This window comes from Osmerus mordax, chromosome 21 (assembly GCF_038355195.1).
Source record: "Osmerus mordax isolate fOsmMor3 chromosome 21, fOsmMor3.pri, whole genome shotgun sequence".
Lineage (NCBI taxonomy): Eukaryota > Metazoa > Chordata > Actinopteri > Osmeriformes > Osmeridae > Osmerus > Osmerus mordax.
The window spans coordinates 6,247,816-6,388,578 of record NC_090070.1 but is presented as its reverse complement, the minus strand read 5'-3'; the positions used below and the strand labels follow the sequence as shown (position 1 = coordinate 6,388,578).

General features: G+C 45.4%; 7 protein-coding genes across 11 annotated transcripts; 5 read left to right on the top strand and 2 right to left on the bottom strand.

Moving 5' to 3' along the window:
* The first annotated feature begins 5,097 nt into the window (after window positions 1-5,097).
* Window positions 5,098-26,198, top strand: abcc6a (ATP-binding cassette, sub-family C (CFTR/MRP), member 6a). The gene is made up of 31 exons (XM_067258888.1): window positions 5,098-5,186; window positions 9,202-9,378; window positions 10,294-10,419; window positions 12,485-12,622; window positions 14,735-14,857; window positions 16,252-16,313; window positions 16,415-16,546; window positions 17,078-17,284; window positions 18,161-18,338; window positions 18,560-18,721; window positions 18,882-18,974; window positions 19,689-19,892; window positions 19,987-20,133; window positions 20,223-20,310; window positions 20,838-20,907; window positions 21,005-21,131; window positions 21,227-21,403; window positions 21,552-21,719; window positions 21,904-22,090; window positions 22,221-22,302; window positions 22,421-22,538; window positions 22,700-22,907; window positions 23,002-23,312; window positions 23,569-23,768; window positions 23,986-24,112; window positions 24,346-24,447; window positions 24,617-24,763; window positions 24,980-25,138; window positions 25,288-25,454; window positions 25,647-25,841; window positions 26,033-26,198. The coding sequence occupies exons 1-31, from the start codon at window positions 5,145-5,147 to the stop codon at window positions 26,139-26,141; spliced, it is 4,533 nt and encodes a 1,510-aa protein (XP_067114989.1). The 5' UTR covers window positions 5,098-5,144; the 3' UTR covers window positions 26,142-26,198.
* A 1,874-nt stretch (window positions 26,199-28,072) lies between these two features.
* Window positions 28,073-29,514, top strand: cep20 (centrosomal protein 20). Its single transcript, XM_067258889.1, has 5 exons — window positions 28,073-28,112; window positions 28,417-28,614; window positions 28,774-28,858; window positions 28,965-29,108; window positions 29,219-29,514. Exons 1-4 carry the CDS (start codon window positions 28,085-28,087, stop codon window positions 29,098-29,100), a joined length of 447 nt encoding a protein of 148 aa, XP_067114990.1. The 5' UTR covers window positions 28,073-28,084; the 3' UTR covers window positions 29,101-29,108; window positions 29,219-29,514.
* Window positions 29,515-36,611: 7,097 nt separating this feature from the next.
* LOC136965707 (myosin-11-like) lies at window positions 36,612-69,002 on the top strand. Of its 2 annotated transcripts, XM_067259901.1 has the most exons (42): window positions 36,612-36,711; window positions 42,008-42,371; window positions 42,546-42,702; window positions 47,345-47,372; window positions 50,930-51,029; window positions 51,208-51,234; window positions 53,540-53,632; window positions 53,849-53,912; window positions 54,479-54,577; window positions 54,685-54,828; window positions 55,056-55,151; window positions 55,336-55,454; window positions 55,663-55,815; window positions 55,949-56,122; window positions 56,341-56,514; window positions 56,757-56,871; window positions 57,068-57,261; window positions 57,742-57,863; window positions 58,018-58,087; window positions 58,261-58,421; window positions 58,699-58,807; window positions 58,965-59,096; window positions 59,344-59,550; window positions 59,727-59,864; window positions 60,034-60,157; window positions 60,318-60,489; window positions 60,677-60,889; window positions 61,118-61,262; window positions 61,398-61,604; window positions 61,768-61,872; window positions 62,037-62,189; window positions 62,468-62,716; window positions 62,901-63,113; window positions 63,423-63,635; window positions 63,938-64,099; window positions 64,260-64,388; window positions 64,491-64,579; window positions 64,720-64,843; window positions 65,045-65,253; window positions 65,712-65,820; window positions 66,223-66,395; window positions 67,788-69,002. In XM_067259901.1, the coding sequence occupies exons 2-42, from the start codon at window positions 42,030-42,032 to the stop codon at window positions 67,918-67,920; spliced, it is 5,940 nt and encodes a 1,979-aa protein (XP_067116002.1). In that variant the 5' UTR covers window positions 36,612-36,711; window positions 42,008-42,029; the 3' UTR covers window positions 67,921-69,002. The 2 variants fall into 2 exon arrangements, with proteins under 2 accessions (XP_067116002.1, XP_067116003.1); XM_067259902.1 differs by lacking the exon at window positions 51,208-51,234.
* Window positions 69,003-69,068: 66 nt separating this feature from the next.
* On the bottom strand, window positions 69,069-75,322 carry nde1 (nudE neurodevelopment protein 1). 2 transcript variants are annotated; one of them, XM_067259905.1, is made up of 10 exons: window positions 75,203-75,322; window positions 74,803-74,916; window positions 74,421-74,574; window positions 73,686-73,834; window positions 73,249-73,385; window positions 72,098-72,277; window positions 71,804-71,889; window positions 71,515-71,666; window positions 71,099-71,169; window positions 69,069-70,060 (listed from the first exon to the last, which is right to left on the bottom strand). In XM_067259905.1, the coding sequence occupies exons 2-10, from the start codon at window positions 74,883-74,885 to the stop codon at window positions 70,008-70,010; spliced, it is 1,065 nt and encodes a 354-aa protein (XP_067116006.1). In that variant the 5' UTR covers window positions 74,886-74,916; window positions 75,203-75,322; the 3' UTR covers window positions 69,069-70,007. The 2 variants fall into 2 exon arrangements, with proteins under 2 accessions (XP_067116006.1, XP_067116005.1); XM_067259904.1 differs by having other exon boundaries at window positions 74,803-74,893; window positions 75,203-75,291.
* A 560-nt stretch (window positions 75,323-75,882) lies between these two features.
* LOC136965708 (meiosis regulator and mRNA stability factor 1) lies at window positions 75,883-98,148 on the top strand. Its single transcript, XM_067259903.1, has 27 exons — window positions 75,883-75,932; window positions 76,405-76,612; window positions 77,287-78,123; window positions 78,537-78,690; window positions 79,694-79,902; window positions 80,766-80,883; window positions 81,155-81,327; window positions 81,796-82,296; window positions 83,177-83,337; window positions 83,752-83,910; window positions 84,161-84,347; window positions 84,622-84,800; window positions 84,937-85,017; window positions 85,303-85,536; window positions 86,430-86,549; window positions 87,118-87,299; window positions 87,509-87,729; window positions 88,676-88,818; window positions 89,330-89,463; window positions 90,000-90,202; window positions 90,664-90,891; window positions 91,266-91,502; window positions 91,929-92,168; window positions 92,892-92,952; window positions 93,111-93,209; window positions 93,547-93,726; window positions 94,117-98,148. Exons 2-27 carry the CDS (start codon window positions 76,463-76,465, stop codon window positions 94,350-94,352), a joined length of 5,427 nt encoding a protein of 1,808 aa, XP_067116004.1. The 5' UTR covers window positions 75,883-75,932; window positions 76,405-76,462; the 3' UTR covers window positions 94,353-98,148.
* An 851-nt stretch (window positions 98,149-98,999) lies between these two features.
* Window positions 99,000-114,689, bottom strand: LOC136965710 (bMERB domain-containing protein 1-like). Of its 3 annotated transcripts, XM_067259908.1 has the most exons (7): window positions 114,109-114,549; window positions 106,694-106,705; window positions 106,175-106,286; window positions 104,255-104,328; window positions 101,394-101,508; window positions 101,007-101,089; window positions 99,000-100,309 (listed from the first exon to the last, which is right to left on the bottom strand). In XM_067259908.1, the coding sequence occupies exons 1-7, from the start codon at window positions 114,410-114,412 to the stop codon at window positions 100,191-100,193; spliced, it is 819 nt and encodes a 272-aa protein (XP_067116009.1). In that variant the 5' UTR covers window positions 114,413-114,549; the 3' UTR covers window positions 99,000-100,190. The 3 variants fall into 3 exon arrangements, with proteins under 3 accessions (XP_067116009.1, XP_067116008.1, XP_067116007.1); XM_067259907.1 differs by lacking the exons at window positions 106,694-106,705; window positions 114,109-114,549 and adding an exon at window positions 110,966-111,216 and having other exon boundaries at window positions 106,175-106,295; XM_067259906.1 differs by lacking the exons at window positions 99,000-100,309; window positions 101,007-101,089; window positions 101,394-101,508; ... (1 more) ...; window positions 106,175-106,286; window positions 106,694-106,705 and adding exons at window positions 112,636-113,253; window positions 113,472-113,501; window positions 113,671-113,741 and having other exon boundaries at window positions 114,109-114,689.
* A 1,152-nt stretch (window positions 114,690-115,841) lies between these two features.
* On the top strand, window positions 115,842-119,009 carry LOC136965620 (polyadenylate-binding protein 1-like). Its single transcript, XM_067259802.1, has 6 exons — window positions 115,842-116,726; window positions 116,844-117,371; window positions 117,499-117,705; window positions 117,849-118,372; window positions 118,525-118,705; window positions 118,887-119,009. The coding sequence occupies exons 1-6, from the start codon at window positions 115,842-115,844 to the stop codon at window positions 119,007-119,009; spliced, it is 2,448 nt and encodes an 815-aa protein (XP_067115903.1).
* The last annotated feature ends 21,754 nt before the right edge of the window (window positions 119,010-140,763 follow it).

Here is a 140,763-nt window from a genome sequence, read left to right as displayed (position 1 = left end):
AAGGTGGTAAATACTTTTGGTCCATGCCACTCACAGTGGCATGTGAGACAGGTCTGGAGCCAGGTCTGGAGCCCTCCAACCAGGGCCTAGAAACACACACACACACAAACACTCCACAGTGACACGCCAGCATACACACACACATACACACACACTAGAAAACACACACTCATTGAGGCACTCGCACACAGTCACCCGTACGTGGATACACACACAAGCACACACAACCACGTTTCCCCATCTCCATGTCCAGCAGAGAGAGGCAAGAAGGAGGGCAGGAGGCCAAACTCGACCAAAGAGGCAAGAGGAAGAAGGAGGGAGGGAGAGAGGGGAGGGTAAAGGAGGACGAGGGCGGGAAGGAAGGAGGCCAGCGGAAGACAGAACCCAGTTATAATAGCTCGCGTAGGCTGACACATCTGAATTTTATTTCATAGCCCCGCACTGGAACCGTGCCACGCATCTAACACCGCTAATTTAAAAAAACAAGAAGAACGAAGAGAGAGAGAGAAAAAAAAAGACTATATTTTGTTTGTTCGGTTCTTAATCCGTTTCCGCGGCCCCTCCCCTGGCTGCTTGCTTCTATTTGAGTCCCTCCCTCGCTCCAACGTAACAGCCCAAAATGACACCATTATTTTGACTAGACTGTTTTTCCTCCCGGGAGAGGCCAGAGGAAGTGTAGGTGACCCGGGGTGGTTAACCACGGTTGGACCACGGTTGGCACACACCACCGCCACCCTCTCCCACTCCTCCCTCCTCTCTGCCTGCCAGGCCTACATTGCGACTACTACGCCATGACCGCAAGTGGCAACACTCCAGTGCCCGGGCTCCCATTGGCTCTTACCAGACTCTGGTCGCTCTCTTGCCATTGGTGTAAACAGGCTGTGTGTCTGGTTCAGCGATGTTTCTGGGTCTATGTCTTTAAGGGGGTCTGTCCAGACCGGTCATTATGTGTGTATGTTTGTGTACATCACCTTTCGGCCTCTGCGGCTGTTTACACAGTCTGGACTGTTATATCATCGTCATTGTATAAGCGTGTTCAAGAGGGGTTGTGTGTGTTGGTTGTGTGTGTGTGGGTATGTGTGTGTGTGAGCAGTGCATGTGTATGTGTATGAGTGTGTGGATCTGTGTGTGTGTTTGTTTGTTTTCATGAATGTATGAGCATATGTTAGCCCTATGTGTCTGTTTGCGTGAATGGAAGGTGCACACTTGGGGTACGTGAGTCGGTGCGCGTGTTGACGCATGTGTGCACTCCCCCTCTGGACGTCAACAACCTCCAATTCCTGCATCCTCCAGTTCCTGTCTGTCTCCGACCTCGGCTGCGAGGCCTTAGTCTAGCCTCCAAACCCCGGGGGTTTATTTCAGACACCAGAGAGACATTAACTCTCGCTCTCTCCCAATCAAAGGTGCGTATTGGTGACCGAAGGAATGCCTGACACTGACCAAGGCCATTTTTAGAAGGCGTTTGCAGACAGACAACACACCATTTTCACATTTATCTCCCACAAGACACAAGCAGCAGTATGTAAACTTGGACACAGACCAGCGCACCGCACACGGGGCCCCTTCAAAGTGGTACAACCCCAACCCCCCTCCCCCCCCCCCTTCCAAAACGACGCACGACCCCAACCTAGCCATCCCGCCGAAATGTCCCAGCGCTACTTTTCGGTTCCCAATGTTCCCGTCCATGTGGTCTTGATTAGCGAAGACAAACGCGCTTTCGCCGCCACAATGATTACAGTGGGAGGAGTGTGTGTCCAGACTGAGCAGATGGATGGGGCCCAACACAGTTTGGGCTCCACAACTATCCCTTTCTACTCCACGGCCAGTAAACATCGGACTGTGTTATGGTTTTAAAGGGGTCCCCCGCAGACTGAGCAGTTGCTCCGTTTGTTATTGCCTCAGTAGAGTGTCTCGGACCATTTCGTCCAGTGAGAACAGCCCAGCTCTCGGGCCTTTGGGACAGAGACATAACATGCCTTGTGGGTGGGTCGGTCAGTAGGTGGATGGTTCTATTGTTTAGAACTGGTCTGGTCTGTTAAACGGCTGTTCTGGGTGTTTCGGCTCGGCCACGAGACTAGCACCTATTTGTCTTTGAGCTCCTTGGCCCTGTCAGGGATAATGCTACGTTTCTTCCAGTCATCTTGATTACAATATTCTTGCAGTTCTTTCTATATAAAGACGTGTACCGTTTGACCTGTGAATCCAGTTCAATCATACTGGACGGGACATGTGCATTGCATGTGTGAGTAAAGCCAAAACAGGCGAAATTGCTGCTGAATCTAAACGGTAACACTATTGCCTGCACACTCAACATGTGTGTATGAAAACAGACATGGTTTTTCGCAAGCGTGTACATCTTTCACAACATATTTGGTATGAACCAGAAAGCAGAAGGATGCTCTGAAGTGATAAGGGCTGGGTGTGTCTCTCTGTCTTTGTTTGTGCACGTGTCCTGAGTTGATTGGGGACAGGTAGGCCTCGAGAGATATCTCTGTCACCGCCACTCACTCCTTCCTTATCTTTGAGGTCACAGAGGCCTCAGGGTGTCACACACTCCGAATGTGATGGGGGCTCTCTTCTGTTGTAGGTCAACACAAGGCAGACTCTCTGGCCCTTAAAATGACTGAATGACTCAACAAGGTTTCGGTTCAACTAGGTGAAAATCAACTTCTTTTTTTCTTCACAAAACACCACAAATCAAATTCGTTTTTAATTCTTCATTCCTGTGGAAAAAAAAGTAAGAATGCTACTCTATTTCAGTAGAATGCATTCTCCACCAGAGAAGATTACTTAACCGTACACCATCCCTGACGCCCTGGACCAGATGCCTTTGCAGTTTTCCCTCAAGAGTGATTCATACCTCAGACTAATAATGTCATATTTGCCTTTAAGCTCTTTGCACGTGGCCAGACACATGGTAACAGCGGACGGGAAGGACGGTGGACTGCCTGGTTGTTGGCGCTCCGAGGTACCACCATACTTTCCATGTTTCTTCTCGGGTGGTTGTGTTTGGTAAAAGAACCAGACGGTGTCATACTTTCCTCCGCTGCAGCTGCTGATGCGACCGGAGGGTTGTTGTTTTTTCTCTCGTCTTCCTCAGTCGACTTGACCAGGGTGACGGTCATTCGCATGGTCTGGTCTGGTGTTACCGCACTCTTCTTAGACCCAGACTACAAAGAGCCTTAATGGAGACAGCCAGTGTTTTTATGACTTTACTAGAATATTCCATGTAGAATGGTTGTGGATGGCTGGAGATGTCTGATGAGGCAGGTTTTATGGTGGCTTCTTTAAAGAAAAAAGGAAACCTGGGTTTTGAGTGGTTACTCATCTTCACATCTGGCCCTATGGACAGTGCTCAATCGACACAAACACGCACGCACACACACATAAATCTAAGGCCAGAGACTATTTGATATGCAAGTCCCTGTGTTTAACAACAGTTTTGATGTGAGGCAGGGAACAGAAGAGTTAATTATATCTTGACTCCAACTTTGAAATACTGTTACTTGTATTATTGTGTTGAACTTGTATTGAACAGACAACCACATAGCTCAGGCAGAAATGAGAGTTGTTGAATGCTTAATTAGGGCACTGATCTCCATGAAAGACTGTTCAACTATTCAGTCGTATTATCAGCTGAATCTAAGATTATGGGGTTCGACCACAATAAAGGATATAGAACTGACCCCCAGGGGTTGAAGTGATGTGTCAGTTTGCCAACCTTGGCGTGGAAAGCCCTACCAAGATAATGACTGAGGGGGTTCATTCTTTTCTATAGTGCAAAGCATGTGTATAAGGGCTGTTTAGTTCAATTGTTCAACCCAAAGCACTCCATGAGACAGTGAATCAGGCGCCTCCCCAAATCAGCGCTACATACAGACACACACATACAAAAACACACACAGATCCATAACCTAGATAAATGACAGTCCGAATGCCTACTTTGACAAACTCCTCACTTACTCGACACAATCCCTTTCTACCTCACAAATCACACGAACAAAAAGGGCCTCCACTTCACAAACACCACCAAAGTCGCTGCATTCCATCGAACATCTAAGCCATGCTTCTCAGAAATGACACCTCTGTCTGCATTCAGTTGGTTGGCACAGTCGTTGCCTGACGCATATGTACGGTGGCACAGCTATCTACTTAGGTCCAATAAATCAGTCCAAATCATATGTGTTGCGAATGTGCGTAGGTGGGCCACTCCAAATGCGGTTTCTCACATACCTGCTGGTTTAGGCCGAGTGTCGCATTCCTGTGGTGCTTCGTATACATAAGTGCCACACAGGTGCTACTGGTCATCAGTATCTAGGTCACAAGGTCAGATATAAGGCCTTTCTGTAGAAGGAGATAACCTCTTATTGTAAGCTTTCTAACCTGACCTGAGAAACAGATCCTGTGGTCACAGAGAGAGAGAGACACACAGGGAGAGGGGCAGAGAGACACAGAGAGAGAGAACGAGAGAACGAGAGAGAAGGCTAGTGGTTTGCTACACAGGGAGGATGGGGTTGAGGGAGGAGAAGGGAGAGAGAGATGAGGGGGCAGAGAGGGGGGAGGGAGGAGTGTGACTGGGTGTGGAACTGTCATCCAGTGAAGGGGAGTAGCTGTGCTTTCTTGATCAAGATCCAGCAGACGTGGGAGAAAGGGGAGGGATGGAGGGAGGGGAAGAGAGAGAAAGAGAGAGATGTTCCCCCCCACCTAACAAGGAAGCACACTCATAAACAGCCGAGACAGACAGAGGGAGAGTCAGAGAGACCAAGCATCGCACAGAAGCACCAGGTGTAGGACGAGACGCAGACACTCGAGGAAGGTACAAAGTACAACAGTGCTTTCACAGAGAAAGGGAAAGTTTTCACCCACACAAACACACACTCTTAGTCATACATAGAGAGACTCTCTCACTCTCCTGAACACACACTGAGTGACTGTGCCACCCAGCTTGAGCAGCAGAGATCAAGGCTGAAACAGAGTGCCTTGACCGGTAGAGGAAAAGTCTCACACAGAGACAACCACACACACACACATACACACAGTATAACCCCCACTCGCACGCTGCGTGTCTGTGCTCCCTGGGGCAAGGAGCAGGGATATTCTACCCAAGCAAGAGGAGCATCAGTGAGGAAGAGGAAGGAGGGTGGATGGATGCCTTTTGCAAACTAAGTGGCTTGGACCCCCTTTGGGTAAGTGGACATCTGGTTTTCATTTAGATGTTAATCAACCTGAGTGTCAATTAACTTCAAAACTTAAAGAACATACTGTATATTACAAATATGTATATATATATTACAATTGTGATGCAATGTGTATAACTAGAGTTAACTCAATGGTAATATTTTTATTTATTGAATTGGTAGTACTTGTTCATTGAATTAATGGTGTTCTTAGTCAAATGTCTATATCCACATGAACAGCTAAAGTGAGTTGGTTTGTAAATGTATATATGGTCAATATGTAAAGTTGTCAATATGATCAGCCTGATTTCAAATGTTCTATTTATATGTCCATCATTAGCTGGCAGCACCTCAATCAAAAGTCTGAATTGTTAAATAGGTCTAATGAGGTCCAAAATCTATCTATATCAAGAACTGATTGTCAACGAATCCTTCCTCAAATGACTATTCACATTTAGAGAGAGACATGGGCATGACACACCACAAGACTGTCCTGACAACGTAGCTTGGCACGGTGACGTCCCACCAAAACGACTGTTTCCTTGGCTGACTTTTCCAGAAACAAAGGATGCCCGACGATGACGAACATCAGTTCCATCTGACCTTACACACACCCCCACACTGATCTAAAGTCACAAAGGTAAAGTGAGAGTTAATGGGACTCAGCTTTTGGAAGGAAAAAAAAGCGAGGGCAATGTTACCTGATACTTCCCTTCGGTCCGCCAGGCTACAGAGAGGGTCTGTGTCCCTGTTGGCATTTTCAAATGTCATCCTAATCCTATGTAAGTCCTACACATTAGCTTTGAGGAAAGCTTGCAGACCGGTGCATGTCTCAGAGAGGTAAGCTAGTCCCATGGGAGATGGAGCACCACTGTGCAAGAATACAATACAATGCTGGTTGAGGAAAAGTTCGGTCTTTTTTAGGAGGTTGTTATTTTGTTGTTGAAGCATGTGAGAATTCTTTTTTTTTTTTTTACTTTAGCTTATTTTAAATGTGAAAACTGACAGTGATACAGCAAGCAAACCAACCATCTTTTGACTCTATGAAATCCTACAGTGCCTTATTTGGGTTACAAAGTTTCAGAAATCTGACTTGGTGTTCAGAACCACCAGTTTACTTTTGCATGGGGGGTGTCCAAGGCTCAGACTGAGGTGTTTTGATATGCAAAAAATGTAAGATAACATTTTGTCAACAGCTTTCTTTTTTTCCCATAACTTTCATAATATTATATGATTATGATATTTTCAATCCCTACAGTTATAATTTCTCCACCTGAACATGGTGAACGACTATAATCCCTCATTTAGAGGTGTGGTTCAGGGAACACCTATCTTACAAGCCTCTGGGAGTACACAGCAGAGAATGTATGGTATCTAAACAGTTTTGTTTCCATGGAAGTGTTCTTCTAAATCAAAGTGCACAGTGATTTGAGTGACAGGATAGTGGGAAGTGGTGGGTTTGCCAAGACAGTGGGAAAGCACAGTACCAGAGGACTCCTCTAAATTTACATTTATTAATTTAGCTTTTATCCAAAACGACTTCCAAGAGAGAGCTTTACAAAAAAGTGCATAGGTTCAATGATCATAAACAACGAGATAGCCCCAAAAACATTGCGGGTAGCCAAAACATGAGCATACATTGTGAAAAGCAAATAAGTGCCGATGGGAAGAAACATAAGAGCATGTAGTTTAACAAATTACAAATTAAACAACATGAACCTCAAAAGTGCAAGAATGTACCTGTAGGAAAGCAAGCAACAATAATATAATTTACAGAGAGTACAAGTAGTTGTATATCAGTTACAACTAACCAACAAGAGCAAGAAGTCCCTCAATAAGTGTCATTGTTTTCCTGGAGGAAATAAACTAAAATACTTATTTGTGGGCGCCAGGCAAAATTTCAAGAAAGTACAGTGTTACTTGATATCAGAACATTGACAGAATGGAGAACATCCATTCTGCAATAACTATAAGCTACTGTTTTAGCATCACAGCCCCAGGCGGGCTTTTCTCAGTTCACATCAGCATGTCTGTTAGGTAAAAATAGACACCATGTTGCCATCCAAACCTGAGTGTGGGATAACTTCTGTGGCTACTTCAGCCATAGCTCAAAAACCCTGAGTCAGCCTTCCAAGAGAGAGCTTTGAGTGTGTTCGACAAAGTTACATTTATGACATGAAAGTTAAAGCGTCTGTTCACCTGCCCGCGTGGACCACAGAAGTAAGGAGTATCTGTGAGAAACAGCCTCCCACTCGCTGTCACTTTCACAATTTGTCACTTTAATAGTGTGGTAACTACTGACGAAGAAGAGTTCTGTTCGTCTTTTCAGGAACGGTGCAGCTATTCAGTTTGTTCCTGGGTTTAGAAGTATCAATCAATCAATCCGCTGAGTGGAGAGAGAATCTAAACACTCTTGACATGACTAATAACCCACCAATACACAGTGTTGCTACCAAAGTTTCTCTGAGGCTTGAAGGTCAGAGTACAGAATTTATAGTAGGAAATGAAAAAACAAGATAACATACAGCCAACCGGTATTCGTTATTTAATCAAGCGGATGCTACATCATAGATCCGTGACTGTCATCAGAACATGCTCAAGGAACGCATGTGAATGAATAACAAGACAGAATATATGAACAGACATTAAGGCAATAGCTGATCTACTGATTGTGAAGGACACATGCGCAAAATAAGTCCCAGATTTCTTCCACACTACATCACAGAACAGCAGCAGAGAGAGTAAAGGAAAGTCTACTTGTGAAGGGGAGTATCTTTTTTCATGGTAGTAATTTATTACGACGTAGTGACACACTCCTTGCATTGTGAGAACACATTTGTAAAGGTGCAGAAGCTCATTATACTGGACCTTGATCCTCCAACTCTTCCTTTCAACCGTTCTTCTTCTCGTCCCCAGACACTAAAAGTATTACAGTGTAAATGAAAGGAGCCTTAACCAGATTATCAAGAGAGCGAGTGGATAGTTTGTTGACAGTTTGAGTGCCTATGGAGCCACCCTAGATCTTTGTCCAAATAAAGTGGAGCCCAAACCAACACCCTTGCTTGCCAGGACCTGGGAACCAGAAACGCCTCTCACCTGCCGTGGTTCAGTGGCGGAGCAGAGCCCCGGGTGGGTGCACAGGCCCGAGGGTGTTGTTGCGTAACGGCCCTCGCTGCAGCTGCGATGGATTGCGGTGACTCTCTTTATACCCCATCTGGAGTTCAGCCAGTCGCTCGGGATTTTTAGCCGCTTGCGATTCTGGCGAACAAGCGTATTCGCGCCCCACGCGTGTCCGACAGTAAACCACTTCCCCTTGCGAATCCACAGGCCCGTCTAGCTCGCGCAAGCCAGTCAAAACATGTGTGAAAACAACAGAGTACTTAGGGATGAAGTATTTTAGACTTTTTGCTATTGAGTATCCAGCCATGATGCCATAGTCAACGTGATGTAATGTGAAAATGTTTTGGCCTCAACACCTGCATAATCTCACTGGCCTAGGACTACTATAAAAAGCTTTGACCTCATAATAATGTGTTGATTTCCATCCCTCCTAAGAGTAAGGGAAAGTTTTCAATACGCTCAAGTCCTGGTAAGAAAATTCCAAGACTTGACTCAGCTCTTTAAAAAAACAAACAAAACAAAAAACAAGAGAAAACCTCCCCAAGTCCAAGGCACACATGGGTTCTGTTGACTTGCTGGGGTTTCACTCTCCATTGCCTAGATACATAGAACGCGACATAGGCTCGCCCCTTGGTCCAACTTCTCTGGAACCCTGCCCGTCCTCGTCTACGAACTGTGAATAATTTCTCAGTGGACGAATACAGGGAGGAGTGCTAGACTAAACTGCCAGTGCATGACAGATAGTCATTCAACCTTGACTAAAAAGAGGATTTGGGAAACAAGATTAATGCTTTGGGTTAAGGAAATGTCTGTTTTTACCTTTGACTAAATGAATGCTCTTTGTGAGTGGTCACTCTGCTCGTCTAACATCTGCTCTTCCCTTGTTCTTAATCCCTTACTGAAGGATTGGAACCGAACGTGGTACACGGCCAACCCGGACCTGACCCAGTGTTTCCAGAACACGGTTCTGGTGTGGGTCCCATGCGTCTACCTCTGGCTGTGTGCTCCCTTCTATGGCCTCCACCTCTACTGCCATGACCGTGGACGCATCCGCATCTCCTGCCTCTGCACCACAAAGATGGTGAGTGGCACACAGTAAAAACAACCACTATCCAAGCACTTGAAAAGACTGAAAAAACGAAACCAAAATGCCCCCAAAAAACTGATAATCGAAGAGAGAACAATTAGCTCTACGAGTACGGTTCACAAGTAACCAGAATTTCCATGCTCACCAGCGGCCTAGTTTAAATGTCTGTGAGCTGATTATGATACTGTGTATCAAAACATGTATTATCCAAGAGGCACAGAGCAGTCTTCTTCACTATTCTCGTCAGAGCAAGCTAAGCTACTAGCCACCCTAAACCACAAGAGTATACTGCCCCAAGGTCATTAACATTATACAAGACCAAACAAGTGTTGGAGTGCAACAACCATATCTGCTATAAAATAATACAAGGGTGTGAAAAACAAAGCACACATGGCAGAAAGGAGGTTTAGTAGGGGTACAATGTCATGCCTCAATAAATGCCAGAGAGGAAAATCACATGGGAAAATGTGTGATGGTTTAAAGAGGATAATCAACAATGCGTGGAGGTGTTTACAGGAAGTTTCTTTATTAAAAGAGATGTACGTTTTACGGTTTTGGTCATCCTACATTCAGTATGGGCACATTTTGAAGTCGTACAGTCATCATGCTATCAAGTTAGAACATTTTGATTTAGACATGAGGATAAAAATATAGGGCTGGACCATGATTAAATTCTTTAGACCTCACAAGTTTGACACAAGATGTGACATTTAAAAACTTACTGCATGGACTCAATTGTAGGTAAATACCTGATAGCTATTCAAAAGTAAACTTAAAGGCGGTTACACCAAAAACTGACATACTGTGTGTAAATATAAACCCTCCATTTCACCCAATGATCATGTACAGCTGAATCAGGCCGATTATTGACATGGTGTTCTCCCACCTCTCCTGTGTGCCCATGTCCAGGTGCTGGGCTTCCTGCTGGCTTCCTTTGGCTTCGTGGAGTTCTTCTACATCCTGCTGGAAAGGAGAGATGAGATCCACCACCACATGGTGTTCCTGCTCAGCCCCATCATACGCAGCCTGACCGTGGTACATAATCTCTCTCTCTCTCTCTCTCTCTCTCTCTCTCTCTCTCTCTCTCTCTGTCCCTCACTCTGTCCCTCACACACATTCACTCTCACTCTCTATCTCCTCTCTTTGTCATTGTGTATGCCATTGTTTATACTGCAAATGCTCCCTTTCTCTGTGTCTCTCTCTAGGAGCGAGACAGCAGTTGTATTTGGGTTGTGAGCTAAGTGTGAGTGCATATAGTTGCCATCCCGGTCCTACTAGACATGCCTTCAGTGTGTTGATGCCTCCAAACTATCCTGCACTGCCGTCAATTCTCCATTGAATTCAGAAAAGGTTTTGATGGTCAGGAGAAATTCATGCATAGCACTGTAGACTCTATGTAGAAGGTGATGTAAGATTTACAACTACCTCGTGAAGCAGAGGCCGTGTAGGAGGAGCGGATGTATGGCAGTATGCCTCCCGTAGAGACGACCCACAGACCCACTACCCATAATCCTTAGCCACAATCCCCTTTTCTCCTATGGACCAAACAGAAGTCCTGCACAGACTCACTCGCTCAGAATCAGACAGCATAGCCCACCTGTGGTTGCCTCAGACTCCTAAGTCAATATTGTGAAAGTTGGGGTGAAAAGCCCACTGAGACAGCTCTTGTACCAAACGTGAATTGAAAAAGGTCATCCATTTTCAGAGCATCACTTAGTAGTCCCTAGAGTTGGTAGAAGTTTGTGCAGTGCATTCGAATGTGCCACAGTTACCACTCTTGAAATTTACTTTACAAGAGAAAAAGGAATAAAATCAGAAACCAAGCTGATATTTAGAAGGGTTTCATTGACTGGGTGGCGCATGTTGAAAGTTCCCCATCTAGTTTTCAATCGTGTAAAACAACACTAAAACACTGTGTGCCCATTTTTTTCAAAACCACTTTGTTATGGTCCTCCATTTTCTTAGTCAATGCAAGGGATTCTGTTCCGCCTTCATCGGTAAACCCCCAGTTTGTGGTCTAAGGGATCCAAGCACTCCATTGACTGTAATCAGTGACCCTGTGACGCACAGGTTTATTTCCTCCTCCCAATGCACCAGACGTTCCATATAATTAGTAGGTATAGTAGGCATCAAGTGAGGGCTTAGTAATGGACTTAGTTCCACCCACTCACTTCCATTCATAGGGAATGTCCCGTGTGGCCGGTAAATGTGGCTACTTGGGCTCAGAAATGGTACATTAAAAAAGTCATTTGTAACGTATACACCATATGGGCCAGTTTGGGTTTCCTCAAAGATTAGCACCAAAAATGACATTGCGGCAATGGAGATTCTCAATTAAGGTGAATATTTGGTGTATACTGGGGTCAGTCTGTGTACAATCAACAAAGTCAGTTGTAGAGGAATGTTGTTGATGTGTCAAGAACATGAATTATTATGAGGCCGCTGGATCAGGATAAAGCTGTGGTTCTGATGGGTCTTCCCAATGCTAACCAGTATGGTCACCATTATGTAACCTAAACCCACCACTTTCTCCATTTGGAAAGGAGCTGGCACGATAGTATGACGTCCCACTCTGCCGAAAACTCTGACAGGGAACACTTGTTCCAAACCCATGCAGACAGTGGTGCCCAAACACTGAATCAGATCTGTTGTTTTAGTTTTTTAGGAAATATACAGTGTAGTTCAAGCTTTTATTTTAAGGATGAAAAGCACATGAAACAAAAGTCAAACAATGAAGTTAAAGTGTTGTGTAGAACCAGGGCATATTGTACATCTGTTGTGTTTTTATAGGAGTAGTCAGCAGAAGAACAGCTGTGCCCGTGGGTTGGGAAATCCCAAATCTAACCTCCTAAGCCTAAAACCAACAAAAGCTAAATCCCCCAAATGGCTCTATTTTAGGTTCCAGCACTGGGGGAGCGTAAGGAATCACAGCAACTAGTGATACAGACGACTTCCTCAAAGTTGCTCTGCAAGCAGGGGCTCGGTAGAGGACCGTTAAAAGTGTAAAAGAACACAGATTTACTTATTTATTTGTCTAATCTCTGTCTCTCACTCACTCTCTCTCCCTCCACCCCCCCCTTTCTGTCTCCCCTTTTGACAGGTCCTGGCTGTATGCATCATCCAGCTGGAGAGGATACGAGGCTGCCGCTCCTCTGTGTTCCTCTTCCTATTCTGGCTCCTCTCTGTGATGTGTTCACTGGTGCCCCTCAGAGCCAAGATCCAACTGGCCATGGAAGAGGTGAAATACTCCTTTAACATGTGACGTCACGCGAAACCGTCCCGATACTGTAGATAAGCTGCCGCTTGGATGAAACGGGTCATGAAGCACTGCGGTATTGTCGACGTTAGCTTGACTGTGATACTTAGCTTGACTGTGATACTTAGCTTGACTGTGCATGTACTTAACCCTCGTGCTGCTTTCGGGTCACATGACCCAAAGGTTCATAACGAACCATCGTTGTGTTTACCCAATTTTACCCAATACAAAAACAAATACAAATAATTTTCTTTTAACCTTCGCAATGTGGGGGGTCTGACACAGCCCAACGGTTAAAAGAAAATGCTTCACTTTGTTTTTGTATGTGGTAAAGTTGTCGCAATACGACGGTGGGTCACAATGACTGATGGGTCAGAACGACCCGAAGATAACACAAGGGTTAAACTGTGGTGCCAAGCTTGTACTTTGTGTCCCTACTGAATTAGAGATGTCAGATGGGCTGGTTTGCCATAGTCTAGACTTCAAACTGAGCTGCTATGGTCTGGGAGCAAAGCAGTGTCTGCTTCGTTTTTTTACACATCCGCAAAGCTAACCAAAGTCACCCCAAGCTATCCATCCCTGAGCGGATGATACTACCATTTCTGGTCTGCTCCCCTCGCCCCAAATGTGTGTGTCTGTTGGTGTGGGAGTGCATGTGTATGTTTACATTCCCCCACTCTTCCTGCATATCCTGCAGACACTGCAATCATTGTCATCTGGGGCGGGTGTCTATAAAAACCCACGGCCATGGCTAGTCAAATTAGCATTTCTAAAAACACGTACAACCAAACATAAAAACGTCTCAATTTTTGTTTTATCATCCCCGTTTTGACAGTGCTGAGGGAAAGGTAATGATGGCTATAGGAGAAGGCATGGTAAGATATGGCCAGCCAGGGTCAAACCAGAACCATGTCAGCACCCTGTTTATGAACAGTGCCTGCCAGTACACAGCAACTAGGAACTGTGTGTATCCTCATCATTGCAGTCACACACACGCCAGGCATTTGTACAGACACAGGCTCCCATAGACACACACACAGAGCACACTGACAATTCTTACACATTACACAAAATTGTCACATCGCTGCCTGTCTAACACTTTTTACCTTCTCAAAAGAATGAGTAGTGGGCAGATTGGCTCAATGGGCCTACCAGAGTAAGATACTGAAAACACAGTAATTTAGTCATTTTAGTGACATTTGTTATTATTTATTTTTTAAACATGTCTGCTTATAAAGAAGTGGCATTCGTACAACACTTGAGTTGAGCGAGTTCTTATTTTCAGACCCTGCAGCCAACCACGTTGACCTACACTCACCACCCACTCTCAGCACACCATCTTGTCGCTGTTTTTGCTTTGTGGTCGGATCTAGCCCCCCCTCCGTATCTCCACACTGGGGACCACATTACTCCAGGGGGACGAACTTTACTGTTTACAATGGCACTAGCTTTCACATATACCCCTTGCTACACTGCAGACTGTGAGAAGTGGTAAACACAAAGTCTTGCCAAAAAGGCCACATGTCCTCCCCTCTTTTGTATGTTAAGAATAACACACGAACACCACATTTCACATGTGTTGTCGAGTGGTTAATATCTCTGCCCCGGACTTTTCCCTCCATCAAGAATGTGGGTGCTGCTGATTTTCAGACACAATCTGTTACTCTATTTACAGATATGGGCCCTCCTTAGCGTGACTGGGACATTTTACCATGGTTTTATTTATATAAAGCAAACCATTAAGAATACTGTTTTCACCATAATTGGGCTTAGCTGTTAAAAAAAGTTTCCTTGTGTCTATGCCCCTTTCTTTATCGCCATATCCTTTCTTATATACACATGTGCCCTTGTATGGGAAACCTTAAGTTAAATCCAAAAGTCTCACACAAACCAACATTGATAATACATAGCATTGTTGCTACACCACATCGAGTAATCTTTACACAAACTCCTGAGGTTATTTTCTCAATGCAAGGGTGATTTTCTTTGTTGCATCTGTGCTTTTTGCCTTGATTACATAATACTAAGTATAAAGGACAGTAGTTGATGATATGCTTCACAATTTCAGTTTACTTTCTGTTTTCTGTTTTACAGGGTATATCGAGTGATATAGTACGCTACCTGGCCTTTTTCTCCTACTTCACACTACAAATGGCCCAGCTCTTTCTTTGCTGTTTTGCTGACCAACCCCCTGAGGGAAAAACTGTCTTTGAAAAGGTAGGCAACACATTTGGACCTCTTCCGTCACAATGTGTCCAAAAGTCTGAGTGAATGCCTGGGAAGGAATCTTGTGGTTCTGAAACCCCTTTTGGAGGAAGCTCGGTGATTCACTTCCTCCCCTTTGCCCATTCACACACTGGCTTCCTATGAGGAAAGTGTGAATGAGTGTCTGTCTGTCTGTCCTCCTCGTTCCATTCATCCAACACACACCCCAGTGGATAACATGACCCGTGCCTAGCCCTGACCACATGACCGCTACACCAACGCAGCTTTTAATTCAGTATCAGATTCCACCCTTTCTCTCTCACGCTCCACTCTTACACAAGTCGACATCATCGTAAAATATTTTTCCGACCGAAGAGACTCAAAATGTTGTGACAAATGACACACCAGTTCGAATCAGGCATGTGGTCAAACCTACACTGTAGTGTACCAAAGCCTGGTCGGTCCTCGATCACTTCTCTATGCATTTTCATGTAGAAAAACAAGAAAACAAACTCAAGAGACCCTAATGTCTTCTAACATCTGCCTGGTGGTGGTGGTGGTGAAGTCGAGAAGCTGGAAGCCACAGCCTAGTGTGGTGTGTGACACACCCATGGGTCCATCCTCGGTGTGTTCTGCTCCTCCTCTTCCCACATCTTGGTGAGCTTTACTCACTCACTCAGAGCGAAAGGGACTGAGACAGGAAGAAGTCAGGAGGAGGAAAGAAGGAGGGATGAAGTTAGAGAGACCTCCGGTGAGGGGGCGTATTTAAGAGAGGGGGTGCACATGTTGGAGTGCGTACACAAAACTACTGCTCTGTGTGCAGAGGCAATTTTAGGTTTTAAAACTGTGGGTGCAAAGGGTAGTAAAAAAAAAAAAAACAACGCTTACAAAAACATGCGCAAAATGAATACTAGATCTTAAAAATTTTAATTAATCATTAGAGTACAACAAACCATGATAGAACATAAAACTCTGACATCACTTAAACATGTTCTAAAAACATTTCATCAGTTTTTTACATTCATTTGAAAATGTAAATTTTTTCATCTCAACAGTAGGGGGTGCAAATGCTAACCCGCGGTAAAATCGCCTATGCTGTGTGTGTAAGTGTGGGCCTGTGTTCAGTATGTGTGTTCCTCCCACCACTGTGATGGCACTTTTCCACCCAGCAGAGACCTTTTTCTGGCCCTGCTCTGACCTCTGTTGACACAATCTGCAGTAAATACACCGTCTCCACAATGATCTCCCCACTCCTCTCAAACTCATTAGTATCCAGTAAACAGAATGCTCCACACGTACATCATCCAACTGTTAAAGGCAACCTCTGAGGTGTTTTCCAAAATCCTTCCAGGAAGATAATTACTTGGTGGTAAAGATTTGGTGACATTGCCTTTAATCTCTTTCAGAACCCATGTCCAGTGAAAGATGCCTCCTTCCTCTCCAAGATTCTCTTCTGGTGGTTCACTGGGTAAAACGTCTTTTGCAACCCCTCAATTATGTAAAGCTGACTCACTGGGTGTTTTTTTGGTTTGTATTAAAAAAAACATGACTGCATTTTGGATCCCTCAGGCTTGTTGTCAAGGGTTATCGTACCCCTCTCGAAGCTGATGACCTGTGGACTTTGAGGGAGAAGGACACATCTGACAGGATCATCTCTGACTTGGAAAAAGAATGGACTACAGAATGCGCCAAACTACAACAGTAAGAAACACTTACAAGTGTGTAATCTATAACTGTTGCTTATCAAGCCCATTTTGTGGCACCATGGTTAAACGTCCGTCGACTATCAGGCCTGATAAAGGCTCCTTGAGTCAGTCGTGCTGGTCTTGGTAATCGAAATTGGGTCTGTCACATTTGGGACGAAAATTGATCAAAATAAGCGAGTTGAGGGAATAAAGCCCTGTAATGTCGAGACAAAAGCACTGTGTCATTTTCAAGGCTTGTTAACAGATCCACCCTTTGAAGATCCAGTTGTTAAATCTCATAACCTCGGACTTAAGTGCTCCACTACTCACGTGTTAACGGATAATACTTTTTACGGCTGCAGCATTCTTGTACGCATCGGTTGACGTGTTGACAACAACAATGGCTAATTTCTTCGTCTTTTGGTCTTCCATAGTCTGTTCTGCATTAAAGAGACTAGAAAGCAGACGGTTAGGCACCATGCTAGGGCAATTTATTAACACAGAAGCCCTTAAGTCTGTTCTGTTGTTTTCCCTTCCCCTCTGGCAGGCAGGAGAGGGCTCTGGCGTCAGGCGTGGCGCTGGGCACCAGATTGCCTGACCAGGCCCAGCTCCTCAGGAAGCTGCAGAAAGAGCAGAGCTCTGGATTCTTTCTGCTAAGAACGCTGGCACGAAATTTCGGACCGTACTTTTTGACTGGGACGCTGTGCATCATGGTCCATGATGCCTTCATGTTCTCCATCCCCCAGGTGCTCAGGTAAGAGGTTATGTTCACATAGAAGGCACAGCCGGGAACAGTATCCTTAGTTTCCAAACACTCTGTACTGTAGTTTGCACTACATTCTTCACCAAACTTATCTCCCACACATAATTATTGACCCAGACACTGACATCCATTCAAAAACAGAATCAGGCCACCCCAACATCCAATGCTAGTTTTTTTTTTTTTAACGACTCAGATTTCCAAACAAAAAAAGACCTGCCAACAAAAACTGGTTCACTGTTGACCCCGCCATCTAATGCCAGCCAGTCAGACAGGAATCTTGTTGTTGCACAGCCAAGACTTGTGGAAGTGTTAATTACGGTCACGGCTTGTGTGAACGAGGGAAGGAGAAGGAAACCACAGCTCCTCGCCTCTGCTCGGAGGACACTGTTTCTCCAGGCTGCAGGGAGGGAAGAAGGTGGCTGTAAATGGCAGAACTGCTGAGGTTGTGCTGGTGGACCACAATAAGAGAGCCGTTAGCCAAGTGTGAGGGAAGACGGGCCACAAGAGCAGCACTGTTGTGCAACTGGAGCTGCTCTGTGTGGACATGGAGGTCTGTGGCAACAGTACTACTCAAGGCCACTGGCTTTGGTCATAATAGTGAAAGTTAGCGTGGAGAGGCATGCCTAAGAAACTTGACAACAAAGGCAGACTTGGCAGAGTGTGACCATGTTGACACATGGACACCACTTAATGGAGTGCACTTGCTATATTAGACTCCTCGCATCCAAGTTGTGTCATCTTACTCACTGTCACACAATAAATGTCTCAGAAGCACTCAGTATACAGATAAACTGATAAAGTAAAGTGATACTATAGGCAGACAGTTTGTTTGATACTCTGCCTCACCTTTTTTCTTCATTTGCACAGTCTGCTGCTTGGTTTCATGAAGGACGAAAACGCCCCCTTGTGGAAGGGCTATTTCTACGCCATCCTCATGTTCTTGCTGTCCTGCCTCCAGTCCCTGTTCAACCACCAGTACATGTACACCTGCTTCACCGTAGGCATGAGGGTGAAGACAGCTGTGATGGGCCTCGTCTACAGAAAGGTGGGTTATGCTACACTACATGTGGTCTGGTCAGTGAGGGGATGGGCTGAAGGCAAAGGCATGAAATACTGACAACAATGTAAATAGTAAATGTTTATATTTTTCTCAAAAACATCTAACATGAAGAAACCACATGCAACGAAGGACGTCCTGAAATGTAATTGAAACTGTGTAACAGGATTTATTTATCCCCTAACTATGTCATTCCTCTTTCACTCCAGTCATTGGTCATCAACAGTGCTTCCAGGAGGACCTGCACAGTGGGAGAGATAGTGAACCTGGTATCAGCTGACACTCAGAAACTAATGGACTTTGTGGTGTACTTCAATGCCGTGTGGCTGGCCCCCATTGAAGTAGCATTGTGTCTCTTCTTTTTGTGGCAGGTGAGAAACAGTTTTTGACTTCCTCTAAGCGAATGCCAGAAAAAGGTCCTTGATTATTCCACTGATGTAATTTCTACTTCTCAAACCCTCCATGACAACAGAATAGCTGGCATGTAATAACTGACATGACTGTAGGATAATATACTTTTTCTTTTTTCAGCTTCTTGGTCCATCTGCACTGGCTGGCATTGCCACTGTCATCCTCATCTTCCCACTCAACGGATTCATAGCCAAAAAAAGGAGCAAACTGCAGGTACTTTACTGGTGATTTTGGAATGATTCTGTGTCATTTCAAACTCAGTGGCAGAAATCAGAGAACATCTGGATGTGTTAGGTCAGAAATTCCACAGCTGGTTTAGACAGTGTGTAGGCGTATTGGCCCAGATGCTCGAGTCTCTTAACCTTTTGATGTCTCAACAATGTGAAGCAAAGGAAAAGACAGCTACAGGAAAATAGTGCATTTTTAATTTCTCTTTTTGGAAGAACAACAGACGTTCTACAACAACGTCAGTTTAATCGAACTTCCAGTCGAGAATGTGCTGACCGCTTTCTTGGCTTCTTTGTTGTTTCCTTGTTATAAAACTGCTAACCGTTAGGAGCTGTGACCAGTACAGTAAAACTGTAACAATTTAATTGAATTAAACGTCATTAAAAGTAATTCTTGTTTTGGATGTTGTGCTCAACATATGTTGGTTATGGACTATTATCAACAAATCCATGTCTGCAGATGTTTCTCTAAACCTTCCTCCTACTGGGGTGCTTTTCCCTGCTTGTGTGTGTGTGTGTGTATGTGTGTGTGTAGGTGTGTGTGTGTGTGTATGTGTGTGTGTAGGTGTGTGTGTGTGTATGTGTGTATGTGTGTGGTTACTGTTCAGTTACTACTGCACCATCTATTATCTCAGGATAGTAGATCACAGTAAATATTGCCGTTTGTGCCTTTGGAGTTGATCGATTGACTGGTTTCCAGGAGGTCCAGATGAAGTTCATGGATAGTCGGATTAAGTTGATGAACGAGATCCTGAACGGGATCAAAATCCTCAAGTTCTATGCCTGGGAGAAGGCCTTCCTGGAGCAGGTGCTGGGCTACAGGGAGAAGGAGCTAAAAGCGCTGAAGAAGTCCCAGATCCTCTACTCCATCTCCATCGCCTCCTTCAACTCCTCGTCGTTCGTGGTATGTTTGCTGGAAGTTTCCTTTTTACATCATCAAGCAGAATCAATCCGTCAAAGTTCATCCAAATTAAGCATTCCTTTCTTCTCAACACCAGATTGCCTTTGCCATGTTTGGGGTCTATGTGATGATTGATGAGAAGAACGTGCTGGATGCCCAGAAGGTCTTTGTGTCTATGGCACTGATAAACATTTTAAAGACCCCACTGAGTCAACTACCTTTCGCCATGAGCACCACAATGCAGGTGAGGTGGATTTTCAAAAGTTCACGTGTCCTAAAGAAAACCTCGGTCATTCCAATATTTGATTTCCAAAACTTCTCTGTGTTATATAGGCTGTTGTTTCCCTGAAGCGCCTGGGAAAATATCTATGTTCAGAAGAGCTTAAAGTAGAAAATGTGACCAAGGCTCCTTTGAGTACTGGTAAGAACACGAACACAAACACAACACAAAACTATTTTCTCTCACTGTATTTGTTACAATGCATTTTGAAATGATAAGCCCTTAAAAAAGTGAAGTGAAAGGAAATATGTTGTTTACATCGGTGGAATCCCACAGCCATGTTTGGCTAATGTGTGTTGTCACTTCCTGGGACTGAGGTTGACAGAATAATTATAGGATGTTCCCGTCCACTGGCCGAATGTAAATCCCCCTGAGTCAGATATGTGATTTAGAAAACACCCAAGCTCAATTTTCTTTGTTTGTATTCTGTCAGCACTTCCTAAGGCAGTTTATTAAAGCAACACACTGTAATTTAAAGATCAAACTAATCAGATCCCTTGTAATTATGTTCAGTCTGCAATTTGACATGAAATAAAGTCTGGCCATGGCACGAGTGCATTCACCTAACTAGCATGTGCCCTTGGAAAAACTGGACATTGTTGACCTATGCCTATTTCTCTTTCCTCCCTTCTCTCACTCTCTTTTCCTTCTCTCTCTCTCTCTGTCAGATGGAGAATGTGTTGTGATTGACAACGGAACTTTCAGTTGGTCGAAGGAGGGTCCTCTCTGTCTCAAAAGGTAAGTTGCGCAATTTCAAATCATTACCTATTGAAATATTTTGAGATTGCATTTAAAGTAGGCTTCACCCTTCATCATTACACCTTTCATCAAACAGGATCAATGTGTGTGCACCACGTGGGTCTCTTGTAGCTGTTGTGGGGCACGTGGGTAGTGGGAAGTCCTCCCTTCTGTCGGCTATGCTTGGGGAGACAGAGAAGAGGAGTGGCAGAGTCTCAGTCAAGGTCAGCCATTTTGAAAAGTTAGCTTTTGTATCTATCTGACAGTGTTGTCTGTATTCATGACTGATATCTTCTACGTTTGTGTTTTTCCTCAACAGGGCTCTGTGGCCTATGTTCCCCAGCAAGCCTGGATCCAGAATGCCACGGTCCAGGACAACATAGTATTTGGGCGTGAGAAGCAGAAGACGTGGTACCAGCGTGTGTTAGAGGCCTGTGCCCTGTTGCCTGATCTTGAGATCCTACCTGCCGGAGATGCCACAGAGATTGGGGAGAAGGTGAGATTCATCCATCTCTACAGCTAAAACAGTTTATTGATTGTTTTGAAGTAGCCCTAATAGTTATTCAACTTGTCTCAAAAACTGAGTTCTAAGGTGAAGTGGCTTAGATTTAATTCCTTCCTCTTTGTCCTGGTCTTCCTGGTAGGGTTTGAACCTCTCGGGTGGGCAAAAGCAGAGGGTGAGCCTTGCGAGGGCCGTGTACAGGAAGGCTGACGTGTACCTGCTGGACGACCCGCTGTCCGCCGTGGATGCCCACGTAGGCCAGCACATCTTCGACAAAGTCATTGGACCAAAGGGAGTTCTCAGAGATAAGGTAACAACTGTTCAAGCAAGCTCGCGAAATTCAATGCCTGACCTCTTTGTGACTTGTCACAACCATTACATTTGTCCATTGAAGGCATAGACACAACACCGAGACATTTCAGGAACACCATTGAGCTGACACTGTTTTTTGTTCCCATTGTTCATTTTGGGAATGCTATGTGGGTTCTCCGCAGACTCGTGTCCTGGTCACCCATGGGACCAGCTTTCTGCCGCAGGCCGACCTCATCCTCGTGATGGTGGACGGAGAGATCACAGAGAGCGGCTCCTACCAAGAACTGCTGAGTCGCCATGGTGCCTTTGCAGATTTTATTCACACCTTTGCCAGCACTGACCGTAAAGAGAGTGCCATACAGAGAGGAGGTATGTAGGAGCTTGAACATGCTTTAATGAACTGACATGGATTGGGTTAACCCTAACTCCAAGAAAGTGAGAACTTTTTTTAAAAGGGCTCTTCTTACTAAAAGCACACACTGTGTGTCCTGTGGTGCAGGTTCCAGGAAGTCCACAGCTCGGCTGAGCGTGACAGATTTTATGCCATTCTCCAGAGACCTGTCCCAGGAGCAGCTCATTGGGTATGTGAAAATTGACCCTGTGACACGCTCCTGAACATGTACAGCTCTGGACAAAAAGTGTGTGAGTCGCTCTGTGTAAAAGCATCTGCTGAAGGGATTACTTGTAAATATCCTTTAGGGGTGATACCAACAGCACCAACCTTCAAGGTATGGAGCCCATGTCTGAAACAGACCTAGAGCCAATCCCAGAAGACCTAGGGAAGCTGACTCAGGTGGACAAGGCTCGCACTGGACGAGTGAGTCAAAAACATACAATGGCTGTTCTTAAGAAATCTTAATTTGATCTTCTTTTACCTTGTTGATAGTGTCGATTTCATTTCAGCTTCATCAACTCTGGTGGAACATAGTGGTACATTGTGCTGGATTTGGATGCAAATGTCTCTTCTTTCTACGCCAGGTGCGACTGGAGATGTACGTGGAGTACTTCAAGACCATCGGCCTGGCCTTCATCATCCCCATTGTGTTCCTGTATGCCTTCCAGCAGGGTGCCTCTCTGGCCTACAACTACTGGCTCAGCCTCTGGGCTGATGGACCCATCGTCAACGGCACCCAGATTGACACCGACATGAAGCTGGGCGTCTATGGAGCTTTGGGCTTTGCGCAAGGTCGGTGGACGTGACATATCACTACGACAGTTTTTCCATGATCCAGATATACGCCCGGAACTGGTCATTTATCACACTGCTTTGTCGTTTACAGGTATAGCTATTTTTGGAACGACGGTGGCCATCTCCGTGGGTGGCATCATCGCCTCCCGCCACCTCCACATGGACCTGCTGAAGAACGTGCTCCACTCCCCAATGTCCTTCTTTGAGTGCACACCTAGCGGCAACCTGCTCAACCGCTTTGCCAAGGAGATCGACGCGATTGACTGCATGATCCCTGAAGGGCTGAAGATGATGTTGGGCTACCTTTTCAAGCTGATGGAAGTCTGCATCATCGTGCTGTTGGCCACTCCCTTTGCTGCCGTGGTCATTCTGCCCCTCGCCCTCCTCTACGCCTTTGTTCAGGCAAGTTCTGATCCAGCATATCTCTCATGGCTTGGCAGGATTCGATTCCACATAGCACCACTGTACCATAGGACATAAAAGCTTTTTATGACTCTAAAACTCAACATGCTGATTCAGATTTTGGTTTAATTTTTCTTTTCCTGCTGACATTAATGTTACACAAATCCACAAGCAAGGCCAGACCTTGGAACCACCCTTCCCATTCCTCTCCTCCATTCGTTTTATTAAAACCTCCTACTTTTCCGCGGGGTCACAGAGTTTCTACGTGGCCACATCCTGCCAGCTGCGGCGGCTGGAGTCGGTGAGCCGCTCGCCCATCTACACACATTTCAACGAGACGGTGCAGGGCGCCAGTGTCATCCGGGCCTTCGGGGAACAGTCCAGATTCATCCAGCAGGCTAACAAGAGGGTCGACTTCAACCAGATGTCCTACTTCCCTCGCTTTGTGGCAACCAGGTGAACTTTTTTTTAACTCGGTCGTTTGATTTCACTTCGGTCTTCTTTCGTATGGTAGCTTAAAACTTCACAGGTAGTTTATAGTCCTACATTTTAGTCACACAGATTCGGACATTAAAAGTAATGCTATCCACTGTCGTATCTTGAGTGTAATGTTGTATACTCAGAATGAGAAATAAATGTCTGCACACCTAATCTGACATTGTCCTATTTACAGGTGGTTGGCAGTCAATCTGGAGTTTGTTGGCAATGGTGTTGTTTTAGCTGCTGCCATCCTCTCTGTAATGGGAAAAGACACTCTGAGTCCTGGCATTGTTGGTTTGGCTGTGTCACACTCCCTCCAGGTGAGGTATTCAGTTGAATATAAATTCACACTATATCTCCATCAAAAAACATTTGGTACAACCCCTCAGGCTCCAATCAAGCATAAACAGTTACAGGAAAACACATTAGAACGTTAGGCTAAGTTGTGGTTTGCCGCTAGGCACTGAACGTTTGATATACTGTTTGTGCAAACTCCAACCATATCTTCGTTCAGGCCAGGGCAAGTTTTAAATGTCTTGTTTTTGTTTTGCAGGTGACTGGAATTCTGAGCTGGATCGTGAGGGCGTGGACAGATGTGGAGAACAACATAGTGTCAGTGGAGAGAGTTAAGGAGTACTCTGACACTGTTAAAGAGGTGGGCATGTTTCTCTTTTGGAGGGAAACTTCCTTCAGAGTGATGCGAATATTACACAACATACCGTATGGCAAATCGAAAGAAATTGGACTGTTGATCTAGAATATAAACAAACAGCACGGTTCAAGGCTACTTTATAAACTGTCCTTGACTCACCCTTCCCCCCTAGGCTGCTTGGAGTGTGGAGGGCAGTACCCTGCCCCTGGCCTGGCCCCAGACTGGCACCATCGAGTTCCATGATTATGGGTTGCAGTACCGCAAAGGCCTGGATTGGGCACTCAAAGGCATCACCCTGCGTATCCAGGAGAGAGAAAAGGTCAGGACTTTGGATTAAAGATTATTTCTGCCCTCTAACCCTATGTAAATAACTCTGGGTCTAGGACTCAAGTTTTTCCCCACTGTCAGAAGAAAACTCAACCTCATCATGACAAAATACTGTATATTGGAATACATTGTTGGAATTAGTTTGTGCTGGGAGCATGGGGTTTTATATGCACTTTCAAACTATTCTGCGAATATCTGTCACTTCCAGGTTGGCATAGTGGGAAGGACAGGAGCAGGGAAGTCTTCACTGGCTCTGGGGATTTTTAGGATATTGGAGGCTGCCAAGGGAAAGATCTACATCGATGGTGTGAACATTGCAGAGATTGGACTACACAACCTCCGATCCCGCATCACTATCATCCCTCAGGTAATACACAGTCAATACAGTCAAATTGATGTAAAAACAGATGGATGATCATGTTTTGGCCCATTTGTATTGGTAAATAAAATACCTGCAAAGAATGTTCTGGAAGGAACCTGTGATGTGAGGTTGGACTATTTCCTTTTCTCCATCAGGACCCTGTGCTGTTCTCTGGCTCCATGAGAATGAACCTTGACCCCTTTGACGCCTACACAGATGAAGAAGTGTGGAGTGCTCTGGAGCTCGCTCACCTCAAGAACTTTGTGTCTGGACTTCCGGACAAACTCAACTACGAATGCTCGGAGGGAGGCGAGAACCTCAGGTGAAACACAAGCCTTGCACTGTAGATTACACAAACTTTCATACACCCTCTCAGCTGTGGCTTTCATATACCCTTAGGCTGTAGTTACCAACCAGGGCCTAGTTCTATCATCTGAAATGATGCACCACTTTGACAGGGTACCATTTAAGACACAGCATGAATCTTTCAACCTATCCATCTTCTCTTGTATAGTCTTGGTCAGCGCCAGCTGGTCTGCCTTGCCCGAGCTCTCCTGAGAAAGACCAAGATCCTGGTTCTGGACGAGGCCACAGCAGCAGTGGACCTGGAGACTGACACCCTCATCCAGTCCACCATCCGTAGCCAGTTTGAGGACTGCACTGTGCTGACCATCGCCCATCGCCTCAACACCATCATGGACTACACCAGGTAACAGCACAACTCTTTAGCAGGTTTACAGTGTTACAGTGTACACGTGGCAAGTGTCATTCATTCCTTACAAAAAAATCACAAGCAATGCTTGTGTATACAAAGTATTCTCCATGTAATGATAAAGGCTAATGATGGTAGAGATAAGGAAAATTCAATATCACATTTGACCCTCTCTTCACCTTCCACAGAGTCATTGTCATGGACAAGGGTCACATCACAGAGATGGACTCCCCAGCCAACCTCATTGCTCAGAGAGGACAGTTCTACTGGATGTGCAGGGAGGCTGGGCTGGTCTAGGCTCCCCAAGCTCCACCAAGGGTCTCTCTGTGGCTAGGGAAAACGTACACAAAGTACCCTGGTCCACTCTCAAATCTAATCAGGTAGAGAATTGGCCATTTAATGCTCTAATCAAGGCAGCTCGAACTCTTACTTAAGGGCATTGCTTTTCGGAAAGGTGACCCGGAAGTGACGTTTCTGGTCACAGAAAGTAAGGTCTTGTTAAATGACTGTTATTGCAAGTGCTGTTCTTGGACTATTAGAGTTTTTAGATGGTTAGATTTTTTTTTTGTGATGCATGTTGTAAATAGTTTACGTACAGTAGAGGAGTGTAGAGTGTCATATTTTTTTTAAAGGGTACTTAGGGATGGAAAAAGTGCCAAGGAATCAAAAGAAAGGACTTTTCACTCTCTGAATGTGAACCCAGTTGTTCTGTCAGGATCTGCTACTTTAAATGAAGTCATTATTATGAAGAACATGGTACTGTACATTTGTCAATGTAGAAGTCTCAGGCCAAATGCAACAACTATATTCATGGTTATTCCACACAGAAAACATAAACCAACAGAAAAAATTGAATCATTGAATTTGTATTCACCTCAAGCGACCTCAGCCTCAGAAAGATGACTAGTTTCTTAGACAATAACTCCCCCCCCCCCCCTCCAAAAAATAAACTGGGAGAAGGAGTGCTTTCGCCGTCTAGCCCTCACTAGTCATTTAATGTTTTATGAGTTGGGGAAAAGAAGAAAACAGTTGATGAGGCCAAGGTGCTAGCAAGCGTCCAACTATGTTGCGGTGTTTGTTTATTTCAGTCAAAGTAAACACATTTATAATGGACGATAGAAAATTATCGACCAATATGCAACCTGACCTTTCCAAAGCTGCTTGTGGGAAACCCAACACGAATGAAGGGAATACCAATACAAAGCAGCAGTGATGAATCCAGGACTTCCATTTGCTTCCGTCTGCTTGCCAGCCGCTCACCAACACACAAACAAACTGAAAACTACATTATTTTAGGTTCTGAAGTAAGAGTTTATCTCCTTATAGATGTGTTATTTTTGATAATTTTTGTTAGGCTATTACAGGCTGTGTAGAAAATGTCTCCTTGTTGACTATATGCATTTTCTAGAGATCCACATGGATTTTCCAAGAGAAGTGACCTTATTGTATTTTTGTCTTACTGGTTTAGACAGTATGCTAAGAAGCTATACTATATGTAAGTATAATGTAATGTAAGTGGCCTTCAAAATCTAAAGATTGTATTATATTTATACTTTTATATTCAATCTGTTCATTATTGATTGATTGATGCAATGTCTGTAAAATACGTTATGCTGGATACAATAAAACATTTGTTAGAAATACTGATTTAAATGGTACCTTGTACAGCAATGCTCTTATAAGTGGCCATACAGTTATGCATGATTGCACTTTATAACCAAGGAATCTGGAAATTATTCTCGACACTCCATATTACAGACTTTCCATAACAAGTAGATAATATAGGGGGGAGTCAGGTGGCTGAGCGGTTAAAGAATCGGTCTAGTAATCAGAAGGTCGCTGGTTCGATTCCCGGCCGTGCAAAATGACGTTGTGTCCTTGGGCAAGGCACTTCACCCTACTTGCCTTGGGGGAATGTCCCTGTAATTACTGTAAATCGCTCTGGATAAGAGCGTCTGCTAAATGACTAAATGTAAATGTAATATAAACGCTTTTGGGTGAATTATAAAATGCTGGATGATTCCAGATTGTAGACATCTGAACGCCAAGTGATTTCATGTGACTTCAGTTTAGGGGAGATATTTAGACACCATCATGAAACTAAAAGGATTGCTTAACCGTGCAACTGTAGCTTCACAGTTACACCACGAGATGGCAGCAGATAATAACTCGTGTCGTCAGTTTTCCCCTTTGAACTCAAGGAAAAGTGAACGTCATTTCATTTGTTTACACCTGTTGCAATGGCGACCATAACAGAACTGAAATGCGGTAAGACCCCTGACATGTTTCACTTTTAAAACAGTACAAGCACAAAACTATATCGTTTTAATAGCTGTTTAACTTATTCAAAGCTAGCGGCGATATGGCTATGCTTAAAATGACTAGATACCTACCTCAAATAAAGTTGATCACGAAGTGACATAGTTTGCTATGTTAGCTGCGCTGTTTGGTTAGCTTATCTAACAATGAAACACTATGAACCCGTTGAGTAGCCAGCAATGGTTATTTTATGTCCAAAATCTTCTAGTGTTGCCACATTTCTTACCCTTTTGATGAACTTCTTGACTTCAAGCGTTAAGAGAGACCCTGGAATCTCGAGGAGTCTTGGGGCAGTTGAAGGCTCGCATCAGGGCTGAAGTGTTCAACGCGCTAGATGACCAGAGCGAACCCCGTCCCGCGCTGTCGCACGAGAACTTGCTTATAAACGAGCTCATCCGCGAGTACCTGGAATTCAACAAGTACAGATACACAGCCTCGGTGTTGACCGCGGGTGAGAGACCGATACTTGCCTTCACCGACTTCCGTTTGTAAATGTCTAGCTGTGGCAAGTCAGAGGAGGACATAGGTCAAATATGCCTATGTTGGTTGTATTGTTAAGCTTGTGAGCTCTCATTGAAACGATTACAAGTTATATGTATTCTATTCACAGAATCAGGCCAACCTGAAGTTCCACTGGACAGACAGTTCATGGCGAACGAGCTAAAGGTTGTGGAGGATCCTAGTTCAAAATCTGTGTAAGCTTTTCTAAGGCTTAATGTGGAGACCACTTAATATGCCACATATATGCATATATACATCTTTGTTGTTGTCCTGGTTCTCAGATGCAATTTATATTTCCAGGCCACTTCTCTATGGCTTGCTGTCCCACTTCCTGAACAGCAGTGGTGACAGTGGACCGAAACTGTTCCTCAGGAGTTCGTCTGCTCCGAGTGGAACCAGAGAAGCCAACTCGCTCCCTGGAGCCTCTGACTTCTAACACAGCGGGTGAGAGAAAAGGGAAATTTGGGCCTTGATTTTTGCCAAACCCAAAATGTTGATGGCTGTGATCATGCAGTCAGAAATTGGGTGAAAGAGATACAATTTCTCCTTCTCAGGTTGTCTTCACTGCAGTGTGGAAGAAGACACATTTTCTTCTGGAAAGGAAATGGCCTGGACTTGTGATAAAAGCCTTAATGGTATGTTGCCAAATCAGGGAACAGACTGAGCTCCTTATACATTCCTTAAGTGTCTGTTTGCAAGTTGATTGTCATCAGTGAGCAGAGAGGTTTTTGATTGTGTTTAAAGTTGGTTGACTTTATCGATCTGCTTTTGTTTTATAGTCAATTTTGACTTTCTTTTTTTGTACAATAATTGTATGTGTATGAATGTATTTAAGTCGTTATATAAATAAAGCCATGAATGTACTGGGATGATTTGGTTATTCCATGACATGGGGGCAGCAGCACTCATTGTGCACTCACATCATTTGCCTTGTATGTCAGATCCAAGTGCTGGTAAAAAACACATTGGGGAAAATCTCAGTAAACTGAACCATATTATTCAATTACAGTTCACATCTTTTCTTGTCAAGTTTATCCATTTATGTACATACAACATACATGTTATGCCAGAGCTCAAAAGCATGTAACTAGATATTATTTGTAGTCTACTATAATTAGTAGTGTCCAAAACCTACAAACTCACAAACTGCAGCCTCACTGCAATGCACTGCTGCTGTATAAGGCAAAGTTCTACAACAGTATGCATCCACTAGCCTACTGCCAAGACTAATAGGTTGTACAATGTTTTTATCAGAGCAATGTTTCTGTGTACTGTGTCTAAGGAATTATTCCATCTTCCACAAAGTTTTCCAATCAATCATTTTCAATTAAAGTCAGGTGTGTGTTTGACAGTGCTTATTAGTTCAGTCAAGACACTCACGTGATTGATTTCACCATTTATTCAAACACATGACAAAAAGGTTTTACATTGGCGGAATGGATGTACATGGGGAAGCGCTCCCTGCCTTCACTGCAGCATGCATGACGTGAGGCAGGGAGCAACGAGTTCAATCCCCCACGGGGAGTACTGACAGACAACATGGGGGAGAAGGGGATGGTGGTGGGTGGCAGCAGCGCAGAACACAAAGGTAATCGAGGATGTGTGCGACTTATAGCGCCGCCTATCGAGCTAAGCCTATGGGCTAAGAACACGGCGATGGGTGATGTGACGCGCGCTCGCTGCCCGACTGCCATGCCTGAACCGGCTTCGCTCATTAATGAGTAGATGAGTGAAATTGTTTTACCTGTTACAAATTTACAAATGTAATGCATTATTGGGTGTTTGTCAAAAGAAGTTTACTTTATATTACAGTTTTTCTCGATTGGTTACACACATTTTCTGAATGCATACCTCATACTCTCAGAACTCTACACACAAATCAAAAAATCACACACACAATGGGCAAAACCCCTCACTTCTCCTGCAAAATTAAACTTTACATTCAAAACAATGTTATTTAATCTCAAAATGGTATTTTGTTTTCAAATGACAAACACAAACCATCATATGAATAGACATTTATAAGAACCATTTGAACACTGATGTGCTCAATGTAAAACACTATGATGAATGGAAAACACTTCTTCTTCATTCATCATAGTGAGTTAGGCCTTTTTTTGTTCAGTGTTACACTTACTACAGACAGTACATATATAAGTGTGTTGTAAAATATTTGAGAATATTGTTTTTATACTCAGAACACAGAAATACACTGTAACAAATATATTTTACGTATTTTTCCCAGAAAAACAATGTACACAGTGTACATCCCAACCAACACAAAGTTGCACATACAGTGGTCTACATACAAAACAACAGAATCATTTACTGTATAGTGTATACAGTTACATTATTATTATTTTTCGTTGTATTTGCCGTAATGTTATGGCGTTATTTTCTAGGACCATGTTCATGATTTCAGTTTCCTGTTCAGGAGACAGAAGATGTTCCCGACCACCTTGTGTTGGTAATCTTTCAGTTCTGCCAAACAAATAGTAAAATACTGTAAATACTGTGTAGGAATACCAAGTAGGAATACATTTCTCATATACTTGAAACAGACTTTATTTTTTACAGTCCTACAGAACAGTCCACAGGCAATACTGTACTACTGTACTCATTGAGTACTGTATTGATATGCAGTAGGCCTACTGCAATTTTGTTGTGAGAGTAGATTTCTTACCTATTCTCATTTCGGAAAGTCCGGATGATGGATGCTACAGTGTAGCTGTTCAAATTTGGCTGTACTCTTTGCCCAGAATCCCTCATTGTTAGACCATGGTTGACCGCATGGTCAACCAAAGCGGCTCGGATATCCTCAGAGATTATGGTCCTTGGCCTTCCTCATCCTCGTCCTCCCTGTCGTCCTCCTCTTACTCTCACTCATCTGCCTCTGTTTCCAATGTTGGCATCCATTGCTCAAAAACAGAAGAGGTCACCTGTTGTCCTTTAATGCTAAAGCTCTGATTGCTAATTGTAAAACTGTGTGACAGGTGTTTGTCCATGCGATGAGTCAGTGTGCGTATTTGAATGGCAGTGTGTTCCTTGTGAAAACAAAAGATTTTCTTCATGAAAATTGTACCAAATGCAGAGAATTGTGTGTAGTGTTTTGAAAAAAGTGTGTTTTAGAACTGCAATTTGAGTGTAAAGCAGGAATTGTGCTTGTAGTTTAGCAGAATTGGTTCATGGGGTTGGTGCATGAGTTACATGTTGTGGTCATTGTGTCTCAAGTACCAGTATTTGTGTGTAAACAATTGAGAGAAACTGTAACAATATAATAAATCATATTCACAGATGTTGAATGAAGTATTTTGGCATAATATCCATAATATTCTTTACTTTTCACAATGCTGTTTTAGCTAATCCTAGTGGTTTATCAAAATGATGGAACTGGAGAACCGGCTGCTTTGGCGGATCCCCACACACACCCCTCCCTCAGTGTTTTCCGCGCGGCAGCTCAGGAACGTTTCTGGAGAACCCTAGTGACGTCCCCATGTGGCCCAGACCCAGCGCAGGTCACACAAACATCTTCCTCGAGTCCAAACCAGGCCCCCTGCCTCTCCGCCTTCCCCCATCTCACTTCCTCCTTTGCCATAAAAGGGAACTTGACATTCTTATCTTGTAGACAGTGACATGGTTGCTGGAAGCACTGCGACCCTAAGGAGTAACTTGAGAGGCTTATTTCTTATGTTGCTTTCTTTCCAGACCTCGTTTGTCCTGTTGTAGGACAGTGGTGTTTTATGGGTTATTGTTCCAGTAAACTGCCAAAGTGATCTAAAGACGCCTGTCCTGAGATGATGTGTTGCCAGCCTACAGAGCCTACAGATGCCTCGTGTTACTGTACCAATGTGTTAATGGAGTGTTAATTCATTGCTTGCTGGGAGGCTAAACAGGCCATTCAGTGGTCTTCCTCCATGCAAGCACAAACAAAATGGATGCCCGAACCTGCTTTGGCTCAACGAGAAGTTAATTCCGCACACATGTATCAAATGTAATCTTCCCCTTTGGATATTACACTTCTATTGGCTGTTTGGCCCCTGCAATCACCACTAATGGTTACACATTCTCTGGTACAGCTATATATGCAGAGGAAATTGAAGATTTAAATTGGAAGATTGCCTGAAAATAGGTAGCATTTGTTCCATGATATAAATTGGAAGTGTGTGAAACAGCTGTATAAATACAGCTGACCACAGCATCTTCGTGCATGAGAGAAGCATTGTTAGTTTTGAGCCTGAATTAGAATGCAAGTGCATTCCAAAAGGGTCAAATATATCCATAAACGTATTGTTCTATTGTTTGTCCTTGTATGGTCAAAGCAGTAGATGGTAACATGAATCTTATTCAATTGGAGTCAGAAAATGTATGAATGTCTCATATAGTAGCATATACTTTTAGATGATGTAAATGTCAACAATGTCTTTTCACTGCAACTCGTATACATAGTTTTTTTTGGAGTTGTTGATGGCCATTACAAAGAAAGAGACCTCTAGTTTATTGGAATTGGCACAAGATAACAAGGTACTCAAGTTATGAACACCAGTCTATCACACATTCACACACAACACACAGAAACATCCATAACTGGCATTCACACTACAACCTTGAGTCAATAATGCAAATTCTCCTCCTCTTTTTCTGCCAACCATCATCAGACAGTAGTCAGAGAAGGAGTTCCAGCTAAGAGTCAGGGTACTGCGTTTTGGTCGAACTTCCCAGAGAAGGAGATTCCTTTCTAGGACACACCAGTCATACACTCTGTCTTTCCCAGTTTCTCCACCTCCTCTTTTTGGAGGGGTCATCCATCAGGCTCTGCCGACTGAGCACGAATAGTTCTGCTGTCATTAAAATGCAATGAATAAACATGTACACCAACACACTGACAGAAGAAGGAAAAAGCAGACATAAGGACACTGCAGACTCGATCACTGGGAATCTGACCGTGCAGAATGTTGTTACCGTTTGAATTCAGTATGTAGGTATCATTAAGCACAGTACATTTTTTGATTAATTTTCTTCATCATCCTCTCTGACATACTTCAACAAAAATACAAGATCATGTCAAATCATTGAATGGCAAGGCAAAAGTATAACTTATATCAAGGCGTCTGGTTTCTGGGATGGACTGTAACTATTGTTCTGTACATCTGTACATCTGTAGTCTATTGACAACATACAGTATTGGCGTCGTCAAGGTTGTTGCATGTAAACAATGTGGAGTTCTTCCCATAGAAGCGACACTATTTGTTTGAACAGTGCCATTGCTACTGGACCATATTTAGTCACTGGGGCGCAGGCTGGCTGGCTGTGCTACAATTTCAAACACAGAAAGCTGCCGAGATTCCATGCAGACCTCACTGTCCTTTTATGGCACACACTACACTGCCTCTTTCTCTCTCTCTCTCTCTCTCTCTCTCTCTCTCTCTCTCTCTCTCTCTCTCTCTCTCTCTCTCTCTCTCTCTCTCTCTCTCTCTCTCTCTCTCTCTCTCTCTCTCTCTCTCTCTCTCTCTCTCTCTCTCTCTCTCTCTCTCTCTCTCTCTCTCTCTCTCTCTCTCTCTCTCTCTCTCCGTCACTCTCTCTCTCTCCCTCCCTCTCTTTCTGTCGGTCTGTTTCCCACTCTGTCTCTGTCTGTCCCATCCAGCTTCATCTTTCTCTTCTCTCCTTTTGTCTCGACCCCATCTCACATAATGGTCTTTACTCTGGTCTCCTCTTCTTAACTTCACACCTTCTCAGCACCGCATGTTGACATTCACCACAGAGCTCCAGCCAAGCAATCTTCACGAGCAAAGGCCTTACATCTTAAACCTGGGGGGGCTGTCATCGGTGTTTCACACATACCAGCAATGTGCCTCTTTGGCCCAAACTACGCGCCTATCACTGCGCTTGATTTATTGGGCCAAACAGAAGACTGTCCTTATATAGGAGGTTCCATCGGACAGAAGTCTGGAGACAGTACTAGGGATGCAGGCAAGGGAGGGAGGGGGTGGAATGTGATGGGGCTAAGGATAAGGGAAACACTAGGGATACGTGTGGGACATTTACCCCTCACTTCCCCCCACCAAACACACACACACCCCTTGTATATCGGGGGAAGACCCCCTCACACACACACACACACACCTTCGACACACACCCCATTCCTTCTCTGTCTCTATCTTAGGGCAGCTAGGGGAATCCTCTTCTGGGAACAGCTGGTCAGCCTTATGGGGGAGTGAGATGATGGACACAGGAACTCTGGGACTTTAACATGCGGACACATTCTACTGTGGCCTCAAAATGCAATTATTTCAATACAGCCTCTAGCACAGACCAGTACAACTGTCAGAACTGCAGTAGCCTTACTTTGGTGTGACCATCAGGTCACCCCCTAAAGAGCCTACTGTATTTTCTTAATGCAATGTGAATCAAGAGAACAAATCACTCTCCAGTTAAAGCAATACAACTGAAACAGCTGTCTAGAATAGATTTTAGCCTGATTTCTTTTTACAAAAGTGTATTCAAAATGTGTTTTTATAACCTACCTCCACAATTTCACATTTGTCATCCAACCTAGTAAATTATCTGAACGTTTTGGGTGTTCAACAATTACAGTTTTTCACAATTGCTAAAACACATTCTTGAAACAGTCACCCATTTTCTCAAAACTGTAAACACAAAACCTCATCTTCAAGCACTATTTACAAAACCTCTGAATCCTCTTGCAAAATGAAACTTTCGCCTCAAAACAGTTTTACCTGTGCTCAAAATCAAGCTTTCGCCTCAAAACAGATTTACCTGTGCTCAAAATCAAACACTGCTCTCAAATCATAAACAAAGTGATCAAAATGATATACACTATCAAGCAGTCAGTAAACAATACACAAAATTTTTTAAAACACATTGTTCAAAACATATAGTTCTCAGTTCAGTTCTGGTTGTACATTTTTACGTAATCTCAAAACAAATTTCCTATTTATCCGTCATTGTCTTTTGATGAACGACAACATGTTCTATCATAGTAGCTCAAAATGTATCAGAAATTACTACTCTGCTTTGCTCTTTGCAATTTTTTTTGTTCTTTCTCCTCCTTGTACCCCTATACAGTACTGTACCCTGCATCTCACTACTCACAACTCACTCTTGTTCTTTGTTGATATGAACCTGCAACCAGTCAAAATCTATTGAGCAGTCAGTACTGTTACTGTAACAAATGGAAAGCACAATGTTCAGGGCCATACAATTTGTTCATTGTACAGTATACAGCCTACAATGCACTGTACTACAGTATACAATACTACAGTAAAAGGGACAAAAATCTAAGGAGTAAACATGTGATCAATGTGCTTCTTCTTGTCTTTGGGCTGGGTCAGGCCAGAGCACTTCGTCGACATCACAAGCAATATTTTCCCACCTTCAACAACCTGTTTGCTATCTGAACTGGCTTATATTGGTTGTGTCACATCATTTGAAACAAGTGAAATCAATTTTGAGTGGTTGTGTTTTGTCAATTACATGTTTTCTCTATTTGTATTTGATTGTTGCCATTTGTGTTTACCAGTATGGATGACATGTGCATTAGAGTGCAGAATGTGTTTTGAGAATGAGAATGTGTTTAGAGTTTTGCTGAAAAGTCTATGTGAGATCTGCAAATTGTGTTTTACCATGTGAAATGGTTTAAGGTATTGACAACAGACTGCACAATTTGCTACATGAGTTCAGGCAACTGAGAACTTTGTTCAGCCAATGGGTTTTAGTGTTTTAGCAATTCAGAAAAACTGTAATGTGATGTTTCACTCCAGCAGCCTCGGTTCTTCTTTGAAGAGAATCAAGTGCGCATGTTCTAGGCTACTTCTCTTGAAGAGGATGCTGACAACAGTGCGTGCAAGTGAGAGGAGGGACCGACCGCGCGGCTCCACCCTCGCGCACGCCGGCGTAGTTTAAATGTTAATGCTGGGTACTATACCGGGGTCATTTGGACTGTTCTTCTTTGGAGTACTCCGTCAATCACAGGACGCTCCAAACACCAACTTTCCAAATTCCAAATCCCCTCCTCATCATCAAACTTTAAGTAAGTATTTTTATGTTACACACTTCGTTTTCACTCACAAATGGATGTGCACTTGTTCGTGCGCATCTCTTGTAACACGCAGTGACTGACATTGATGCACATGAAACTGTCACTCATATCGATATTTCTTCAATGAAATCCATTATGTATTTACAGCAGACACTACTTGTTCTGACATTTGTGCGTTTGTACGTTGTAAACGTAGTGGGCAGCATTGCAATAGTTCAAATATAAGGAACTTATTTTACTGCAGAAAGCACTGACACATCTGTGGTGTAGCATTCATGATATTGATGACATGACGTTTCCTTGCATTAAAAGTTCTGGTAACAAAAGCGTTTCCTTTCGAATACTAAATTGGACTTCGAGCATAGGTTTTAATATTGAAAGGCAAGTTATATGATAATTCGGTTCCACATTTGATCAGTGACCATAAAAACTTTAGAAACTAGGAGGAAGTTGCTGTTTCAGTATCTGAAAAAAGTAAAAAAAAAAGAAAAAAAAAAATGACTTACCACGATGTTTCCTGTTCTCCTAATATGGATGTATAAAAAGCCTGTGTAGCTGGTGTGGCTGAGTTATAGACTGTGAGAACCAAATCCTGTCAGCTTGCATTGACGTAGGGCACCACAAAAAAAGCAGTTAGAAATCAAGTCATACCTGTACTAAGGTTAATACCAGTGGAGCGGGAGTAAAACATATTTTCTTACAAGCAGTGATAATTGATAAGACTGATACTTTTATTTTCACAATCTGTAGAGAACATTGAGGAAAGGAATTAGGTTGGAAGGCTACTAGTCTCTGTTCTGTTTCTCATTGATGGTTGACTGTGGTAGAGGAGAGATTCATGTCTCTCGATCTTGTCTTTAGTGCTCTGAGGTGAACTCTATATTACATTCCTTTACTGCCTGCAGCATCGGTAAAATCACTCTTCATCCACTTTATATTTATTTTTCAGCGAATTTAAGCACTGCTTTGAGGCAGGATTGGATTTAAAGTGTGGTCAAAGGTCAACCAGCAGAAAATGACATTTGGATTCGAATTTGCTTGAAGTCAGTCGAATTAATAGTCAAATCTTTCATGTTGTGTAATGACAAAGTGTGTCTCATTACCTAACCTTATTAGAACAATTTGAAGCACTGTAGCAGGGGGAACACTCCCTAGTTGGAAGCAACGTTGAGAAGGATTGTAGCAGGTCCACCCTTCAGCAGGACCCAGCCCCAACATGGTTAAAACATGGTTCCAAGTCAAATCTGTAGGAGGGACTCTAGATTATGCATACAATCATTACATTTTAACTTATTGGGGACCACCACAATGCACTCTGCACTCAAAACATAGCAACAGGCTAAGAAAGTGTTTTCATCACAGTTTTGTCTATCTTTGGACCTGTCCAGCCAGGCGCGTAATTGGATTTAAATGATTTTAACACAATCTCTCTCTCTCTCTCTCTCTCTCTCTCTCTCTCTCTCTCTCTCTCTCTCTCTCTCTCTCTCTCTCTCTCTCTCTCTCTCTCTCTCTCTCTCTCTCTCTCTCTCTCTCTCTCTCTCTCTCTCTCTCTCTGTCTCTCTCTCTCTCTCTCTCTCTCTGTCTCTCTCTCTCTCTCTCTCTGTGTGTCTCTCTCTCTCTTCTCTCTATCTCTCTCTCTCTCTCTCTCTCTCTCTCTCTCTCTCTCTCTCTCTCTCTCTCTCTGTCTCTCTTCTTGCTCTCTCTCAGTCTCTCTCTTCCTCTTTCTTTCTCTCTCTCCCTCTCTCTGTATCTCTAGCTCTGTCTCTTTTCAGTTGTGCAGGGATGCTTGCCCTATGAAAAGTCAGAATGAGCAAAATGATATTCAGCTTGTTTGTACCTCATATCCGAGTGTTGGAATGCTTTGCATGGTGGTCGTGAGGACAAATCAATGCCTTATTAGGTGCTACACAAATACTGGCAATACTGTAATCAGCCTCAAATGACAACATAAATTTACTTAAAGGGGCTCTGACTGAGCCAAAGGTTTGTTAGTGTTTATCGTCAGTAAGTGGACTATTGCCATAAGGCGTAACGCTTATCTTCCTCTGCTGACTATTATTCATTTGAATCATCAAGGCATAAGGATACAGAGTTCAGGGGTTAGAAGACTACAGGGAATGGAGTTGTGATGTGGCCATGGGACAGAAAGTAGAACCTTTCACAGGCCCAAGGATCAACTCATGTCCTCTGAAAATAGAGAAAATAGAAAGGTCACACAGTCTCCTGGGTAACAGGCCCATTTATACTCAGCTTTTAGACTTCTGCTTATCCGATAATATACAAAAGTTTGTTCGCTTTGTATTTAATAAGTTAAAGTGGCCTTATTGACAATACAACAACAATACTGACAAGCTGATGAACTATATAACTATACAAATAACTTTTCACAGTCGGGAATACAATGCATTTGTGGAGTGGGGGCGTCTAATGTCAGGATCTAATTGATCAGGGTAATATAAGTTATATGATATATCTATGGTTTGAATACATCTTAGAAGGTCTGGGGATAGGGATAGAGTGTTCAGAGGCTACAGGAAGTTACCCTCTTTCAGGGTTTGTCAATTGGTCACAGATTCAGATCAGGAGTGTTTGGCAACTGTTTTTGTCAATAACAGAGAAGATAACGTCAGGTCGATTAGATCATCCTTCAGGAGTAGATGCTGATAGGCTAACCTGCATCAATATCCATTGAAGACATTGCTCTGCTGGTCGTGTTTTTTCTTTGGCATGTGGTGACAGCCCCCCCCCCCCTGTCCTCTCCAGCATTTTGTGCTTAGAATCACGACATTTGACTGTAATTTTCACCTCCTCGCCATCCCACCTCCCCGTCTCTCCCTGCTGTTTGGTCCTCCCAGTGTTTACAAACAATCTTCTGGGGACCCTTATCACCCAGCTCGACAAGTGCTACCCGCTCAGACAGCCAACTGTCAAACTCCCCCCCCCCCCCATGTGTCAGACAGCCGTCATCAGTGTTCCCTGGGCAAAAACAAAAGCTGAGCACGCGTTGACACAGCCAGGAGAAAGAGAGAAAAAAAAGAGTGGGGGGGAAAAGGACATCAGACAGACAGAAACAGAGATTGAGAGGGGGGGGGGGAGAAAGGGAGGGAGGGATAGAGAGAGAGGGTGAGGGAGGGAGAGTGGTAAAAGGGGGCAGAGGGGGCAGCCAAGTTAAAGGGAGTGTGGACTTAAAGGGAGCTGCACATGCTTTTGCAAGGGAGGAGGGGGGTCTTCAGGAAAACTTCAATTATGTCCAGGAAATAGGTGATCATCAAAGAATCAGCTGTTCCATCTGGCTCGTCTGTATACACAACACAGAACTGCAGTCCTAGTCTCTTGACTTTTACACAAGCTTCCTCCATTGCTGAATTCGGAATCCAATGTAAGTTACGAACAGACAGCATCCGTCTTCTAAGCAGAGTGTCTGACTTTGGACCAGTGGATGTGTATGCCTCCTTCCGTCCAATGGGTTTAAGGGTATGGCTATTTGGCTTTCGCTGCTGGTCTCAGGGGAGCACAGTGCTAATATTTCCCATGGGGAATAGAGGCTGGTTTGCACAGTTCCCACTCTGCAAAGTGCATACCTCTCTTAGGACTGTCTGACTGTACTGAGATTGGTTGTGTGTGTATAAGTGTGTGTGTGTGAGTGTGTGTGTGGGTGCATGGAATTATGGATTCTGTGTCTATGGACTCAAGTGGGGCTCCTGGTCTGGGTTCAGGATTGCAACGATCAGTCTTAACCATCAAAGGTCAGCGTTTATCTTTAACGCTTCTGAGGTCATTCAATTGAGTCTGAGAGTTTTGCTCATATGCACCCAAGGAATGCTTAGTGTGTAGACACTGCACCAGAAAGTCATGTTTTCTATAGGAAAACCAACTATATAATGTTTCCGTGTCTAATCCACTCAGTACATTCCACTTCGCGTACTGTATTGTGTAAAACAGCGTGATGGCTCTATGTGTGCTCAACTGGAAATAAAAGAAGCTGCGTTACCCCACAGTACGCGCACCTGTTTCGGAAGGTATTGCTCGGTACTAAAGCAGCTTCCTTGTGATACACTGGAGCGCAGGGACACCGCACACCAGGTGTTGGGCCGTGCCGCAGCCCACCACCCTACAAGTGTCGTAGCAGCGGGGACCATATGAAGCATGAACATTGAAGTCCAAAACACAAAGCACACAACCGCCCCCCCTCCCCCTGCAGCTCTTCGCCTTCCGTGTTATCATTTTGGAGTAAACCGCGAGTCCGGTAGGAGACATACTATTCCCTATAAGGGCTTTGTTTGGGAGTTCACTTGCCTGGCTGTTTAGGTCCGTCGAAAAGAAGCCTGCTCCAAAGAAGGTGCCCATATATGGTCATCGCAACACAGGGCCATGTAGCTTAGCAGAGAGAGAGAGGGGGGGGGGGGAGCATGAAAGAGAGTGGGAGGAAGGGGAAAAAATTGACATTGTTGTTACTTGAAGCAATTATTTTCTGATTGAATATGGGTAAACTTTCATTAACGGCGAAGGCTCTGCTGGGTATTTGATGTGACAGAAATCGATAGGTCTTAATCGTGCTAAGCTAAGAGTCCATTTCCCAGACTCAATCTTCATATCTAAATTAGGGGCCTGTAATGTTTGTGTCTCCCTTGTGGCGTGTGTGAAAGTGTAGAAGAGGGCGAGAGAGAGGGGGGTCTGTGAGAATGACGGGACTGGAAGTTTCGAATGGATGAGGAAGTTTAACCCTTGACGAAACTCTCCCTTAAAATGTACAGTCTTGGCAGGAGACTCTATTTATGAGAGTATGATGTAAGATCGTGTAAGATATGACTAGCCCTGCAGGGGATGGAACATTCAGAACTCCAAACTGCTTTATCAAGTATGTAGAGGGAGATTTATGACAGCATGAAATCAGCCTTCAACTTTTCTCTTACGAAGAGATTAATTATCACTTATGACTCATGACAGCTTGATCCATGACATCTATTGCTTGCATTGCTTATCCCTCAAAGAACCAGTAGGATAAACTGCTTTACCGTGATATGAAGCCTAGTCATTCAGCCGTTCAACATTCTTTCTTCTCTTGATTCCCTCCCTCCTTCATTCCTTCATATCCTCCTTCATTCCCTCCTTTCTCCTTATCAATCCGGGACACCTTCTTTCCTAACCACCTTACTTCTCTTCTACCGCCACTCCTTCCCATACTTCATCAAATCCATCCATCGATCCTTCCACCATTTATCTGTTCACCCTTTCATCGGCACACTCACTCACTCATCCTTCCTTCTATTCTTTCTTTCCATCACAGCTGGCCCAACCGACCTGCCAGGATGACAAAGAAGGCCCTGAGCGAGGACGAGAAGTTCCTCTTCCTGGACAAGGACTTCATCAACAGTCCAATGGCCCAGGCTGATTGGTCGGCCAAGAAGCTGGTGTGGATCCCCTCTGAGAAGCAAGGCTTCGAGGCGGCCAGCGTCAAGGAGGAGCATGGGGACGAGGTCCTGGTGGAGCTGGCCGACAACGGGAAGAAGGTGACGGTGAATAAGGATGACATCCAGAAGATGAACCCGCCCAAGTTCAGCAAGGTGGAGGACATGGCCGAGCTCACCTGCCTGAACGAGGCGTCCGTGCTGCACAACATCAGGGAGAGGTACTTCTCTGGCCTCATCTACGTGAGTAGCAACGCTTTCAAAGCGGCTAGTTGCATGCCACAGTGTTTTAGCTGCCGAACACAGGGATTCCATAACATTCCACAACACCTAACATTCACAAACCAATGGTATGTTGACGCTTTTTGATGGCATACTTGATGTTGTTGTAACCAATCCACCCTTTTCTCCCCTCAGACATATTCTGGCCTGTTCTGCGTAGTGGTGAACCCTTACAAGATGCTGCCCATCTACTCTGAGAAGATCATTGACATGTACAAGGGCAAGAAGCGCCACGAGGTGCCCCCTCACATTTACTCCATCTCTGACAATGCCTACAGAAACATGATGCAAGGTTAGTTCCTATCTGACTGACAATAATACAGCACCATTAAAATCAAATAGACCCAAAGAACATCACTTTAAAGGGAACATTACAATGTTGCAAGAGCACAATTTGTACCCACAATTGGAGTGAGAGAGTCAAATCTTTTGACTTCAACACATCAACACAAACAAGTAAGTGTGAATAGCTCAATGAAGGCTGCGGTATCTCTCCAGACACTCTAAAGGGAGAATCCTTTATCCCCCACAAGCAGCTGATAAGTTGGAGAGCTAAGCCGAGTGCTAGCTCTTGTAAGCAGAGGCATTAACACGGTCTATTATAAAGTGATTTGTGCTCTGTTGAAGAGGATCCTGACAGCTTTAAGAGCACCGTGCGGGTGAATCGTGACAACAGCTGTCGAAAGTCGCGTTTTCGCATCGAAATATGGAAGACTGGCCCAGGCTCTTTCACGGCCATTATCACACGTCTCTTCTCAAAACGGGGCCGGCAATAAGGTGTCAAGCCCACAAAACACCAAGTTGCATGCAGCAAGTTGTATGCAATATCATTTTCATTACAAACGTTCATAGGCTTCTTATATCAGGCACAGTATGCTGTATATTCACCGTCTACGCATAATAACCACAGAATTTAAGGCATGTATAACAACGTAAATAAAAAAAATAAAAAAACATTTCACACCAATAAACACTATACATCCTCATAGTGAGAGTTGGACGGGAGGTGGCAATTGTGGCAGCGGCCTAGTTGCGCTTACAGTAAATGCTTCTTGGCTAACCCTAAGGCACTAATACCTCCAAGAGGCTCATTTCCTGATGTGAATTGTTCTAGTATTCCCATAGGGGCTGTTTCATGTGGTTTCAGAGGGGGTCGTGCCCACTTGACCTGTCTGAGGCGATGGGGATTCTCCCAGGAGCCCACATCTCCTTTGAATAACTCTTTGGATCTTTGTTCAAACAAAGTTGCCTTTTTGCCTGTTTCTTTTCAGTGGCTGTGTGAGTTGAGGTGAATTGTCTATCACGGCCTTACAGATGTATACTGTAGATAGTGAAGCCTTCTTTACTGGGTGTGTAGCTCAGTTCTGCAAAGCTATGACTAAGTGAAAAGAAGAAGTTAATGTGAAAGCCATGGCTAATTTGTTGTCACTCTTCCACTGTGGTTGATGAACGTGGCACTGCACAAGAACAGTATTTAAACATCCCAACAGTGTTTGTCTGTCCCTGCCTTGGAAAAGAATGCTGCCCCTTATAATATTTTGCCCGTAGTGTAAACAATGATTTTAAGTTCAATGAGGGTCTTTTAGCAACATGGCCTTGCATTAGCATGGAAAATGGTGTATGAAATCGCTCCCTCATCATTGTTTTAAGTGCCAAGCCATGAGTGATGTACCTGATTTAAGCCCTGTTTGTTTGCCAAGCAGAACACAATGACATCACTCTTCCTCATGTTTCTGCTATGGTGCCTGTTAGGTGTGTAGCATTGGACTTGTGGTTTACAAAGAGCAAACTTGCTGACATTGTTATGTTCTCTGTCCATCGCTACCACTTTATAGACTATCAATCCAGTGTTACATTACAGGCTTACTTAAATGGACAATACCATTTGGTGGTATTACCAAAACTGGTGGTTACCAAAACTGGTGACTGCTATCAAAGTAAATAACAACATTAGAAATAGTGTGTTGTATTTATTAAAGTTAGGCTGTACTGTCTGTACAGTGAAAGTCCTCTTAAATATTGTTGCAGCGGATTTTGTAAATCCCACTTGTTTATTTCTGAATTGAAAAATCAAAGGAAAATTAAAATTTCTGAGTTGACAGTGTAGAGTTTGGGGACATTCATATTTGAGGGGTTACACTGTAATAATAATATCCATAATTATATTGACATTTGTGTGTTTTCATGAAAGCACTGACGGGAATAAAGGGAAAAGACACAATATAAAATTCTGTCAGTATCTGACAGGAATACAATCTGGGTTAGCTCCAGGGGAGGGTTCTGTCACATGAAAAGGAAATCAAGCAGGTTAAACTAAACCATAGCAAGAATGTTAAGCCGTCAGAGGAGGAACTATCACTACGTCCTTTAAAGTAGAGTAACGATTAATGAATTGTAGCCATAGGAGATGTTGTGTTAACTGTACCACATAAGAAAAGCGTCTCAACTCTGTTTATCAGCAGACAGGAAATACTTGTGTTTACATCTACAGCTCTGGTGTGTACATCCAGTGTCGTGTGTAAACATGAGAAGGGATGCTTGATATCTGTCAGGGGTTTTGTTTGGATTCAAGTGGATGGTTGTTGCTGTTGACTGCGTGACAGGGATTTCCCACGACAGAGTAGATGGTCCGAGTAATGGTACAGTCCAAACAAATAGTAAAGTCTAGTTAATGGTATGGCCTGACGTCACTGTGGCTCTATATTGTAAGTGGGCCAAGACTATCAACAGCTCTTGTCTCCTGGGTAATAGGTTCTAGGGCCAGTGAAGGTTCTCTAAAGGGTTATCTGTGATCGCGGTCTCAGACAATTGAGTGAAATGCTGTTCTCCCCTGTGGAAAGAATCACATTCTTCTGACAGAGCTTAAACATTAGCTTTGGGCTTTGAAGTTTCCACCAGTAGAAATGTGGTGCTCCCATATGACGATGGGCCCCTCCGATCTTGACGATTGAGATGTTGTCTTTCCACACCACTGCGGCGAAGAGCGCTTGTCTGTGTGAACGAGCACGCTCCACAGCTTTCTTATCTACTGCTTTTCCTTCCTAGCGTCTGGTCTCCCCTCCTCTCCCCTCCTCTCCTCTCCCCTCCCCTCCCCTCCCCTCCCCTCCTCTCCTCTCCTCTCCTCTCCTCTCCTCTCCTCTCCTCTCCTCTCCTCTCCCCTCCCCTCCCCTCCCATCCTCTCCTCTCCTCTCTCCTCCTCTCCTCTCCTCTCCCCTCCCCTCCTCTCTCCTCCCCCTCCCCTCCCCTCCCCTCCTTTCCCCTCCCTTCCCCTCCCCTCCCCTCCTCTCCCCTCATCTCCTCTCCCCTCCTCTCCTCTCCTCTCCTCTCCTCTCCTCTCCTCTCCTCTCCTCTCCTCTCCTCTCCTCTCCCCTCCCCTCCCCTCCTCTCCTCTCCTCTCCCCTCCCCTCAACCTCCTCTCCTTTACTGTCCCCTCTCCACACTTGCCCTCTCCTCCTCTGTCTTCCCCTCCCGTCTCCTCTTGTCTACTCTCCTCTTCCCTGCCCTTCCGCGTTTCTCTAGCACACTCCTGTCTCGTAATTGCCTTTGGCTCACGAGAGTGATTGGTGTCGGTGTTGTGTTTGGATCTGTTTTGGATACCTTTCCATCTCTCTTTCTCTCTCACACACACGTACACACTCATTCTCGATGCCTTAATTAGGAAATACAAGAAAGGATCATGCATGTGTTTTCGTGTGTGTGCTCATGTGTGTGTGTGTGTGAGAGTGCACGTTTTTAAAGCGTGCATGTGTGTGGAACAGAACCAACTGTGCCAAAAGAATCCAAGCACCGGCAGCAACGTGCCCAAAATGAAGAATGGCAGCCTTGACCGTACAGTTCGGCCAAGGACAAATACTCTGGCAGTGTATGTCCAGCTTCAGATCACTTTATTGATCCCGAAGGAAATGCAAGAAAGACTGCTTCGTGCAACAATCGAAACCTTGTTACCTTGCACACTCGTAGGAGCTTGCCCTACTCACAACACTACAGCAGAATCCCCTGCTCGATGGGGACGTGGAAAGTGAATTTGATTGTAGGGGACTGAGTAGTTCATTATGTAAAGCTTAGGCTTCATGAGGATGAGCCAATGTAGGGTGTCTCTCCCTTGGTGATAAAAAGTATATTCCCGTCTGTAAAACACTTTCTCTTTCTCCCCCCCCCCCCCATCTCCCATTCCCTTCTTCTCATATCAGGGTCATGTTTACCCTGAGATAAGTTCATGTGATACTTAGGTGGCTGAGCGGTTAGGGAGTCGGGCTAGTAATCTGAAGGTTGCCAGTTTGATACCTGGTCGTGCCAAATGACGTTGTGTCCTTGGGCAAGGCACTTCACCCTACTTACCTCGGGGGGAATGTCCCTGTACTTACTGTAAGTCGCTCTGGATAAGAGCGTCTGCTAAATGACTACATGTAAATGGATCTTATGATAACCAACTGGGCCTTCCTTCAACGCCTAAACACCTGACTGACCCCGGAACCCTCTAGACTAACCCCCTGTGGGGTGCATTTTCAACACAGACCCCATGCGGTTAAATACCTTTTATTGTATTTCAAGAAAATTGCATGATTGAATTGATCTAATTGTCAACATTTTTGACAAGTGGAGAAGTGGAGAATTGCATTTGTCCCCCACATTCGATAAAGCCATCTGAGTTTTCATACTGGGCCGATGCTGTGTTGGTATTGCAACTCAACACTCTTTCTCCAGGGTAAAGCTTATGTCCGCATCCTGTATGTATGGGATGTAGTCATACTCTGTGATGATGGATAACGTCTGCATTTTTTTTTTACTGTACTTACTGTAGAACAGGACTTCATACTATGAAAAATTCTGTTCCACACCATGGCCGAAGGTTTTGTAAACCACATTCATTTTTGCGGATTGTGCATAAGCTAGTGTACATTGTAATGACGGTTGGTTTCTGTTTCTCTCTATAGATCGTGAGGACCAATCCATTCTTTGCACGTGAGTTTCAGTCTTGCTTATTCTCTCCTTTTCTCAGTGACAGTAGCTACACCTTTTTGAAGTATTATTTCTGTCCTGCAATTTTTCCTAGACGTCACAGCGATGGTTTGTAGGGCGATAAGGAGGGGATGGGGTGTGTGTGTGTGTGGAACAGTTACATAATACTTACATAAACACGGGGAAAACAAATGGGATGCCTGTGTCTCTCTTCCACACCGGTCACCTGCTATCGACAGCATCTCACCAGACGTGCCCATGGTGGAAATGTGCTGTGTGAGTGTGTGGGGATGGTGGTTTAAAGAATCCAGTTCAGAAACAAGCGACAGGAAGTTAACGGTGTTTATTTTTGTGGGGCTGTGACTGTGACGATCATCTGCAGTGGGAACCATCCCAAAGAGTTATGGGGGTCAGCACCCTTTCTACTCCATTCTTTCTCTTCTCTCTTTCGTTTTTCTCTCGTTTCTCCTTTTCTTCTGTATGTATCCCCTCTCTCTCTCCTCTCCCATTGGTTCCTGCCTCTCTTTTTCTATCTCTCTCTCCTCAGACCCACTGACAGGAAGTGTGCCCTGTGTCCTGATTAGGAAAGCAGATTAGTTCGGAAAACGTTTGGGCTCCATTTTGTTTGTTTACATGTTTAAAGGAGTGATTGTTGAGAATCCTTGCACTAAAAGAGGACTCGTGGGGAGAAATGGTATCTCTCTTTCAATTACTCCTCAAGCCCAGACTGGACTGTTAATTTGTTACCAGTCTTTTTTCATGAAGTCCATTGGTGGCCTTTGACATTGGGTCCACATACATACCATATCGCAACCAATAGCCATGCCAATGTGGAGAATGTTTACAATATGCTGGGTGCAACAAAACACATGCAAATATGTATGCATAACTTTGCATATCTACCCCTCACCATTTCTGTCGTTCCTGACAGAGGTTTACTACCAGCGTATCTGTTCAATACTTTCTGCATCGTAACTATCATGAACACACTGGAAAAGAACCACTACATGAATGATTGACTGTTACATGGTTATACGGTGTGTACTGGGGATTTCACCCCTCTGTAAGTCAGAGGCCCACACAGCACCCTTCCTGTCCGGCCTCCAGTGGTTCCAGGAAAGGAAATGCGAACGAGGGTTCCACCCAGTCGAGCAGCCCTGAGCTCTCTCTATTCAAGCCCGATGGATGCCAGGATGCAGCACATTGTCGGATCACGTCCAACCACTTCCTGTAATGCTGGCCACCAACAATTTCCATTCCCTTCCAGGCACATTTTTGGAAGGCGTGTTCTTTTATCCTGTTTGTTTTCGGGCCGCTTAATGGGATGCCATGGTGGATCCCATTAAAAAGTAGGTTTGGTCGAGCGTCAGTCTAGGTTGTGTTTGGAGTTGGAGAAACAGGGTCTAAGACACACAATCTTGGCTGTCAAAGAAACAGATGTTGACAATGACTTATTGTACCATTTTAAGGTGGGTCACTGTGATGTTCACAAAATTATGTTCTTCAACATTTCTTTAAAAGGTTTGGCGTAAGTAGTGCTGACTGTCCTTGAATCCATATATGGGGAAAGGTAGTGTGCAAAACATGGAATGACATGTATGACATTCTCCTTGAGTTTGTATGAAAGTACACTGATATATTGTAGCAGCCCCTCACCAGAAACCACTTCTTATGTCATGGAACCTTCCATGACAAGTGTCACTGTAAAGGGTCACTGTAAAGAGTGAATGGTCACAAAATGATATTCTATGTCCTCCTTCATGCACCACACATGACAAAGGACTTTGCATTGCCTCAGTGTTCAGTTCATCATGGCTGTGAACACCATTTTGAGCAATGTGCTCAATCCCTTTTTTTGTCTCTTGACCACCGATGTTTAAAGTATCTTACATGCTGTATTAGTATTATGGCGTTTTAGGGCGTTTTATGGTGTTTTATGGTGTTTTTACGTTAAAACTGTTTATAACAGTAAATATGTTAAACAACAAGAAGAAAGTATTGTGTACACACCTAGTGTGTTATAGTTTTACAAGATACACTTCACAGATGGACACTTAAACATGTTGGTCAGTCAGCGCTGAATAAGAATTCTTTGGGGCCCACTGTCAAAAAATTCCTTTTTACGATGACGATAACCTTGTGTGCGGTACTAACATGGAAGTCTTGTTTCACGGCTATGAGTTTTTCCAAGCTTGTTACAAACAGAATGCACCATGGGAAATGGCATGGGCCCTTTCTAAATCCACACTGATGTACTTGACATCTCATTTCTACAGGATCTTGTTTTTCTTTTCCCCTCAAGGCGCAGTGCTGCCACAATAACTCAACAGGATAGGAATGGACACGCTAACCGTCAAGCCTCGTAGCGTTGTATGACTGTTGATCCGCGCCACACTCTGACCTTACTGGAACCTTCAGGTTTAGAATCGTTTCACTGAGGAATCCCTTTAACTTACAAAGTGGGGTCTCTCTCTCCCAGATTCTTTCCAGGGATTAGAGAATTATGGGTGTGTGTGTGTGTGTGTGTGTGTGTGGAGGAGGGGGGGGGTCTGGGGGAGACGAAGTGTGTGTTTGTGTAATTTTGAGGGTAGGCCTGCTTTTTGTTAGTCTAAGGCCTGGTCTGGGGATAATCACTGTGTATGATGACATGGGCTGAGGCCATAGATGGTTGTATAACCAAGTAGTCTTGGCCTAGGCTTATGTTGAGAATAACAAATAGGTTGTGAGGCCAGGTTTCCAAATGTTACCCTATAGCATTAGTTAGCATAGTTTTACGTCTTTCATGAAGATCTAGTTTCAAGGGTGTGGTATTTGTGTATTAGTGTTGTGTGAGTACTGGCTTTAAAGGGACTAGGTAGGAGGATGCCTCTGTAGATGCAACAAATAGGTTTTGGGGTGTCACTACAAGTTGAACACACTGTGGTTTTCAGTTCTAGACATTGCATGTGTTTTAGTTTTGTAGGACTTGACGCCCCCGATGAGAACGGTCTCCTTACGGGGCACAGAAGGGAGATTCCTCTGTCTGGACAGCCAGCCAGCCCCATGACAGAAGCCCGGTGGATCCCACTCACACCTTGCCTTTTATGGGCTTGTTGGAGCCGACCGATGGGCTGGGATCATTCAGCATCCAGGCATCCCAGATCAAAGACCAATAAAACTCCAACCAGCAGCCATTGTGTACTTCCCCCTTTTCCTATCTTGATACAAAGCTGGAGAGATCGATGCGTTTGTTGGTTTGTTGGTTTTGCACAGGGGTTGGCCTGGCCGAGCGTCATCATTATGCTTGGCGCTGGTGTCTGTTGACCGTCGCCCCCCCCCCCCCCCCCCCCCCCTCACGTGATTCTAATTAAATTTAATCCGAGTTTATGAACTGTGAACAACCTGTTCGGTGCTGTTTTTCTATTCATGCGTCCCACTTCGTCTCTTTCTCTCTTTTTTTCTCTCCGCTCCCTTCATTGACTTCCCTCCATATTGCTCCTTCCCTATTGCTCCCTCACTCTCCCACTCCCTCTCCTTCTCTCCACCCCTCCCACCCTCTCTCCATCCCTCCCTCTCTACAGTGGAGAGTCCGGTGCAGGAAAGACAGAGAACACCAAGAAGGTCATCCAGTATCTTGCCGTAGTTGCCTCCTCCCACAAAGGCAAAAAGGACACCAGTGCTGTAAGTATATGCACGACAAACCACAAAAGACACTGAACATTCAATGCAATTTCAAAGTGACCATTGTGTGTCAGACGTTGGGGACCTTCCTAAACAGTTTCCTTGCTCTTATGCAAGAGTTGTCCAGCCTGCAGGAAACTGTCCCTCTTAATCCTTTATCGCAATTTCCTCCAAATAGCAACAATCAGGAACAAACTTTGCCTACGTGAGTAAAAGGGAATGCCTAGAGTGTGTTTTTCTTTTCTGCGTGTGGTGTGTGTGCGTGTTCTCTCATCCTAGGTTAAGGATTGCATGCGATAGTTGCTCACCGAGTCAAAAACAAATACCGTAGATATTTCTCTTCGATCAAGATCCCCCAATCTTTTTGTTCTTTGATCTCAAAGCAACCCTGAAGTTAAACCATAATGTGTAATATAATCTAAAGCCCTCTCTGACATACAGCCAAAAGTGTGCCCCCAAGAATCAATAGTGACTGCATGACAATGATTTTTCAGAACTCTCCAAAATGCAGGACCGCTATTGGGTATAAGTGCTATTAGATTGTGTATGGGTTAGGGTTAGAATCGTTTTCAAATATCATCCAGGTTTTTGTGAACACCCTTTCACTGCCAGGGGATGAGGGGGAGGGCTTGTCAGGGAGGCTTGGGTGGGGGTCGTGGGGTCCCCTGGCACTGAAAAGGTCCAAACGAGCACAAGTGTGAGCATGCCCATCTCCTCTTCCTGTCTCTCAAATGACATCATGTCCTGTCACAGACCCCTCCTCCCTCCTTCCCCCCCCCCCCCTCCTCCTCCTCATCCACCACCTGCCATCCGCCCCTACGGGGCGTGGCCGTCTTGCTCGGTAGACTTTAGTCGTACACTTTTGATTTGCACTGTGTGGAGTTTTGGCAACACCAAATGTACCGTGACCCTTTTAACTTTTCAGCGGCATACACCGGAGGGTCTGGTCTTCAGCCCTAAGTTACAACATGTCATTTTAAGCTCTCTGTGATGGAATTACGCTTGAGTAGGATTGAGTTCTCCATGGATGATGGATTGGGCTTAGTTGTTAGGGGTAGGGGTGCAATTTGGTGAAAGGATTAAATTCCAGGTCAACACTGTGTTTGTCTTCGCTGTTGGCCTCCCACCTCCAGTCTTTCCTCCAGAGAGTTGCTGAGTACTGTCTTGAGGGTCCTGTGAAAGCCCCCAGACCAAAGCTCTCTCTTTGTATTCTTCTTCATTTCACTCTCTCTCTCTCTCTCTCTCTCTCTCTCTCTCTGTACACTATGTTGCCCTCTCCTCCTTTCTTATCTTTCCATCTCCTGGAGTATTACAACAACCTGTTAAAGGCCTTTCTGTCATCTGTAATTTCCTCGCTTTTTTTCTGTCTCTTTCTGTCTCTTATTCTCAGTGTCTGAAGCAAGCGGGAGCTTCCCTGCCTTCCCAATGCTGAAATCTGTCTGGTAGCTATCATCTTTCCTGTCCTGTTTTTTTTTTCTTCAAGTCAAATGTTTTGATTTTAGTTACAGTTAATCTCTAGATGGATTTCACAGGATTTCACAGGAATTCGTCCATCAATTATTCTTAACAAGCACCAATATTAAATCATTTACTCACAGCACCAGACGACAAAAGTATGTAATTCGTTAGCACAACTCTGAACTCTAAACCTAGATTATTCTACCACAGTTTACCCAGGGACTGGGTGCGTGATCCTTGCTCATCAGAAACATTTTATCTGAAGTCAGACGCCAGCAACAAAACAGGCTATCATGCTCAATTACTGTACATGGGCTTAGGTTAGCTTGTTGGCTATGCTAGCAGCCATCCAAGGGATCCTTGTTAAGAGAGAGAGAGAGAGAGAGAGAGAGAGAGAGAGAGAGAGAGAGAGAGACTGTTTGGCAGAGGTTTGTGGTCTGATGCTGACGCCCTAGCTTTGATCAAAGGGATTAGGTCCACATGGAGTGATGGGGTGTCTTGCTCACTTACCTCCTTTTCTACTTCTACTGTGCAGACCAGACCCAGGTGAAAATCGAAATCAAGTGTGTCTTACAAAGAGGTTTTAAACATGCCATAGCTTCTGTAGACGGTGCATGTCTTTTGTATCAGACATACATCACAGTGTCCCTTGCTGAGAGAACAGGTCCTTTGATCTGATCAGACATAGCCCTAATTCTAAGGTGTGTCAACCCTTGTGGACCTTTTATGTAGGGCTTGAGGGAGCTTTGAAAGCTTGAGGTATGCCTCAAAAAACCTTCTTTCCAAACGAACTCCCACTTGTTACCTTCAAGTCTCCACTGGCACATTGTGAAGTTGTCCTCATTTCCACAATGTAGGCCGTCTAGTCCCATTTTGTGACAAATAGGTGAGCCCGGTTTTTATATGCCTTAGGAGTACAAAAGCCTTGTAAGTGACAGAACGGAAATAGTGTACTTTTGACTTTTTTTAAAATAATTAGTTCACCCTTGTCACATGAAAGGAAATAATAAGGATGATTTTATGATATTTTCATGTGACACTATCATCACCAGGGAGAGCTGGAGAAACAGCTGCTGCAGGCTAACCCCATTCTGGAGGCCTTTGGTAACGCCAAGACCATCAAAAACGACAACTCGTCAAGATTTGTGAGTTATCTTACCTCAGGGATAGACATTCCTGCTGTTGTAGTGGGATAAGGTTGTCCAGGTGTTTCCAGGAGTCATTGATGTGTGGAATGTTGAAGTTGGGGTCAATTGTGAAATAATAAATGTTGTAGTTTTGTATTAAATGTGAAAGTTATGTCTTTCAATTGTCAATGTTGTTCAACGTGTGACATACCTATGCTGTCCTTTCTCCCACAGGGTAAATTCATCCGCATCAACTTTGACGTGACTGGCTACATCGTCGGTGCCAACATAGAAACTTGTATCCTGACATTGTGAGATGTGTATTTCACCGCATGGAGGGGCGACCCTAATAGATTCTCTCCCTGGAACAGACGTCCAGTTGCAAGTTAGCCCAACTGTTTAATCAGCAAACATTAACTCAGGTTGAGAAGCTACAGTTCACACATACCTGTAAGGAGTGTCATAGTCTCCCTTGTGACCAAAGGTAAACATGGAGTGGGGTCATTGGCAGCTGGACAGTGACAGTCTGTTAGAGGACTGATACAGGGGTCATTAATAGCCTGACATTGATTCAACAGTTCGACTTTCCCAGGGAATAACGTAGACAACGTTTAGGGTGGAATTTTAGTATTTACTGTATTTAGGTTAATTTAGGTCATACACATGACATGTCATCTTGGTCCTATTTTGGCACAAATGTCCTCAAGAACAGGCCCACATGTGAACTAGGTCACAAGCATATTCTAGGCATGATTTTTTCATGTAAGACATTTATCTTTAAGAGTCTTTGTGACTTGTGGCCCCAAAAAGCAATAAAAGGTATTAAAAAGAGCTTCAAAGTACTTTTTTAACATGTGAGCTCAGACCTGCTGGAGAAGTCTCGTTGTATCCGCCAAGCCAACACAGAGAGAGCCTTCCACATCTTCTACTACATGGTGGCCGGTGTCAAGGACAAGCTACGTGGTACGCTAAAGGAGATTCCTCCTTGACCCGACATATTTTCCTAGTTTGGTAGCTGTTTATTGATTTGTTATTCTTATTCATTCGTCATTTGTGGTTTATTGTTCCAGAGGACCTGCTGCTGGAGAATTTCAACAAGTACCGTTTCCTGAGTGCTGGCAATGTCTCAATCGCTGGCCAGCAGGACGATGAGATGTATGAGGAGACGATGGAGGCCATGAACATTATGGGCTTCTCTGAAGAAGAGAGGATGGGTAATATAGTATTTTCAACTTACAAGAACTACAGTACGTTTGTGGAAGTTTAACCCATAACCTGTGGCAATTACGCTACTGACTATGACCAGGGTTCTGGTCATATTTATATTAAAAACTCTTCACCCTTAATGAATGACTTATCAGCACCAAAGCAAGTTTCATAAGGGAGGCCATTTTTGATTTAGTAATGTCGCTAACTCGTCCATGCCTTGGCTGTTCCTCAGGCATCCTGAAGGTATGCTCCACAGTGCTGCAGCTGGGGAACATTGAGTTTAAGAAGGAGAGGAACCAGGAGCAGGCAACAATGCCTGACAACACAGGTGAGGGGTAACAGATACATCTAACTCACAGTGAGCACAATCTTCCTCTTTCATAGATGAACTACGAATCCCAGAAGCTTGGAGCTTCAACTATAGATCAACTACTCCACTTGGTAAACATCTTTGAGGTGGTAAGGGCCTTGTGTGATTAAACCATGCTGTTTGGTTGCTCTCGATTCACCAGCTGCCCAGAAGGTGTGCCATCTTCAGGGCATCAATGTGGTAGACTTCACCCGTGCCATCCTCACTCCACGCATTAAAGTGGGCCGAGAGGTTGTGCAGAAGGCACAGACCAAAGAACAGGTAAAATGTTTGGAATTAGACAGTACATGGCTTGTTAAATTCGATTTATTTTTTCTTGTCAGATTTGTAAGACTTTTCTGTAAATGTTTTACATTTTCCTCTTAATGATAATAATATTGAACAATAGAATAATAGAATAATGCAGTTTTATAGTTCAAATATGGGCATATTTTTTCTTTAATGTAGCTTGTCTCTGTTTGTGTACCAGGCTGACTTTGCCATCGAGGCCCTGGCTAAAGCGATGTTTGAACGCCTGTTCCGCTGGCTCCTGGCTCGCGTCAACAAGGCCCTGGATAAGACCAAGCGCCAGGGCGCCTCATTCCTGGGCATTCTTGACATCGCTGGCTTTGAGATTTTTGAGGTCTACCTCTTAAAACTTCAAATATGTATGGCATCTTTTGAAAGACAAAAGATGCATTATTACATGTAGAGACATATTACACCAACACATTAAGCCAACTGACACTGACTTGTTTTCCTCTTTTCCCTTGCAGAATAACTCGTTTGAGCAGCTGTGCATCAACTACACCAACGAGCGCCTGCAGCAGCTGTTCAACCACACCATGTTCATCCTGGAGCAGGAGGAGTACCAGAGGGAGGGCATCGAGTGGAACTTCATAGACTTCGGTTTAGACCTGCAACCCTGCATCGAGCTCATTGAGAGGCCGGTGAGTGGAAAACAATTATGTTTTTTTCTTATTTTCACGTTTTGTCATTGGATGTAACCATGTCCAGTTAGCATATCCCAAACACTATATTCTGAACTCAAAAAGGTTGCCATAAAAATATTGAAAACCAATAAACGTATTCATCGTTAACAATTGTACAAATCGGATTTATTTGATTGGAGATCTACTCAATCACATATCTCACCTCCACTCTGTAGAACAACCCTCCAGGTATCTTGGCTCTGCTGGATGAGGAGTGTTGGTTCCCCAAAGCCACAGATATCTCCTTCGTAGAGAAGCTGATGAACACTCATGTCAACCATGTCAAGTTTGCCAAACCCAAACAGCTCAAAGACAAGACTGAGTTCTCTGTGCTCCACTATGCTGGGAAGGTATGTGTTGCTCTTGCTTGCGTGCTGAGATGTATGCATTTGCTGCAAATGTCCACACTATATCCATTCATGTTCGATATTCATACTACATTCAAATATTCCATACCACACAGTTTGTGGTGCCTGGCATTGGTTTTCCATTGAATCTGTTACAGACTATTTTGTGTCTGTTTCTTAGCATTCATGTTTTTTTATTTGTTTTGTCAGAATTAATGACTTGTGCTATCTGGTTTTGACTTTAGGTGGACTACAACGCTTCCGCATGGCTGACCAAGAACATGGACCCACTCAATGACAATGTCACAACACTGCTTATCAGCTCTGTCAGCCCCTTTATCCAAGACCTCTGGAAAGATGGTGAGAGCTATTATACATTAACTTTTAACTTGTTCTCAATGTCTTAATTATTTTTGTTGATTTGTATACATACAGTATATGCACATATAAATGCAGTCAATTTACCATATATGTTTTAATTAAATGGTGATTGACTATAGTTTGAATATTTGTTACATGTTCCTGTAACTCAACCTGGACCTGATTTTTGACACAGGTGACCGTGTTGTTGGCCTGGATGCCCTCGCCAAAATGACCGACAGCTCCATGCCCAGTGCCTCCAAGACCAAGAAGGGAATGTTCCGGACAGTGGGCCAGCTCTACAAGGAGTCCCTGACTAAGCTCATGACCACCCTGCACAACACCCAGCCCAACTTCGTCCGCTGTATCATCCCTAACCACGAGAAGAGGGTACGAGACACCAGTGTTACTTTGGATTCAACGGAGTCTTGTTGGGGTTTATTTAATTAACTCCTAATCCAATTCGCTGGTTTTGTTTAGCGTGGTGACATTCCTCTCTTGGTGTAGCTACTTGTTTACTGTTGCAAGTTTACAGTTTCATCTCTTTTTTTTGTGTGAGAAAAAAACGTATTTGATTAGGTGACAAGGTTTGGGCTTGCCGCTGAAAGTAGCTTGTTTTTTGTGTGTCATTTTTGGATTGCAGACAGTCCTTGTGTGCGTTTATGACTGATTCAGCCTTTTGACAGATTACAGTATGATAAAAATGAACAATAGTATTCATTTACTTCCTTCTTAGCCTGATTACTTTATCAAGACACGGTAGAAAAGCATTCCCCAACAGTGTACCCCAAAATAACATCAGCAGTGTATGATTAAGTGTTGAGTTCATATACACATGTAATGAAAACACATGTAATTATTTTTTTCAAGGCGGGAAAGCTGGATGCTAATCTAGTCTTGGAGCAACTGAGGTGTAACGGTGTGTTGGAGGGTATCCGTATCTGTCGCCAAGGATTCCCCAACCGCATTGTCTTCCAGGAGTTCCGACAGCGGTGAGTAGATTTTGTTTCTGCAACGAAGCACTGAATGTTATTTTTGCTATGTAGTAAACGGCAACAACAGTATGATATTCGTTTTTTCACTCGTTTTCATGAATTAACTCATTTATTGAACTGCATTATCTCTACTTATATTGGTTATGTACAGATATGAGATATTGGCAGCTAATGCTATCCCCAAAGGATTCATGGATGGCAAACAAGCTTGCTGCCTCATGGTAAGATACAACCTTTTGTCTATCCCCAAAATGTCCTCATTTAGGAAAACCTAGGTTTAGAATAGTTGCACTAATGGCAAAAAAAGGTTCCTATCCTGTATCTTATAGCCATACAAAATGAGCCATTCATTATTTCACTTCCTGTTTTTCATAATCATTTCCTGTTTGTGTAGATCAAACACCTGGACCTGGACCCAAACTTGTACCGGATTGGTCAGAGTAAGATCTTTTTCCGTACCGGCGTGTTGGCTCAACTGGAGGAAGAGAGAGATTTGAAGATCACCGTGGTGATCATAGCCTTCCAGTCCCAGGCCAGAGGGTTCCTGGCCAGAAAGTGAGCATCAGACTGTGATGCAATCTGATTTGACAAAGTTGCTGATATATGCCCTTGTCTAATACTTGTGTCAAACTATGTACTACATTTTACCATTGCAAGAGAAGAGTATAAGGAATTTAGATTTTCATAAAAGAAAGACAAAGATGTGAATTTGTAGCCCAATGAACAGCACTAACCCTTTTGATTTCAGAGCTGACTGATAGCTTAGCATACGATAATGTTATATGCTACCTATCTTACCTTTAAGGTTGCTTAACTTCCTTGGTTTCCACAGGGCCTTTGCTAAGAGGCAGCAGCAACTGACAGCAATGAAGGTGATCCAGAGGAACTGTGCTGCCTACCTCAAACTCAGGAACTGGCAGTGGTGGAGACTCTTCACCAAGGTAAGATACACATACACTTCATTCAAGGGATTATAAACTCTCGGAAACTGAATTTCAGGCATAATTGTAACCACTGTTAGTTGAGAGTTGTCAATGAGCCAGTCGTTGACATTGTTATTAAAGAAGGGGCCCTTTGATCTTCCCTCCTGTCCTATAGGTCAAGCCTTTGCTGCAAGTGACACGCCAAGAGGAGGAGATGGGTATGAAGGACGAGGAACTTAAAACAGCCAAAGACAGCGCAATAAAGTTTGAGTCCGAGTTAAAGGAGATCACCTTGAAACATACAACGGTAGGGTACAATGTCGTACACTACTCTCAATCCAAGTCACTACGTGGGTAGTCTTTACAATAATGGCACTCTCTCATAAACACAGGAACGCAATTTAGTCGATGTACCCCAAGGTTGTAACCTTGGGGTACATCCGACCCCAAGGTTTCCGACATCTTCGATATCATCCTATTTTTCGAGGTACCTTTTCAAATACAAACAGTAATGATTCTGGACATTTGGCTACTCCCTCCTGTCGAAACTTTAGGTTCTCGAGGAGAGGAACACGTTGCAGGAGCAGCTGCAGGCGGAGACGGAGCTGTACGCCGAGGCGGAGGAGATGAGGGTACGCCTGGCTTCTAAGAAGCAGGAGCTGGAGGAGATCCTCCACGAGATGGAGGCCAGGCTGGAGGAGGAGGAGGACCGGGCACAGGCGCTGCAAGTGGAGAAGAAGAAGATGCAGCAGCAGATGCAGGCACGTCTTTTCCTTTGTCCTTTCCTGAGCCCGTTGGTTCACGCGTTGTCAATTGTCATCAACACTAAATACATGAAAGAATGAAGTTGTAGTGTTCAGGGATTTTGATCCCTTGACTCTTCAAGTACTGACCTGAGGGAATGTTTGTGTCCTTTCTTTATTTTCTTTGGCCAAAGGATCTGGAGGAGCATCTTGAGGAAGAGGAGGATGCTCGTCAGAAGCTGCAGCTAGAAAAGGTGACTTGTGAGGGCAAGGTCAAGAAGTTGGAGGACGACGTCTTGGTGATGGAGGACCATAACAACAAGCTACTGAAGGTCAGTCTCCAACCATGGAGTAATTGTAGGTTGTTGGGTCGAAGTAGTATTGGCAAAAAAAGGTTAACTTAACGGTGATCCTTACATGTCAAATTGGAACTTTGTTCATTAACTATGGTTTCAGCGTGGTAAAAATTTACGATTTTTCCATTTGACTTTTCCATTTTAGGAAAGAAAACTGATGGAGGAAAGGATAGCAGACTTTAGCTCCAACCTGGCAGAGGAAGAGGAGAAGTCCAAGAACTTGACCAAGCTCAAGAACAAACATGAGTCCATGATATCTGAACTGGAGGGTCGGTATACCCTTGTTCATCCAAAAATCAAATGCATATTTTACATTGACCATGAGACCCTATTACCATTAATCCTGGTGACAGGTTGCATTTAGAGTCCTAATATGGTTGACCATTATCCTACCATGCAGGATTATAATGTCCGTCTGTTGTCCTACAGTCCGTCTGAAGAAAGAAGAGAAGGGTCGCCAGGAGCTGGACAAGGCCAAGCGTAAGCTTGAGGCCGAGTCGAATGACCTCCAGGAACAGATCGCTGACCTTCAAGCCCAGATCGCCGACCTCAAAGCCCAGCTCGCCAAGAAGGAGGAGGAGCTCCAGGCCGCACTGGCAAGGTGGGCCAAAGCACCGCCCAGTACACAACCACCGCATCTACATAACACTTTTTTGTATATATTTGTAGAATGAAGCGCTTTTTCTGGTTCTGAAGCGGTCTAAATCATGTATCCAACGTGGGAAACCCTCCGTGACCAGTTAAATCCACACGCAGACAACCATAACCAACTGTTTCTGTCTCACCAGGCTGGAGGACGAGATGGCCCAGAAGAACAACGCGCTGAAGAAGATCCGGGAGCTGGAAGGCCACATCTCAGACCTGCAGGAGGACGTGGATTCCGAGAGGCAGGCCAGGAACAAGGCTGAGAAGACCAAGCGAGACCTGGGCGAGGAGCTGGAGGCCCTCAAGTCGGAGCTGGAGGACACGCTGGATAGCACAGCCACCCAGCAAGAGCTCAGGTGGGCACCATTAGTCCACTCTTCGTCTGTCGCCTTCTTCCAAGTTTTGGCTGACTGTGGATAGATTCAATCTTCCGTCGCTCACTGTGCGACTCCCCCTATGCGTTCCCTGGCTTCTACATCCGTATATTTAACCAAACCATTCACCACCCTACTGTGCATGCTTGCATCTTCCATTCATCCTTTTATCCGTCTATCTTTCCACACGTCCCTGCCTTCTCCATGCAGGGCTAAGCGAGAGCAGGAGGTCACCCTGCTCAAGCGGGCCATGGAGGACGAGAACCGGACCCACGAGGCCCAGGTTCAGGAGATGAGACAGAAACACACACAGGCTGCGGAGGAGCTCACCGAGCAGCTTGAGCAGTCCAAACGGGTAGGAGACCTCAAATATGCTATGCTATCTGTACTGTACTATGCTATGCTATGCTTTGGATGCACATTATAAGGATTATAATTCGATATGAATGGAAGGATAAACGTATTCCCACGTTTGCTAACTGCCCACCAGGTGAAGTCAAACCTGGAGAAGGCCAAGCAGGCACTGGAGAAGGAGACATCGGACCTGACCGTGGAGGTGCGCTCGCTGGTCCAGGCCAAGCAAGATGGCGAACACAAGAGGAAGAAGCTGGAGGGCCAGCTGACCGACCTACAGTCGCGCTTCAACGACGGCGAGAGGCAAAAGGGCGAGCTGGGAGAACGTTGCTCCAAGATCACGGTGAGATAGGGTCGGAGATAAAGAGTGAAGTGCAGCCTTAATGAAGTGCAACTTGTTTGTACGAGAAAAGCATAGTTGTATCAAAAGGTTGCCAGATCAACTGGATGAAGACCAGATATGGATTTCAGTGACTGACTCGTATTTCATTTTTGTGACCCCACAGATTGAGTTGGAGAGTGTCACCAACCTCTTGAATGAAGCCGAGGGCAAGAACATTAAGCTGAGCAAAGATGTCACCACACTGAGCTCACAAGTTCAAGATACACAGGTATACACAAACACCGCAGATGGACAACTTCTGCCACTGAGAGAGCTCTCATTTGGTTTTCATAAAGTCTAACGATATTCCATAGCCCCGTATCTCAAATGTACTTGTGCATTGTTGAAGTTGGGACTGGCACCTTTAACCCTCATCTGCGTAAAAATCCATAGGAGTTGCTAGCGGAGGAGACTCGTCAGAAGCTGCAGTTCTCCACCCGCCTGCGTCAGATGGAGGACGAGAAGAACGGCCTGCAGGAGCAGCTGGATGAGGAGGTGGAGGCCAAGCGGAACGTGGAGAGACACGTCTCCACCCTCAACATCCAGGTACGGGAGCCCATGAGTACAACATTGTGACGGGGGGGTGGGGGGTTGCTGTCAGAGCAGTGTAACATTCATGCAATCTTAAAGAGTTATGTCCAGCGAGTTACATCAAGACGTCTCTAATGATTCTTACCTTGACCGCGCACCATAGACAGAGGTCATCGTGCAGCTTTTGCTTTGTAAATGTTATAATTCAATAAGACACTTTGTGTTGTATCATTGTCCTGGATATTCAACTAATCCATCTACTTTTTGAAACCTGTTTGAACCTGCTTCTCCAGCTCTCAGACTCCAAAAAGAAGCTGGAGGAAATGGCTGGAAACGTTGAGCTCCTGGAGGAGAGCAAGAAGCGTCTACAGAGGGACCTGGAAGCCTCCAGCACCCAGTTTGAAGAGAAGGCCTCAGCTTACGACAAGTTGGAGAAGACCAAGAACCGTCTGCAGCAGGAGCTGGAGGACATCTTGATGGACTTGGACAACCAAAGGCAGATTGTCTCCAATCTGGAGAAGAAGCAGAAGAAGTTTGACCAGGTCAGAGGACAATCGATCGACACTTGAGGAGATTTAAGATATTAGGATGCTGATTGTATAATATTAGTAAAATAGTACTAATCATTAAAAAGGGGAACGTGAATCTGCTGACAAACATGCTGGTTTAGTTTATTCTAATAAATATACCACAAACAAAAAGAACACCTAAGCCTTTCCCCTTCAGATGATGGCGGAGGAGAAGAGCATCTCCAGCAAGTACGCAGATGAGAGGGACCGTGCGGAGGCGGAGGCCAGGGAGAAGGAGACCAAGACTCTGTCCCTGGCCCGCGCTCTGGAGGAGGCCCAGGACTCCAGAGAGGAGCTGGAGAGAGCCAACAAGGCCCTGAGGATCGAGATGGAGGACCTGGTCAGCTCCAAGGACGACGTGGGCAAGAGCGTAAGTCTGTCGATCATTTCAATCCAAGGAGCATCGAACTGTTTCCTTCATGTTTCAAAAATCGGGGCATAAAGGTTAAGTGCAGAATACAATGGAGGTGGAAAATGTTGTGGATTGTTGAGTGCGGCCGTGAACTCGTTTGGCAAACCGTCACCCAACCACCTTTACTCCTTCCATTCACAATGTTTTGCGTCGTCTCTATGAACCTTCTGCTACATTAGGCAAAACTTTTCATTCCATTCCACACACATACGAAGTACAACCAATCTTTGAACTTGATGATGATGCCCGCCTTCCCTCACCTTGAAGGTCCACGAGCTGGAGAAGTCCAAGCGTGGCCTGGACGCCCAAGTCGAGGAGATGAAGACCCAGCTGGAGGAGCTGGAGGACGAGCTGCAGGCAGCCGAGGACGCCAAGCTGCGCCTGGAGGTCAACATGCAGGCCCTGAAGGCCCAGTTCGAAAGGGACCTGCTGGGACGCGACGAGCAGGGAGAGGAGAAGAAGAGGCAGCTCATCAAACAGGTGCAGGATTTGTTTTTTTGTAAATAAATTTTTGGTGAATAACTCTGTGCAACATCTACGGCCTACAGAATTTAGGTGTTGCGTTGGCGTTTAGAAATAAATCTTAAATCGAAATGAATTTTCTGCGAACACCTCTCTAAAATCTAGTCTGGAATTCCTTCCTTTTTACTCCAAAACATATTAACCTGCGGGCTAGTTTGCAAATAAGAAGAGGGGCTAAAGATTCCCTTTCCTTCACGAGTATCAGAATCACCAGAAAAAAAAGAAACCATATCATGCTCTTGTTTCATTGGCCCGTCCAGGTGCGTGAGTTGGAGACAGAGCTGGAGGACGAGCGCAAGCAGAAAGCCACGGTGGCGGCGTCCAAGAAGAAGATGGAGGGAGACATAAAGGACCTGGAGGGACAGATCGAGACCTCCAACAAGGGACGGGATGAGGCCATCAAACAACTGCGCAAGCTCCAGGTCAGAAAGACTGAGCAACGTTGAAAACAATGGATATCAGTAGTAGCTTTGCGGCGGGGAAAAAAAGAATAGTGTTACCATTTCTAGTTAATAGGTAGCTTACACCACATGGTAGTCTTATCGTCTTATCGTCGCTCTCCTCTTCGGTCTGCGCCACCAGGCTCAGATGAAGGACTATCAGAGGGAGCTGGACGATGCACGCGCGGCCAGGGAGGAGGTTCTGTCCACGGCCAAGGAGAGCGAGCGGAAGGCCAAGAGTCTGGAGGCTGAGCTCATGCAGGTCCAAGAGGTAACCTTGCCAACCGTCAACACTATCTGATACACAGCTAATGTGGTGCCATAGCACAAGCTAATCCTAAATGGGTGTATGTGTACGTGTGTGTGTCTCTAGGACCTAGCAGCCGCTGACAGGGCTCGGAAGCAAGCAGAGGCTGAGAGAGATGAGCTTTCTGATGAGCTGGCAAGCAACTCTTCCGGAAAGTGAGTCGAAATTGCTTGCTGAACAATAATGACTCTTTTTGTTTAATTATGCAAGTATATGTAAGCACTGAATTGAACAGTGTACTAAGACACTGTTTGTTTTGGGTCGCTACTGTTTCATTTGCGCGTGTGTGTGTCAGGTCGGCCTTGTCTGATGAGAAGCGTCGTCTGGAAGCCAAGATTTCTCAGCTGGAGGAGGAGCTCGAAGAGGAGCAGAGCAACATGGAGATCATCAACGACAGGCTGAGGAAGAGCACGCAACAGGTACGACTGGCACAACGAAGCTCTTGACCGTATTTTAATCGCATTCTGACCATCGTGAGATGGTCAAACCATGCCCAACCGAAGGACCACACCATGACAGCTTGCTGATGTCTGAACCATTCTCTGGCCCATTGTGTGGGCTGAATATTTTGAGCAGAATTCCTCCTTTACCACACACTGACCGCTCTCACCGCTCCTCAGGTGGACCAGCTGAACAACGAGTTGCAGACGGAGCGCACCACCTCCCAGAAGAACGAGAGTGCCCGTCAGCAGATGGAGAGGCAGAACAAGGAGCTGAAAGCCAAGCTCCAGGAGATGGAGAACCAGGTCAAGTCCAAGTTCAAGTCCTCCATCACCGCCCTGGAAGCCAAGGTGGCTCAGCTGGAGGAGCAGCTGGAACAGGAGAGCAGGTCAGGAGCCATGCGTGCGTGTGTGGACGTGTAATCGAGTTGAAGCGGTTCAAACTCACCCCTCAGTAGAATTACCGCCCGCCCGCTCAACCGGCATGCTAGATTTTCTGTCGCGTAGCAGGCTAAAGTAAATGGTTCTAAATGGTGGTCATTGCGTCTGGAAGGAACGTAAGGTGAGGTGACCACAAAGTGGGCAGGTGAGAGAGGAAGCCATACTGGCGAGATGCTCGTCCCTCTTGCCTACGCGCATGCGCATGCATCTGTGTCTGTGTTTGTTCCGGACCCATAAGGTAATACACGACCCAAAGGAATTCGGCAAACATGATCTCTACCCTCACAGGGGTCATATCTACATTGCACTAAGTGAAAGACTAATGACCCGATGACCTAAGGGAATACACATCTCCAGTTGTATGTTTATGGCCACATTGGTGGTAATGGCAGTTCGCTGTGTGCAGGGAGAAGCAGGCCTCTGCCAAGGGAATGCGTCAGAAGGACAAGAAGCTGAAGGATCTGATGCTTCAGGTGGAGGATGAGAGGAAACAGGCAGAGCAGTACAAAGACCAGGTACTCTACCAATCTACACCCAGACAAACCAAGATGAAGCTAATGAAATGCTAAAACAGTCGGACTGTATTAGCTCTTCTTTTTTTTACAGATAAACCAACATTGAATTAGCCTTTTGTCTTTTTTTATGTAAATAACCCAACTCTGAAACCCGTCTCATGCTAACAAATTACAAACCGTTATGAAGTTAAGATATCACGTTACTTATGTTTGGACGACACTGACGGATTACTTAATTCCTCCCACCTGTCATGTCAAGTATTATTCCCCTAAAAAACACCCATCTAATCTCCCATTCTTCTTCCTGGTGCCAGGTCATCGATAAGTTATTTCGTGCTATTAGGGGGTGATGACAGTCTGGTGGAAGTCTGACCACCCTGTTGTTTCCTTGGCCCTCCCCAGGCGGACAAGTCTACGGCTCGGATGAAGCAGCTGAAGAGGCAGCTGGAGGAGTCGGAGGAGGAGTCCCAGCGCATCACCGCCGGCCGCAGGAAGGTGCAGCGCGAGCTGGACGAGTCCACCGAGGCTAACGATGCGCTAACCCGTGAGGTCAACTCCCTCAAGAGCAAACTCAGGTAAAATTCGATGACTCTCGTGTTTCGGTGTTATCTTGTGTTCTCCCGCGTTCGCCCGTGTTCTTTTTTAGTGTCCTCTCAAGTTTTTGGTGACGACCTCCTGACATGACATTTTGAGTCCATCGGATATGCACTGGACAACAAATATGTCCCGTACGCAGGGCTACGTGCACAGTGGAATAACAAGCGCTCCCATTCGGTTCCTCACTGATTTGGCTCAATGCAAGTAGCTTCAAAAAACGACGACTGCGAGGCAAATCAAAAGCACCTCACAAACTCACACGTGTTCAAATACGTTTGAAAGCGGGACGATCTCACCGCACAGAACACCATGACCTATTCAGCGGTGCAGTGAAATAGACTTAAAAAGTCGGGGGAGCTTGGTCGGTTCGACTTCTTGTATGTAACCGCACTCCTGTTTATGTAGCTGCCCGTCCCCCACCCAACCACACTTCACAAATTCCAATTAAACTCATGCAAATGGATACACAGTATCCAGTGAGCACTTCCCTACTTCATCATCTGTCAGACTTTGTTTTTCCCCCCACTGGAACCCAAAGCATTTCTGTCTTTATTGCAGAGGCAACCCAGAGCCAAAGGAGTAATGTTGCAGGTACCTCTGCTCGTAGATGTTACCACATCCAACATTTCACCAGCTGTCTCTAACTTCACCCCCCTGCCCATACTCTTCTGTATTCTCCTTCCGTATGCCTATAAGAGGGAAAATATGGTTCAATTGTGTATTTATCTTAAAAAAACGATTCTGTAACCCTGCAAGAGAAATGCAGTGCATTCAAAACAAAATACTTTCATTGGTGACCATATTTTTCTCCATGCTTGGTTTAGTTGGTCTAAACCTGACTCATTTCCCTGAAGCCAGGAATGATGAGTTTGAATCATAACTGCCATGCTAACTCTTATGATAACAACACCATCTCTACACAGCGTTTTCAATTACTATTTGCTCTTTCATCCCATTGTTGATCACTTGACTGTGTTTTTTATCCAAAGTTATGCATAACTTGACAGAGGTATTGTTGGCAGTTGTTGGTTTGGTTTTTACAGTAAAATACTATGTTTTTTAATTAAACGGTAGTAGCATCTAAAAATGTGTCACAACAGCATCAACCTTGTCCCCAAGTATTGCTAGACAACCATTTGTACGTTTTGTTGGTTGATCATAAACAGTGTCACTTTTGTTTATATTTCGGGTATTTAAATTCCCTGGACCTACATGAAAATGTCATGAAGTTTCAAATGCCACACCAAAACGATCAGAAATACGGTCCGTTTTTATTCCACACTAATTCAAGTTTGCTTTACATGTGTATATGTTTGTCTATTTCTGCGTCTATGTCTGTATATGCGTGTATGTCTGAATCTTTGTTTAAGGCGTGGCAACGAGCCCTCCTTCAGTAGTGCACCACGGCGTGCCGGGGGAAGTGGCGGCGGCCGGAGGGTGATCGATGATGAAGAAGATGGAGATTCACAGGGTGACTTCAACGGAACCAAGTCTGCCGAGTAGTAGAAAAGGAATTCACTCTCCCGACACGATCGGAATCAGTATTGCATAACAGGCAGAAATCCAACACCAGACTTCATCCAGAAAGCCTCAATGTTCCTTAGTCCAGATCACTTCAAATGGATTCGTTTTCTATTTCCTAGAGCACCTTTCTAACATTCTATAACTAACCAAAGAGGTTTTGAGAGTGTCAGTGTGTTGATGATTGTTTTGCTGTTCTTTGCTGGCACTGTTTTTCTACTGCACTGAATGACTATATTTTCTTTTTTGAATTATTTTGCGCCCTCTTAAGGTACGAACGTATCATTCTTTATCCCCCCTTCACCTAAAAGATAAGTCAACTATCCCTTTCAGCCACTTTCAAACTTTATCAGAGGTTTCTATAGATCTATGTTGATATATTTAGAGTTTATGTAAATCTATTATCTTAATCCCATTCGTATTACATTTTGACTGGTCCTGTCTTTTGAGACTGCTGTTGCCTTTTTAGATTCTTCTAGGAGACATTGTTGTGGTACAGTACATTAGGTTAGGTACCTAAGACCAACCTAAATCACTTCAGTGCAAAATATTTCTACCATGATGAAGTATACCCATTTAAGAACATACAAAGTAGTCCAAATGTATTGCTATTATGGATTACCAATATTGACACAGTTGCAACTGTAGCAACAGCTTTATTCTGTCCATGGCTTGGACAAGGAATACACCTCATAGATCAAATAAGTGTATGTAACAAGCTGTCAAATATAGACCGTTTAGTATGTTTACCTTTACACTGAAAATCACCCTTTCTGTATTTTGATAAGATCCTGTCCAACTTAATTGTTCTTAAGTGATAATATATGTTATTATCTAGATGACCTATTCAGAAATGGTGTTATATAACTGAGTCCAGTTCATTATGCATTTAAATATCCAAATGCATATTTCATCCTAAAAGTTTTTCCTAAAAACTGGTCACCACCAAGATACTGTTTGTCACCATGCTTTGTTTACCTAAATGATGTTTAAATCTTCAATCTGAACCTTCTGTCGATAAATTGTGGAATCACCTGCACAAGAAATAAAGAGTGAAAAAATAACACCCGTTTCCTGACTGTTAATGTCTATCTAGCTCCACATTTGAAATATAAAAGACACATACACAATACTTTTCTCTGTTTTAATAAAAAATAATTTGCAAACCAACAAGTAGACATAGAACACATTGGGTGTGAACATAGTCCAAACAGGGAGGTGAAAAGTGTAGGTGTCACAGCCATGACCAGTGGCTACATATCCAATGTGAGAAGCTACACAGTGGACTTTACAGACACTGCAATTCCTGGGTCAAAGTTCACACACAACAGCTCACCAACGTCAACAGTTGCGCTACACTCTACACATTGGCATATGTTGTGACGCTCCTTGTTCAGACATATATATATTGATAGATTTCTTCGGTGCAATGATGAAGCGATGACGGTCATATTTAGTGACAGAGAAGCCAAGACCAGAGAAGCACTGTCAGTGGAACAACTTTCTTTCTTTTCAGGTTTAGTTTACAAGGGTGTACAGACTAGACAATACACACTTCTTGGGATAGGCAGACTATAGCAGACCACAGCTCTCTAGGTTTGAACTTCCACCATTTACAGACCTTCAAGGAAATATGAGGAACCCACAACATTACACAGTTTATAACACTGCGTAACATTACCAGACCCATTTACAACATGTCACAGTCTATAAAGGCAGGCCACACTGCTCTTTAGAACATAATTCTGAAAAATAGAATAGACGTGTGCTTATTTCTGAACTCTGGTAAAATATATTATTGCCTGTTATTGCTATTTCTGTCTTGATAGGACCTTTAACTTTGAGACAAGTTTGAACAAAGGCCAACACTGAACTACATGTCCTTTTCAGCCTTCTTCCGTACAAAGAAATGACCCATCTGATCTGCCTGGATCGGTGACAGGCACACAGAGCAGCACACTCAGGTCCACTCCCAATATTAGCACTGATGATATCTCAAGCAGGAGAAGGAAGGTGTCATGAGTTTTTCCTTGATATTTTTTTTTTCCCCCTCAGTGCCTCCTTGAAACTCATTGGAGAAGGTGAGGCTCTCCCCTCTTCTCCTCCAATGACTTTTTGTTCGCTGCAAAGGACAGCAAAGAGAAAATCTGTGGAATGTGAGGTTTAATCCCTGTCAGAAACATTGGTATACATTCAAACAGTGCAGAGCGAGGCACTGACTAAACTTCCTTAATGATGAACTCAGAGGATAAGAAAAGGCTGCTGCGTCAATGTCTTAAAAAAATACTATAAAAAATTTCACAACCGACATGCCAAATTTCTCTGGTAATTGTGCTCTAAAAAAAGTGTTACGTTCCTAAATAATACGATTTCGAAATTCTTACTCCTCAAAGTGTACATTATCAACCACTGCCTCCAGTTCAGTTCATTGGATCATTAAGTAGTACCCAATAACATTTACAGTAGACCAGTTAGACAGATATCGTGGAAACCTCATATTGCAAACTTTTGAGACACTTGAGAACTCTACTTTTCACAAAGCTACATACCTATAGTCATAACTCTCTTCTCTTTAACCTTTCCACCTAAACATATGCTACAAGGAAGACATGACCAATTCATGACAAGGCTAAAAATACAAAAAAAAAAAAAACTAAATTAGGAGATAATATTAGTCAAGGCAGCAATGGCTAAAATGCTAACACTAACTCGTCTGACTCGACATGTAGGAACTGTTAGCAAAACAAACTGGCTTCAAGACAAAGTCAAGGTAAAAAGGGACCAGAAAGGGTTAGTGGCACACAACATAAAGACTGGGACTGGGACTGTGGACTGGGAGAACGAGGAGAGACAGGAGGGTGTGCAGCCATTTGTCATTCAATGTCCCCAACATTCTTTCAAGCTAAAAAGCTGTAATGTGATAGCATTAGGATGTCATTTTTCTCAGCCCATGCAGCGATACAAAGGGGAGGGGGGAGGCTTCTTAAGTTCTTAGTGGGACATTGTTGAGTTCAGTGTGAATGAGTGTGTGTGTGTGTGTGTGTGGGGGGGGGGGGGGGGCACACAGCTGAAAGCCCTATTGGAACTTTGGAGCAGTCTGATGTGGGGGTACAGTGATGTGCATGTATGCGTGTGTCTCATAGCAGGATCTTAACCCCACCCTGTGGTGACTGGGAGCCTTGGGAGAGACCTCGTGGGGGAGCGGGTCCAAACTCTAACCTCTTCACCAAGCTGGAAGAAACGATGCATGCACACAAAGATCACGGTTAGCACGAAACGGCTTTATGACTGTTGTTTGTAAGACATTGCTAACACGTCCTTGAGGTAAAAGTATATTCGGTGGAGATACACACTCCAAATGAAAACGAGGTCCGGTTTGAAAACACGTGAAAAAGGAACATGTGATCGATAAAAGTACCTTTTATTCATTAAAATGGTTTTTGGCTTCCCCCTTACGAAGAATCGTTGATCGGACAAGACAAGATCAGAGGCTACCTCACAGACGCGTGAAAGGAAGGATGACGCCTGATATCCTCTACTGAAACAGTCAGGTGACCGGAGAGACTTCCTGCTTACCTGTCGTACTGTGGAGGGGGGCTCATGCTGCTGGCCAGGACCTCTAAGCCCTCTGGAGCAGAGGGAGTGCTGGGCCCTGCCGGAAGAGCCGGCCTGTTTGTCGACGTGTCGTACACAAACTCTCGACAGGACGCCAACTTGGACTCAAGGTTCTGGGAAAGCCGAAACAGGACAGAGCATTCTTGTTCAGGAATATCGCCATCCGAGTTCCGTGGGTTGTATTTAAGTGTAATCGGAATGGGCATAAGCCCTTTGTTTACAACGGCAAAAGCTTGAGGGTCTCTCTTACCCCAACTTTTCGAAGCAGCTCCCCTACGATGTTGAGTGCTGATATGCGGGCTGACGTGGTCAGGGGGGTTCCTGTCAGGTTATCACCTGAACACAAACACAAACACTAAACGCACCGTACAACAAGGACATAGTACATCAACCAATACACCGGTATATGGGTTTTTAAATGAAAAATCCTATAAACCACTGGTTTAACAGTATCCACTATTGATGCTAAGATATGGATCGATACGTGCTAGCATTAAGGGATATTTCTTTATGCCGTTTCAGCAAGAGCAGCCATTGAATTCACCTCGCCGGATGTTGGATGCGGGCGTGGTGAAGGTACTGAGGGGTTTGGAGGGGGTGGCCGGGAGCGAGGGGTACCCGGGTGAGGACCGCGACAGTGAGTCGGTCCTATCCGTCTCCTTGCCTAGGCTGCTGGAGGGTCGTCGCTCCTGGACCTGTTGCACGGCCAGCTCCTGACGCAGGTCTGTCCATAACACAGGGGCCGACAATCAGCTTCAGTGAGGACAGCTGTGTACCATCATGCACCAGGGTAGGTTACAACAACAGCAACAACCCCTGGATTACAGCTGAACTCGGACAGCTGAGGTTGAGGAAGGATGAAGGGTTTGGGAGTGGGGACAAGGACCAGTTAAAAGAGTCTGAATACAAGTTTGGCAGGGCGGTGGGAGGTGCTTAACGACTGCGCTATGAGAAACTTCAAAAGTTCTCCGAAACCAACTCGGCCTCTGTCTGGAAGGGCCTTCTACAAAACTGAAAGCCCCTCCCCACTCCACTAATGACTTGCCGTCAACCTGAATGAGGTCTATTGTTGATGTGACAGACAATGGGACAGTCCTGACACCATCCCCCCATGTCTCCATCCACCGGCTCCAGACCACCAGCTCCTCCTACTGCTGGAGCCACTCTACAACTGTCCACCTCAGAGGCCCCCTCCTCCCCAACAACAACAAAGACTCTCCGTCCTGGGACATTTGTAGGTTATTCAAGAGGCAGAACCCCCCCCCCCCCTCAAAGCAGCTGGACCAAATTCTGTCTCTCACATGATGATCTCATAACACTCTCTTTGTACAATTGTCACATCACAGTTTTTTGCCTGTTTTTGTCCTTGCACTACATGTTTAATGTTTTGCATCAGCAGACCAAAGCAAATTTCTTTGTATGTGGTAAAAAATACTCGTCAATAGCCCTGTTTCGGATTCTGAAGAACACAGAGTAGTTGTTAAATACTGTTGATAGTATGTATTTAAGAAGCTGGTCCTTCAGCTTTTTCTAAATAAATGTGCTTAATACAATGGACGTTTGTATCCAAGACAACATTAGAGTTGGGTCGATGAGCTATCAAATGTCGCCTAGCTTCAGAATGGAGTTCAGAACTTGCACGACCAGCGATTATTGCGAACATTATCTGGTGTGTGTGTGTGTGTTTCTGCGTACCTCTGGCCTCGTCCTTGAGCCTCTGGACAGATTCCAGCAGGTTCTCTTTTTCATCAAGTTCACTCTCCAGAAAGGCATTCCTCTCGATCACATGGTTCATCCTCTGCTCAAAATCCTCGAGTGACATAATGGTCGCCCTGGGACACCGGAGAGACACAGTCATGGTTATTGAGTTTTTGAGGTTATTATTCAGAGCTAGATGTTACTAAGCCATTATGGTGCATGTGTTCTACAAGTAGAAAATTACAATGAGTCTTAAATGTTAATGGTATCTGTTGGCTAGAGCTTGTTCTCATGTTCTCTTGCAAGTTTGTGTGAGAAGCCTATTCATCCAATATCAAACTCATGTGCAGATTGCTTTCCAGACAACAAATAAAATGATGTCCCAAAGCCTTATACTAAGACCCAGTAAAGATCATGCAGACAGACTGACTGACCTCTTGGCCCTCTCCAGGTCATCGTTGGACTGCTCCAGCTCTCTGATGTACTTCTGCAGGTGGTCTCGAACCGCCGTGGTCTCGGCCAGGTCTCCCTCCAGCATGGAGATCTGTCTGAAGGCCTCCGAATGCTGGGCCTCAAACTTCTCCTGTGAAGATGAGGCAAATGAGAAGGAAGCAAAACAAATGTCGAAATAAAAGACATTCTCGAATGACACACTCCGCCAGTCCTCCTTTTTACACAGTAAACGGATCACATTTCGGTTCTCATTTCCCAAGTTGTCTTCGGAGCAAAACTAATAGTTCAGCTTAGCATTATATAGCTCCCTCACTTCTGTCTCCCTGACTGTTCCTAAGCAATTTGGATTTTTTTTTTTTTTTTTTTTAGAAATCTGTATTCTCTCTATTAATATTTGTCTTCCCTCTGGACTTTTGAGCAAAAATAGCAGTCAGCTGCTCCATCATGGCTTTACACAAGAGCCTCTGGTGCTGGCTGTGGGTTTAGTGAATTAGTGCCTGTAGACAACTTTGACTGTGTGTGTGTGTGTGTGTGTGTGTGTGTGTGTGTGTGTGTGTGTGTGTGTGTGTGTGTGTGTGTGTGTGTGTGTGCATGCATTATTGAAATTTACTCACTAAAACTTCACAAAGGAAGCACAGCTTTAGTCAACAACATGCACAACAACATGAGCAAGAATGACCCGGAAAACATTTGACTCGAGAACTTAGATGCCATACCCTGATGTTTTCCAGTTCCATGCAGAGTCGGTTGTTATCCGAAAGCAATTCCTTGTTTCGTGCCTCACAAGTTTTCAGTTCTACCTCCAGTTCAGCCTCATAGTCCCGACTCATCTGCTGGAACTCCTGCAACTCCTCTAGAGCCTCGTCGGCCCTATATGGTCACACGCACACGTCAGACCCCAACAGAGCTGAAAGAATTAGCTACTATGGTCATAGGCTAGAATAATCATATGGGACCCATCATCGAATCACTTTGTTAATTCGGAAACGTCTAAGCTACAGCTAAAAAGCTAGCCATCTGTTGTGGCTAAGATAGCGGATGTGAATAGCGCGGATGGTCGGGCAACTCTTCCGTTGTTCTGGAATGTCTCAGTCTTACCTTTGCTGGTGTTTTTCTGCCTGCTCCTTCCAGAAGCACATTTCTTCCTCTGCAGACCCAAACTTTGTATTTGGTTCTCCCATCGTGTTATCTACAATAAGTTTGTTGTCACAACTACAATAATTAATCACATGTTAAGAAGATGCATACTACTGGAGGATTATAGTCAAAGCCAACAAGTTGCTCCTATCATATGTCGTGCAATACATTATACTGCTAACGACACTGGTCGGTTGAACTTAATGTAACAAGAATAGATAAGTGCGATGGATATTCAGCAGAATTTAAATAGGTAGCATGCTAGCTAGCTAGCTTCCTAGCCGTGCATTCAACAATAGTTATATTTCAAATTGAGCGTAGCCTACAGCAGCACATGATAGAAAAGTAACCAAATGCTTACCAGCATACGTAGAGCAGTACCACTTTTAGATTTTGAAATTGTAACACTACTACAATAACTTCATCAGTTAGTAGCCATATACAAAGCAAACATTTTGCTAGCTAATTAGCTAACTTGCTGTCAACTGACTGCACTGACGTCCAACATCACAACCAAATACAAATCTTGTTTGCGGCGCGCAATATTATTGGTGGATTGTGTGGACTGACACAAAAAGATACAGACATGAACCAATCAATGGGTGCGTCCCCTTGCGCAAAAACAGTTGAAGGTTTGGAAAGGTTTCGCCTTGATGAATTTAAAAGTTTTGTAGTTTTTAAAATATCTCGAATGAGTGTCAACTTTCTTATTAAAATCTTCCAGAAACAAAATCACATCAAATGGCAGGTAATCTGTATCCCATGCGAACACTAGGACTTTTACGACTGCATATCACCATTGCATTGTTAAGATGCATTTTGCTTACATGACCCCACTCTCTTATGCAAACATACATTAATAAATCGTATAAATGAAACACATAGATAACTCCCCATAAACACATTCAACCTAACTGGAGGGCAGGTTGTACATGGGCTGTCGTGTGGGTAGGCTGCTTACGTTTACGACAGTTGCGAAGTCGTTTATGGCAAATGTAGGTTACAAAGGGGCTCCGGTTTGAGAGGAGTTAGAAAGGGGCAAACAGTCTGAGGGGGGAATTGCGAAGAGAGGAAGACAGGTAGCGCCGCAGGTAAGACACTTAAGCAAACAAGGCCTTGCTAGTCGACACTAACTAGCTAGTTTGATGTGGCCTCAGCTAATACTTATTATTATATAGCCTAGTATATAAATATAGTCATCTAACGTAACATCTAACGTTAGTTACGCCACAAGCGAACATCTCTCCAGTACTACTGGCACTAGCAAGTTAGCAGCGAATAGGAAGCTAGGCTAGCAATCAACCATTTTTTCAAACTAGCTATGGTTTCTTTTTAGCTGCTCGTTTCCAGTAAATAATCGCAATCTTCTGATTCGTTCTGTATTATATTGCCTAGTTATGTCACAACTAGAACGCGCTCACAGTACGGTTTCTGCTCACATAGCAAAGTAGCCCTCGGCCATAGTGTCACCATTGCCACACAAATTCAGTTAAAGGCACAGTACAGTAGAACGTGCCGCCTCAATGCATAATAAACAAAGGAGAACGCGGTTGTGTGTTGCAGGGAAGAATGAAAGAGAAGAACGATGAAAGCATGGTGAAAGTCCCCGTAAGGTTCAACGATGGACGGACTGGGAAAGGAGAGACCTATATGCAGTTCTAGACCCTTCCCATGGCTCAACCAGCCCGAGACGGAGACCTCCTCTCGGCTGTGGAACCTCACCGACTGCTTTTCGACCTACGACAAAAACACCCCTTACTCAGACAAACAGGTAGGCCTTTGCATAAGGATAACAATCTTCTGTAGAAATACCCATCAGAAAAACACCAGTCCCATTTGTAAATGACAAAAAGCCTTTAGATGAGTGACCACCAGCAAAAGTGTGAAGTTCATTACATAGTGTCATATTTAATCTCAAATGTAGGATATATCATGCTCATGTTACACTGACAACCTTTGAGGGGGTGGTATGTGGTCACACCATAGGACTAGCTGTTATGTCTTTATTTTAGGAATAACCTTTCCCCTAATTACATTTACATTTAGTCATTTAGCAGACGCTCTTATCCAGAGCGACTTACAATAAGTACAGGGACATTCCCCCCGAGGCAAGTAGGGTGAAGTGCCTTGCCCAAGGACACAACGTCATTTGACGGGAATCGAACTGGCAACCTTCAGATTACTAGCCCGACTCCCTCACCGCTCAGCCACCTGACTCCCGCACTAATTACAATGTAAATCCTCTCAACGGTCTATCATGATGTACCCAAACATACAAAAAACGTTTTGGCCCTTATCAGAATGTACCCTGAGTTATCTTAACTGTCCAGTTGTAGAGACCCCACTATCTGTGAAAAAATAAATGACCTTTTTTACCAAGCCCCTTTTGCAAGCTTCCTTCAGATGTGACATTGATTGATTGATTGACTGCTTCTTTGTCTTCAGAAGGAATATATGGACACCAGAAAGCCTGTGTTGGAGCTGAAAGATGTCCCCCCTCCTCCTCGCCACACCTCCTCCTCCTCCCAGCCCTTCCCCCTGGCCCAACTTCCTCTGCCCCCTCCCTGTCTGATTCCTCCTCCTGTACCTCCCCAACAACAAGACTCCCTCCAACAGCAGCAACAACAGGGGGCTAGTCCCAAAGTAAGCGCGTGCACTCACTGTGAGGGGAGCCTCCAGCACTATAGCACTACTGGTGGATACGGGCTTGTCACTGGTGGTAGCAGTTGTGTTGGTGCTAGCGGTGTCTCGCTGTATATGCCCCCCTGCACTGAGGAACCCCCCAGCATTAGTAGCAGCATGACTGGGGCTAGTTCCATGACGTCAGCCCTCCACTTCCCCAGTCATGGAGGAGGAGGCGGCGGCGGAGGTGATGCCCTAAATACGCTGCGCGGCTCTGGGAGTTACAAGCTCAACCTGCCCTCTGTGGCCACCTCCCAGCCCCTCCCCTCGCACCCCTACTCTCACCTTCCCTGCTGCACAGCCGGGCTCCTCCGCCCCTACCCTTCCGCCCCTGTACCTTACAGCCAGGCCAGCCTCCTGCCTCCCCCCTCTGCCCCTCTCGTGGCCCCCCTACACAGTTCCTGCCTGGCCTCTTCCAGCTACTACCCCTGTAGTGGTGGCTACAGCCCGGCAGCTAGGGGGAGCCAGAGAGCCGGCGCAGGCCAATGTGACCACCACTCACCCGCCTCGTCGCACCTTTGCTCTAACCCTATGCACCTCAGTGTAGAACGCACGGTTTGTCTGAAGGGGGCGCACTACTGCCAGGGATGTTTGACCAAGGTTGGTGGTATTCTCTTCATTCACTGTGGCACTGTTGATTCAAGCAGCTTGTTTATAGTGTACGTGGGGGGGGGGGGGGGGGGGATTCTAATCCACACAGAAGGATGAACAGAATCTGTGGCATGTGCTGGACTAAAAGCCAGATGGATGATGCTATTTGAATGTTTTACCATGTAAAAAAACAGTTTTTCTCATCCCTGCCTGCTTTTTCAGTGTTATGGTACTTGGGTTGATAACAGAACTCATTATCCAAGGATTTAATGTTTGAATTCATTATTTATTCAACCTGTTTAACACAGTAAACAGGTAAGTGACACTAAGGTATTGGTGTCTTTTCAAAAGGGAGCACATCCTCACAGTAAGTTATCCTTGGCCTCTGACCACTCTCTTGTCTGCCCCCCCCCTTTCTTTAGCCTGTAAGGGGCGTGGCTTCGGAGCCAGACCAGGCGTGGCCTGGCGTGGCTCCGCCCCAGTCTGCCCCCATCCCCATATGCAACGGCTGCGGCACCTCCTCCGACGGCCTGCTGCTCTTGGGCACCAGCCTGGGCAAGGCTGCCACCAAGTATGGTCAGTAGGACTTGCATGTGTGGCGTTTTGTCAGTGGTTGTTGTCTACAAGAAATGACGCATGAAAATGTGTGTATTGATTACTTCCATGTGGAAATTAAGGCTTAAAGGCATTGCACCTGATGGCTTCTGATAACAAACATTTCAACATGCTTTTTCTACACGACTATTAGGTTAATAGCTATGCTTCTGTTCAACCATCTGTCCATTCCTTGGAACAGCTGTAGATCATAAAGCAGTATCTTCCTCTCTGTGTTCCTTATCATAAAACGATAAACCCCCAGTCCTTAACCTGTGACCACTATCTCCCTGACTTGCCAAGCCAATGAACAAATAGGCCTTACACTTCATGACATGAGAACAGAAAGTTCAAAAAGACATAAGAAAACAGATAATCCAACAAAAATATTTTTAAACTCAATTATTGTCTGAGAAATTTCGAATGGAACATTATATTCTGAAAATACTGGTGCTAGCATTCCTTGCCAGTAGAGAGCCCTCTCCCCACATGACCTATAGATGACACTAGGCTTACGTAAACAAACTGCCCTAGGCTGACCATTATCATACTAGAGGTGAAATAAACGTGTTTAACCTTATCTGTGTTGAGTGAATCATATGGTCAAGCCTAGGGTCAGGGAACTCTAAGTTTCCACGTGCACGAGCGCACTGTCTCTGGGATCGATCATATTGACAGCTGATTTGCTGAGGAGGGGACTTCTCACCACTAAATGGTCTTACCTGAAGACTGGAGAGCTAGACAAACTTTGTATTGCGATCAGACTTGGTCTCCTTGCTGGCAAGCATTAAACTATTGTACTTTCTTTGAATCTGACGACTGTGCATTACTTGATAAAGAAATTATCCTAACAATTATCCATTGCACATGTTTACAGTTTAAGTTGATGGGCAGATGTTATTGTAGTTCTGTTCAAGTCGTCAAACTGTACGTTTGCATTTGATCACCGTTGCCTTAACGGAAGTCTTCGTGTTCCCCCCCCCAGGTTCTCCCGATGGCCCGGAGAACGTGCCCCCAGTGGGGGTGTTCTGGGACATCGAGAACTGCTGCGTGCCGACGGGGCGCTCGGCGGCGGCGGTGGTGCAGCGCATGCGCGCCCGCTTCTTCCAGGGCCACCGCGAGGCCGAGTTCATGTGTGTCTGCGACATCAGCAAGGAGAACAAGGCGGTCATCCAGGAGCTCAACAACTGCCAGGTGTGTGTGTACCCAGACGATCTGGGAGGTCTCCAAGTTCTCTTATACCGTTTTCCTGTACAACTATAAATCTTGTCTTTTTTTCTCCAACCCTAGTCTTGTGCACCTGTTTCAAATGATTTTAACTTGTTGATATTAGGGATCCGATTAGGCTCACCATCCGGGGTTTGAGGGAACGCCAGAGGTTAAGACTTGACTACTGAACGTTATCAATTTGGAGAGGAGATTTGTCGTTTTCTTTACAAGCACCTGTAGAAGGAAGTGACATCGCTAACGAGGATGTGTTCGCCCTCTGCAACAGTGACGCCACTTAAGATATCCAAGTGCCCATGGCAGAAAAAAACATGTTAGTTGATGATAGGATGAGATCTCACAGCAGGCAGGCCGGAAAGAGTCACGACAATCATAAAAAGGGTTGACTCGGTTTTATTAGCTCGACGTCGGATCAAGCCACCAATCCACAACAGTGGCTAGCATGAGGTGAAGAACATGTCTCTCAAGACTGCTTGTATGCAGTTGTGGGCCATGTTAAACATGGCATGTACAGAATCGCTTCCTTAACGTGTCTCAGTGATCAGTGCACTGATACAGTAGAACGTACAACAGGTGAAGTGGTCGTTAATCATGTAAGGTCCTATTTGTTCCTGTTTTGCTCCTCACTGTCTAGGCCGTATCTATATTCTGCTCAGCGAGGGGCCTCAGAGACTCAAGCTGTACATGTACACAGAAAATCCGCCCTACAGTTGACATGCATTACTTACGCATGCACGTTTTTCCACAGGACAATAGTCAGGTATGGGAGGTTATGCCACCTGTGCATACCTGTGAATCTCCAGCTTGCTGACACGTGTCTGTTTTCGCAGGTGACCGTTGCCCACATCAACGCCACTGCCAAGAACGCCGCAGACGACAAGCTGCGCCAGAGTCTCCGACGCTTTGCCGAAACTCACGCGGCCCCTGCCACTGTCGTTCTCGTCTCCTGTGAGTGGCTCTATTTGCTAGGGTCATTGAAATAGAATTTACATTTTGTTGCCCTCTGGCTTATCATTGTCCATTTTTTAAACACGGCCCGTGTGAACAATTTCCCACCAGCTTTCTGTATCATATTAGATATTTTCATATAATATTTCTCCATTTCATATTTAAGGTTTACATATTTGATTCGATTTTTCCATCTTATTTGAGCTTACCGTATCACATTTTCCATACCAGTTTTGTTTTTAACCCCCCCCCCCCCCCCATTGCCCCTCAGCCGACGTGAACTTCGCCAGCGAGCTGAGCGACCTCCGCCACCGCCACGGCTTCCAGGTGATCCTGGTGCACAACGCCGAGGCGTCGCCCGCCCTGCTGCAGCACGCCCACTGCCACGTCACCTTCCAGGACATCACCGCCGACCTGCCGCCGCGCATGGTCGTCAAATCCCAGGTAGGCCCCGGGGGAGGGGGTGTGGGGGGGGGGGGGGGAGCGTATACACACGAACGGCCCGTTGCTGACTGGAAGTGGCAGGCCGCATCAGACAAACGCGTTGTGGCTCGTCCGCTTACTGAAATTGACATTTTGTAACCGCAATTGGGCTGGTTTAGAAGAGAGACGCATTTGAGGGCGTTTCTCTAAGAGGGTTTTAGGGAGCGAACAGGACCTTACCAGTCCAAAAAGGTCCCTCCCCTAGGCTTGCAAATTCAGCCCTTTGCATTTAAATACAACCTCCTGCAGCCCTCCAAAATATTCGGCCTGGGCCTTGTCTCTGCATTGAGCTGGAGACCAGTTACCAGCCTTTCTGACTGCGTTTGCTTTCATTTCCAAACGCACCATCAAATAAATAATCCTCAAACCCAAACCCCTGGCCCCGTTGTCTCTCTCCCCCCCACACTTTTTCTCCCTTTCCTCCCCCAGCCCAGTTTGAACCTCCTCTATGTGTACAATCTCCCCACCAACCGCGACGGGAAGAGCGTGAGCGCCCGGCTGCGCCGCCTGTCCGACAACTGCGGCGGCAAGGTGCTGGGCGTGTCCTCGGGCACCGCCGTCATCCGCTTTGGCAGCCAGGACGCGGCGGAGCGCGCCCGCAAGCGCATGGAGAACGAGGATGTGTACGGCCGCCGCATCAGCCTCGCCCTGTCGCCACGGCCCCCGGGCTTCGGCACTGGCGGCGGCGGCGGTGGCGACGTCCCCCCTGTCGCCACCCCGCCCCCGGCCTCGGCCGTCCCCCATCCCCCCTCCACTGCCTCCGCATTCTCCTTCCTGCCCCTGGAGAAGCCGAGGTCGCCCAGGAGGTCGCGGCGCACGGCCCGGCTCCCCCTTGCCCCTGCCACCGTCCCCGAGAGACCCTACAGCCCCAGGAGGGGGTGTAGCGGCCCCCCTGCCAGTGGCTCCCCAGCTCCTGCCAGGTCCCTGCAGGTCAGCAGCCGGACTGTCTGCCCCCAACCCCCCCTTTTCCATCCAGTGCTTTGTCCTAACCTCCCCCCCCCCTCCACCTGCTAACCGGCGCTAGCTATCTAGCATGTAACCGCTAACCTCCCCTGCTTGCCTCCTCCTCCTCCCATGCTCTGTGTACACTAACGACTGGCAGGCCCGCCTGCTTCATAGTTTCAGCGTGTCCGTGTCTAGCCCGTCGTCTCTGTGGTCCGTGTCCATTTCTACTCTGTGCTTGGGTCCGTGGTGTTCTCCGGCGCTCTGGTCCATGTCTTGTGTAACGCCAAATTCCCTCGCCGTGTCTTTTTTGCTGCATCCCCATTACCTCAGCTCACCCGAATGCTGCCTACCTGTTTGTGTGCGTGTGTGTGTTGCTTCTAACCCTAGGCAGGTTCATTCCAAGTCTGGAAGTTTCTGTTGTTCTGCTGTGTGCTGCTCTCTGCCCCTTTCTGTGTCCATGCTAAGTTGGTGGGAGGAAGAGCTTTGGAGAAGAGCTGTATAGACTGAACAGCAAGACGTTAATGAAGGTTCAAAGGTCTAGACTAAACAGCAAGACATTTATGAAGATTCAAAAGTCTAAACTGCTTTATCATGCAGGGTTGAGGTGAAAAATAACATATTTCCCTTTTAGATAACATTTTTACTATTAAAACCACTACCTTGGATGATGGTGAATCCAAGTTGATCTGGCTCTCCAAAACATCTTCCTGTCATCAACTTCATATTCACGTTCGAACGTGGTGTTCCGTCACCACCGATCAAACCCGCGTCCTGTTCCTCAGAGACGAATACCGACCAATCCTGTGTTTGCATCCTCTAATGACACGCGTGTTGTGGTTGGCCCTCTGTCCCTCCATTGGTGCAGGAGGCGAGCGTTGGGCTGGACCAAGCCAAGCTGAAGACGGGCTTCCACCCGGAGAAGGTCCGTTGCTCCTCCTCCTCCCCCCACGGCAACAGAGACGCCCTCCAGCCCCCCTCTCTGCCCCCCAAGGCCAGCCTCGTAGGAGAGTCCATGTACCGCCGAAGGTATGGAGGGTGATGTGCCAAGGGTCAAATCGTAGCTTTACCTTTTTTCTTGTTTTCTTGTCGTTTTTGGCAGGAATGGCGTTCAATTAAAAGTAATGGCACCAGAGCTAGCTAGCAGCCAATTTGCATCTGTTGTTATTGTAATGAAAGTGATTGTAATTATGTTGTTTCTAGAAGGTTAGAACCTCTAGAGGAAATTCTGCCCATCCTGTCCTTAATTCAGTTGTTCTGTTGGATTTAATGTGGCCCATACCATTCCTTATTGGATGTCTTGGTAAAAGAGAGATTGCCTGTAGACTGTTGATGACTAGAAACTGTTCATTAAATGGAAACGGCTTTGTCGATGGGTCAGACCATGTCGATAGTCTCCTAACCTCCGTAAAAAAACCTCCTGTGTGATCCTGCTCCCTCCAGGGGCTCCACGCCACGCAGCAGAGCCGACTCCCCCGCCGAGCGAGCCACAGACCGGGGCTCCGGAGAGTTCCAGATCAGCACGCCGTCGGCCTTCAGCAAGCTGAGCCTCCACAGGACCTTCAGCCCCTCGGTGCTGTCTCAGGGCTCCTGGTCCTCCAGGTGAGGGGAGCCTGATGGATGAGGACATGAGTGGGGAGAATCAATGGATGAGAACATGAATGGGGAGAATCAATGGGTGGATGAATGGGTGAATTGCTGGGTGCATAAGCGCCCATGTTTGAATGCTTCAATGAAGGATGATTTAACCGTTCTATCTTCGACCACAACAATCAGGTGACTGTTCCACATTTTAATTCAACCTCGTCTCTCCACCTCCCCCCCCCCCACCCCCCACCCCCCCCTGCTCCAGGAGCGCGTCCCCCTGCCTGTCCAGCCGCTCCTCCCCTCTGCTGGGACCCCCCCGCAGCCCCCTCCCCGACGGCCTCCCTCAGCCCTTCTTGGACGGCGCCGACGTGCAGGTGGCCAACCTGGACTACCGCATGTCCCGCAAGGAGCTCCAGCAGCTCCTCCGAGACACCTTCTCACGCCACGGCATGGTGAGAGACTACCTCTGTCGGCTGGACGGAGCTTCATGGAGACAAATGACTGGTGGGGGGGGGGGGGGGGGGGGGATTGATCCTGCTGTGTTTTTCTTTCTCCTTTCCTCTCTTATTACAGCGTTAATTCCAGCTCTGTTAATCTAGCCCTACTTATTCACCTCGCTCGCTCACGTGTTCTCTCCACCTTACTTTTTTTTCTTTCTCGCTTTTTACCATCTTTCTTTCTCGCTTTGTCCGTCTCTGTGTCCCTCTCACTCCCCCCCCCCCTCAGGTGAAGGCAGTGGAGCTGAGCCCCCACACAGACTATCAGCTGAAGGCCACGGTCCAGATGGGCTCCCTGCAGCAGGCCATCTGCGCCGTCAGCGGCCTGCACCGCTACAAGATAGGGGGCAAGCGCATCCACGTGTCGCTCGTCACCGGGGGCAACAACAAGTCGCTCGCCATGCTTAGGTACGCCCCGCAGTTGATTTGGACGTGGTCAGCTGACGCTGTGTGTGTGTGTGTGTGTGTTGTGTGTGAAAATGTTCTCTCTGGTATTAGTTGAAATGTTGATCAGGATCTGGGTATCAATCTCTCCAATCCTCAGCTCAGAGATCATCTCCATTCTCCAGGATGCTCCGGCCTGCTGCCTCCCCCTGTTCAAGTTTACCGAAATATATGAGAAGAAGTGAGTGCATCTGGCGTCTGCAGTCCAAATAGTGTTTGATATTTATTGATCTCCGTATGGGAAATGACACGGCCGCAGTACAAAATAAACGTTTAAAAACGACACTAAACAACAATGTTTATTAGTATAAATAGCCAGTGGTCCCACTGCCAAACATGCCCTTGGTGTCCGTGAAGTATAACCCAATAATGCGTTCACATTATAGTGAAGTGATTTATTCTTTCACGGCGAAACTCGGCGCGCTAAATCGTTTTCCATTTCTCCCTTGCCCTCCCTCGTCCCCAGATACAGCCGCAAGCTGGCGGTGAGCGACCTGTACCGGCTGTCGGAGATGGTGGCGGTGCGGGAGCAGGGCGGCTCCAGGCTGGTGTGCCTCCTCCCTTCCAGCCAGGCGAGGCAGAGCCCGCTGGGCTCGTCCCAGTCTCAGGAGGGCTCCTCCAGCGCCAGCCCCGTGGTGTTCGAGGAGCTGGAGTACCACGAGCCCGTGTGCCGGCACCACCACACCCAGGAGGGCTTCAGGTAGGAGACGCAAGCACGCACACACTCGTGCATACAGGGGTAAGACACTATCGGAAATATTCGTCTTTACCAAGTATTGCTCAGTCGGTGAGGAAGCCAAGGAAGTTGATTACTTGATATATGAAGCAAGGAGACCGAGGCCATGGTGGTGTGTTCAGTTTGTCTACCGACCGGTCTCCATGCAAGAACAATTAAACAACACCGCTCTCAAGTCATTGGTTCATACACAGATATGCAACTGTCACATGGCTCTCCTTTCATTGGCTGTCTCCTTTGCATGTGCGTGCGTGCAACGTCAACCCTGGTTGAAACACAATAGCAGCTGAATCTCTGGTCCCTGGTGTCGTAAAAGCTCCCATCTCCTTTAAACAAACAAACCCCCCCCAACATCCTGTTGTCTTCAGCAACAGTCAGTAACAAATGCTCCCCCTCCCCCAGGTCAACAAGATAAGGGTCCAGAATGTTTACGTAAGCCTAGAGTTAACTTTGAGGTAGTTCCCCTCTGCACAAAAGGAATGTTGAACACAGTATCATTTTATAGGGTTACATCTTCAACTTTTCTGGCAGACATACACACACACAGGGGTAAGAGAAGAACACATGCACACAAGGATAAGACGCGCATAATCACCCAAAAGGGCTTCAGTTAAAAGGCGCATAAATATGGATTAACACACTTGGGGGACGTGCACTTAGACTTGCACAAACGTGTGACATGCAGGCAGTTTTTCCTCAGCGATGGGGTTCAGAGAGGCACCTGTGCTAGATCTTGCACTTTCCCCTCCAAAAACCCTAATTACACCTAGTTTGGATTGATTTCGATACATCTGCTTTTTGTTCCTAATCTGTCCATTCCTGCCCCTGCAACTCTCCCTGCCCCCCCCCTCCTGCAGTGAGGCCGACTTTGATCCAGACTCCTATCAGATCCCGTTTGTGGTGGTGTCCATCAAGGCCCTGTCCTCCCAGGTCCACAGCCTGCTGCAGTCCCACGAGGGAACCCTGCCCCTGCTCAGGTAGGACATAGACCCTGTGTGTTAGCTCCCTGTTAGCACATAGACCCGTGTGTTAGCTCCCTGTTAGCACATAGACCCGTGTGTTAGCTCCCTGTTAGCACATAGACCCTGTGTGTTAGCTCCCTGTTAGCACATAGACCCTGTGTGTTAGCTCCCTGTTAGCACATAGACCCTGTGTGTTAGCTCCCTGTTAGCACATAGACCCTGTGTGTTAGCTCCCTGTTAGCACATAGGCCCTGTGTGTTAGCTCCCTGTTAGCACATAGGCCCTGTGTGTTAGCTCCCTGTTAGCACATAGGCCCTGTGTGTTAGCTCCCGGTTAGCACATAGGCCCTGTGTGTTAGCTCCCGGTTAGCACATAGGCCCTGTGTGTTAGCTCCCGGTTAGCACATAGGCCCTGTGTGTTAGCTCCCTGTTAGCACATAGGCCCTGTGTGTTAGCTCCCTGTTAGCCATAGTGCCTCTGTTAGCCTTGAGCTCTGTGTTAGCAGTAGTCTATAAGAAACACAAACTTCAATAGATGCTTTGATTGATTAATTATGAACTATGTACTCTCCTCCCAAACTAAAGTTTCCCAGACTGCTATGCATCAGAGTTCAGCCCACTGCATCTGGCTGAGGAGGGCCAGCTGGAGAACGGGGTCCCGCTGGAGCACCTCATCACCTGCGTCCCTGGCATTACCATAGTAACGGCCCAGAACGGCTTCAAGATCATCAAGTGGATCCACAACAAACCGCCAGCGCCCAACGCAGGTGTGTGAGCTTAAATACACACACACAGTCGCTCTGCTGGTCAACCTATTACTCAACAACATGTTAAACTACACACAAACATCTCACTTCTGCATTAAAGCCATATTCGTTTTGTTATGTTTTTCTCAAGTTGATAATGGAATGTCACAAAAGTCCCATAGACGCAACCTTCAAGCGCTTTCAATATATAACCCTCCCCACACACACAGACCCGTGGGTGCAGCGCTGCAAGAGCCCTGTGGGGAACCCCCAGCTGATCCAGTTCAGCCGCGAGGTCATCGACCTGATGAAGGGTCGTCCCTTCTGCGTCATGCCCGTCAGCAAGTTCATCCCAGCCTACCACCACCACTTTGCCAAGCAGTGCCGCGTCTCCGACTACGGCTACTCCAAGCTGCTGGAGCTGCTGGAGGCCGTGCCCCACGTGCTGCAGGTGACAGTCAGTCATAGTCAGTTATTGTCAGTTAAGGCTAACGCTGTCATGTTTACTCACCCACTCACTCCACCATTCTCACCCATTCAAATTCGCCCAGTCGAGGCTAACTTTGGTGCAGTGTTTACTAACCCTATCACACTCACAAATATAAACTGTGTTTAACTAGTTTTATTTTATTTTTTTAACAAATCAGACCCACTGTAGAGTGAATGTCTGGAACAATAGCTGCATGGGACCCTCATATCATGTTAGGCTAAAGTAGACTACTTAAAGATTAATTGTTTTTTTAAGTGTTTGAATATCACCTATTAAAGACGGGTCAGAAGGGGGTCTTTGTGTACTGGGTAATAGAAATACGCAACAACTTTTTTTTCCCCTTCATTTTATGAGAAAAAAAGCGCATAGATTGAATTGAGGTGACAGTGTGCACCAATACAAACAGATATCAAGGCACGTCGATTTGACAGCTAGTAGATTAAACCAAAACAAAATAACTCAAACATGAGTCGAACCTTTAGTCACCCTGTATCCAAATGAACACGGCTCAAGAAACTGTGCTCAAGAGCCGTACCGCTCTTGTTGTTTGAGTCCTAATTATAGTCAATTGATCAGTGTCTTGCATGTCGCTTCAAACCTGCCATGCATGTAATGAGACTTAAGTTGATAACGTTCGCTCCCAAAAGAAAATCGTTTGTCTCCCAGGACACTCATACAGTGTGCGCTATCAATGTGGGGAGATTTAAGTGTTCGCTCGATGAAGCATAATTAACTGACATCCGTTAATGCGTAAGTAATTGGGTGTGTGGTGTTTTTATTCATTTTCTTTATTGTATTTTTGTGTGTGTATGTTCAACCCTGTGTCTGTGTGCATGTTGTTCTTCCTCTCCTCACACGTTCCTCCTCCGTGTGCCACCTCCTCACCTCACCCTGGTTTGTGTTGCAGATCCTGGGCATGGGCACCAAGCGCCTGCTGACCCTCACCCACCGCGCCCAGGTCAAACGCTTCACCCACGACCTGCTCAAGCTCCTCAAGTTCCAGGCCAGCAAGCAAGTGGTCATCAGGGACTTCATGCAGGCCTACCATTGGTCAGTACCACAGGGACCAGCCCTCCTTCTCAGCCAGTCATGTGCACTCATCTACCAACCAAGCTTAAGATCTTGGTTTACATTTACATTTAGTCATTTAGCAGACGCTCTTATCCAGAGCGACTTACAGTAAGTACAAGGACATTCCCCCGAGGCAAGTAGGGTGAAGTGCCTTGCCCAAGGACACAACGTCAGTTGGCATGACCGGGAATCGAACTGGCAACCTTTGGATTACTAGTCCGACTCCCTCACCGCTCAGCCACCTGACTCACCTGGTTAACCTGTAGCAAAAAGGTCATAGTTTGGATCGATCGGTTGTTTTAGAGGGTTATTTATGTATATTGTCCCCACTCTATCCATGTTTTTGTGAATCCTAATTTGGGTGTTAACGTGGTGCATTAACAGACATCCAGTACACATTTAACACTGGATGTAGTTGTCGTTGGTTGAAAAAAATAATAATAATACTAAGAATTGCGACCTGACCACAATCGCATGCCCCTTCCCCCAGGTGTTTCTCCAGGGACTGGCACGTGACCGACTACGGCATGTGTGACCTGATGGACCTGCTGGCTGAGATCCCAGACACCACGGTCACCGTCATCCACCAGGACTCCGACACGGTCATCTCCGTGCCCAAGAGAGGTGAACCCGAACCCTAAACCCCCAAGCCAGGGGCTGCCATATGCTGCCACCGGGGGGGGGCGCATATCCCCTATTCGTTCCATTTGCCCACCCACTCACAAATGTAATGTCTCGTTTTCTTTCCTCTTATCTATGAAGATTTTTTTTTATGCTCTGAACCCCTAACGGACACCATTAATCTAGTTTAGGGTTCCACATACCTTCAGGCCAACACTGTTTTGATGCTCCCTAGGCTAGCTAGCTATCCAGCAGTAAACGGAAAGGGGTTTGTACTTTGATTAAAGAATCTCCTTCGCCTCCTACATGCCAATACTCGATATCAGCAAAACTTTAACACTTTTCTGTTACCATTCATACACACGCAAACATGCATTTGAAATGCTTAATTAGAATTGACCAATATTTACATGTACTGCAGAGCTACATGGTCATTCTAGATGCGTAGACATGGATGGATATCATTTACATAACCCGGTGTACACACACACACACACACGCATCGTCCAAGATGGTCCTGACCTCCGCTCCTTCCCCAGAGCGCACGGCCGAGGAGGTGGAGAGGACCAGGCAGTTTGGGAAGGAGGTGGTGGACCTGCTCAGGCACCAGCCCCACTGTCGGATGCCCTTCAGCAAGTTCATCCCCACCTACCACCACCACTTTGGGCGCCAGTGCAAGCTCACCTACTACGGCTTCAGCAAGCTGCTGGAGCTCTTTGAGGCCATCCCCGACGTGCTCACGGTGAGTTTGGGAGAGGTGTGCGTTTTGCCTTCTGTCAGGCCGTGGTCTATTTTGTGATTATCTGTAGTGATGCGATCCGTTAAGTGTTGACAGAGCGAAGATGTTTCGTTGTCCCTCGTCTGTTCTCTCTCCCGTGTGAGGCGGTGTACGGTGTGGTAACAAATGTTCAACTCTTCTTTCTCCTCACTATCTGCATCTCTCTCTCTCTAAACTCGTATCTGCTCTGTTCTTCCGCTCTCTTGCTCCTCACTGCCAAATCTATTATGCTCCCTCCACCTGTCTCCCTGCGTCTGCCTGTTCTCGTCTTTCGCTCTCGCTCCCTCTGTCGCCATCTCTGTCGTCACCCGCCACCCCCACTTCTCTCCCTCCCTTCCCTGTACCCTGCCTCCCTTCTCTCCCTCTGCTCCTTTCCTGCTTTCCCTCCCCTGTAACCCCCCCCCCCCCACACACACATACACCAGGTGTTGGAGTGCGGCGAGGAGAAGCTCTTGACCCTGACGGAGCTTGAGCGGGTCAAGGCCCTGGCAGCCCAGCTGGTCAAGCTCCTGCGTGCCCAGCCGGACTCGAGCCTGCCGGCCAGCCAGCTGCTTGCCGAGTACAGCAAGACCTACGGCTACGGCCTGCGCCTGCAGGACTACGACGTGGGCTCGCTGCCCACGCTGCTCGCCAAGCTGGGCCACGTGGTCAAGGTACGAGGCAATTTGACGGTTTGGAATGTCCGCGTGTTGGTTGCGTCGCAGGGACGCTAGCAGGGAAGCTACTGGATGGTCAGGTGCAACTGTGAAGCGCTCCGAAGTCGTTAGTCTTTGTCGTTCTCCTGATGAATCGCGTTTTAGCGCCCCCTTGTGGCCTTGATACCTGCTGGAACCGAATCTGAGACCATTTTAAAAACGTGTTTTTATTGTGATATCTTCACCATATTATATACGTGTGTGTGTACATGCATACTATGTTTTTAGAAAATGTTAGAATGCATACATTAGTTTACAAGGGGTAGTCAACTTTGTCCCAGACTCCCCCATTAGTTTCGAAACACGCTGACCTCCGTCCTCCTTCCCGTCAGGTGGTGGATGGCGCGGGCGGCCGCGAGGTGCAGCTCATCAACAGGAAGTCTCTGCGCTCGCTCACCTGCCAGCTGCTGGCCCTGCTCATGGCGCTGGGCGAGGGGGAGTGCGCGTCCGCGTCGGTGGACGAGCTGAGCGACCTGTACCTGCGCGCCCACGCCACCGCCCTCAACCCGTGCGAGTACGGCTTCCTGTCCCTCAGCGAGCTGCTGAAGAGTCTGCCCTACCTGGTGGAGGTGAGGGGGGGGGGGGGGGGCGCTAGGCATAACAGTGCCTCACAGGGACTAAGTGGGTACGGTACTGTGCAAAAGTCTAGCAAGTGAAGCAGAAATGCTCCAGCGAATGCTTTTAAGGAAATGATGGAACGAAAGGGCTGAACGGAAATCTCAACGTTGCACTTTCACACTGCCGCCCGTACAGGAGACACAATGTCTTTTTTGTGTTCCAAAATATTCATGTGAAATCTTTGCCGACTAAGACTTTTGCACAGTACTGTATGTGCATATTTGGCGTGGGGGGAGGGGGTATATCTATTGTCAGTGTCGCACTACTCATGTAACCTTTACGGATGGCAGGTTCGGTCCAGTTTAAAACTTCATGAAGTCTGTTCATCATTGGTTTAATGTCGTCCCCCCCCCCCCCCCCCCCGTCACCCTGGGTAGCTGTTCCACGAGGAGGAAGACGAGGGGGACGCTGGAGGGCGTCGAGGCGGCGAGAGGGTGCGCCTGACCAGGCTGTACCAGTTTGCGCGTGGCGTGCGAGCCATGCTCCACACCTACCACTACCACCAGATCTTCCTGACAGAGTTCCCCGGTGCCTACGGCAAGTTCACGGGCCGCAACCTGCAGCCCCGCGCCTACGGTTACTCCACCATCGACGAGCTGCTTGGAGCCATACCTCAGGTAGGAACGGCATGGATAAACCCCCCTCCCCCAGGAAAGGAGGCCTCGAATGCCATCTATGAAAACCGTTTAGTCATTTTGGTTATTTTGATTTTCTGAAGCATTCACGGGTCTGGACTAGCAGTTGCTATGTTGAGATGAGGCAAGGTGTAAGGAGGATGAGGATAGGCTCCAGATTGTGTCCAGGGACTCTAAGACTTCCCCATGCGCAACATGGGTCCATCCCAAAGATGCAGTTGGGAGTCCACAGCATGATGAAATTCTGCTACTCTGCTGTGCACCATCCCTACACGGCACTGTTCAATAAGAAGCAACTTCTTTCTCCAAAAACATGAAACAGAAGAAAATGAAATGTATTCACCCTTTTCACCCTACATATATTTGCCTATCAATTTTATAGTGAAGTAAGTTAATGTAGTGTTGACAAGTACTTTTGGTGCTGGTCTGTGGGCGACTTTGTGGGACTTTGTGACATTGCGTGTTAAATGAGTTCAAATAACTATTTACATTTAGTCATTTAGCAGATGCTCTTATCCAGAGCGACTTGCATTAAGTACAGGAACATTCCCCCGAGGCAAGTAGGGTGAAGTGCCTTGCCCAAGGACACAGCGTCATCTGGCACGGCCGGGAATCGAACTGGCAACCTTCTGATTACAAGCCCCCTTCCCTAACTGCTCAGCCACCTGACTCCCGCTATGCTAATAAGTTTGATTTTCATGACAGGTGGTCTGGATCAAAGGACATGGACACAAGAGGATTATCGTTCTGAAGAACGATATGAAAGGTAAAGGAAGGAGACGCCCCAAAAAAAAGAAATCAAGTGACTTAAATAATAATCTAGTGACTTATTGACACCACAAATGGAATCAACGACGCTAGGAGTGGCATCTCACCACTAGCACAGGTAACGTAACTGTAACTGACCTGATCTGTCCTCCCCAGCGAGGGTGAGCTCTACAGCCTCCGCCAGCCCCCAGCAGGAGGAGGAAGAGGAGGGATACAGCCCCTGTAGCAACCACCAGTCTGGCACTCCCAGCCCAGGTAAACAAGCCTCCTCCTACTTCGTTTTGATGGGCTTCCTGCGGATGATCTGAAGGCAGCTCATTAGCTGTACAACCGTTGGTTAGAATGGTTGTATATCTAGGTTAGTTTTTTATTCTTCCCTGAAATAGTTACAATTATATAAATAAAATGGACTATTCTAAAAGTGTTTTGATGCCGAATTTGGTGTAATACAAGCAACATAAGCATTTGTCTTCCCTACTCTTGGCCAACTTCATTTCTTCTCTCGTCATCAATTCTTTCATTCTCTCATTTGTAAAAAAAAAATAAATAATTACATAAATGTTGACCCTCCCACCTCTCCTCCTCGTCTCAGCTGGCATGGCGGGGGAGGCGGAGCTCCTGTGTCTGGCCTCGCCGGTCGACCTGCTGTGTGGCCCCGTGCCGTCCTGCCTGCCCTCGCCCCAGCTCCGCCCCGACCCCGTCCTCCTCCGGCAGGCCGACCTCATCCACTTCGGGGAGCGGACACCTCCTCCTCCTACCCCTCCACCTTCGGGTTAGACCCCCTTTTTTTCTGGGGGGCATTTCGTTTTTTTTATGGTCGACTGTCTAGAGAGCGAGGGGGGGGGGAAATGTAGGGGAGGGAATGCAGGAAATGGCGCGGGCTGTAATCGAACCTAGGCCCCACGCGGTAAAGTCTACTGGCACACGGTGCATCTCAGGTTAGCTCCCTCTGTAGCGCACTTGTCTCTGACCTTGGGACATCAGCAGAACCTCTGTCTGTCTGTTTCGTCTTCTGCTGTCAACTGTGTGTTGGATTTTCGTTTTGAATTGAGGCTGACTCATGGAAATCAAAAAGCTGTCGACGGTCGTACAGTTATTCATATTTCTCGCCTCAACCGCCTCGTCTAAATCTCGTTCTGTGTTTTGATTGGTGGACGCCCAGAGGACGATAGGCCTGAGGGAAGTGCTGATGAGGTGGATCCCCCCTCCAGAGTCTGCGACCAGCTCCCCCAACCGGAACCCCCCCCTGCTGTGAGCGGCCAGCCCGAGGATGCAGCAGCACCCAAGCCCCCCCATGCCCTGGCGCACATCCAGACCTCCGTGGACAGCCCTAGCAAGAGGGCTCCGCGCAACAAAGTGAGGCTGGCCGCCAACTTCTCCTTCAGCGTTGCCCCTTGACCTCACAAACACCAGCTTACACACACACACACACACACACACACACACACACAGCTGACATGCACAACTCTATAAAGAAGAGTTGAAAACGGCCCAGAGTAATATTTTGGGTTTTGTTTTGTTTGGTCTTTTTTCCTATATGCCCTTTTTCTGACGAGGCAGCACAATACCGTAGGTATCCACCTACTGCCTCTTCTGTTGCCCATGTATCATTTGAAAGTCGGTGTCCACAAAAGCCATTAATGTCCCTGATGCAGATTTTTGGGCTGCAGATCCTACTTTTCAAAGCTTCTGTTAGGCCAGTAAATGTTCTAAAGGGGAAAGAGGGAAGGTGGGGGAATGTGTTTCAGAGGTAGGGCAAGAAAAAGATATGAGGTAGATAATGTATAATGTATTGACATTGAAACCGTGCAGCAATGAAATCTGAAAGTCTGAAATGAAAGTCTGTCCTATGCAAAAAATGACAAAAAAAAGTTAGTTGGCACTGTTGGCACACAAATTTTACAAAGTGTATAAGGGGTGCTTTTTTTAACAACAAAGCCTTTCACTTCCTATCAAATAATTGTAGTTGCTTTAATGTAGGCCTGTAATATCCCACAACACGAGCACGACTGCTTATCAAAGCAGTTTGTTTCCCTAGACCCTTGCTCTGGACCTTTGCCATGTCTGACAGAAATTACGAAAATGACTTGTATGAAAATGACTCTTTTCAACGCTTGATTTATTTTTTTGGGTCCCCTGGAGCGTTCTTCATAGGGACGATGAACCACACAGCCAGAAGCAAACTTTGCTCCAAATGTAGAGCTTTTTTGCCTTTTGAGGGCAACCGTGGAGCTTTTTTCCAGTATTACCATTTTGAAAACCCATGCCCATTTCATCTTTTCAGTGTTTCCTTGGGCATTTAGTATTTCCATCAGAAAGTGTTTCGAAAAAGGTTTTGTTTACATTTTAGAGTTCTAGCGATTCTTTCGTAGTCTCCTTCGTGACCGCTCGCGAAGACGCCCATTCTTGGGGGGGGGGGGGGGGGGTTTCCTGAATGTTTAAGTCATTCGTCAAGAGCAAGTCAAAGGGCAGCAGTGAGCAGACTCGCCGTTTTATCATTCTCCTGAGGCAGCGTTTAATCTCAGATTTCACCTGAACCCACTTCAGTGTTGTGGGTGGGAATGTTACAACCAGCACAGCCAAACACGTAGGATGGCGACAGAGAGGAATTAGATTTCCTGAGTTGGACCGAGCTACTACAGGTTTTTGAGGTCTCTTCGGATCTCCTGAAGGGTCTGTTTTTCCAAGTGCCTTGCCAAGTGGATACACGGGGGCCCTTTGCGAACAGCCAACCCAGGTGTTGGCTGAAGCGTCGCCGATGGCGATCTGGGGACGTTCGCTTGTCACCAGACGGAGCGTAACTCCTTCGTTTCTTTTCATGCCGTTTTGTCCGAATGCGGTTTACACGAGTGGATGGTGTGAAATACGCAGGATGTGCATAAGTCAGTTTATGCATGGTGTAAACCCTTCGAGGCAAATCGGACGGAAGGGTTGGCCCATGTTTGGCGACCCGTGTCGAGTCTTTGTCTTGTACTTCAAAGCTGCCGTTACTGTCGGTGGTGGCTTGTCCTCTGTTTAGTAAGGACTCTTGAGGGGATTTTGTACAACGCCCTCCACGTTTCCATGGAAACGCTTAAGGTTGTTGACATTAAACCTTGTTGCTTTGGTTCCCCTGGGTTAGTCGCCGGTACCATCATGTCTGCACTTCCTCAACTGTGTAGAGGACCGGTATGTGGCACGCTTCCTCGTTTGAATTTATTTATTTTTTTACTGAGGAAGGATTGCGGGGATTTTCATTATTTTTTTTATTTTTTTTTGGGTGGAGTGAAGGGGAGTAGGGGGCAGGAACTGTGGTTGGCCAAGGGTCGGCTTGGTGTCGGAATAGCTTGGGGGGGGGTGGAGGGAGCTTCAGGAAGCCTCTGATCGGAATCTGATGGACAGAGACCCCCCACCTTGTCTCGCGACTCCGCCTGGCTTTTACAATGGCTTGTATCTGCCATGGCGTTCTAAATATTGCTGCTTCTGCCGAATCCTCTCCTTGTACCACAGTCTCCCTCGCCCTTGAACTCTTCAAAGTTTAACTTGTGATTGTCTAGAACTTTCTCTTCATAAAAAAAGGTTTCAAGCGTATTCTGTGAGTCTCCTAGGATGTGCTGGTTATAGCATCCCCCATTGAAAATCAATAAGTCCCCAAAATATTTAATGAGTTCCCTACAAGCAAAGCATAAAACATTACTTGGAAGTAATGAAGGGAGAGATTGTCTCTGTCAGATGGATACTCTCGGTATGTATTGCAGAATCTGTCCAAACGGATCATGAAATTGTGCGAGAGCACCCACATTGACATGCGCCGCCTTGCCAAAATGTGTGCCAATGTATTCCCCGTAGTGGACTGTAAATTAGAATTGGCATCTTGTTTAGTTCTTACTGACTCCCATGCCTCCAAACGTCCTGCCTTGCTTTGTGTTTGGTGTTTCAGCATGTATGCATTGGGGCAAGTTGCCCTTGCCGTTTTAATCGGCTCCCACAATTGTTTTAACGACTGCCCAGAAACATTGTTTTCTCTTTAATCAAGGGATGAGGAGCTTAGAATGTAGGAAAATATCGTACTGGCCTTTAAGGAACAAAAAAGATATGGCACCTAAACCTACTTTTGACTTGGCCTCATGATCATGACGTTGTCTACACTGAAACTGACTCCTAAGTGCAACAGTGACGACTAACTTGAAAGGCTCAAAGCTCAATTTCTCCTGTTTAGTTTTCTTCAATCGGTAAAAATCTAATAAGGCTGTGTGTTTAGAGGAGTACGTTATGCACCTTTGCATAGTTTCAGTTCACGTGAAGAGCTGTGTGGTCTGTTTTGTTACGTGACGCAAAAATTATTTGGACCAGTTATCAATGTTGGGTTGTGCTTTGGACGAATGAAGTGAAATGCATTTCACTGTTGTCATGTCAGTTTTCCATTGCACTGTTTTAAGCACTGCACTGTTCTTATCGGACAGAATCTCTTTCCCAGTCCTTTTGTTAATCTTATCCTCTGTGATAATGTTATTTTCAAAGTGTATCAGATCTGTGTTTGTCCCTCTTTTTTGACCTTGTCACCCCTGTTTTACTGCCATGATACACAAGTTATTCTGCCATGATACAAGTTATTGTAACAGTTTCATGTTGAAGGGACCAAATGATATCGGTTAATAAATCTCATAAGCATTACACCTGCCTCTTTTTCATTACTTATGTACTGTTATTTCTCATACGAATACTTGTGGTTATGGGCCAGGATCCTCTTAATTTGTGTCTAGCTTATACATAGATTGTACTGAATACAAAATGTACTGTTCCATAAAAGCCTGTTAAAACATCTCTACCAGGGAATCAAGCCGTGGTATTGTGGAAGAAATTGGGATTTCCTGTGTGCTTACATTAATCAATAATCAATAGAACTAGTCATTGGATACTAGTTAGTACGTTTATCATGTAAGCTTGCTATTAATAACAGTAGATTGTGTCTGTGTCAGGGTTAATAGATGTTCGTGATCAGGAGAAAGTACTGGGTAAACGTCCTTTGTCATGACTACAAGGAGAGCGCCAACTATGATCTCTCTAGTCTGAGTGGTCATGTGTTGGGAGCTGTGAAGCTCTTCCTCTGAGACTGTTGTAACGTCATTACTGCCTGACTGTCACTATCTATGTTTACATTCCTGTGCCCTATAAAAGATGGTCCTCCGGCTTTCGGAGCCGAGAGAGACCTGGTTGAGACCTAAGCTTGGTGTTGTGTTGTCATTTATGGTCAGAAGACTGGTTTTCTCTCCCAATCTGCAGATTGATAAATACGTATTAAAATCCAGAACTCAACTGAACTTAGTCACTCTGTTTATGAAGAGACGGACAAACACTTTCCTCATCAGTATCCCAGGGAAGACTGAATCAAGGATTGTATTAAATGGGTCATTTAAACCGCAAGAACGGTACACCCATGGTGAAGACATATTGTAATGCTGGAATGGAGGGACTACTTGCAGGTCGGATGGTTTCACACGCCTCTAGTTTGGTCTCATTTTAAGATGGCAACATGGGTTTGGCAGGTTTTACCCAGTCGGTGTACACGAAACACATTGTGTTTCTAATGAGTAATGAGATGTCCTGTACAGTTTCAGCTTTCTAGGTGACTGGGTGGGAAGGCATCCATTTTGGATTGGGCGGTGTGCAGACAGCTGTGGCCTTATGGTTAGTTTATTGTAGAAAGTCAGCAGGTACATCAATTTATTTACCGGCTTCAAGGAAAAACACAAATACTGATGATTGCAATATGATTCCTTAGAGAGAACCCTTAATTATTCAGTTGGTGTGTCCCAATGATGACAATGAATGAGACTATTCCTGAAAGATGCTTTTATTTAAACATTACATATATATACAGGTAGTTTCATCTTATTGTCTGCAGAATATTGTTCATTGTCGGACCTCAACTATTACTATAGAACAAAACCACCGGAAGGGATTCTGAGAATAGCAGTTAGAATCTGAAGAGGGGTCACATTGTTCAACATGACAGTAATACCTTAAATACTTTTTGAATAAGACATACAATGTTATTTTCCAGAGTTTTACGCATATACAAGAATTGCATTCACATCCTCATGTTTAGTGTAAAATCGCAAGACTGAATCAAAGGATGCAGGATTAGTTGGTCCCTTGAGTTTTCCAGGGTAACCATGAATATACCATTGCAATAGCATGGCAACTAGAACTACTGATATCTGAGGGAAGGGAAAATTGATCACTTGTTGACTTTTACAGTTTAGTAGATACCACTTGCTGATATAATATTTACATCATAGAAAACTGAACAATGACATCTTGTGTGTTGCAGCTTGTGAAAGCATGTTTGTACTTGTCAAGAAAAAGCTGGAAGTAAAACACAGAATCTTGGAGATCAAAACGCACTGCAGCAGAGAACAAAGCATAGTCATTAACATTTCTCAACGTTGTCTTTAGGAGCACACACGACGACACACTTGTGTTCAAGACCAGCACTAACATACTGAGTGGACTGACCAATTAGAATGCCTCAAATGAATAACCAAATAACTACTGACCAATTGGCTTCCTCAATCAATTAAACAATTAACCACAAAGCACTGAGAAACCCCTAATTGGACTAACCAAAAAACACTACGAAACACTTGTGTGTATGGGTAGACTTGAATACACGTGTGTGACTCGGAGGGTATTCCATGACCAGAGTTGATAAATAGCTTTTAAAGAGGTGTTCTACGTTTCCTGTTAAAGGGTTGAAATGGAAGCATGAATACCCGTTATTGAAACAACAGCAAATAACCAAAAGAGATTACCTCACTTCCTGATGGACAAGAGAACCCTGGAGTTCGTAGTTCTTTAGGGACCTTGTGCTTATAATTGCAATGCAAGAAGATACTATTTAAAGACTACGTTATAGAGCACCTTACACCATCTTGGTCTTGAAGATATCCAACCCTACATTATAATGAACAAATAAACCTATTAAATGCACTGGTACATTTATTACCGTCAAACTGTCTTCCTTTGTCATTGTTCAGGGGATTATATGACACCAAATATTTCATCTGGATTAGCTTCCATATATATACACATTTCAGATACGTAGGGCACACATGCCTGTACAACTCGCCATTTCCACACCACCAACCAACCAGGGTTCTCTAGGTACATAGGAAGTGATGTCATAAACGGATTAGGTCCGATTAGGTCAGACTGTTCTGTTTGGGAGTGTCAGGGGGGGTCGTCATCAGACTGCTACATGATGCAACACTGGGTGGCTCCACAGCAGTCCTTGATGATGGCCACACTCGATTTGGCGATGGAGGGCTTGTTAGTGGGTGGCGTGGGGACATGCTTCTTAGACTTTGGGGGATCTGGGAAGGGGGAGAGAGACAATGTTAACGCATTGCTGCTTTACCTGTTCGTGGTGTCTTGGAGAGAGGAGGTTCATTCAGAATTACTCGAGGCAACCTCAGTCATGATATTTGAATGAGATAATGATCTTTTATGAAGGTCTTGGAAATAGTCTAGACGCTGTCTGTCTCAGTACTGTAGGTGCTGGATAGAACACCCCATTCTTGGCATATCTAGGGAACTAGATGGAAAACTACCAACTGAACGAGTTTATCTTAAACTATAGGCCACTAAACTAAATAGCACTATTGATTGCACGATCATGTAAGATAAATGATCGTGCATCAGAGGTCATAACGAGAACATTACATATTTGAATAAAGAGACATTTAGCATACAAAGACAAATCTTCATTTGAAGATTACGAATCCGTTGAAGGTACGAATTATGGGACTGCCTATCAACTGTATAAATGACTGCTGTATTCATGTATTGAATTAGGCTCTCTCTCTGGTGCTTGAGGAGGCCTGACCGAATGTATCCCCTGTCTTGATCAATAAACTACCTTTGCATCTGAACTTGGACCAGACTCTTCCGCGCTTTATTGCAACCTGTTCCGCTAGAAAGCTAGCCCACCACAGTGTATTCTTCGATTCTGTTTTTCGACAATAAACGCTGGACGGACAAGACTGTCGGGACGGATTGTGGGCCACTTACTCTGTGTGACTCGGGCCAGTTTCTCCAGTGACGTCAGCTTCTGTCTGAGGAACTCGGCCATCTCTTTGTCCTCCTCCTGCTCCCTATAGGGTGAAACAAAGGTTTGTGTGTGTCGTGTGACGTGTCAGGTGGACGGCTCCCATGGATTTTTCGACCCCTCCGTGTGGGCATGAGTGTGTCTGAGTGCATCTGTGAGGGAGGAGAGCGGTATTGATGTTTCAGCTCTGTTGAGTGGGTGGGAGGGGATTCCCCATCCCTCCCCCCAGGACTTTAGTTATTCCAGATTCCGCAAAAGGTCTTTGGTTTGCGTTTCATTGGCTTCAGACACCAGCAATGCTGTCTGTGTGTGTGCTTGTCTGTGTGTCTGAGACGTGTGTGTCTGTGTACCTTAATCTCTCCACCTCGGCATCGTCAACCAGGAAGTCCCTCTTCTGCACCAGCTTGTGGATCTTCAGGATCAGCTCTTCCTCCCGCTGTCTGTGCTTCTTGGTCTTCTCTTTCTCTACGGAAGAGGGGATGAGAGAGAGAGTAAAAAGATTTGGGGGAGGGAGACAGGAAGCACCGGTTAATAATAAAGTAATCTCCTTTATGAAAGACAATTAAAAAAGAGCTGATGGGGGTTCTTTTCTTTTAGTGTTCAAGTTTTATGACTGGATTTCGAGAAATATTGGATTTATTTTCCGTGTGGACCTCTCTAAGGAGAATGGTTGTTCCCAAAACATTGGTGTAGTTACCTACTTGATGTTTAATTCATGAGATCGAATCCTCTGATTAAATATGCTAATGATGTCAGTCATTTAGGGTTCTAGTTGGCAGAATAATTTGCACACACAAAGTGCTATATTTCTGAACTCCATCTCCCATTCACTGGAAAAGGTTTTGGTTTGTTTTATTCCCCTGACCTTCACACATTACAGACACATAAACACACTCTCTCTAAATCTCTCTCTCACTCATACACACACACAAACACATTCACACACACCATACACGCAAAGACATTCTAGCACACACGAGTGCTATCAACATTCGAATAGCAGGTGACCTGCAGGAGTGCAAACATCAGCTCTTTCCCCCTATCAAGTGCCTCCAAAACTGAACAACACAACAGCCATTTTCCCCCAGAGGCAAGGTATTCCGACACACGCATGAATCGGAATGTCACGGGGGGATAAAGTGAGAAACGGCAGTTTGTGGTCTCAAATGACGACATCCTGTGTGTATACTGCAGCAAAGTCGGTGGGTTCCGTCCTGTGTCTTCTTCCTTCCCTGACACAAATGCTAAGGAGTGACTCGTGCTAGCCTGAGGTGATACGAACTCAAGAAGAGGTGCGCGTGCTCCAGAGGACATTGAGCTGTACGCATGATGAAGCCCTTAGTATAGTTAGTCCTCATATTTCAATTTAAGATTCCTATATGTTTAATGTATGCACCTTCCTGCCAAAGCAAATTCCTTGTCTGTGCAAACTTTCATGGCGAATAAAACCCATTCTGATTCGGATTCTGAAGAAGGCGTGGTATATTTTCACGGATGTGTTTTTGTTGAGGGTGTGAGGATGTCTATGAGGCAGGAGTTGTGCGAGAGATGTCGCTCCTCTGAAGAGTAGCCCTCCCTGACGCTGAAGACAGAATGTAAACATTGCTCCCTGGCGTTGGACAATTTCTTATTGGTCCCGTGGTTGGGCCCCCATACATGGTGGTTTGATCCCCATACATGGTGGTTGATCCCCCATACATGGTGGTTGGGCCCCCATACATGGTGGTTGAGCCCCCATACATGGTGGTTGGGCCCCCATACATGGTGGTTGGGCCCCCATACATGGTGGTTGGCCCCCATACATGGTGGTTGGGCCCCCATACATGGTGGTTGGGCCCCCATACATGGTGGTTGAGCCCCCATACATGGTGGTTGGGCCCCCATACATTTACATTTACATTTAGTCATTTAGCAGACGCTCTTATCCAGAGCGACTTACAGTAAGTACAGGGACATTCCCCCGAGGCAAGTAGGGTGAAGTGCCTTGCCCAAGGACACAACGTCAGTTGGCATGACCGGGAATCGAACTGGCAACCTTCGGATTACTAGCCCGATTCCCTCACCGCTCAGCCAACTGACTGGTGGTTTGATCCCCCAGCATTGATGTCGTTTGACAAAGCATTCTTTTAACAATAGTATTCAGAGGAGAAACCTTTCCCGTTGGTGCCTCACCTCGGAATAGAGTGGTGATATACTACAGCTAAAGTGGGGAAGCGAGGAGCTGCTATTTGACTCCATCATTTGTGTCAGCACTAGCCACAAATAGAACCCAATGTCGTTTGTGGACAGCCAAATAAAGAGTAGTCAGTGCAATGTATTTTTTTTTGGCCCCAGTCCCAGTCCCTTGAGTTTACATTGTCATTATGGCTGTATATATATGTGTGTGTGTGTGTGTGTGTGTGTGTGTGTGTGCGTGTGTGTGTGTGTGTGTATGTGAGAGAGAGATGGACAGATAGAAAGAGGCAGTCTGTGGGTAGTGTGTGTATATATTTATATATATATTTGTGTGTGTGTTTGTTTGTTAGAGACACACGCCAATGTTTGTGTGCATCTCTATTTGGTATGTGTGTGTAACAGAGGGAGAAAGAGGTGTGTGTGTGTGTGTGTATGTGTGTGTGTGTGTGTGTGTGTGTGTGTGTGTGTGTGTGTGAAGTGCCATTGCCTCAGCGTGTCTGTCCGTGCCAGCGGCCGACTCCGCCACCTGAGGGGACGAATGATGCCCTCACATCATACCTCCAGCGAGACCCATGGAATCACAATCAATCTCCACTACTTTAACACAACCAGCCTTCCCACAAATCACTGGGGGCGTTGGCCGCGGTGGGGAAATGGCCCAGCCCAACTGCATTATGCTGCTCAGAGCATCCGTCCTCAATTCTATTTTTGGGCTGACTATCTGCTGCATACAGAAGTGACTTGGACTTTTTGTAAACCGAGGGTGCATTCTGATAGGCCAGGTCTATTTCCTGACGGGGATATACAGATGTTGTGTTGGTTTTCGCTCTCTGTCAGGAAGAGTGAAGGTGAGGGGATGTGTGTCTGGGGTGTGTGTGCTTGTTAGTGGATGCACCGGTGTGTATGTGTGTGTGTTTTTGATGTTTGACGTGTGTGTGTGTCTCAGTGTGTATAATCATGAACATGGTGATGTGTTAGTTTGTTTTGGAGTGTGTGGTGGTGAGTGTGTGTGTGAGTGTGAGTGTGTGTGTGTTACCTGGTACGGTGACTATCTTCCTCAGTTCCTGTTTCAGGCTCATGATGTCTTTGCAGAGCTGGATGTCATCCATCCTGAGAAGACAACAGCATTTAGATTACAAGATGTGAGTGTCAATCCCATCTATGGCCCTGTCCTTCTGCACTAATGTCAACCATGGATGATAGGTTTAAGCTGCTATACCATCTAACTCTACTCTCTTCCATCAGACTAACAGAAGCATCTGCCATATTGCTTACACCCATCCTCTTCTTTCAAATCAGTGAACACAGTATATAGTGGTGCTAGGGGAACTGCTGAACGTCAATCTATAATTCAGCTTTTGTCAAGAAATCTTCTCGGGGTAAACTGTGAGGAGTAGCTGTTCTCTTTCGTGGAACCACGGCACAAAAGAAAGCTTCTCCGAGTTCAAAGACGCGTATCCACCTTCTCTTTATACCAGAGCCTGAAGTTACCCTTCTCTTGGGAGGTAGAGTGGGCAGATGAAATCCAGCATATAAATCATCCCCCAGCACCCCACAGACCTCTGGACATGGAGGCCTCACCCCAATGGCCCCTACTGGTACCTCTGTGTCATCCCTCCCTCCATCTCTCTCTCTCTCTCTTTATCCTCCTCTTCCTCCCTCCATCGATCCATCTCTCTCCCTCTCCGCAGCACGGTGACAGCTACCAGGGATTTAATTCTCAACGTGACAAATTGCCGACGGATGACTCATCCACTGCCCCCTCCCTCCCTTCCTCCCTCCGCCTCCCTTCGCTCTCCCTCCTTCCCTTCATCTCTCTCCTCCTCTGGGGTCCTGTCAGTCTTTCTTAGCCTCATCCCCCTCCCTCTGCTCATACGACCCCGTCGCTCTCACCCGCTCGCTCTTTCACCCTCAACCTGTCACTCACCCCTCCTCCTCCGTCTCTCTTTCTCTCCGCCTCTCTGTTTCTCTGTTCCTCCCTCCATCTTTGCCTCGTGTTCACCCACCCCAACAGAGTCTTCCAGAAGCTCCTGCTATCTGCTGTTCCATCTGCTGTTTTGTGTGTGTGTGTGAGAGAGAGAGAGAGAGAGAGAGAGAGAGAGTATATGTGTGTATTTGCTTTTCTTTGTGAGTTAATGAGTGCATGGTGGGTGTTTGTGTGTGTGAGTGCGTGCGTGCTTCTATGCTTGCCTGTCAACCTGCCTGCCTGCCTGCCTTTTCGCTCACACGTATGACTGATGTATGAGTCAAGAGCCAAACAGTAAAGTGAGCTAGCCGCATCACGACTAGCTAATGAAGCTCTCCAAGAGAAGGTGTTAGCTGCTACAGCTCCTCAGCTAGACACCTCTGAGAGTGACAGCTTCTCACTGGTCTCTCTCTCTCAGACTCCCGTCAAGTTTATCTGTCGCCTCATCCGTCACCTCACAAACGGCTGGAATCAAACTAGCTCATAGATGTCAGAAGAAGTATTTCCCTCAATCTCTATCCTTCAGCTCGACCAGTGGCATTCCAAAGCACTGGCTCAGATATATTGATTTTTTCAATATATCAATCTTCGCCAGCTAAACTTTAACCTCTGCCCCTCAATTGACCTTATGAGTCATACAGAGTGTGTGTGGGGGGGGGGGGGGAGTCCCCTCACTGTCAATACCTTGGAGCTACATGATGTTTGACATCACTGTCACACTGCAACCATTGGTATGTCATGTCTACTGCATGACTGACTAGTTCCTCCTTTAAATGTCAACAAATACAAGGGTTGGAAATTGGTAAATCGGGCTGTTAAATTAATTAAATTAATTTAGATGACCACGTTTTGCCAATCAAATTTGCAGAGATGTAGCCTGTTGTTGGTCATGAGGCCAACAAAGTATCCACATGAACAAAACGAGATGCCAGGGTGCACTCGTGCAAACGGGTGAACCCTGGGATATGGAGTTCTGTCAGTAGCACTCACATGAAGCGTAGTTCAGACTCCCGGCGCACCAGGACCTCCCGGAGACGCTGGATACGAGCCATCTCCACCTCGATCTCATCTGGGTCCATGCTGCTCTCCGCCATGCACACATCTGAATGGCCTGGAGAGAGAGAGAGGACCAGGAAGGAAGGAGGAGAAGAGAGGAGGATAAAAGAGGAGGGAGAACAAGGAGAAAGGGTACAGAGAGAAATAGAGAGGGTTGAAAAAAGAATCCCAAACGTTAAAATAACGGGCTTTATTCTTGCAAGGCCCACCCTTGTTGGCCCCATGTCAAGTCTTAATCCTCAGAAAGTACACACAGGGAAAACAATTCAGTTTGATGTGGCTCTCTATCACAACTGCACTTTGCACTGTCATTCATAGCTTATTTCGAGCATTATTTCGGTGGCTTTATCTTGAACAATGCTTGAGGCGCGCCTGGTAGTTCTCAGCAGAGTTCATTTACAGTAATACATCCCGTTCTCTACTCCATCTTCTCGCCTTAATTATGAGAGCTACGCTCCACTTGGTCTCAAAGCGAGACAGGCATGCTGAATTTAAAATTCAAATGAAAAGTTGCCAAATGAATCAAGGAAGGTCCCCACGGAATTTCCTTCAACGTGTATCACAGTGCAGCTTTGAACAGTCTTTTTCTGTATCTCCAAACTGAAAATGATATTTATTTTGTACTAAACATTTTACCTCGCCCCTCTGGCTGTGTCATCATACAAGCAGTCTTTCTGAAATGAAGTGATTCTGGTCAAAGGGAATGACTAATAAAAAGCTCAGACTATCAAGTAACCTAAGCTCCTCAGATTGGGTGTCAGTTACTCAAACACTCTGTTGTGAAGCTTGCAGATGCCGGAGTATAAATTACATTCTATGCGTGCGAGGCTTCCCAGAGTGCAAGGTTTGAGGGGTCTCATGGACAGTAAGGTGATCATCATGATGATAATCTGATATCGAAAATAGATCTATAACCTGAACTAGCTTGAGCCAATCCTCCTTGTGCCGTGGCCAGTGACTTCACAAAGCACCCGGAATCAATAGCAGACAGAGCCTTCCAGCCAATAGAAACACACATAAGTCGAATAATAAGCACACTTTAGCTAGCCATTGGCACTGAGAACCAGAACTGGAGATGTACAAACACTGACTAAAGCTGACTTGCCGCACCAGCAAATATCCTACAGACCTACAATCCGCCATGTTTATTCCTGTATCAGTCTAGGGGTCATCCTTCAGAGTGACATCTTTGACAGGCACTGTAAACACGACCTACCCCCTACTACTCAGGGGAGTCAGGTGGCTGAGCGGTGAGGGAATCGGGCTAGTAATCCGAAGGCTGCCAGTTCGATTCCCGGTCATGCCAACTGACGTTGTGTCCTTGGGCAAGGCACTTCACCCTACTTGCCTCGGGAGAATGTCCCTGTACTTACTGTAAGTCCCTCTGGATAAGAGCGTCTGCTAAATGACTAAATGTAAATGTACTCTACAGTGCGTAAATATTTTACGGGGTGTTGTGGAGGGTTACAGAACTAGAAGAGAAGGAGAGAGAGAGAGAGAGAGAGAGAGAGAGAGAGAGAGAGAGAGAGAGAGAGAGAGGTGAAAGGTGAACTGACAGCCCATACTTTACTGCCAGGCAGGTGCTAATGCTCTCCACTCTGTGTGACAGTATCATGTGTGCAAAAAGCCATGCGGACATTGCCTGGTTGCTTTGACTTCTGGGGCCGTTGTTACAGTAGGTGTGTGGGGGCCCTGAGACAGAAGTGGGGGGCTGGTCCTGAAGTGGTCTGGGTGTGGATGTCTGTTGGTGTGGGGCGTAGGAGTAGATAATGCATGGCTTATCAACTAGGTATCTGATAGGTATCAAATAGTTGGGTGACACAAAATGCTATGTGGGGGGGGGGTCCATTTCCCAGGGGGCCTCCCGAAAGCGTGTAAGCTCGACACTGATTCGTTTCGAGCTGCTGCGTGTGTGAGACTGACTCACACTGGCACCTGGAGACCTTCGTAATGTGCTTGTGTCTGGCTGTGTGTTGTTTGTCTCCTGCAAATGGAATCATCACGGCATGTCTCCTCATGCCGTGAAGAGACATGCGACATCTGCAATGTCGGAGCCAAATAAAAGTTTTGTGGCCTTCCCTCTTTGTTTGTGAGCGCTGCGTGACAACAAAGCTGATGGGGAGGCGGGAGAAACCCGAGTCAATAACGCAGTGTGATAAACCGTGGGAGATTTATACCCAGGCCAGCCTCTTCCTCTTTTCCCTCTACACTCACCGATTGCTCTCCCTTTTCTCTCTTTTTCTTTCTCTCTCCCTCAAACATGCACACTTTTTCGCCCCTCCTTTCCTCGCTCTCTTTTGCTTGTTCAGACACACACATGGGACCAATGGCCAGCACAAGTCATTTTGCTCCTCTTTCACGTTTTTCTTAGCTTGAGTCATTCTCAGTTGGTAGGTGATGTCTTCAGTACTAGTCCATTCCTTACTTATATTGTTTATGTTGTCAATAAGCACAATAGCCTATATTGGTTAGGAATTACAATTCCAGGTTTAGATGATTTATTAGAGGTCTCGATAGGCTGCTGGGGATATTTCAAAGGAGCAGGACCACAGAACAGGACCTGCACCTGTCCTTTTTACAATGTCAATCAGCTTGAAACTTGAAGCTTGACACACAGACATACTTTCAGAAACCCCTTTTTCTTCTCTCCTTTTTTCTCTCTCATTCAAATTCACACATGTAGGCCTTAGCCTTGTCACCGCGGCAACGCAAGTCTAACCAATGACACACACATTTATCTTCTGTTTCTTTCACACTCTCTGTGTCAAATGCACACACATACACACACACACAATGCCCTGACTGAAGCCACAGTCAGTCCAGGCAGACCTATTAAAGTGGCAGAAAGCCAGCTCTTTAATGAATTCCCAACAATGTCTCTAAACTGCAGACCAGATGCTTCTTACCAACCGAGGAAGCAATTCTAACACATGCATACACAGAGTAAGCCATCAATAAGATTACAGGGTGCAGAGAGAGACTGTAAAAAATGGAAAGAACGTTTCTCAGATAAGCACCATACGTCAAATTAAAAGTGTCATATGAAAAGTTTGCCAAATGGATGCAGTGCAGTCTGTGACAAAACCAAAAGCACAGGACAGTACAACACTGTGGCTCAGCTGTAACCAAAGTAGAAAAACGAGCGCACTTGTGAAGGACGTACCGTTTCCCGGCTTCCTTGCCTGACCCTAGCCAGGCACCCGCTTAATAAACCCGATTGAATTACCCCAATTGCAATTAAAAACAAAGGAAACTCCCACATCAAAATGCTAGACATCTGTTCATTAATTTCAGGTGGAATTGTGGTTCCCTTTTGGGCAAGGTGGATAAGGAGACGGAATGATGGGAGAACGATGCTGGTATCATCTGTGGGGGCTACACTTCAGAAGTACCAGCTAATTAGAATGTTCCCTACAGTGCTATGTGTGTGTGTGTGTGTGTGTGTGTGTGTGTGTGTGTGTGTGTGTGTGTGTGTGTGTGTGTTGTGTGTGTGTTTTTGCTGCAAGGCTTTTAAAAACACCCTCCCCAAAACAGATGGAGCACACAGAGAGGACAAAGTCTGCCTATATCCCTTTGTAGTCCACATGAGAGAATAGTGTGTACGTGTGTGTTAGAAGGGCCTCACCACTGCACTGGAGACGAATGGGGACAGGGAGACCAGGTCTAAAAATACTAGAGGCTACTGCCTCTTTTTTTGTTTCCTTTTTAGAAGTTGAATTCATTTGAGATATTTTCTCTTTCCATCTCCCCTTGTAAGGTAAAAAAATATATCCCCACCCCCTTACCCTCTGTTCAATCAGTAGAGGCCTCATTGAGGACAGCACACAAAGTTCCACCACAATGTTTCAAGTTGATTGCCATTTGTAATGAGGACAGGTACAGGTACATTTGAATTATTTGGTCCTGCTCCTCTTGACAATCCCCAGTGGCTTATTTTTAGAATAATAGAATAATACAACTATTACAAAAATATACTGAATATCATATCAATAACTGTTTGGATTTATACTAAATAAATTACCTAATGACTGAGAATAACCAATGCATGGTGTGTGTGTGGGGAGGTTACTTGCACACATTAGTGCTTATGTGTTTATCTGTGCTTGTGCAATTATATGTTTACCCACAACTCCAATCGAAATATATCTTCAGATTAGAATATGTTGGTAGGCTACAGCTGTTATGCTCACATTGAGCACAGCAGGTAGACTTCTAGCATGCTCCACCACTCTGCATTGACTGGGATGCGGTTCAAGTCATTGTAACGAACAGCAAAGCAACTTGGACATGTACTGTCAGCTCAAAGTGGTGTAGAGACCAGGGTAGGATATTCATTGCAAACTAAGCTATTTTTCGTTGTTGCACAGGTATGAAACGCACATACGTTAAACCTACGTCAAAAAACTGAACAACAATTCCTGTTGATAAGAAAATATTCATATTCTAATTCAGACCCTTCTACACGTAGGCTAAGCCTAGTTAATTAGCTCTGTATCCAGAAGATTTGACAGAATGAACCATGCCTAAGCAATGAAAGCAAAGCACATCATGACAATAGAATTCCATCGGCTAATATTTGGTAGCACTAAGAATGTTTAATGGAGACGTAATTTAGATGTAGTTTTGTAGGAGAATACACTATCTAAATCGTGAATCTTTCGAGTCCTCTACAAGAAAACTGCCCATTACTGGCTAATAAAAACAAATTGTAATCTTGATTCTCACCCTTGTCCGTTGTCCATTCCGTTGCTGAAACAGCACCGTAACCCTTCAATGAACGCTCGCTATCAGAAAAAGATTTCTTCAATTCCATCGCTGGAATCAATTTCTTAATAGGGATAGGGAAAAGATAGGGAAAAGATGCCAATGGGTGTAAGTGCTGAGATGAAAAGCGTGTTATTTTCTCCGGAATAAGTCAGTTTCGCCTGATTCCAAGGCTTCGCGGACCCGAAACGCTGAGCATCTTTATTCAAGCTTACCAACCCTCTTTGACGTGTGGTGGGCAACAGCGAGGGATGCAGAGAGCATGCGCACTGGATTTCGGGTGACGGCAAAGACATTCAGGTTGCATGGAGACAACGTCAAGAAAGACAATTCTATTTTGCACACAGCAACTAATTTCACCATGCCTTGTTGGACATTAAATTAATAATGCTATTCAAATTGATTTCTGCAAGATTAAACTCTCGGCCATGCATAAGCATGCCGTTCATTTCGGCGTTGAAGAAAAATGATCCTCCTTATTTCTTTATTGGGTGTCAGTTTTTTTAAACTAGAAGATATCGAAGATGCATGAGTGTCTGTGTCTTGCAAGTGATAGCAAAGAGTATAAGTTCTTTGGTGCTTGCAAAAAAAGTCAAGGCACGAATGACAGTTCTAAGGATAACATGGTAACTCACATTAGGAAGTCTAGTTAGCCCATTGCTCAGAGGCAATGTTAATTAACATTAGGTTGACCTACTGAACGGCCAGTATGCAGACGTAGGCTAACACAAGCAAATTGCCTTTTTTTTTTATTACGTAGCCTATTTCAATATTCAACAATAAATAGAAACATTTTCCAAGGTCAGAGTTAGTCGTTTATCTAAACAGAGACATTTCAGTGCACCAACTTTACAAATCATATTAGTGAGAAAATCAAGGCTTTGACCATCAAAGCAAACATTGTATTACAATGCATTACAATGCATTTCGCGATTGTTCCCAAGTTTTTAGAAAGCAATAGAAAATGTCAAAGATATTGTGCATTTGTTGAGACAGCAACAATTCTTCAGTTCATTCAGACATGGTTTGACCAGCAATATCAAGAAACCAAATCTTCAGAATGTTATTCTTCTATGAAGTAGTCTACTTTTTTTGCATTCGACATTACATTGGAAGGCAAATTACTAATCAACAATCAGGTAGCCTATAACACTATGGGGCATACGGTGGCAATGAGACAAGCTCGGACAGTAAAATGTTTTGTGATGAAAAATTGTTGGAAAGAGGGGAATTTATTAAATTACCACAATTAGTGCAACACATCTTTAATCAAATGCCAATACAATTCTACTACAAACACATGCTTCCTAAGACTAAAACCAGGTTGAGAATATGTGACATAACCATGACAACAAGGGAAAGATAACTATAAACTTCAAGCAAATTACATTACAAGGTTCAGTCAGCTTTGTGGAATGTCATACGAGGGGAACACAACATTGAGTGGTATCTCCTGTGATTAGTTCAAACTATCTTTAGGATACAGGAAAAATGGTCTTTGCACAGCAGATCCATGCAGGGAAACCTTTCCTCTGGGTCAAGCAGAGGAAAGAAATAGAGAGCAAGAGAGAGGAGAAAGAAAGAGAAGCTCGATACCAAACTATCTTAGAAAGCATAAGCAAATTGATGGTTCAAGTATAGTGGATGCTGGATTCCATGTTATGTTTATTTTTAAATTAGCATAAATACATATTTTAAGCAATGTCACAAACACAGTCTAGCACCAATGCACAGATTACAAAGTGGAACTGGCAAGTACAGTTGCAATCAAAATTGACGCTATCAAAACATAGCTTGACTAAATACACGTTGGAATCTGTGCTTGTGAGTGACTCTCTAGCTTGGTATCTTGTCACTTGACAGTAGCTGCCTGTGTGTCCTTGGTAGGAAGTCAACTTTTTTTGTGTTTGAATTACAATTTATTTCCGCAACTGGGACTCTCCTTCTTTCTGCCCTGCAGCCTGCTCTTCTAAACCTGGTTTCACATCAGGGGAGCTTTGCTCATTGTGTGTGAGTGCTGGTTTACGTTTCTCCTCCACCGGTCCTGAACCCTCCCCTGCGGGCCTCGGTTGTTGCTCCTCCTTCAGCTCGGCTGCGTTGTGTCTGGGGGTGAACATCCAGACGAGGGCGGCGGCGGCCGTGCCGTCTCCGCTCTGGCGGGAGAAACACAGGAACGTGGCCCAGATGAAGGCACAGCAGCCGGTGAAGGTGGTGCGCACGTACAGGGGCACCAGAGCAAAGTTCAGAAACTAGGAGACGGGGAGAGAGAGGGAGAGGGGGAGGGAGAAGGGGGGGAGGGAGGGGGAGGGAGGGAGAAAAGAGAGAGAGAGAGAGAGAGAGAGAGAGGGGGGGGGGGGGGGGGGGAGGGAGACAGGTGAATCAGTAAGTATGGCTAGATAACAAACAGATATGGAATGATTGCTGTAATTAAATGACAGACGTAAATCAACATTGAGGGTGTTCATACCTGCATGATGGGCCAAAACATCAAGCCAGTCTGAAAGAAATGACCAATAAATTACTTTTTGGATGAGGTGAACATTACACACAACTATGAATGAGTAAAAGTGAAGACCTTTCTGTCAATTAGAAATTGAACAAAAAGCTACCCTGTAGTGACTATAGGCCTATAGGTGCCATCTGGACCTGTGCACTAGGTGCTTTACCTTGTATGTATTGAAGAATTTCTCCCTCCAGTCCTGCAGAATGTCATCTTTGCCTTCCAGAAAACTCACCCCTGGGGAACATCATTTGTTCAGTATATGATGTTATAACAACACAATACTAGGCCTATAACTAAAGACATTGAGTGACAGACAGTATAAGGGTTAATGTAGGCTACTATGTAGGATGTAATCTGCTAGAACTACACAGCTCAGATTATACATTGCAGTTTTATCATGTTGTCTTTAACGTGACCTCCGTTCTGACATAACAGTGTTGCTCCTTCGAGTCAATGGATAAGTGAATAAACAATGAAACAGTTTAAGGTCCAAAACTTGTTAGGCCTACAATTTGACAGGAAAATCCACGATTGGGTCGTTAACAATTAGCTGTCAAGCTAAAAGTCGGCTTATCTGTGTAGTCTGTGTCTTCATTCTGACCTGTGTAGAATACGGTTGTGGCCAAAGGCGCAGCGGTGGTTTGGTCCAAGAAAAGTTTGCGTAGAACCATACCGACAGAATTCCCGGGAAATCTCCGCTCCAAAAAACGCATCCAGAAGAAGTTAAAGTTACCATGGAAACTAAAGGCGACTACGGCAACATTCCGTGTGTGCCTCCAGTCCATGTCTTCTTTCCGCGAAAACCATTGGTGAACGAAGTCCCCACCAGCGAACAAGCAACCGTAGAGGGTTACATTGGTAACCCAGGGAAACCTTCTAACATGCTTTAAAAAAGCGTTACTCATATTTTCGACATAAAAACACACAACCCTGAACTGAGTTAAACTGAAAGATATCAACAGCAGGAAATCGGAGCAGTATCGTTGACAAGTCCATCTCGACCTAAATGTTGCGTTAAATAAGCTTTAATATGCGTTGGCATACTGATATATGTGTTGTTCGTTTATGATTACTTAGGCTACAAAAAAAATTAACATTGGTATCACACCAAGGTTAAATAAACGAAAGAAACACCAGCCAACACTGAAACTGGCAGTGATAGGCTACTGCGTGCATATTCCGATAGCTTACGTCAACTGAGCGCATCAAGCGCTCACTGCGCTGAATTGCCTAAGAGCTACGCCCCTTCATGTAGCCCACGCCTCCAATGACGCAAAAATAAATAAATATAAAAAAGCTGTACTGCGGTCAGCTGATCAGCAACTGGGTTCAGTATCTCCATATAATGTGGCAAGATGTTCTATTCATTCCACTGTCTTTATCACCGCAGTAAAACATTAAGCTATAGCCTATGTCTAGGCTTGTTGGACGGACTTATTTGACGAACGAGCCTTCTACTGCAACATGATTAAAGCAAACATGGGTTAGGTGTATTACAGTATTATGTTTGTAAAGACACGAATAAATAAATATTCCCATTGCCTAAATTAATTAGGCTAATATGATGCTATGCAGTCTGACTGCATACAGCCCTAGACAAGGGTGGATAGACCAACCTTGAGTTTAGCCTTGCATCAGCCTGACCCACACTGACACCTACTACCAGCATCCTGTCTGCGAAACCTGTACCCTGTTCCAATACACAGCGCTGTATAACCTCTTGGGTACCCAACAAAAATAAAGTATTAACTAATGTTGCCTTCACTGGGTTTTCTGTGTTAGGTGTTAATGTTAAAAGTAATTATTCAGAATAACAACAAAGCAGGGCTGACTTTCAAATGCTTTTTTGATGCAGTCACCCTGGTCACCCCCTGCAGATACTCCCAATATAGCTACCAATATGTTTTACTCGATATTTTATGCACGTCCATTTGCGTCAATCATCGTTTATTACAAGTTTATTTACAATTAATATTTTTAGCATTGAAGTCCTACATAAAACTTCAGAATTTATAGATCCAAATTCTTGTCTACACAATCCAATTTTACAGATGAGTGCTCCTGGAATTAGAGTCTTTAAGCAACGTGACACACAATACGTTGGTCACAAACAAAAACGGAAAATGTGTTCCGAATAACATGGAAGTCATGTCTTTGATAGACAAACAAGAAACAGCGTTACTACACTGGCATTATAGTGGAACATCGTCTAAATCATCTATGACGTAACAGAACTTTTGGCATTTAGAATCCACAGTTTTGCATTAAAAAACCTTGTTAGACATAACGTCATCTAGTTGCCTGATACAATTTCCAATTAGATAGTAAGAAAAAATGAATCAGCGTCCTTCTAGTCGTCCAAAAGCTTCCTTGTATGTAGGAGACATACACCAACATGTTACCGAGGCAATGCTCTACAACCACTTCAGTCCCGCCGGGACCATCCACTCTATCCGCGTCTGCAGAGACAGGGTCACCAAGCGCTCTCTGGGTTATGCCTATGTCAACTTCAAGAGGTCAGTGGATGCCGAGCACGCCTTAGATTTCTGGAATTTTAAACTGACTGATGGCTCTCCGATTCGTGTAACTTGGGCCCACCAGCGCGACCCGACCCTGACAAAGAGCGGTGTGGGTAAAGTCTTTATTAAGAACCTGGACACGTCAATAGATAACGAACATCTATACGACACCTTCTCTGGCTTCGGCAAAATCTTGTCGAGCAAGATTGCATGTGGTAACAATGGCTCAAAGGGCTATGGTTTTGTTCAATTTGAGACCGCGGAGGCTGCTGAGAAATCTATAGAAAGATTAGACGGTATGCTGTTTAATGACAGAAAAGCATTTGTGGGCCGCTTCAAATCTCGCAAGGAGCGCCAAGCTGAGCGCTTTTGTTCATGCGCAAAGTTCACCAATATCTACATCAAGAACTTTGGACAGGATGTGGATGAGCAGAAGCTGACAGAGGTGTTCAGCAAGTATGGAAAGATTACGAGCGTCTGTGTCATGAAGGATGAGAATGGCAAGTCCCGAGGGTTCGGCTTTGTGAACTTTGAGAGGCACGAGGATGCGCAAAAAGCTGTGGATGACATGAAAGGAATGCAAATTAGCGGCAAGCTGATCTATGTTGGCCGCGCCCAGAAGAGGTTAGAGCGTCAGTCCAAGCTCAAGCGTTGGTTCCAGCAGAACCAGGCTTGCATGACATGCCCTTCTAAGCAGCAGGTGAGTAGAGGCTGCAGTCACATAGTAAAAAGACAGTTATTTCTAGTGCTGTTTCCAGTGCTATTTCCATGTTTTGACAATATTCAATAATGAATTCCACATTTTGCCAACCATCAGCAGCACATGAGTGCCAAGGTCCAGACTAAGCCTCAAGCCCAGATCCACTCCAAGACCAAAGCCCAGGTCAAGGTCCAGACCCTGACCCAGGAAAATGCCCAGGTCCAGACCCAGCCTAAGGTCCATGTCTGGACCCATCCTCAAGCCCATGTCCGGACCCAGCGTCAGGTCCAAGTAAAGGTCCAGACCCAGTCTCAGGCCCAAGTCCAGCGGGTCCAGACCCAGCCTCAGGTCCAGATCCAGACCCAGCGTCAGGTCCAAGTAAAGGTCCAGACCCAGTCTCAGGCCCAAGTCCAGCGGGTCCAGGCCCAGCCTCAGGTCCAGATCCTGACCCAGCCTCAGGTCCAGACCCTGCCTCAGGGCCAAGTCGAGCAGGTCCTGACCCAGCCTCTGGTCCATCTCCTGACTAATACCCAGGTCCAGACCCTGCCTCAGGCTAATGTCCAGACCCAGCTTCAGGCCCAGATCCAGACCCGGACCCAGGTCCTGACCCATGCCTTCACCCTGGCCTTGGTGTCTACGCAGCAGGTGTAAACCATACACAAATTTATATCTTAAATGTGTGATACACAAGGTGGCACCAAAAACCTTGGGTGTCTACGGTATCTATCTAACTGTGTGTATTTAACATAATATGTGCCCTGTCTCTTTCCAGCCTGCTGTCTACACATGGATAAGCTCTCCTGGTGTGTGTGTTGTGCCTGGAGTTTGTAACCCTAACCGACAACTGAGCATGACTGCTCTGGCCCAGCTCATGACCCTGGCTCACAACCAGACAAAGGCCCAGACCCTGATGGAGATTCAGGCCCAGACCCAGACCAGGGCTCAAGTCCAAGTTCAGGCCCTGATTGGAATGCAGCAGGTAATTACAGTACTGGCTTTTGTAAAATGACTTTTGACATGTATTACAGTTGTATTACAGTTTCACATAGTGGCAGCACTAGGATTGTGTGTATCGTATGTAAAGGTGTATTTTAAATTGTGTGTCCCTCTGTCCTCCATTAGCCTTCTGCTTATGTGTGGGGCAAGGAGCCTCTGACAGCCTCCACACTGGCCTCCACTCCTCTGCACTACCAGAAGACTAAGCTGGGAGTGTCTCTCATCAGCATCATCCACAAGTTTCAACCACACCTAGCTGAAAAGCTCACCGGTATGTTCCTGGAGATGGAAAATGATGAGGTGATCCACCTGCTGGGGTCTCCACAGGCTCTGCACTCTAAGATCAATCAGGCAATGGCTGCCTTTCGTGCCTCCCGGATGAATGTGGCCAAGGTTATGTCCCAGCTTAACCTCCAGACACCTGTGAGGATCACCACCCTGCACCAGGATAGCCAGGACTTCAAATCTTCTGCAGCTGAGACCAGCCTGACGAAGCCTGTTGATGGTCTCCAGGGAGTCGTGGGAAGGGAGACCTTCTTGCAGCTGTATGGTGAGAAAATCAAGGCTGTGATGAACACTTCCGATAGGCATCAGCCTACCACTGACATCCAGTTGCTGCTGGACATGAAAGAGACAGACAAACAGATCATGTAAGTCACAGTCATTTACTCTTTTAGTATCATTGTATCCAAGTATTTTGTACTTATGAGCTTAGTTAACCTGATATTTGATATTAGTATTAATATTTGATATGTTCTGATGTTAATGGTAGGCCTTCTCTTCTCTTCCTCTTCTCACCCAGTGAAGACCTCAAGCCTGTCGCAGCCAGAGACCTGAGCCTGCTTCACCTGAGCAGAGAGCTTCAACCAGAAACGGCGGCTTCTTCCAAGAGCCATGGTGGCTCCGTAGCTGCTCCCAGGCAGAAAGCAAAGAAGAAGGGAGGAGGATGTTTCTGTGGCCTCATGAGGGCTTTCGGGAGAGCTGTCAGGAGAGCTTTCAGGAGAGGAAGAGGAAAGAAAGTAAAACCTTTAAGTTGATCTTCACGGTTGTTATTACGTAAACATGGTTACATTCATAATAAACAGACAGTGTGCATACCATGTTGGTTACCAATGGTTTCCTGGTGTTCTGAGCACATAGAACATTTTCTTTTTCTTTTTGAAGGATTGCACTGTGGGTGAGAAGACCTATGGTGGAATCTCACATGCAGAGAACATCACCTCCATGAAAGCTGCTGCATCTGCAGTGAAGAATGGAGATGCTGATCAGTTTCCCACTACTCTGTAATCCACATACATTATTAATCATTAATTAAACATTCATTGCATTTTATTTGACTCTTGTTATTTTCATCTATTAACATCATACCAAAGAGATCTTTATCAAACTTCCTATTTGAGAATCTTTAAACTTGTCTCATTTGCGCAATGAACTGCATTTCTAAGTAAAGCCTCTAGATGGTCCAGTTATCCCAGTTATCAGGAGGATTCTTGCAAGTGAGTTGTAATGCTCTTATGAAAGCATGTGGAAGTGCCCCACAATCCCTTTGGCGATTCCTACTGCATGATGAAACTGCTATTTCTTTTCTTGGTTTAACATGTGTTGTATGTGAGGCCATAGGCAGGGGTTAATATGAGTATGGGAATTCATGACTCAGCTTTTAAGGTATCCTTTAAAATGTGTCTGACTCATGTTATATTTGGGTGTTATGAGGTTGTCAATGGTCATCTGTCAGTTACTTCTCTACATTCCTTTTAAAAAGTAAATTTAATCTGAAACCTTTAACAGTTCAGCTCACACCATTGTTGGCAACTAAGCCAAAGAGAATCACACTACATAAGCCCAGTCATATTCTTCCTACAGTTGACCCAAAGAATGCTGCCTGTCACAACTACAGGGATGATTGTAGCATGAGCGTAGTCTGACTACGCCATCTAGTATAAAAAGTCTAGAATTTGAGAAAGGTTAGTTTTTTTTGGAAGGAGGGAACAGTGTGTGTGACCGAGAGGAACAGACTAAACAACAGTTTAAAAATAAGGATTTAATCAATTGATTAAGATGGTCCAAAGCTTCACAAGGCATCATTCGCCCATCCCTATATAGGCAAGACAAGTTTATTTGTATAGCACATTTCAACAACAAGTGCTTCACATAAAACCATTAAAAGCATCAAAACATAATGCAAAAGAAAACACGATTTTAAAACAATTAAGAACATTCAATAACACATTAAAAACATTCAAAAAGCAAGAAATAAAATAAAAGTTGCAGTGCAGTTTAAAAAATAAAATGCAGGAGTGAGATGCAGAAATTGATATTCTTTAATCTGGTTCAATTAAAGGCAACAGCGATTAGTAAAGTCTTCAATATGGATTTAAAGGAGCTGAGGGTCTCAGCAGATCTGCAGCTTTCAGGGACCTTGTTCCAGATATGTGGTGCAGAAAAAACTGAACGCTGCTTCTCCATGTTTAGTTCTGACTCTTGGAACACAAAGTAGACCAGTCCCAGATGACCTGAGGGGTCGGGATGGTTCATAAGGTAGCAGCAGATCACAAATGTATTTAGGCCCTAAACCATTCAGTGCTTTATAAACCAGCAGCAGGATTTTAAAGTCAATTCTTTGTTGGACAGGAAGCCAATGCAAAGACCTCAAAACTGGAGTAGAACTCAGAACTTAATAGATTCCCTTTCAGCACAGTCACTTTGCAAAGTCTTTTGTAGTCTTGCTACGTGTGTATAACCTGTCACTGGCACCCTGACAGACCTTGTTACGATGCACCCTGACCCAGTGTCTTGGATCTTCCTTTTGCTCCCGTTTGCTTCCGTGTCTGACCATCCCATGGCCCTGGCCATGCTCCTGTGGATTTGCCCCTCAATACCTGTTGTTCCTGTACTGACACACCCGTTTTGACCACATCATTGGATTATCCCTTTGTACCTTTGGAATCTGCTTATTAAAGTTCTGTTCTTCACTTGGATCTGACTCCTGGTCCCCTTCCAATTTAACAGTGACAGATATCAAAGCTGTGTGCTGCATTAGTTTTTGTTGTTGTCGAGCACAGTAGAAGTCATGAAGAATCTATTTGTCTTTTTTTATATCATTTCTGTTCTGTTCTCGAGAAAACCATTAGATGAATGTTGACTCATTATGTTGTATTTGTCTCTCATTAGAAAAACAATTTACAGGAAACCAAATGATGACCAAAAAGGAAGTGTATGTAAATTGTTTACCATACCAAAGTGGCATACAAAATGCATGTAATGAGAGGAGATAACATTGAACAGCAGTTCAAAATTCTAGTAGTTTTCTTCCTTTTGTTTTTTTTAGAAAAGCATTTAGAAAAACCTTCATTCAGCAACTCTCCTTGCCTACAGCATCACTGGTCATCAGATGACAGACTTGGCAGAACTGTCATGTTCCGTGGAGGTTCCCTCTCCATCACAACCTCTCTGTGAGACACAACAACGTGAACTCTTGCTTACTAGAACACATGCAGACCTTCAGCAATCAACAGTGCCATCAATACAAGTATATACTGTAATGACTGTCAAATAATATTCAACTTGGTTCTATTGGTTGAATATTTTACCAAATTATACCTTAAACTTCCTGTATGCCACAGCCACAATCACAGCCACAGTACCCCGGTCCCTAGTGTGATTGCGAAAGTTGGTGGTTGTAGGCAGACCTGAAGAAACACATACACACACAACTATGGAGTTTTACTAGTGTTTCCAGGTTCTGTGGTCAAAAGTGAGTGTTAAATGGTTGTCTTTCTCACAAGGCGTTTTTATAACCAACAGTAAACAGACCGGCAGACATGACAGTGTACTATAATGTTTATAATTTGTGTAATAAAGTGCATCAGAGATGTTACTATGAAAACTGAGGATTCAGAGTCTCCATGTTTAGTTACATTACATTTACATTTAGTCATTTAGCAGACGCTCTTATCCAGAGCGACTTACAGTAAGTACAGGGACTTTCTCCCCGAGGCAAGTAGGGTGAAGTGCCTTGCCCAAGGACACAACGTCAGTTGGCATGACCGGGAATCGAACTGGCAACCTTTGGATTACTAGCCCGCTTCCCTAACCGCTCAGCCACCTGACTCCCAGTTGACTCCTAGTTGACTCCCAGTTGACTCCTAGTTGTTTGTCATCTGCTTCTCTTGACATGGAGAGAAACAGCCACTGACCTGGGCACAGCTCTGTCTTGTGGAGTTTGGCTGTCTGGTTACTGATGGGGTTTTCAGCCACACAGCTGTAGGTGTCTCCATCCTGGTCCTTCATCTCCAGATGGAGAGAGATGTTGGAGGAGAGATCAGGACTGCTGGTCTGGTTAAGTCTCTCCTCTCCTTTGTACAAGGTTAGGGTCACATCTCTCCCGTTCTTCACAGAACACTCCACCGTACAAGAGATGTTGTTGGCTGACAGACGGAGGTAGGAGTAACTGATGGCAGGACCGGACACCATGTCTGGAAATTTTCATTCAAATGAGTGCCAGTTAGTGTGCCAGTTATTTCCACTAGGCGGTGATATTGTCCAAGCATTAGCCTACAGTTTTGAGTCACATTATAGAGAAATGTCCACAAATAATGCACAGGCAAGATGAGTGCTTCTCTGGCATAATGAAATGCATTGCATGAAATAAGTGCAGGCTAGTGAGCAATAGGAATAGTGTGGAAGTACATTGTGCGTGTTTATGTAATTAACCTAATACTGAGTTGTGTTGGGGCACGTATTTTGCCCCAACAAATTATTTATCATGCCCTCCCCCTCTCACGCCCTCCCCCGCTCACCCCTGCTCACCCCCTTCCCCGCTCGCTCCCTCCCCCGCTCACGCCCTCCCCCCCCAAAAAAGGCCAAATGAATGCTATTTTTGGGCGGGGGATCACGTGCATGCAGCCAGGATCGTATCTTTAAAAAGTTATTCAAATGTTTACTTTTCCCCCGTCCTGTAGCCTAGCCTACAAAGCAGGCTACGGTCCGCTACACTATAGTTCAACGTAGAACAGACCTACTCATCAACGATAATCAATCAATTTGTAAATCATGTTTTACCATTCATAACCCATACATTGATCATCCAGATAGTATTGTCCATTCAGATAATAGTGTGCTTTTTTGCATGACTTTCCAGTCTGAAGAATTGTGTTATCTTCAAGTTTGAAGTTCGAAGTAGTGCTGTGACAAGAGGAACACTCCGCAGGACTGTGGTGAGAGAGGAGTCTCGTAGGAAGGCTGGCACAGGTGCGATAGTCGTCAAATGAGGAACTTGTAATGGCCACAGGATGTGTGTGAGAGAGAGATAACAAGTCGTTCTGGATAAGAGCGTCTGCTAAATGACTAAATGTAAACTAGCATGAGACCTGGTCAAACAGCAAGAGTGTCGGATTTCCTCAAATTAAGCCTTCTGGATGTGTTAGGAGGCAAACTCTGTTGTGTGACGAGTATAGGAGCAAAGTATAAATGAAAAACACTTGGTAGTCCTTAAGCTAAAATGTCAAAAACTTGAATAAAAGTATAGATGGAACTTTTTTTCTCCGAGAGACTGTATAAACCCATATGAGAATGTAAGAACAAACACACAAAATACAATCTGTAAAAATAGCCTATTGAAAAAAGTCGACATTCATCAGATTATCGACATTCATCAGATTATTTCAATAATAACCATTAACGTGCACGTTTTATTGCCCCAAAAATTAAAATGGCAAAAACTTGAAGAAAAGTCTATACCCGTTCCTGGAGATGGAAAATGATGAGGTGATCCACCTGCTGGGGTCTCCACTAGCTCTGCACTCTAAGATCAATTAGGCAATGGCTGCTCTCCGTGCCTCCCAGATGAATGTGGCCAAGGTTATGTCCCATAAATACATTTCAAGCCTTTTTCCTTTACATACTTGCAGGGTTGGGTCAGATTACTTGAAGAATACTACTTGACCTAGTCAATTACTGAATACATTTAAATGCACATTTAGTCATTTAGCAGACACTCTTATCCAGAGCGACTTACAGTAAATACAGGGACATTCCCCCGAGGCAAGTAGGGTGAAGTGCCTTTCCCAAGTACACAACGTCATTTTGCATGGTCGGGAACCAAACCAGCAACCTTCTGATTAATAGCCCGATTCCCTAAACGCTCAGCCATCTGATTTCACTAGACACCACTGGTTAATAGCATTGGCTATCATTGTAGGATATTTTCCAAGACAGAAGAGTCAAGATGGCGTGAGAGGTTTATTCAGCAAAGCTACAAAAAGATGCAACACTTTATATAGTCTAAATTAGGAAAATCCTCCTCCCTTCATAGAGCGGTTTCTCAATGTTTTCCCAAACCTTGCCCAGAGTCAATGAGGCTGCCATGTGTACACACTCGATATCTGTCTACGGTCAACCTGACCTGTTCCACTTGGTTCCGCTTTGCTCCCACGATGGGCAGAGGTTCAGGGAACACCTGCACCCCCAGACGCTTGGCCTTCAATCCTACATGTTCTCAACTGATGACCTTGGCTGTCCTCCTTGTTTTCTGTTCTCTCATACATTGTTGTGGCTCCTTTCTCCATAACAACTCCTTCTAGGGCGAGAAAACACGTAACAACCTTGAAGCTAATGAGGCGTCCCCCTAGGCCCCCCTTACACACTTGAGAATGGGTGAGAACTGTTGTAGCCTGTCCCAACCAAGAACTTTTGCCTACGATATGAAACCAGTTAAAATTGCCAATTTTAAAGACGGGATCAAAATGTCATAAAGTAATCCTTGACAATGTAACTTTAAATCTAATGGTTATTTTTAATGTAATCTTGTCCAATTACACACACATGCATGTTGGGCTCTGGGAGGGTAAGTGTGTCCATCCGTTGAAAGGGGGGGGGCCGGAACAAAATTTTAAACAAACATTTTAGTTTTAGCCATTCATTCCAATGACCAGTCATTTTCGACCGGGAACACCGCAGGTATAAAATAAAGTAAAGAATAAAACACCCACATTTTTATGAACTTCTGGAAAAAATGTTTTGGCTGTTAAGATAGGCCTTCCCTGTGTGAACAAAGTAATGAAACCTTATGTCAATCAGAATAAATTAACCACATTTTCTCAGAGAGAAAACTTGTAAAGTGGTCACTTTTGACCAGAACACAACAGGAGGGCTAGACTTGTAATTGTTATAATAGTATACTTTATTGCTTGAATTTTGAAGTTAACAAGTTTCATTAGTCTCATGATAGACAGGAGGTGACATCACAGCCAGCTATAGCCAATACAAAGGGCTACTGTCAGTCCATACGCCTTCCAGCTCACAGCCATCTCGAGTCGCTGCCCGGAAAGTGCCAGACGCACTGTGTTCACACTGTGAGTATTTACTTCGTTGCTCAGGGTTGATCCAGGATCCGAAGAGGACAGCGCCATGGTCGTGACTGCGTCCTGGACAGTGTTATCATGCACTGCCGATGGGGTTTCATGATTTTGGAAAAAATGCTCTCTCCCAGGTATCCCCCTGTAGTTATTCGTGGGCGTGGCAGGTAAATTCCTCACACATCTCAACACGAAAGCGGTTCCGCTGGCGTCTGATTGGAAAGTCAGACGAATGCATCCAAATGTCAAAGTCCAGTTGACTGATGTGGACTGCTCGTCCTGTAGTTCGTCAGACAACACGGATTCCATGACAGGAAAATTGGTCGTTTTTTAATTGGAGACTTGTGCGAGGTTTACAACAGCCTTGAGGTGCGTCTTCTGCGTTCGGAGCTGAGGAGGACGCCATATATACAAACTTTGGTTGGACAATTCAGCCGAGGTTGGATACACATTGTTGCATAAAAAAATGAATAAACATAAAGCATGGTTGGATAAACCAGCTTTGTTGGATGTTCTGAACAGTCATACCTAGACATAACAATGTTCGGACAATTCAGCCGTGGTTGAAATGTAATTTAAAGATTCTGTTGTCAGTCGAAGTCTAACCCTGTAACATGTAAATGTTGCAATTTTGAGGAGTAATCCGCCATTGTCAGGATTCCATTATGCACGCAGCTAGGGGTTCATATGTAGGCCTACTTCGTTCATTTTCTTCAACATTTTGCGCACATGATTTTGCTCATTTTGTGCGGGTGATAGTCTTCATACCACTATACAACTTTCATTTTACAATAAAAGTTTTAAAAGCTTTTTATTTCTGATTGCGACTCCAAGCATGTTATAAGGTAGGCCCGATTGTGCCGATGTTTAAATGGTAACTTTTTTAAATATTCTGTTCACACAACAATGTTTGCATCCTACCAATTCCAGGAGGCCTAATTTGAGGAATAACGTATGCGTATTGGCATGTATGAGGTACTGGTACTGGAGAAATTTCTACGGAAGCACAATTTCTCTTTTAGAAGATTTTTTTATTGTTAATTTAAACATGCAGTGTGTGTGTTATGCGGTGTTCCTAAGCAAAAGTTCAGAGGTCCTCTCTCCTCGGTGGTTGGAGACTGAATGAGTCATGTAGAAGCCTACAAAAAAAATGGGAGGCGCTAAAACGCTTAGAAATTGTTCAGACAACACTGGGGAGATGGATGGGGATGGCAGCACCTCAATGATATCTTACAACAGGGAGTGAGTGAAGTCGTATCGTTGAGGCATTTTGATGCCGCCTCATCGGACGTTGTAACTTTCGCAGGGTATCCCAGAGCTCTGGATAAGAGAGTCTGCTAAATGACTAAATGAATGAGGTGCGCTGGCCGGGTGCCATGGCTGAACTAGGCTTCGGTCATTTTCTTCAGCGTTTTACGCACATATTGTTTTCGCTTATTTTGTGCGGGTGACAACCGATTTGTTCCTGGCACAATACAACTTTCATTTTACAATTTTTTGTTTTAAAGTTTATATTTTTGATCGCGACTCCAAGAATGTTGTCAGACAAGTATAGCCACACAGCCCTAGATTCAGGTTGCTAAATTGTGCCTATGCGTAAATGGCAAGCTTTTTGACAATTCTTGTCAGATAACAAGGTAATTGCATCATACCAATTCCAGGAGGCCTAATTTGAGGATTAACTTGTGCGTATTGGCATGTATCAGTTACTGGTACTGGAGAGATTTCCACGGAAGCACAATTTTTCTTTAAAAAAAAAAATATTGTTAATTTCAGTAGGTTAGGCTGTGTGTGTTAAGAAGTGTTCCTGAGCGAAAGTTCAGAGGACTTCACTCATCGGTGGTTGGAGACTGAATTAGTCAGATGTCATGTAGTACAAACAAATGGGAGGTGCTAAAGCGCATCACAGTCAGCTATAACCAATCCGAAGGGCCACTGTCAGTCCGTTACGCCTTCCAGCCTTGTAGGCTATATAAGTCTATGCTTCCAGCTCACAGCCACTTCGAGTCGCCGCCGGGATAGTGCAAAGAAGAAACCGAAGAGGATCCGAAGAGGCTGGTAAACCGAAGAGGAAACCGAAGAGGATCCGAAGAGGCTGGGAAACCGAAGAGAAAACCGAAGAGGATCGAAGAGAGAAACCAAGGAGGAAATCGAGGAGGATCCGAAGAGGAGGTGGCTCTAAAAAAGTGCACGACTATCAACTCGCTACGGCTCGCTGTCCCATTCGTTTCAATTGAGCTGTGTGATTGGAAAAAAGCTCCTTCCCCCAGGTGATAAGAACTTTCGTTTTACAATTCTCTCCAAGTCGGGAGGAAATGTCCTCTGTAAATGGAGGACTCGCCAAGGTCTCGTCCTGGACAGGAGAGGGAATCTGACGGACGGAGAGGGAGAGGGAATCTGACGGACGGAGAGGGAATCTTGTTCAGTTGGGCTTGTGCCTTACATTTACATTTAGTCATTTAGCAGACGCTCTTATCCAGAGCGACTTACAGTAAGTACAGGGACATTCCCCCCGAAGCAAGTGGGGTGAAGTGCCTTGCCCAAGGACACAACGTCAATTTCGCAAGGCCGGGAATCGAACTGGCAACCTTCAGATTACTAGCCCGACTCCCTCACCGCTCAGCCATCTGACAACTGACGCCTTTAAAATATCTCTGGATGCAATAGCCAAATAATAAAATATCCATGAAACCCAAACAACAATTCAAACACGTAGGTTGTCTAGACTTGTAATATTTACACTTTATTACTTGATTTTTGAAGTTAACATGTTTCATTTGTCTCATTATAGACAGGAGGTGGCATCGCAGCCAGCTATAACCAATTGAGCTGTGTGGCTGGGAAAAAGTGGTAATCATTCGAGTCAATAGAGCAAGAAACCTAGGTTGCTGGGAAACAGTGCACACAGTGTACGCCTATCAACTCGCCATGATGCTGCCCGCCAGAACCGTGGCATGGGTTGTCCCAATTGTGCGACCGCACATGGCCTCGCGCCTGCCTCACAAAGTGTTTTTGTTTTTTTTCTACTTTCAATATTTTTTTATTCCTGTTTTTGACTCGATGTTCTCTAAAATGAAATATAAATAGAAATGAGCTAGAAACCAACAGGTGGCTTGCCTGGTTTGCAATCACAAAGTTTTTCTTTTCTACTTTCAATATTTTTGTATTCCTGTTCTTGACTCGAAGTGCTCTAAAATGAAATAGAAATGAGCTAGAAACCAACAGGTGGCTGGGAAAAAGTGCACACAGTGTACGCCTATTAAATCGCTACGACGCTGCCCACTGTCCGATTAGTTTCAATTGAGCTGTGAGGCTGGGGAAAAGTGGACATCATTCGTGTCAATAGAGCAAGAAACCTAGGTTGCTGGGAAACAGTGCACACAGTGTACGCCTATCAACTCGCCATGATGTTGCCCGCCAGAACCGTGGCATGGGTTGTCCCAACTGTGCGACCGCAGAAGGCCTCGCGTCACTGGTGGCCTCGCGCCCGCCTGGTTTGCAACCACAAAGTTTTTTTTTTGTTTTTTTCTACTTTCAATATTTTTTTATTCCTGTTTTTGACTCGGTGTGCTCTAAAATGAAATAGAAATGAGCTAGAAACCAACATGTGGCTTGCCTGGTTTGCTATCACAAAGTTTTTCTTTTCTACTTTCAATATTTTGGTATTCCTGTTCTTGACTCGATGTGCTCTAAAATGAAATAGAAATGAGCTAGAAACCAACAGGTGGCTGGGAAAAAGTGCACACAGTGTACGCCTATTAAATCGCTACGACGCTGCCCACTGTCCGATTAGTTTCAATTGAGCTGTGTGGCTGGCAAAAAGAGGACATCATTCGTGTCAATGGAGCTGGAAACCTACAGGTAGGTGGCTGGGAAAATAATGTGTACGCCTATCAACTCGCTACGTCGCTGCCCACTGTCCGATTAGTTTCAATTGAGCTGTGAGGCTGGGGAAAAGTGGACATCATTCATGTCAATAGAGCAAGAAACCTAGTTTGCTGGGAAACAGTGCACACAGTGTACGCCTATCATCTCGCCATGATGCTGCCCGCCAGAACCGTGACATGGGTTGTCCCAGCTGTGTGACCGCACAAGGCCTCGGGTCACTGGTGGCCTCGCGCCTGCCTGGTTTGCAATCAAAGTTTTTTTGTTTTTTTTTCTACTTTCAATATTATTTTTTTTCCTGTTTTTGACTCGATGTGCTCTAAAATGAAATAGAAATGAGCTAGAAACCAACAGGTGGCTTGTCTGGTTTGCAAGTGGACATCATTCGTGTCAATAGAGCAAGAAACCTAGGTTGCTGGGAAACAGTGCACACAGTGTACGCCTAACAACTCTTCACAACGCTGCCCGCTGTCCCATTTGTTTCAAAGGAGATAGAAACATATTGTTTGGGGCGAGAGAGAGACCCGACTCGCAGGCTAGGCTGTGTGTGCAGTTTTCCTAAGCGATAGTTCAGAGGTCCTCTCTCCTCGGTGGTTGGAGACTGAATGAGTCAGATGTCATTTAGTACCAAAAAATGGGAAGTGTTCAAGCGCTCCGAAATTGTTCAGATAACAAGGGGTACGATCTCATACATTGCATAAAGTCACTTCAAATAATAAACGGAATAATATGTGTATGTACGAGTTATTGGTAGAGGAGAGAACCAAGGAAGCACAATGTATTATTTAGAAGAACAGTGAAGTCGTATACAATATGCTGCCTTATCGGACATTTAGGCTACATTACATTTAGGCTAATCATTTAGCATTTAGCAGACGCTCTTATCCAGAGCGACTTACAGAAAGTTAGGGTTATCAGTTAGCCTGCGAAAGATACCACGTCCGATAACACAGGTGTAGTTGAGGTGGCGGAATCAGGTGCGCTGCCAGGGTGCCATGGCTGAAGTAGAATTCGTTCATTTTCTTCAGCATTTTGCGCACATAATGTTTTCGCTCATTTTGTGCGGGTGACAACCGATTTTGCATGGCACCATACAACTTTCATTTTACAATTTGAGTTTTTATTTTTGATCGCGACTCCAAGAATGTTAAACCGTTCAGACAAGGAAATATCCACACAGTCCTAGATTGTGCCTATATGCGTAAATGGCAAGCTTTTTTGGACAATTCTCGTCACATAACCAGGTTTGCATCATACCAATTCCAAGAGGCCTAATTTGAGGAATAACTTGTTCGTATTGGCGTGTATGTTTTCTCTTTTTGTTGTTTATATTATTGATGGTGAATAACAACAACAAATAATTACACTCAAGGACGTTACATCAATACACGTATTTACATGAGCTTTTACGCAAGAGCAAAATACACAATTAAACCTGACTATAACCTTTCTCGTTGGCCCTACTATGGAATTATTTGAAGATACAAGCTTGCGCGTGAACACGAATCTAACTACAAATGCCAACGCCTTGATGTCCAGTACAGTCTAAATCAAATTTGTCCAGACATAAAACGGTTTGCAGACACAGCTGCCAGAATCTATGTTTAGATTTAGGTGTCTTATCTAAATCATGGATCATTTTATTTAGGTTTGAAATAAAACATATAGGCTAACCCTTGTTTCATAGTGGGAGCCAATTCTCCTTGAACAATGCATTCCACAAGGGCCTCACTGGGATTATAATAAAGTCCTTAATGTAATCCCAGAAATCTTGATACAATTCAAATATATATATATATATATATTCTTTTTTTTTGAGAAAGCAAAATAACCCTTTCCAGATCCAGAGCGAAATGGCTTGAATTTGTCAACAACAAAAAATTATGAGGGTGGAGGAGGACAATAGGCCACCTGCAATCTCTAGGATCGATGTTTTATATTCAAATTAATCTTACGTTTTTAAATAAATGAATAGACAATCGCACATTTTCTGCGCTAATGACATGTCGGAGGTTTGTGCATAACATTTTTTAAACGAAACGAGTGACTCAACCATCCACTTGGTTTCCATCGTACGCAAAGTGAGAGACTTCACCAGCCCTCGTAGATATACCGGCAATTAACGACTTGTGAAGCACTTCGCTATCAGTCCTAAGCTGCCTTATGAGCCAAATGTTCTAAATTCAGTTTCCAACCAAAACGCATCGCTCCAAAGTTCTGCTTGATAAGGGTATAACCTATACCAGACCTATTTATATTAAACTGTTTAGTTTAAAGATGCATCTGTTTTCAGTCTCTTCCCATCATTAGCTCACTCCCAAAACAATACAATCACAGTTGAAACAACACAGCCTCAGAACGTGATGTCCCAAAGCTCCTTCCCCCAGGTGATGAAGTCAGGAATTCTAAAACTCCAGAAGATGACCATCCCAAATGGTCAACTGACCTTAGTGGGGTCATCACCCTCAGAAATATTTAGTAGTCTAGGCTACAGAACAGATAGCCATCAGCCCAACCATAAACCATCCCCCAACAGTTCCTAACACAGGACAACCTCTCAACCTACAAACTCGGCTTAATTATCTCCCCTTCCTGCAAAGAACATAAGTGGTTGTTTCAGCATGTTTCTTATACATCAACCAGGGGCGTAGCCACTAAGGCCTACCCGAAAACGAAAATATCTCCGAAAACTTATGCACAGGGTGCACATCGCAAAGTAAATAAGTAAAACAAAATGAAAAGATGCCTATCCATATTTTTATAGGCCTAGACAAAAATATTTTTCTGGCTACGCCCCTGACATGAACCACATTTAAAACACATGAATTGCTGTTGAAGAAATGTCATTATCAAGTAAAAGCGTCTGCTAAATGAATAAAGGTAATGCACAGAGTCGATGAAGTCAAGGAAGCTTTATTACTTGCTGGCGGCTGCAAGGAGACTAATAGCAATGGAGGTCCAAAGTTGTCTCAAAGCCAGTCTCCTTGCAAACCATTTACAGAGCACAGTTTTCAATTGTCATTGGTCCTCATAAAGACATACAGTCATCATAAAGACATGCAGTTGTCCTATGTCTCCTCTCATTGGCTAACTCCCTTGCATAGATCTTGCGCGTATGTGTGTGCGTCTTTACGACATCAAGCCTGGTTGAAACACAATAGCAGCTGAATCTCTAGTCCTGGTGTCATAAAAGCTCCTATTTCCTTTACAAAAACAAACCCCCCCAACATCCTGTAGTCTTGGGCAACACAGAGTCACAAATGCTCACCCTCCCCCCCACACAAGGTTTGTACGTTTACGTAAGCCTAGAGTTAACTTAGGGGTAGTTCCTCTCTGCACAAAAGGAATGTTGAACACAATATCATTTATACAGAATGAAGGGTGACATTTTCACCTTTTCTGACAATTGTACATGCATCCTAAACATCTATTACATTGGTCACCATAGGAGTGGTCACCTGAAGTACAAGTGGTCATCTGAAAGGTCATCTGTGGCTCTCTCTACCTCTCTCTCTTTTTCTCACCCAGTCTCTGTAGCTCTGTTTGATGACAATAATGTCCTATTCTCAAGTGTGAATTTTGTGAGCAGATCACGTTTTGTGAAGATTCCAAAAAAGGTCAAGTGGTTCCGGTTTATTTTCTGTGCTATGTGCCAGTGTGTGCGTGCGTGTGCAATAAAACTTACTGCAACTGGATCAACTGCTCCAAAAATACAAGTTATCAAACAGAGTGGCTCACACACACCATAAATCAAGAGAGGGTTGTCTCTTAATGGCAAGGTTGGCGGTTCGATCCCCGACTCGTCCTCGGTCATGTGCCGAAGTATCCTTGAGCAAGACTCTGAACCCCATGTTGCTCGCGATGAGCTGGCCGGCGCCATGCATGGTAGCTCGCTGCCGTCGGTATGTGCGAGTATGAGTATGAATGGGTGAATGAGGCAAACATTGTAAAGCGCTTTGAGTGCCGCTAAGGTAGAAAAGTGCTATAAAAATGCAGTCCATTTACCAATCTAATTCAGTCAAGACACTCAAGTGATTGATTTCCCCATTTATTCATACACATGACAAATGGTTTGACATTGGCGGAATGGATGTACATGGGGAAGCACTCCCTGCCTTCACTGCAGCATGCATGACATGAGGGAGGGAACAACGAGTTAAATCCCCCACGGGGAGAACAGACAGACCACAAGGGGGAGAAGGGGATGGTGGTAGGTGGCAGCAGCGCAGAAGACAAGGGTAATCGAGGACGCGTGTGCGTGCATGTGTGCGACTTTATAGCGCCGCCTATCAAGCTAAGCCTATGGGCTGAGAACACGGCGATGGGTGATGTGGCGCGCGCTGCCCGAGTTCCGTGCCTGAACTAGCTCCGCCCATTAATTACAAAAGAAGGCTCTTTTAAAATTGGGGAATAATAACAACTATTCTGAAAAAACTCAAGTAGCATTCTCAAAATAAATAGTTTGGTCATGTGTATGTAAAAGTTTTACATACACATGTCTGCCATTGTTTAAGGTAACTTTTACACTGATGTAAAGTGATTGTGTACAATTACTCTAACAAATGCTAATCAGCCTCTCTGTGTGGCTGCAGTCCTGACATGGTGATGTCACAACCTTTTACACAAACAGCTTAACGATTACAAAGGAGATATAAACGAAATTCCAGTATTTTTTATTGGAATATACAAAAAAATTGAAGAAGAGGGAAGTAGCTACAGTTGTTGTCATAGTGACAGGTTCTCTTTCTCTGCCAGCCAGTTGAGTAAGCAGGTGGCGCCCTCTACTGGTGAATATCCTTCACGCAGCCGAAGCAGAAAGCCCTAGAGAGAACTGCAGAGAACCCCCTGAAGAAGGCTTTGATGGACGTCTTCTTCTTCTTCTTCTCCTGTCCTCTGGCAATGGAGGACTCGCCAAGGTCTGGACCTGGACAGGAAACACCATCACACAACAGGGTATGACATCACACGGAACTTCAGCACTGTGACCTCTCACTTAAAAATAGTGTGTGTGTGTGTGTGTGTGCGTATCTGTATGCAGTGTGTGTTTGTGAGTGTGTGTGCAAGTATGTGTGTGTGAAATGGTGGGAGAGCCAACTAAAGTGGGAAAGCCTAAATGAGCAAATGTGCAGTCAGGATCTTACGTTCAGCGCTAAGGGGAGACACTTTGTTTCTGCTTGTCTTTTTTCCCTTGGCAGCCACATTCTGTCCATCCTTAAGGAAAGTCTTCTCTTTCTTCTGGGTTTGGAAGTGAGAGCAAAGACACACAGATTCATTTAGATTGTCACATGTCGTCCCTTCTTATCGCTGACTCAGTACAGGTCAGTTCTACCTAGTGCCAGTGTGTGGTGTTGTTTTCAGCTTACCAGTCTGAACCATCTCTGGAGGATGGGGGTGTCAGTCTTTCCGAGCGGCCCCAAATGATGTCCCTCTGGGCTAGGGGCCCGAGCCATGGAGCCCCTGGAGGTGGATGAGCTGGTGGAGGGTTGGGAGGACGAAGAATAGGAGAAAACAGAGGTGGAAGAAGAGGAGGAGTAGCAGGACCGGGAAGTGGAGGAGGACAAGAGGCAGGAGGTGAGTCTGCTGGCCTTTTCCAAGCCAGCAGACTCAGCAGTCTCAAGTCTTTCATCCAAGCTTGTGTTGCTTATGAAGGGGCTGGAATTTCCACTGGCCTTTTCTAAGCCAGCAGTGTCCATCTCAAGTCCTTCATCCAAGCTTGTGTTGCTTATGAAGGGGCTGGAACTTCCACTGGCCTTTTCTAAGCCAGCAGAGTCCATCTCAAGTCCTTCATCCAAGCTCGTGTTTGTGATGAAGGTGGTGGAATTTCTACCGGCCTTTTCCAAGCCAGCAGAGTCCTCTGCGCTCTCCTTCTCCTCACAACCTGTTTCCAAATCATGACTCTCACCCGACACGGCAGAAGGCCGCCAAACCTCGGCATGACGGAAGATTACCTTGGCGACGTTCTCGGCCATGCAGACGATGCCTGCCCCTCCCTGGAGGGCGGAGTGGACCTGGGCCCTGTTTCTATCGGAACAGAGCATCAGCTCAGCGTAGGTCGCCTCAAACATGGCGTCCAGGGCATCGGCGCCACCGAAGAACGGGTTCTGGGGTTCATGCTCCAGGACGAGGCCAATCCTAGCCTGGTTCCAGAGAAACCGTCTCACGTCTTGGAGGAGGTCAGCCTCTATCTCCGAGTTGGTGGGGGTGAAGCAGGAACGAAGGGGCCCCTGGAGGGCCAGGCGTCCCACCAACCTGTGCAGCAGGTCATGCAGGGTCTGGTGGTGCAGGGCACTGGGCCGGGGGGGTATCAGGACCTTCTCCTGGATCAGAACTTCCCCAGGCTGTAGGGAGGGTGTCTCAGAGTGTCTCGCAGGTAGGGAGGGATGATCCTGGACCTCCTCAGGGAGGCCTGGAGCTCCATCATCTTCATCCTCCTCTTCTTCCTTGATCAATGCACCCTTGGCAATTGTCTGGCAATCTGACCCTTCTTCCTCTTCGTGGAAATCATCAGTGTAGTCAGCATTTTCGTTGTCATCCATCTCAGGCTGGCCTACTTCCTGGTTGATGAGACCTGACTCTGGGTCGAGACTTCCTGTTGTCACTTCCTGGTTTATGTCTTCAGAGGAGGAGCTGGCTAGGTTACCGACCTTGGCCATGGCCTCAGCATCAAGGCCTGGCACAAGAAAACACACTTTTAACTACACTATTACAGCTATTAACTATACTTTTCTCATTACATATTTTGGCTGTTAACTACAATATTATTATTATAGTTATTTACTTGACCTACACTGTCATTCAGCAGAACTCAATACTTACAAATCTGTCTTACAATAGCATGTCTTAAAATAGTATAGTTACCAGTTTTTTTATCTGAAAGGTAAAAAAATGTATCTACCTTTGCTAACAACGAACATGTTTTCTTGTGGGTCGTTGCAGGTCTTGTAGAGGTCACTTCCCGCCTGGGTAGTCAACACCTCACAAATGGCCTCCAGCGCCCACCTCTGGTCCTGGCTGCAGGAGGGCTTTAACCTGCTCTGCGATCTCCTACTACCCACAACCCCATGCCTGGGGCCCGGCGTCATCCCACGGGACCAGTCCAGGGAGGGACAGTCACTGCTGTCACTGCTGCTGTCACTGCTGCTGTCACTGCTGTCCGAGGACGCATCGCTGCAGGAGTCGTGCGTGAGGTCTTCTTCGCCCAGCAGGTTCCCCATCAGGCTCTTGAAGGCCGTCTGGAAGAAATTGTAAAGCAGAGGGGTGAAGAGCTCCTGGTCCAGGCGCTCCTTGTCCTCCAGGCTCTGGAAGTTGGGCTCGGAGCGGCAATGGGGTGTCGAGGGGAGTCGTCCCATCCGGGTGTCCAGGAGAAGCTGATAAATGCGTCCAATCAACTGCTCGGAGAAGTGGTGGATCCTCACCTGGAACATCCTGGTGCACATGGTGTGGGATGCCAGCAGGCGGCCCAGGTCGTACTCCGCCTGGTCGAACGATTTGACGGAGGAGCCTCCGTCGCATTTGTCGTCCTGATTGTCGGGGGAGGATCTGGAGGCCGAGTGGGCCATCCGCACGATGGCGTCCAGCATGTTTTCAGCGGTGAAGCTGAGGTCTTGGCAGCTGGCAGCACTGCTAGCCTCGCTCCAGGCGCTAGTGCTCCTGGAGGAGGGAGGGGCGGTCTCCTCCTTCTGAGGATCCTCCTCCTCCTGCTCTTCCTTGCTAGCAGAGCTGCACTCCACTGGTTGCTCCTGCTGCGTGTCAAGAGGGAGGCATTCCTGATTCCTGCTGCTCCTCCCACTGCTAATGCTGGCCCACGGGCTCCTCCTCAGGGCATCCAGCTCCATGGCAACGTCTCCTAGCAGGCTCTGGCTAACAGACTTCACCACCATGGTGAAGGTCTTACTTCCAGGCTGCAGGAAGTCTGCCACCTCCACTTGCCCAGTCAGCTGCTGGGCTGCGTGGAAGTTCTTCAGGACGTTGTGGATTACGTTGCAGGCTGTGGCCACGCTCTGGAGCAGGGAGGCCTCGTAGGCCTCTTGGGGCTGGTCCAGGGAAGAGCCTCCTTCTGTGGGCTCCATCTCCTGGAGGAAGCCCCCCACCATCCTCACCAGGTCCAGCTTCTCCTCCGTGGGGACCACGCCCGGGCTCTGGAACAGGGCGTGGCAGGCCAGGATTCCAGAGAGGCTCTCCTTCAGGGAGCAGAGGGTCGGTGACGTCACGCGGCTGGGCGGAGCCATCGCCTTCTCCATCTCTTCCGCCTCCGCCACGCTACCAATGAGGAAGGAGGCCATCTCCATCCTCTCCCTCGTGTCGGCAGACAACGGGGGCCGCGGGGACACCAGCTCGTTGATGGCGTCGGTGTGGCTGCTGGCGAGGACCTGAATCTTCTCCTTGGCGTCCTGCCAGGCGTTGCATATCAGGTCCTCGGAGATGCTGGTCACACGGCAGTCCGACAGCAAGTAGCAGGGGCGGTGGAGTGCAAACTTCTCCAGCACCTCTCCCATGACAGACTCGTAGAGCTCCTCCGCACAGGCTGACAGCTTGTCCTCTGCATCGTGCTCTTGTTTATCCCTCACCGCCTGCACCTTCAGCAGGATCTCTGCCACAGTGAGGGATGCCGTGGCGAGGACGTCCTCCTCGGACATCAGAGGCCTGCCACCCAGCATCCTGCTCTGGGACCTGGATCCCTGCCCTCCTAGCAGCAGATGGTGCAACCTCTCTGAGATTATTCTCAGAACGCCCTGGGGGACGTAGGGCTGGGCGGAGCCCGGAGAAGAGGCCTGGTCCTGGGGAGAATCAGCAGGGTTGAAACATACCATCCCAGTCAGAGAGCCAGTGACAGGCCTGGCTGTGGACAGCAGCCCTGCGGAAGAGGACCTGTCACTCTGGGAGTCACAGCTGCTGTAGGAGATGGTGGCGGACAGCGGGCGGCCATCTTGGTCTTTGCGGATGTGGAGGACCTGGTAAAGGGCCATGGCGGGCAGGACCACCTCGTTGGTCACCTTGAGAACCCACTCCATGACCTCCTCCGAGCGCTTCTGCAGCTCAGCTACGCTCTTGTTCTGAGAGGGAGGGAGGGAGAGGGAAAGGGGGAGGGGGAGGGGGAGGGGGAGAGGGAGAGGGAGGGGGAGAGGGAGGGGGAGAGGGAGAGGGAGAGATGTGATATGGCAATACATATACATGTGGTGATTGTCAGGAAATTAACGTAAACATTTTATTTACCTTTCTCAACAGGACCCTGTTGATGATTTTCCAATGACTGTAACAAGAACAAGAACTGACGTTTGACATCACTTCACAGTACAATGACAACTGACGACGCATCGTAACATTATGCTGAACAGGACACTAGTCTAAAGGGGACGTTTGGAAGAGCACTCACGGGTGTGACATCATGGCCTCCAACACAGAACGCTCGTCCTCGGTCTCCTCCGATGACAGAAGACTGGGCGTGGTCTCCCAGGTCATGGGGTCATTCAAGGTTGGAGGTGGAGAAGAACCTGGAGACTGCGCCTCAGGTCGGCATGGAGACGGAGGTGGAGATGGAGGTGGAGACGCAGGTGGAGATGCAGGTGGAGAGGAGTACGCACTCTCCCTTCCATCTGGTGTGGCTCTGCAGCCCAGGGGCCCGGGTGTTTCAGAGGCCGATGCTCTGATTGGTTCCAGTGGGTGAGAGGAACTTTTGATTGCTGGAAGAACACCTACAGGAAGAGGAGAGTGACAATGTGATTGGTGGATCCCTTCTCTTAACAGAAAGTGATCATTTCATCAGGAATAGTCAACATTTGATATATTAATGAACAAAGACTCACAGTAGCTGGTCTGGGGGATGGGAAGCATCTTTGCACATGCACCACCAGTCACCTGCAGGCAAGAAAAATACTTAGCAAGTCACAGTAACAGAGCCAGTATCAGAGATACAGGAAAGGTGGAGGAAGATAGAGAGGAGAAGAGGAGCCTGGCTGGAGTCTGTAGTACCCAGGGAGGTGGATTAGGGCCTTCTACTCACCACCCTGCCTAGTCCTGCCAGCTCGTCATCCAGGGCTGAAGGATAAGCCGCTCCAGGGTCCTCCACAACCCTCCAGGACTCTGCCAAAGGCCCTTTGTTGCCCCCTGTGTCCTTCTCAGCTCCTGCAGCCTTCCTGGCAGCCTTGCTCTTGCGGCTGGGCTCCGGGCATCGAGGAGGCTTTGGCACCAAGTTCTGACATGATTATATTGTTATTATTGCACTTCGACATTAACATACTGTATTTAAGATTATGCTGATATTAAATAGTAAAATACAGACCCTTGGCTCTACCCACTGAAATACTGTTAGAGTTATGCACTTCTGAACCTTTGTTATCTACTGTTCTTACTAAATGCAAAACTATTTGTATGTTGCTTTTGATCAGTGTGTCAGACATGAACATAGTGTCCAATGTGTTGAGTCTCTACAGGTATGTGTTCCTACCTGGATGGGGTTCTGATCTTCTGAGAACAGCAGCTTCCTGTCTGAGAACAGCAGGGCAGGAAGCTTCAGTCCCAGCTCTGGCCAGCAGGGCGCGAGGGGCAACTGGAGGGTAGCGAGACGAGCAGGCTAGACACGCACACACACACACAAACACACACAAACACACGCCACGTAAATACACAGACGTATGAAAACATACATACAGTACACACGCACACACAAACATAGGGAGGAGTGAGAAGGGTTAGGGTTAGCGGGAAAATACAGCGAGTGTCTTGAACAGAGATTATTTTATTTTTCGAAAAAGAAATATGACTTTTACATATGAAATGGATATACATACAGTGGCGGCTGGGAAGCCCCCGCAGCCCCCGCAAGGCGGGGGGCCCCCACGCCCTAAGGGCCCCGCCCTGCATGCATATGCATATCAAAAAACAGACTAGGCCTATATAAAAAAAATATATAAAAAAAAACAAGGAAAACACTTTGAGGGCGCTCATTTAGAGCCCCAAGTTTCAACTGCCAGGTAAAGGAATTCCGTAATGTAGGCAACGTAACAGATCTAAATAGGCTAAATAGTCTCAAAATCCCTGAATCTGGCAACAATGGCTTTTGCGTATCTTACGTGCCTTTTGGGCCATTACGCCTATTGAACGCGCACATTTAAAAAATGCTAATCATTAGGCTACGTTCTGCTAGATGACGGTAGAGACATGAGTAAAAGAAAATATGCACGCGGTGCTCAAAAGCGCAGCAATAAACTGTTGTCTGAATAAACTCGAGCAAAACACCCGAAGATTACACACTTATTTAGACCAGCCAGAGAGGAATATTATCAACATCTCCAGACGAAACACTACCGCAGCCGCAGGTAGCTAGCAGCAGCACGTCTTCACCAGCAACCAACAATAAATATACTTGCTTAGCCTACTTATTGGCAAGAATAAATGTTTTCCTTTCCTCCATTGATTGTGTGTTATTTCGACGATGCTATCCTTGGTGCTGAACTATCAGAAGGCTAGTGCTGTCTTTGGTTTTGAACAATGACAAATGTGTGGCGGCCTGCGGAAACTCTTCACATCGTGAACATTTGGGTCTTTCTGGGTATTATACATATTTGGAAACTACAAACTATCCTGAATACAAATATGTTTAAATCACTCAGATATCTTTATCACAACTGAAGTTACATAATTTTAAAGTTGACCTGTGTCAATAAAGTGATAACCGAGAAAATTGCATTCCACTCCACTTTAATTCTAATTCTGTGGCGAATATGGAAAGTAAATCCTTTCGTTCGTAATCACGTTGTGAATGTAAATGTCAGTTTAATAACTTCTCAGCAAGTTATTTTTAA

Bases quoted from the DNA above. Each gene is read 5' to 3' on its own strand.
- abcc6a (XM_067258888.1), top strand. From the start codon at position 5,145: ATGGATGCCTTTTGCAAACTAAGTGGCTTGGACCCCCTTTGG. The intron at 21,720-21,903 runs GTAACAACTGTT...GGTTCTCCGCAG, and splicing joins AGGGAGTTCTCAGAGATAAG to ACTCGTGTCCTGGTCACCCA. The intron at 24,764-24,979 runs GTCAGGACTTTG...TGTCACTTCCAG, and splicing joins GTATCCAGGAGAGAGAAAAG to GTTGGCATAGTGGGAAGGAC.
- cep20 (XM_067258889.1), top strand. From the start codon at position 28,085: ATGGCGACCATAACAGAACTGAAATGCG. The intron at 28,113-28,416 runs GTAAGACCCCTG...CTTGACTTCAAG, and splicing joins CATAACAGAACTGAAATGCG to CGTTAAGAGAGACCCTGGAA. The intron at 28,859-28,964 runs GTAAGCTTTTCT...TTATATTTCCAG, and splicing joins GATCCTAGTTCAAAATCTGT to GCCACTTCTCTATGGCTTGC.
- LOC136965707 (XM_067259901.1), top strand. From the start codon at position 42,030: ATGACAAAGAAGGCCCTGAGCGAGGACGAGAAGTTCCTCTTCCTGGAC. The intron at 42,372-42,545 runs GTGAGTAGCAAC...TTCTCCCCTCAG, and splicing joins ACTTCTCTGGCCTCATCTAC to ACATATTCTGGCCTGTTCTG. The intron at 55,455-55,662 runs GTAAAATGTTTG...TTTGTGTACCAG, and splicing joins AGGCACAGACCAAAGAACAG to GCTGACTTTGCCATCGAGGC.
- nde1 (XM_067259905.1), bottom strand. From the start codon at position 74,885: ATGGGAGAACCAAATACAAAGTTTGGGTCTGCAGAGGAAGAAATGTGC. The intron at 74,575-74,802 runs GTAAGACTGAGA...GTGACCATATAG, and splicing joins GCAGAAAAACACCAGCAAAG to GGCCGACGAGGCTCTAGAGG. The intron at 71,890-72,097 runs GTGAATTCAATG...GTTTGTGTTCAG, and splicing joins CGCATCCAACATCCGGCGAG to GTGATAACCTGACAGGAACC.
- LOC136965708 (XM_067259903.1), top strand. From the start codon at position 76,463: ATGGACGGACTGGGAAAGGAGAGACCTATATGCAGTTCTAGACCCTTC. The intron at 80,884-81,154 runs GTGAGTGGCTCT...ATTGCCCCTCAG, and splicing joins CACTGTCGTTCTCGTCTCCT to CCGACGTGAACTTCGCCAGC. The intron at 83,911-84,160 runs GTGAGGGGAGCC...CCCCTGCTCCAG, and splicing joins CAGGGCTCCTGGTCCTCCAG to GAGCGCGTCCCCCTGCCTGT.
- LOC136965710 (XM_067259908.1), bottom strand. From the start codon at position 114,412: ATGAGTAACGCTTTTTTAAAGCATGTTAGAAGGTTTCCCTGGGTTACC. The intron at 104,329-106,174 runs GTGAGTGCTACT...TTGTCTTCTCAG, and splicing joins GAGTCTGAACTACGCTTCAT to GATGGATGACATCCAGCTCT. The intron at 101,090-101,393 runs GTACACAGACAC...TTCACCCTATAG, and splicing joins GCCGAGGTGGAGAGATTAAG to GGAGCAGGAGGAGGACAAAG.
- LOC136965620 (XM_067259802.1), top strand. From the start codon at position 115,842: ATGAATCAGCGTCCTTCTAGTCGTCCAAAAGCTTCCTTGTATGTAGGA. The intron at 117,372-117,498 runs GTGTAAACCATA...GTCTCTTTCCAG, and splicing joins CCTTGGTGTCTACGCAGCAG to CCTGCTGTCTACACATGGAT. The intron at 118,706-118,886 runs GTCAGGAGAGCT...TTCTTTTTGAAG, and splicing joins TGAGGGCTTTCGGGAGAGCT to GATTGCACTGTGGGTGAGAA.